This window comes from Excalfactoria chinensis, chromosome 4 (assembly GCF_039878825.1).
Source record: "Excalfactoria chinensis isolate bCotChi1 chromosome 4, bCotChi1.hap2, whole genome shotgun sequence".
NCBI classification, from domain to species: Eukaryota; Metazoa; Chordata; class Aves; order Galliformes; family Phasianidae; genus Excalfactoria; species Excalfactoria chinensis.
Genome location: NC_092828.1, coordinates 1,498,699 through 1,642,877, shown reverse-complemented (window position 1 = coordinate 1,642,877; position 144,179 = coordinate 1,498,699). Strand labels below are relative to the sequence as shown.

At 46.4% G+C, this 144,179-nt stretch overlaps 2 protein-coding genes and 1 long non-coding RNA gene across 3 annotated transcripts in view; all 3 read right to left on the bottom strand.

Annotated features, from left to right (window-relative positions):
* Nucleotides 1-49,707: 49,707 nt before the first annotated feature.
* On the bottom strand, nt 49,708-73,999 carry ADAM33 (ADAM metallopeptidase domain 33). Its single transcript, XM_072334859.1, has 24 exons — nt 73,634-73,999; nt 71,611-71,693; nt 66,239-66,315; nt 63,830-63,905; nt 63,439-63,515; nt 63,031-63,217; nt 62,711-62,776; nt 62,529-62,600; nt 61,937-62,103; nt 61,752-61,836; nt 60,993-61,135; nt 59,648-59,825; nt 59,180-59,269; nt 58,631-58,826; nt 57,772-57,880; nt 57,082-57,286; nt 55,937-56,014; nt 54,925-55,033; nt 54,553-54,703; nt 53,842-53,932; nt 53,220-53,465; nt 52,696-52,859; nt 51,900-51,917; nt 49,708-50,772 (listed from the first exon to the last, which is right to left on the bottom strand). Exons 1-24 carry the CDS (start codon nt 73,764-73,766, stop codon nt 50,721-50,723), a joined length of 2,853 nt encoding a protein of 950 aa, XP_072190960.1. The 5' UTR covers nt 73,767-73,999; the 3' UTR covers nt 49,708-50,720.
* Nucleotides 74,000-79,709: 5,710 nt separating this feature from the next.
* On the bottom strand, nt 79,710-127,127 carry ALMS1 (ALMS1 centrosome and basal body associated protein). Its single transcript, XM_072335712.1, has 19 exons — nt 127,017-127,127; nt 124,354-124,488; nt 123,176-123,371; nt 116,219-116,336; nt 113,549-115,682; nt 110,480-110,639; nt 107,478-109,019; nt 106,440-106,570; nt 99,393-101,130; nt 97,962-98,072; nt 96,499-96,669; nt 92,764-93,941; nt 89,292-89,391; nt 87,865-88,044; nt 86,859-87,097; nt 86,079-86,262; nt 85,833-85,896; nt 83,110-83,209; nt 79,710-80,198 (listed from the first exon to the last, which is right to left on the bottom strand). Exons 1-19 carry the CDS (start codon nt 127,062-127,064, stop codon nt 80,154-80,156), a joined length of 8,574 nt encoding a protein of 2,857 aa, XP_072191813.1. The 5' UTR covers nt 127,065-127,127; the 3' UTR covers nt 79,710-80,153.
* Nucleotides 127,128-137,600: 10,473 nt separating this feature from the next.
* LOC140252173 (uncharacterized) overlaps nt 137,601-144,179 on the bottom strand; it is an 11,206-nt gene continuing 4,627 nt past the window's right edge. The window contains exons 2-5 of the long non-coding RNA XR_011903556.1: nt 139,470-139,599; nt 138,924-139,046; nt 137,890-138,160; nt 137,601-137,720 (exon numbers count right to left, since the gene is read on the bottom strand). This is a non-coding gene — a long non-coding RNA (uncharacterized lncRNA). The remainder of the gene's footprint in view (nt 137,721-137,889; nt 138,161-138,923; nt 139,047-139,469; nt 139,600-144,179) is intronic.

Here is a 144,179-nt window from a genome sequence, read left to right as displayed (position 1 = left end):
CGCTGATCTCCAGGCAAACAAACATTTTCCCCTTACACTGGGCTCTCAGAAAGTACATCACACTCATAGTTACACTCCCCTCCTCCAAATAGAATGTCTTCCCTCGGTCAGGCCCTCCTGCTGTTTCTGCGCTGTTCAGTTTCATTCCAGAGCTCTTACTGTTCTGCTTGTTTGGAGAATTGCTAGATGCTGCCATCAGAGAAAGATGACACCCCAGATATCCCATGAATTCAGTGGAGAAACACTTTGGAAATGCAAGCAGCCAGCACAGCCTGCAAGGGCCTTTTATAACTTTGCAGCCAGATATCTCTGAATATCTCTAAGTTCAGTCCATGACTCAGTTCACAATGTCAGTGTCTATTCCCCACCTTGTTGCTCTCACATTTGGAAGACCCTTAACAGAATGCTTGGGGAGTTGGGCCCTTAGAGCATGGGATGCATAGAGGCAGAGTGACTCCAGGCTTACCCCCAGGATCAGGCTCATACCTGTCCTCATCCCTGCCTCCCTGGGAGCCTGGGTTTGGTGCTGCACAAATGGCTCCATGTGTTGGATTGCATCCTTAGCAGAATGGCCAAATTTCTTGGCCATTGGACGATTCATTGGCCAAATGCTTTGGTGACCTACATACCACTGACAACCGACAGTCCCAGCAGATGCTGGTACTTTGGTACCTACAGCAGGATGCTAAAACCAAGGAGGAGGTCTAAGAGGCACCAACACACCTCAAGAAGAAGCTTTTGGAAGAGCAGCCACTAGTAGCACGGTCAGAGCTGTAGAGGTGCATAGCAGGCACAGGCTGGGAAGGATGGGAGATACAAATGAGGAAAGTACATATGCAATGAACTCCAACTCCCTGCCAGACCTTCATCCAGCTTCCTTTGGCCTTCAGAAGGAGTTTGTGCAAGAACGATACAGCTGGACCAAATCTTTCCCTCTTTCTTCTTTCTTCCAGCCACGTCAGGGCTGGCTTGGAGCTCCAGGCATGATGTGCTGAGCAGCTGAAATCTGGTCCTTTCTTCCTCCTGGAATGGCATTCTCCTGCCTATGTGAAGCTTAGCTTAATGGCTACCAAATGTCCTAAAGGCTCCTCTAAAGACTTTTGGGAGCCTAAATTCCATCAAAACATCAAGGAAATAGGATACTGAACGTCACAAATACGGTTTCCTAATTGCAGAAGTTGTCTGCTGCCACTGTCAACCCTTCTGCTTCCAAACCCATTTTTGAAGCCATCCAACAACACGGGTTTCCTTATTTTGGAGCATGAGAACCAGTGGGATGAAAGTGGGAAAAATATGTGTGAGTTTTTCTTTTTCTCCCTTTCCAAAAGAAAACTCTCTCCTCTTCCAGCAAAAAGAAAGTGGCAGAGGGTTTCTAATTCTGAAGCTGTCAGCTCATTTGTTATTGTAGCAGCTGGAGCAAGCCAAAGCAACGACGATCTGGAAATTGGTGTACCTGTGCCAGCAGTTTTTATCTACTAATAATATTTGTAATTGGGTTTTATTAAGAAGGAGGGGGGGATAAATCTTGCCTGGAGATTTTAACTCGGTCAAGTACCAAGCCATTTCTTTCATGCTTTTTTAATAATCCAGGACCGTCACCACAAATTTTGCTGTGTCTTCCTTGAGTGGAATTGTCTAATGAAATCAGTGTTTGTCTGTCACTTGGACATACAGGCACTGACTTGCTCTTGCAGTGGCTGTTGTTATTCTCGTTGGTGCTCAGGCAGGACAGAGTCATACAATCAAAGGAGAACTGAAGTTGGAAAAGAGATCTCAGATCCCCAAGTCCAACCCCAAACCATCCCACCATACCCACTGACCACATCCTTCATTGCCACATCTCCATAATTCAACACTTCAAGGGATGGTGACCCCACCACTTCCCTGGGCAGCTGTGCCAATGTTTGACCACTCTTCAGGACAATTAATTTTTCCAGATATCCAACCATCCCAAAGGTCACCAAAGGGAAGCCCATCCTCATCCGTTGGCAGCAAAATGATTTTGTGGCCTTCTGTACTAATTCAAGTTTCTGGAGATGCTCAGAGGGAAAAGTTTTCTCTCTCCTTTTGTCAGGCTTGCTTTTTGTGGTCTTCTTACAGCCTTGCAAGTGTGTCCTGTGGCACAGCAAGGTGTGGTGCAGGTGCATGGGATAGAGGAATTCACCCCTCCGTCTTCTAACTCTGCCTTTCAACTGCCTGCACTGGGCAGGTGAGCTCAGCTCAAAGGCCACAGCATCCTCTCTGCACCAAACACCAATGACTGTGGGAGGCCCTGGTTGCCATGCCCCGAGTTGCACTGTGATGGGAACAGGTCCAGCACTGCCCAAGCTGGGTCAGGGAGGAATCAAAGGGAGCTGTGCTGGTGGGGAGGTTGGTAGACACAAAATCCTTTCTTTGAAGAGTATATTTAGGACTCCAAGGATACCTGGTGTGCTGTTTCCTTGGCAACACAGCATCCTCTGCCCCCAAAGCTGAGGACTCACCCCACACACCTTCCTGAGCGCTACACACAAGATGGAAGGGTGACCTTGTCCTTGTCTGACTCATGACAACCAGAGAGGTGCATTCATTGCCCAGACCTCCAAATGCAAATGTTACTGAAAAATGAGAATGGCCACAGTACAACATAGGGGGTGGCTGCAGATTTTATTGAGCCAAACTGGAAGGAGATGTAGAAATCCCACATCCAAAGGGAGTAGATTTTCACCCTTTGTCTCCACAAATGGGGCATTCACCACAACTCTGGGCAACCTGTGCCATTGCTCAGGGCTCACCTCCATCCTGTCTCAGGTCTACTGCAGGCTGGGAGAGCCAAGCCACTTTACTTGGGCAAGCCCAAAGTCTCAGTGACTACACTGTCTTATCAGGCTCAGAGCACAGCAGCTGACTCTTTGCAACATCCTGAATCTCTTTTTATTAAAGCTTTTGGGGCAATGTACTTGTTCTCTTCTCCTTAATGCAATTCTTCTTTTGAAGGAGCTGAATAAGGCAGGCAAACAAAAGGATTTCTTCCCAGCAATGAAATCGAGCTGACAACTGTAGGATGCAGCCTAACCCAGATGATGAAGCATCTAAACAGATAAAGGGTTTTGTTCCCTATACATTCCAGCCTGAAACTCAACCTTGTCTCTATCACAGGCAGATGGATGCTGTCAGGCTGTGTGGGATGCTGCCAGGATAGACAGACCACCAGGACTGGAGGGGACAGTTTATCTGCTGATCCCTAGCACTGTAGTGTGTCAGGCCATTGGCTAGTTACCAGTGTCATAGAACCATAGAGTCATTAAAGTTGGAAAAGACCTCTAAGATCCCCAAGCCCAACAAAGATCTGCATGTGGACATCACATCTGTCCACAGGGGTCAGATTCGCTACAAACCCGAAAGCATTTCCCTCCTGGGACAGGATGCAAATCCAACAAAAAGAGGCAACTCTTCCCTTGTTACCCAGATGAGCTGCACAGCTAGACACGAGAGGCTGTGGGTGAGACTCACACGGGCTAATTAAACACCAGACTTCTTTATCATCACTTGTCGTTGTCAATGACGGCAGCTGCCTACAATGGCATGGACTGGGTCAGTCTTAATTAGGCACAAGTTGAAGAGATAACCTCGAGGGCCTTGGCAGATCCAAACAAGGCAAATCCTCCCCATCAAACCAAAGGCTGTCAGCTGAGATGTGCACAAACTGGGGAAGGCAGAGGTGACATCAGAGGAACAGGGAAGGAAGACGGCAGACAATGCCTGGCTGGGAATGGGAGTGGTGGGGGATCCCACCGCCCAGCAGCAAATGAAGTCTGGTGTCCCAAAGCTTTGTCTTGCCTGCTGTGGGAGGGGGAGATGTGAAGTCACAACAAGGTTAAGCCTCAATGCTCATTTCCAATGGAAAACAGGCTGTGAATTCTTCCTGAGTCAAGCTGACTATGTTTCAATTCCCACTGGCACAGAAGCAGTGACTTACCTGCCTTACCCTCAGCATCCCCAAACCCTGAGCATGGTGACACCTCACGTGCTGTGTTCAGTGTTGAGCCCTCACTACAAGACAGGCCCTGCAGTAGGTCCAGAGACGGGCAAAGAAATAACAAACCAGAATACAGATGAGTCATCTCTTTGTTCACATCTTATTACGTCTCACAAAATCACTCTAAAAATGCAGATCTTGCCTGCGTGAAGCATTGTACATAACTAGAATGTTTTCCACCTGGCAAGAGTATGGTGTACAACCATCACAACTGTTTTGGAACTGAAGTGTACAGCCTCTGTACACACACATGGAGACACACATGGAACTCCTTTCTCTCATACTTTGCTCAACTTTTCCTATCATGCAGCCTCAGCCATGAGAAGCAATGAATGGCCTCACCATCCTGGATGTCGTAGGGCCAAATGGGAGCTCTGGAATGCTACGTGCTGCATGTAGAGAAGGTGACAGGCCAAGTTTCATCCCACAGTGCTAGAAATGGGGCTGGTGCCCACAGCTGATCCATGTCGGCATGCTGGCTAGCTTCTCTGCCTCCCAAACAAGCCTCAAGGACATGAGGAAGAATGGCTCAGCCTGTTCCTTAAGGGTGTTTTGGCAGCTGCTTGGCCTCAGGGCACTAAGGGTCCCTTACTCCTCACTGGATGGCAATGAGCTCTGACTTCTGGACTGACAGGAAAGAATCATCATTTCTCCTTCAGCCAGAACAACCCGAAATATCTGCGATGACTTTGTATAGCCCCAGGCTCCCTCGGGAACAGCAATGAAGTTATTCACCCTGCCATCAGTAAATCTGCTGGCCAGAAGAGATAACACCCTGCAAGCAGTGTCCTCTAGACGCCCAGGGAGGAGAGCAGGAGACAGGATGCTTGTTGTGCTGTTTGATAACCCTGCTGCTGTCCCGACTAGAGCTGCACCAGCCCTCATTCTCCCTGCTGTGTTGCTGATGAGTGAAATACCCCAAATGCCATTTTGCACACTGACCTCAAGGCCCTTAATGAACTTTTAGATGTCAAAACCTATTCCCCAAGCCAAATTCCACCCAGTCTCTTGCAGCTATGCTTATACTGGTTTCTCATCCAAATGAGGCCACGGGAACATCTTTCAGTCTGTTCATCCCTCTGTGTGCCACTGACATGATTTTGGGTTGTTCCAACTGAAAATCTCCCAGTCAAGGCTCTGGTATGACAGAGAAAACATAGAATCATAGAATATCCTGAGCTGGAAGGGATTTGTAAGGATCATTGAGTCCAAACACCACAGACATCCTTAGTGACATCTCTTCTTACATATGGAAGTGATGATTTTGATCTCCTTTCTAAAGCCATTTGAGATCCCCAGAATAAGGGATGCTTACAACCTTACAACACTTCTGTCTGTCACAGTTGCAAAGCAAAAGTACGGAATTAGTAAAGGATTATTCCAAAGCCACAATCTGGGTGGTCTTTGGAGAACTCGTAGGTCAAGGGGGAATGGTTTTAAACTGAGACAGAGGAGGTTTAGGTTGGATCTTAGGAGGAAGTTTTTCACATAGAGGGTTGTTGTGACACACAGAAACAGGTTGCCCAAGGAGGCTGTGGATGCCCCATCCCTGCAGGCATTCAAGGCCAGGCTGGATGTGGCTCTGAGCAGCCTGGGCTGCTGGTTGGTGACCTGCACATAGCAGAGGGTTGGAATGAGATGATCACTGTGGTCATTTTCAACCCAGGCCATTCTCTGAGAACCAGAGATGAGCCCAAAGCACACTAATTACAGCCCATGTAGTATCTAGTCCTGGTCAATTGATGCATTCAATGGGGGAAAAGTATGGTGTGCTTTGAGTCAGATCAGAAACCCATTTGGCTCAGCTTGTTGCCTCCCATGGCTCCAACATGAGATGTTGTTCAGCAAGATACGTGAACCAGACCCTATTAAGTTTTTTTTCCCATACTCCTCCCACACGTCCATTTGTTCTGTTGGGGATGCTGACAGAACACCCCTGATTACTCCCTCTTGTTTCTGTTCATGCTGTCCATGAAATGACCTAATCTCTGGTGGGCTTGGATGTGCCATAGTCTTGGCACATACCTGGGAAGGAATGTAAGGAATGAGATGAGGCTGAGTTTCTAGCCTTCACCCCTTTAAACAAAGCCAGCAGCTCACCAAACACTGTGCTCTCTTCGTTGTCCAACAGGCAAAGCTATTCCCTGCACAAGCATCTGCAGGCTCCTGCTAGCCTGCTGCTTATGTATGATATACACTACTTTCCAATTCAAATCACAGCCTTTTTAAGACCCACGGGAGGAGGAAGATGTGAATGGGAGACAGAAAAGTAGGAAACTCCGTAAGTTATTGGCTTCTAATTAGTCCTTCTCCAACCAGAAGACAAAGAGGGATGGCAATTCCCATGAGCACATCCCCAGCCTCTGACACAAAGCTTGGCTTCACACCAGGCAGCTCTCCCAGCCATCTTAGTATGCCCCACCAACTCTGAGTGCTGTAAAAGCATCAGGAGATGATGGAGAGCTGCTCATAAACCCAGGAACTTCCATCTTTGTCACCATCATGTTCTTGTCATGTTGTCATTATTACCGCTATGAGTGGAAGCAAAACAGTGAAATCCTACTCCAAGTCTTACTACTACCAAGAGGGGAGCAGCAATTTTCTTGCAGAAGCAGTCAGGAGCTGGGAAGGTCAGGTGGGAAGTGCTGTATGTAATCAGACCCAGGATCCTTACAGGTTGTCATCCAGCTCTGAGAACATTCAGTTAGATACAGCTGAGAAAGCTGAAAGAGCATTTTTTCCCTTCATGGACATTGTGTAGGCAGAAAGGACCTTGGGAGCAAAGCCTTCTGGAAACCTTTCTCCATCCCAGCACTCCTGTCTTTCAGCGCAGGCACCCACAGAGCAGTAACAGAGTCTGCATCTCTACTCTCAGCTCCCGGAACCAGGGACCCAAGTCAAAGCAATTGAGGTATTCAAGTATTTAAGAGATTTTCTGCAAAGATTTTCACTTCAATTGACCTTTAAAAGGCAATCCCGTTGCTTTGGTAGTTAAAGCTGACCAGTGGGGGACATTGTTAACATTTATTTTTCTGTTTTTAACTTGTTCCCCATCTTTTTCTTTTTCTTTTTTTTTCCAAAATTGCCAATTTAAATTCAGCTTCGCCTGCATCAACTAGAGAAAAAATGAAGGTGGTAACTTGGGTCTTACTTCCTCCATGCACGTGCTCTTGGTCCAGATTCTCTTCATCCTCTTTGTCTTGTATAACCACGAACACAGACTCCCCAGCCACTGATCCCTTTTCATAGACTAGAATCACAGAATCGTTTGAGTTGGAAATGACCTTTGAAGGCCATCTGGTCCAACTCTCCTGCAATGAACAGGGACACCTAAAGCTCTACCAGATTGCTCAGAGCCTGGTCCAGTCTGAAACCATGGACTCAGCAGATCATGCCACACTTACATCCAGTTCCTTGTGGCTCCCAAACCACCACCCCTGAAGCACAAGCACATGATTCTTTCTCCTCACTAGCCCACAAGTGACTATCTTGCCAGATAGGTTCAGCAGAATGAAAGGAGCTGTGAACTGGTAGTAGTGGAACCACCATGGAAGGGATTGTAGTGTGGAAGCAACTGGTGCCTCTTGGTCGAGCATCTAATGTATTTCTCACTTGAAGCACATTCAAGTGTGATGATACAGTGAATGGAACCTGGAAACTTCACTGCCTCCTGTTCCAGGGGTTGCCCAAATGACCTTACTGGTGCCTCCCAACATTTGTATTACATATATGTATTACAATATGTATTACAAACATATGTATTACAATAGCATTGGCTGTTGTGTTTTGAAGTACAGAGGAAGGAGACACATAGAATCAAGGAATCATTACAGTTGGAAAAGACCTCCAAGATCCCCAAGTCCAAGCCCATCCCATCCCACCATGCCCACGGACCACATCCCTCAGTGTCACACCTCCACATGTCTCGAGCATCACCAGGGACAGTAAATCCACCACTTCCCAAGTCAGACTGTTCCATTTTCAACACCTGCTTTTTTTGCTCTGAAAGCTCCCTCCTGGCCTTGAAATTTCACCTCCACATTTCTTTTAGCCCTTTACTCTTGCCATATTCTGACTTACGGAGCCATTACCCTTGGCTAATGGGGCCCACTCTGTAAAATCCTCCTCATAGAAGCCCACAGCACAGCTTTGTGGGGTTCAAAACAAAACAGGGGAGCCCCTGGCACAAGAGGCAGTGAAGTTTCAAGACTCCAGTGGTGGTTCTATCAAGGACCACTGCCTCCCATTGCTTTGAGTTCTTGTCTACCTGTGACAAGGCCTGCTTTGGTTTGGTGACAGTACCAGATCACGCTCAATGGGTTAAGATGAAGCCTCACTGGGGGCAAGGGAGGATGCACGCCAGCAAAACCAAGGCAAATCATAGGCTTGCCTAGCCTGGTAGCCAACAGCAGTCACCAAAAGAGGAACAGGAAAACCAACCAGCACAAAGTGAAAGTTTCCACATTGCTCTTTCTGCTCTTTCTGCAGAAGTGGTGCTTTCATTGAGACTCCTACATCCGATGGCTTTTTTCATGACCTCCATGGAACACCCTGACATCCGCAACGTCCTACAGAAGCCATTGCTTTAGCTACCTGCTGTACAGGGCCAAATAGGTTGCGTGTTTAGAAGCTGCCACTTGTTACATCCTGCTTTTCAACCTGTAAAAGACACTGCAGTATTATCCATCTCTGAGTGTACCCTGATTTTATAGACCATCCTCAGCACAGTCTATGTATTTGTGTGAATAGTCATGTCTAAAAACGGGAGGAAACCACACCAGTTTTATAGCCCTAAAATGCTCTAAAACAGTTGCTCACATCCCACTGCTTTGTTTGCATCATACCTCTTCTAATGAATTAAGGCTTAAAAAGACTAAAAGGGCAGAAGTATTGCCACCAAGTAAATTACCTTATCTTCCCCAGCTGAGAACAGGGTAAAATGGGCACAGAAAACAGGTGAGCTGTGGAAAATCACACAAAAGGTCCATCGATTTCTCTTCTTTCTTCCCCCTCCTTCTTTCCCACCTCCCAGCTGGTGCCAAAAAGGAGATATGAGCAGCTGGGACTTCTAAGAGGATGAGTCACCTTCTTTCAAGCCCCTTTGACTTGACTTGAAAAAAAAAAAAAGTCAATGAGAGAAAAGCCTCAGCAAAGTGAAAACTAAAGTCAGTGAAAGAAAAGCCAGCAAAAAAGTGAAAGCTGGAAGATCCGTTCGCCCAGTGCAGAGGGGGAATTATTCAAGGAAGATCTGTTAATGGGAGCAGGGAAGGGAGATAGGTTTCTATTTTGTGGAGATGGGGTTTGAAATGCATTTCTGCTCTAACCCTCGGTCAGCCTGGTGTGGTGAGGCATCCCCATGGCACCCTCCGACCCTCTTGCAGCTGAAAGCACAGGGCATGAACCAGGACCATGTACAGCTAGACCATTCCTGACCAGGATGTGGGTGCTTCAAGTGTGAGCAGAGTCAGGGAGAAGGATGGATAACTGGTGTCAGGTATGCAATGGGAAGCAGCCAGCCCAAACAAGGCACTCTTGCAAGTCAGTGAGAGTCCCATAGATGAATGCCATGTGCCTCTGCTGCAAGGGTAAGACAGAGGGAAGGTGACCAACAAACATTTGAGTCCTTCCATGTAAAAAGAGGTATATGCCTTCAATAATTTGGAGGGAGCTTGCAGAAAAGGCTGCCAGCTGAGAGGATGTGGAAAGGACATTTGTTCCCTTTGCCTTTTTCCTCCATCACTTTAAAGCCTCCCAGGGCCCATTTCAGCATCAGCACTCACTCACAGGCAGCTCTGAGGAGGTGTTTTCCCCAAGAGGCCTCTTTTGGGACTCTGGTGACTCATGAGGTCTTTGGGCATGCTGGCTCCCTGCCCTGCTCTGCCCCTCAGGAAGGACAAGGAAATGATGCTGCCTCCAGCCTGTATCCCTCATGCATCCCAGCCCATGGTGACCTCTCTGGTCCTCCCCTTGCTGACCCCCAGCTGCTTCTTAATGTCCTATTACCAGTTCTTCATGACTCTCATCTTTCTTGACAGCTGCCTAAAGGAGAGTGCTAGACGCCACAGGTCCTTGCTAAAAATCACCCACCTTCTGCAGCATCACTGATCTTGGAATCCTACATCCCAAACTGGAAGGGACCCACAAGGACCGTTGGGTCCAAACAACTGATGGTCAGATCATGGCTCCTCATCTGTTACCCTTGGTTTCCTCATTGCCAGGTATTGACCCTACAGGTCTTCCAGGATTTAGTATGACTTTGTTACAGCACTCTTTAAGACTCTCAATGTATACAAATGCTTTTGTCATGACACCAACTTGAAAGAGCTGTAGAGGACCCTGTTCATGACAGGGGATTTGGACTAGATGACCTTTAATGGTCCCTTCCAACTCAAACCATTCTATGATTCCATGAATTTCGGCTATAGGATGCTGTGCCATTTCCACCACCTCCTGAAAGCTGCACCTCATTTGAGTTTGCCAGCTGTTCCACAAGCAAACTTGATGGCTTCCCTCCTTATGCTGAGTGCAGCACCAGGGTTTCTGTCCCACGTCCTGCCTATACTCTGCTGTAGTTATAGAATAGTTTTAGGATATCCACTCTAAATGAGGATAGGCACAGACATGCTAGCATTTTTGGTTGTGGATTTGGGAGAGTCTCTAATCCTTCTCCAAAACAGAGCACTGGATTTCCCCACGTAGGTAAAAGAAGGGGGTGGAATGATCAAATGGCCTCAGGGTCTGATCCCATCTCCTCAGTTAGACATCTAAATAAAATACACTGAATCAGTGCCTTAATCATGGTCTTCCTAGCAGTGCTCATTATCACAGCATCAGAGTATGTCACAATCCATTAATTAACTAATCTTTGCATCCTTTGAGTGCATTATCCCTACTCACAAATGGAGAGTTGAGGTTCAAAATGCTTAAAATCAGAAGTTTCCAGGAATGCTCGGTGCTCTGTTTCATGCCTGACGTAGATCACTTCCCACTGCAGGAAGAGTGCTAAGGGGCTCACAATGGAAGTGATGCTGCCTTCGACTCTTTGTGGCACTAATTGTTATATTCCCCAACTCACAGAATCATTAAGGTAAGAGAAGACCTTGAGGATAAGCCAACCCATCCCCACCATGCCCACTGACCGCATCCCTCAGTGCTATATCTCCATGGTTCTGGAGCAGACCCAGAGATGGTTAACGCACCACCAGGGGAACATAGAATCATTAAGGTTGGAAAAGAACTCTAAGATCCCCAAGTCCAACCCCAGCCCATCCCCACTATGCCCATAGCCACATCTCTCAGTGCCACATCTCAATGGCTATGGAAAACCTCCAGGGATGGTGACTCCACCACTTCCCTGGGCAGCCTGTTCCAAGGCAACACTATTCTTTTGGAGAAGAAATGTTTCCTAATATCCAACTCCAACCTCTCCTGATGCAACTTAAGGCCATTACTTCCTATCCTATTTGTACCCTAATTTGTATGTTTCTTTCTGACCCTTTTTCAATCCACCTCTTTATGCATTAAGGGCCTTAGAAATACAGTGTCAGGTTCCTGGTTGGTCCAGGTCCCTCCATGTGAATGACATGCTTGTTCCTGCTGAGGAATTCCTCTTTGTAGGATGACTTAGCCCGAGTCCCAACACCTCTCCTCATCCTGTTTGTATCTGCCAAACCCACCGGTAAGTCCTACAGAGAATCATTGCTGCTGGCTGGGAAATGAGACCCACAACTTCTGGGTAACAGCAAAGCTGCTCCAAACTACCGCACTCATACTCACTACAGACCTGAGCATCACGTCCTCAGGTGAGTTTACACCCCATGACGGTGGTGTTATCCAACAGCAATCGTCAGCTGTACAGCTTCAACTGACTATGAAATGGAGAAATTCCCAAATGGGAGTGCAATCTGCGAAGCACTTTTTGATGGATGTTTAATGTGAATATTGACTATCTGGGCTTTTCTGCCTAATAGGTGGAGTGGATTTATGTGAAGGCTCATTGTTCAGCTTTCAGTGTCATAAAGCAGCTCTGTTTTGATTACGGTGATTTATTCTGCTCCGCTGCACTGGCTGTAACAGCTTAAAACTGATTCAATTGCCTATTACCTTTCCCCCCCCCTTCCACCTCCCCAAACAATACAACTGCATTGGGGACTTCATAGATTTTTCAGAAAAGCACAAAAAATCCATCACAACCATTTTGCTGGCCCGTGAGCTTTGGGGACTAATTCCCACCTCAGATCCAATACCTGTGATCAGACAAGTATCTCTTCTTTAAGCTGAGCACAGCCCACCTCAGTACAAATGTCACCAGCAATAGAGCCTTTATCTGCTGCACCTACGGTCAATTATCCTCTTCATTAGGAAAGAAGTAACACCTTTTCCTGCTCTGATTTATCTAGCTCAAACTTCCATACACTGACTCTCGTTATACCAAAGATCCTCTGTCACCAATTTCTGCTCTTCTTTCAGGTGTTCATGGTTTGGCATAAAGCCACTCCCTAATCCTGTCTCTTTTGAGCTAAGTACAGCCATATCCAAAGTAGATCCCCAATCCTTTAGGCAAGTCTTGGCTCTTTGGACCCTCTCCTGTTAACTCTCGATCCCAAACTGGACGCACTCTTCCCAAAGCCTTTACAAATGCTACCAAAGCAGAGGTGGTGTAGCCTCCTTTTTATTTTCACTATTCACTTTCCTAAGGGCTCAAGTGCTTTAAATCCTTGAAACATGTATGGTGTCTTCAGTCTTTATAAGTCTATTGGGAGCGTGGGTCAGTGATTCACCACGGAGGGGAGCAGTGCGTTGTTGATGCAAGACCACTACTTGACAAGCCCAACTGCAATGTGGGATATCAGCCTAAGCAGGAAGCAAACTTACATTCAGTCTGCTTTTGCACATCATCGCATACAGATGTGCTTCCCATGTTCCCAGCTGGATTCCCCTCTTTAATTCTCAGTCCAGAAACAAGCAGAAGTAAATAGATATATAGAATCATGAAATGGCTTGAGTTGGAAGGGACCCTTAAAGCCCACCTAATCCTATTCCCTGCAATGAGCAGGGACACCCGCAGCTCCATCTGTGCCCAGAGCCCTGTCCAACCTGACCTTGGGTGTCTCCAGACATGGGGCACCAACCTCCTCTCTGGACAACCTGCGCAATGTCTGTCCTGCATCTTCCATATCCCAAAGCCACACTTGGTCAGGACCCATTACCTCATCTCTACTGTTGCAGATAAAGTAGTTGGGACTTTCAAAAGCAATCTTCCCAAAGAAAGAGCTATATCTCTCCTTAAGTTGCTAGACCTGGGAAAGAGAGTTTCAAAACTTGGCTCTGCCTCAGGCTGCTGATGTGATTTTAAGCAAGTTACATCATGCCAGAGATTTCAAAGAGCTCAGCTCCTGTTAGAAAACTGGAAAAAAAAGGAGCCAGATTTGTTCCTGACCACAAGGCTGTTGGCAACTCCCACTGTGACATGAGGAGCCAGATCTTCAAAAGAGCTGGTTGAAATCCAGCCTGATTCACCCCAGGGCTTCTCTTTCTTCCTCCAAGAGGAGAATGCTGTCTCAGATCATGGAAGTGTTTTGAGGCCAGACTCACTAATATCCATGGGCAGCCTTTCAGCAGAGGAAGAAAGGGCAGATAAGATTATTTGGCTGGACAGATGGAGTGATTTTCCACTTCTCTTTTACAGTCCACATAGAGATGGCTAAAGAATTTTGCTCCGAGCAAGAAACACTCCTCACTGCTGCAGCATTTTCCCTTATGGAATCTGCGGGAACTTGGCAAAACTGTGACAAGAGCTCTCCTGCTTGCAGTCCCAGTGTCCAGCCCATCATGACTTCCCCATCCAGTACATCTGTGCCTTAACAGCCCTCAGTGCATCTCTTCAAGGAACATCTCCAGTCATCTTTTCCTATCAGCCAGGTCTATTATGGTGGGACCTGCCAAATGGAGACCATCTCTTGCTTGTTGCAGACCCGCTGTGGGCTGCCATCTCCATGATAAACCATCGTTTCAGGTTGGGTATTAGGAAAAATAATTAGTCTCATTGGAACAGGCTGCCCAGGGAAGTGGTGGAGTCACCATCCCTGGAGGTTTTCCAGAGCCATTGAGATGTGGCACTGAGAGATGTGGCTATGGGCATAGTGGGGATGGGATGGGGTTGGACTTGGGGATCTTAGAGTTCTTTTCCAACCTTAATGATTCTATGTTCCCCTGGCCATCAGGATGACATCCTGCAGCATGTTGAAGCTGTTCCTATCACAGAACAGGAAGGGAAGAGAACAGGGCCTGTCGCAAGAGACAAAAAATGGTCTTGTAATGTTCCAATTAAACTAAGCTCAGGGTTGATGGAAAACAATCAGAAATCACTCTGTTTCAAGGATATACTTTTGGATTGCGATTTGGCCAGCGAAGAGCTGCTTTAATGAATTCTTAAACAATTTCTGAAGAGCTGAAGAAGTTGATATACGCCTTGTAAACATGGCTTTTCATACACAGAGCAAGTACAGATACTTACAGTTCAGACCGCCTGACAGTTTGCACTGCAAGAGCTTATTTACAGAAACGAACAGCCCTGTAAAGCTGAAACCAGATAGTCTAACATTTTCTAGGCAGGATGCTTTACCTCAGATTGACCTCATCTACAGAAATTGTTTCACTGTTTCCAAGTGCAGGGTTGAGGGGCTATCTACTGGTTTGCCTGTGATAAGGAATTATCTTGGCTGGTCTCTCTGCATTAGGGACTCATTGGAAAAAAGCAGTGTGTGATCAGAAGCCTGAGTTTACAGGTGGTTAGGGTTGATGGTCAGGCCTGATAAGTGGCCTTATCAAACCTTAACAACTCTATGATACTGTAACTCTAGTTATGTATGGTGCTGGGGGGAAATCAGATCACACAGCCCACCTCACAGGTAGCATTTCCCAGCTTCATATTTTACAGCTTTATGTTATTATGGATGTTCCTTTCCTGGAAGCATTCAAGACCAGGCTGGATGGGGCCGTGAACAACCTGGTCTGGTAGGAGATGTCCCTGTCCATGGCAGGGGGTTGGAACTGGATAATCTTAAAGGTTCCTTCCAACCCAAACCATTCTATGATTCACTGGTGGAACAGGCTTTAGTGAGAGGTGGTAGGTGCCCTGTGCCTGCCAGTGCTCAAGAGGCATTTGGATAATGGCCTCAATGATATGCTTTAACTTTGTGTTGGTTCTGAAGTGGTTGAGCAGTTGGACTCAATGATCTTTTTAGGTGCCTTTCAACTGAACAGTTTTAATTTGGGGTGGAGCAGTAGAAAGGGAAAGCAATGGGTATGATATCAGAGAATGATTTGAGATGGAAGAGACCCTTAAAGGCCATCTGGTCCCACTCTCTTGCATTAAATAGGTACACCCACAGCTCCATCAGGTGCTCAGAGCCCCATCATGCTTGACCTTGGGTGTCTGCAGGAACAGGGCAGCCACCCCCTCTCCTGGCAACCTCTACAGCACCCGTAAGCCATGACGCTGATGGCATCATGGCCTACAGACACTGCTCTGCTCCGGACCTCTTAACATTACCTTTTAATTCAAAGCCTGAGAGCTCTGTCTCGACAAGCCTAAAGCACCTCACTCCCCTTGGCTCCCTTGCAGCATGCTGCAGGTCACAATTCAGGATGCCAGGTCCCAGCCACATGCTGGGGCTTTCACAGTGAGCCAACGCATCCATTGGCAACCTGAAACAAGGAGGCTGCAGACGGCCGTGCTGGCACTGCTGCTGATCCCTCTCTGTCGAAGCAGCCTGCCAGCAGCTGATGCCCACGAGGCATTTCTTCTCCCTGCAGTTGGCCGCCTCCATTTGTTGTGTCAAATTGTCATCGTGCTGTTTTGATGGTGTTTTGTTTTCCTCACCTGCCAGGTCCTAAACACCAGCCTAGTTTGGGTTGTTCTGTGCTGCCTGCATTCAAAAGCTTGGATGTGAAAGCCTCTGTTTTGGATGCTTTTGCTGCTTTTCTGTACCCACTCCCTGCTTTTTGACTCATTCTATCTTCCTGCAGTTTTGCCCACCAGCAGAAATACCTATTCTGATGAACAGGGACATAAGATTTCCCCAGGTCTACCAAACATCCCTCCCGAGCACTCGATATCTTTCCACACATAGCATCAATTCCATAAGGTGCAAAGTGGAGAAGCAGGCAAGATTTCTAAAGGAAACAGAATCATTAAGGCTGGAAAAGACCTCCACGATCCCAAAGTCCAACCCCACCATGCCAACTAACCATGACCTCAAGTGCCAAATCTCCACGTTTCTTAAATGCCTTCAGAGAAAACACCCTCTTATCCATCTATGTGAGGGTTTCCAGCTCTGTGTTGTTCAGCAGCCCAACTCTCCCTACCATAGGCATCTCCCATGTGAAGGCTGAGAGCCAGAATAACTCCTCTCAATGGACAAGAGCCATGAAATAGGACATTCATAATGGGAACAGAGAGAAAAACTGCTCCTGTCAGAAACAATCCAATTGCCCCTCCTGTCTTCAGCAGCCAGATGCCAAACTAAAGGTCAGCACCCAGAATGAAGCCGCCAGAGATGCTTCACCACAAGGAATCGCTCAGCAGTGATAAAGCTCTCAGCAAAAGAAAGCAGAAGACAGGATTGTGCAAGTAGATGTGGGTCAAGCAACGGTGGCCCTGGGACAGGCAAGATGAGGCCACAGCTGTGTCTGGCTACTGGGGAAGGGAGATGGCAATAGTAAGGGAGATGCTCTCTATGCAAGTTCCAAATATCCCCATAAGCTATTGAAGCAATATTAAGGAGAATACTGCAGGGCAGTTGGAACTAGTTGACCTTAAAGGTCCCTTTTCTACCCAAGCTACGACTCCAACCCAAACCATTGTATGACATCACGCTGGCCCTATCCTGTAGGCATTTTCTAGGCATCAGTTTCTTGCCATCCAGTGGACAGTGATAGGCAAGCTATTTGGTCCAACCCAGAACACTTGCTCTCATCAGAGCAGCCAACGCTGACCCCCTCTTGTGCCCAAAACCTCCAGCCAAGACACCTACAGAGGACTCATTGTTACAGGGCAGCTTTGTTGGCTTGGAGAGATAGCTGAGGATTTTGGATGCTATTCAGAAGAAATCTCATTCCTGGTAACACACATTACAGCTAATTCAGTGCTGCCTTTTCCCGTGAAGCACTTACAAAAACAGCCGTGACAAAAGATATCCCAACCCAGCCATTTCAAAACCCTGCTCTCTCATTGCTATTAAATGAATGCCTGAGAGGTCTGCCTTGTGTAAAGGAAAGAGAACACGGAGACCAGATCCTCAGGTGGTGTAAGAGGGCATCCCTCCAAGGGAATCAAATGGCTCTCACTGATTTTCAGCCCATCCAAATCTCTTTGAAACTCTGCAGCGAAGATTGCATTGCTATTGATCAGATACCAGCTATCACCAACGCAGGGAGAGATTTGTGCTTCTTGGGATGCAATAGAACAGGCTCCCGGACCCCGCTGAGAGAAACGGCAATTTAATAAGAGTTAAAACACGCCGTCCACCGAAAGGAAATGGAATAATCGTGCCCACCGTCGAGAAGCAGGACATGATTCCTACGAAGGAGATGTTGCTTTGTCAGAAGGGGATTAGCAGAGTCTGAATCCCAGTGCTCAGCTTTGGAGGAAGAGCTCGTACCTGTCACAAATCTCCCTGTACTGGGTACTGAGTCACTTAAAATAACATTCAGGCAGCAGCATCCACACCAATTTGCCTGATAAAGCCTTGATCTGAATCTTAATAGGAGCCGACAATTGTTGTCATCACGAGTTAGCAGCTCTGATTTGCAGCCGAGGACCTGCTGAAAGGACTGAGCTGCACCTCCTGGAGGGCTCCTTAAAGTGCTGGAAATAGGTACGAAAAATCAAGGGTCCCCATTCATCTCCAAGCAGGTAGTGTGTGAAACTTGCCTATGGGGATGTGACTGGGCAAAGTCAGGAGACCTTCCCAACCACTTCTTTCCAGGACTGGTTTGGCACAGAAATAGTATTAGAGAAGGTTGGTGGCTGAGAGAATGTGAAATCTCTGCACTGGGGTGGTGGATGCAGGTGCAGCCTTCCAGCTCCATCACTGCCCACGGAGGTAAAAAGAAAACACAAGGCAATGGGTTCGGCTCCTTGCTCTGTAAATGAGCATCTCTCAGCATAATGAGGTGTAACACTGATCTGTTAGTGTGCTCCTATCACCTCTCTTTCTGTCTCACACCTCTTATAACTCCAGGTATTTACTGCAGACATCCATTTGTCTCAAATCACTCTCCAGGTTGCAGTTCATCTCATTGCAGATAGACATTGGAAAGTAGGTCATATTAACCCGAATGTGGACAAATGGATCCCAACCTAAGTGACAACTTCTGTCATGTGCAATTCGCTCCTTTCTGTCACAAACAGAGTAAGTCTGAGCATTCAGCACAGTGTTATTCTGTAGGATTTGTTTAATTTCTCTTTTTTTTTTTCCTTTGGCTGTCACTTGTTGGGCATTGGCACAGGCTGTACAGGGAGGTGGTGGACTCACCATCCCTGGAGGTGTTCCACATCCATGCAGATGGCACTTAGGGGCATGGTCAGTGGGCATGATAGGATGGGTTGGGCTTAAGCTTGGGGTTCTTAGAGGTCTTTTCCAACCTTAACGATCCTGTGATTCTATAGATGCCATAGGCAAGGGGCCAGCAAAGTGTCTCTTCTTATATCCACAGGTCATAGTATGTAGACCACAAAACTGGGCTACTTCTTGATGACAAAAGGTCATCTCAGGTCTTAAGGACCTTACAGAGTCTTATAAGATCCACAGTTTACCCAGAGACCACTGCTCCATATGGCTGATAAGTGAGGATAATGTTGGTAAAACACTTTGGATAAGATGGGACCCTCTGGAAATCACCATCCTATGGGACTGGCAGTGTCTTATCCAAGACTTGGACCACTTTGGTCTTACCAATCCTTGCCTGGAAGTCCTATATACTGATTTATCCTATACTTACTTATCAAGTAGTGCACCAGGATGTAAGGAAAAAGCTGTTTACAATAAGGGTGGAGAAGCATTGGCATAGATTGCTCTGAGAGGTGGTGGGTTCCCCATCCCTGGAGACACCCAAGGGGCCATGTAACTTCCCCAAGTGACAGGCAACCATATTGTAAAGCAGTCATACTTCTGTGCTCTGTGCAGGACAGGCAAAACGAATGGGAAAGATGCAGCTGTATTCCCTTCACTACCTTTCAAAACATTTGGTGGCAAATATTCCTACCCCATTTGGTCCTCTGTTGGAAGATTAACAGCTTAAGTTTACACGTGTGCCTCCCCTCTGCCTCTCAGCCCTCCTCCTTTTCAGGACAAACACACCAATACATGGTTTTGCTGCTGCATTTCCAAGCATTTTCCTGCCTGTGAACACCAAAAAATGACCAGCACAGATTTAATAGCATTTGTGGGCAGGTCTTACAACAAACACCTAAACTGTCTTCACACTGTGCTTCAAAAGGCTTTCGGGGGTGGCACAGTGGGCTTTGCAAAGGCTACTTAAAAGCTTAGTGCTTATTACAGTATTACTGCAGCGATGGGTAACACCCACCTTTGCATCACAGCCTGGTCAGAAAACTTTCCAGTTTTGTTTTCTTTCTTCTGTGAATTGCACCCTGGAATCACTGATACTGCACAGGACACAGGCAGTATTGATCTTCAGGCTTTCCTTCCCATCACTTCCCCCAGCACTGCTTCAAGTGCTCCTCTAATTACAGAAATAAGCTATTACAGCATGCGACCTCCTCGCGCTGCACAAACGAGATGTAATAATACTTCAAATCCCTTCTTCCTAAACCAATACATATGAAGTATGTGCAAGCAGCTCTTAAATAAGGATGAACCAAGCAGGCTACATCTGACCCTACACCTCTCTTATATTACTATCTTTGGGTATATTCTATTTTAGCAAGATCCAAGCACATGCTACTTATCGGTCTGCTCTTCCTTGAGGTGCTTGAGGTCTAACTTTCCTCCACAATTAGAAGAGTTTTTGCATGTTAGTCTTCAAGCGGGAAGAAAAGAAAGAACATAATCGTGCTGCTCCAGGAACTGGGACTTTCAAAGTGCATCAAGCGCCACAATATTGGTGCTGAACTATTGCCAGCTGAGGGACTGCTACTAAGATAAAGCTGTAATCAACCACTGCCTGCCTGGGTTGGGGTAACACTTCTGATGAACTCCTGTGCCTTGCAGCCTCCATGCTTACCCTTTAGTTCTTGCCTGGCCAAGTTGGATGCTCACACTCAGTGCTTTCTCCCAGTGGCCGTGTTACACTCACTCATTTGTATCTTTCTGTCATTTTTACTTATGCTTCTAAATCAAATTAGGTGTATTGTGTTGGCTTTGATTTAGTTTTCAACCTTTGAGAATTGCTTGGCTGCTCTCTGCCCATGTGTTTCAACCCATTTGGATGGACTAATCTAAATTATTGCACCATGAGGGACTCAGTCTATGGGCAGAAAAGACGTATTTGTCTAAAAAGCACTGAAATTACACCAAAATTGGCACCTGAGAGAGGGCAGTGAAATCAGCTTTGGGGGGTGATCGGTACTTAGAGTAATAAGGAGGTATCAGCCCATGTTTCCATACAAAAGGACATGGACAGGCAGAGCTGCCACATACCAAGTCAAGAGGGGAGAAATGAGTTAGGGGGCAGAGAGACACCAAGAGCTGAAATGCAATGGGGCCTGGGAGGATGAATCTGGGGACAGAGAAGGGCTAGGGAAAGGCAGTCTGTGGGGGCTACTTATATAACATTCTCCTGCAAGGTATCAGATTGTCTACACTGCAAAGTTCTGATGGATGGGCAGGGTGAGCTAAGATGAATATGGTACATGTTAAGGGGATTCAAAGCCCTTGGCTGACGTCAGCTTGTGTCAGGAGGCAGGAAACATTTGCAAGGAAGATATGGTGCCTGAGGGATCATGTCTAACATGACACACGTGGAAACCCCAAACCACACCAAAGAAGTCTTCAGAAGAAACAAGGCCCTTATTTTGCATGCACAGGTCTGCCTAGATGATACGGTGAGAAGAACGAAAGCAGTCAGTAAGCACACTGACACCATCCGAGGTGTAACCAGTACAGAGGCTCATAGGGTGGTGTTGAAAATGGTGTGGGTTTTGGATGCGTAAATTAGGGATTTTGGAGGGAGAGGTCACAGTCCATGTCTGTATATAGCAGTAGGGTCACCATGACTGAGACACTGCATCTTGTTCTGGTATTTACCTTGAAAGCAAGAGAGGAATAATAGGAAAGCCTGAGTTAACCTGAGTGGACCCAGGAGTTCAAGTTGTTTTGTTATGAAAAAGGAAGGCCAAGAGGCGGCTGGAGCGCAGTCTGCCATTCCCCTCATTAAGCACAGAAAACTGGCATCCCTTGTCAGTCTGTCAGACAAAGAGATAACGAGGTCCTGAGGACAGATGTTAAGGAGAGAAAAAATCAAACATGAAATTACGTCCGCTTGTCCTTTTACTTGGAAAGGTAAATAAAAATGGAACCACTTATCAGTGGCTGTGCTGCCAAAAAAGACTTTCCAACTGATCCTAGGTGAGTTCTGTTCTTTTACCAACTTCTACTGTCATTCCAGTAAATAGGAAGTGGGCAGCTGACCTAATGAGACATCTCCAAAGTCTACATTTGAGCTACAGGACACCTTCCACAACCACTGCAGGACCCACGAAAAGAGAGAGCTTCAGAATTACCTCCAAGGCAAGAAGATGCTCCAGCTACCTGGCAGCCCTTCTTTCTTTTGCAAGGTGGAAGATGACAGGGTTGCAAGATGGAAGGCCTTGCAAGACCCTTAAAGCTGCTTGTCCTCAATCCCCTTGTGCTTTCCCAAGAAAGAAGGAGGTCACCAAGATCCACTCTTCCCGACAGCAATGGGGAACAAGCCAGGAGACTTCACAGGGCTCATTATAGCAAAGAAAAGCCCATGTGTGCAGGGAGCAGATGCACAGGAATAACCCAGCCATAGACCTTTGCTCAGATGCTTTCCCATCTGAAAGCATGTCCTCCAGTGTCTGTGCTTAGCTGCAATGGCAGTAATACTGACAAAAAATGTATAGCTGAAAGAGGGAAAGAAAATATAGCACCCCCTAAAATCAACGAGCCCTTAAATAGGTAATGGTAATTTCCAGATTAGTCTTAAATATTTAATTAGAATGAATTGAGGAGGGGAAGATAAAACATTGACCTGGTGTCCAGAGCAGCCACCTCTGCTGTTCCTGCCCAGTGCTGAGGACAAGAACAAGAAACTGGGAATTCCTAGAGTTCCTAGCCAGGATGTTTTTTACTGAGTTGATCTAAGAAGTAGGACAGGATTTATCTAGAGATGGATAAATGATGCACCAGAGGTGCCAGTCACTTATTGCCCATCCCAAGAGTCTAGGGAGCCATGTTGTATGAGTTAGAGTAAGACGAGACAATCTGAAACCCAGGGCCTGGATATGGTCTTTATATCAACCCACCGATGGCGTGAGCCACTGCTCAATTCAAAACTCATCCACAGTCACACGTGGTTCTCACAGCAGCCATCAGTGTTCAGGAAAGGGCCACGATGAAATTTGGCAGCCCTGTGGCCAGCCATGCCTAGCCTACTTGCTATGACCCAAGCAGAGCGGTGTTCCTTCAATACCACTTGCTTTATAATCCAATAAAAAGCAAAGTCCAGTTTCTTCTGGGGGCATTTTTGGAAGACCATCATGAGCTCCCATCAGATCACAGTGGTTTGCCTTCTCATTAACACATCAGGCACCCCCAGAGAGTGTCATAAAAGCAATTTATTTTCTCTTCAAATGAACACGGGTCTGAATACTGGAATGAGATGTGGAGGTTGGGAGGGAGTGAGGGGTGTTGTCTGCAAGCAAATCCCCATTGGCTCTGGCTGTAACGTTGAATTGGGCTGCATCTGTCACATCTGATTAAAGCATGTTGTCCTTTTTTATCTCCCTGATCTAAGCTATGATTCTTCTGTTTTTATGTGACATTTCCTTGGCAATATAACTGCTTGGATTATATATTCTGAATGTTTCCGAAACTATAAAACATCCAGATTGCAAAGAGCACTTATCTGCACAGTTATGTTTTTGTTTGGATTTTCTTTTTTTTATTGTAATTTTTTTTTTCTTGGCCTGTTTGTTATGTTTTGCTTTACGGGTTGTTATTTTTTAAAGTCACTTTTTTATTATTATTATTATTTATGTTCTTTTACAAGTGCTGATGCTATTTGTAAGGAGGGCGCATGAGGCTTTCTGCGTTAATGTTTTTAATTCAGAACAAAGACACCCGTGTCATACTTGAGTGAGAATGGGACTTCTGAGCTTAAAGACCACCGTTTCTCTTCTGTTGACCTGATGTCAAGGCAGGATAAATCCATTAAGCCTTTGGATCAACAAAAGATTAAGAGAAACAAGAATCTCACCCAAAATGGTCATATCTACAATTGAATTTACTGGGAAGTGCCTGGACTGCATCACAAACTTGTGCAATCCATAATTGCTGGCAATGGTGACAATAACAGAAATTGGAAGTTGCTGCTTTTCAAGACATGATGTCTCCAAGACCTGTGAGTTACACAAGAGGTTGAGTGGAGTGCCAGAAGAATGAATATCCCAGATAATTCTCTCTCCAGTCGTGTGTATCTCTGCAAGTCTGAGTGCAAACAGTGACAAACCAGACCCATCCAGAGCTGGAAACAGGCTTACTGAGTCCAGGCACAGTTCATGTTGGGTATTTGTACACTACCTGCAAGAACTCAACCACTGTGCTGATCCATTCAGCCACATCTGGTGCCCTGATCATGACCCAGATGCACTACCTATTGAGAAGGCACAAGGAGGAGGCCAAGGGTGAGACCTTTCTTACCTATCCCTCCAGCACAAAGAACCCATCCCTAGCTACTTCTATCTGAATAGATAGACTCCAGATTGCAACAGGATCTTAAAAACACTCTAGTCCACAACTTAGGAAACTAAACTCCTCCAATGTCATCGTGTTTTCTTACCTGGATGGCTACTTCCAGGCTTCTCTCTTCTTGTAACTTTACACACCCTACCCTATGAGGCCACACTGGGCTCCTTGTTTAACTGACCATCATGGCTGGGATTTGATGACTGAGTCATTGTGAGCCATGATCTGGAAAGCCTTTTGGTCCCATTAAGTGGCTCATCTTTGTGCCCACATAATCTTTCCTCATTTTCACCCGTTATCAGCGGGGTCTGAAAGAATTCTGTTAAAAAACAACCTTGCCTGTGTGTATGTGCTCAGAAGATAAATAGAATCACTGGGACTGATTGACTAATAAATTCCTTTCTAGAGTCTGCTGATTATTCCTATGGAGGCAAAACCATGCTGATGAATTAGCAATGGATTATTAGAGTAGCCTTGTGTCCTGTCTGCAGGGCTAATTTTCCTGCTGAGGTAACGTGTGTTTACTCAGCCCAATATTCTAATGTCTTATCTTTGTCTTCTTGTTTGCAAGAAAATAATTCACGTCTTCCTCACTGAACTCTGGTCGTGGACAGGGGAGTGATTGAAGGGCTCTGCTGTTTTGACAGACTGGAAGAAGAGGTTGTGTAAAGAATTGTTTCCCAGCTCAAACACGAGTCATCTATTAAATAAACTGACAAGATAGACAAACCATTTCACACAGAGCTCGAATTCCAGCTTTGGTTATTCTGTTGACCGAGGAGACCTTGAATGTGTAGGTCAGAATTGTCACCTGGAAACCTGATACACTGGTAAGAAAGCACAGAACCATGAGGGCAGCTAACAGAGGTGCTGAGGTCATTGAGAAACCCATAACAGGGCTGAGGGAACAAGGAACCACAGAGCAGGATTTGTATGTAGGTGAACCCTCAGGGTTAACAGCACTAACATTATCTTCTGAGAACAGCAGGCTCCTACAAACACTTTGCACTTGTTCTTCAAGGACAACGAAGCTGGTGGCCCAATGGTAGGAAGCCATGTGTGGGCAGGATCAGAACAGCCATGGGCACAGGTTTGAGCAGGGAGTGAGCTCTAGAATCATAGAATCATAAAGGCTGGAAAAAAACACTAAGAGCATCAATTCCATCGACCCATCCCCACCGTGCCCATTAACCATGTTACTCGGTGCCACATCTCCATGGTTCTTGGAGACCTCCAGAGACTGTGGCTTGACCACTCTATGGGCAGCCTGTTCCAGTGTCTGACCATCCTGAGTTTTTCCTACTATCCAACCTGAATTATTTGGCAGTCTACGGTCTCCTGGCAGAATCACAGAAAACAACAGTGCAAAACCCACAGCTGTCAAGTTCCTACTCCACACATGGGCTTGAAATAGAGTCTCTGCCCACAGAAAGAGCAGCCCCTGCTCCACTTCTGGGGATGAACAAGCCAGGGGAAATTCAAATAACTTCCACTGGAAAAAACCCTTTTTCTGAGCAATGACTGAGCTCACTGTACTGGAACTGTCTCATGGATATTGTGGGTGAGTTACTGAAGTGAGGATCATTCATACGGGAGATTTTTTCCCATCCAACAAGGTCGTAAATCCTTGCTAAACCCTTTCCATTTCTCCTCTTGCATTTCCAGAGCACACTGAAAGCTTCCAGGCTGCCTCTTAATCTTAATCTTGTCATCAATGTTGCGTTGCTCCAATGCCATGTGGGAGCACCTGGGCCTAGCATCAGCCAAGCATTACATAGGACAGTGATGGGGCCAGATTCAATGGCTCAAATCAACTATGGTCTGACACATACCTGAATGCCAAATTCCTCCTTGGCATTTTCCCTCAGCCTCATCTCTCAGATCTGGAGTTTGGGAACGATCCCCAAAAAGAGCAGAACTAACAAGAAGACAAATGATTAGAAATATTAGGAGCAACACAGCTGTGTAACAGCAGCATGAATGGCCCGTGGGCCACACTCCCATTCTGATTCTGGATCTATATGAACAGCCTGCGTGGTGGGAGCAGGGATTCAAGCTGCTCTAAGCACTGAGCCAGGGGGTGCACCCTGCCCTTGCTAGCCCATGAACGCAACAGCATTTCAGCATTTGCATTTAGATGAGAACAGCTATGAACCAAAATGGCCTTTTGTCACCACACAGCTGCTGCACACAGCTGATGCTTGAAGGAAAAAGGTCCCTTCTGGCAGTTTCACATCAGGACCCTGCACAGACCTTTGGTGTCTTCCTCCATTCATTTATATACAGGGTGGAAATATCAGAGATCAGCAAGACTTCCCTGCAGCATCTTCCCATTGGTCTCATCCCATCGCTTCCATGCTTACTACTAATACACAAAGCACTGGAGTGGGAAATTCTGCTTACACATTAATAAGCCTGAACATGATCTGTGTGCTCGATTCAGCTTCCTAGAAGACACCAGCAAGTAAAGAGTTATCCCTGTTCTCAGGGTACGACTTGAGCTGAACCTCTGCTGGAGTGATGTTACCACCCATGATGAAATCAGATTTATCCTCTGTGATGTCCACAGGTTTCCAACAAGATGTAAGACTGCAGGATTTATTTGTTTGTTTATCTATCCAGCTACCTACACCCCTACCTACACCTATCTGTACTTCTTTATCTATTTTCTGTCAATGTCTACATCTACGTCTACATCTATGCCTATGTCTATGTCTATGTCTATCTATCTGTCTGTCTGTATCTATTTATCTACCGATCTATCTATTGGGGAAATCAGCCCTCACCAAAAAATACTGACTCACTGCAATTAAAGTGTATTTCTTTTGCAGGAATACAGTGTTTTGGGAGATGTCAATAACATTTAGGTAGGTAGGAGCTCACACTGTCCTCTCTTGGAGTGGGAAATGGGGTCAAAGCTGAGCTACTAACATGAGTACTTTATAAGGCCTGTGAATTCTGTGGGTTACAAAACCACAATAAAGATCTCATCTGAAAGTCGATGGCTTCAGATAAGTAAGTTCAGTTGAAATCCTTCTAAATACGAACACCTTCCTATTCTGGAAACTGAAATATTCGTAATGGAAGATTTCCTCTCTCTAAGAAGTGTCTCCCCTTGCAGAGGTACCATCTATTTGTTTACCAACCTTATTTTAGAACTAATATTAAACCAGCATTGCTCTCTTGGCAGGAATGTTTTTCCCCCTCAATGGTGAAATTGCATGTGAATTCTGAATTTTCCAGTTAATTGAGCAAGCAAAGCACTGGCAATGTAACAAGCCCCTGTAATGTACATATGCTCTATTCTACTTTTCCTCAGGGGCTCCATATTGATGTAGTCATAGGGAAAAGAGAGGACAAGAATAGGGAGAAAAGGGGGAAGGGAAGGGAAGGGAAGGGAAGGGAAGGGAAGGGAAGGGAAGGGAAGGGAAGGGAAGGGAAGGGAAGGGAAGGGAAGGGAAGGGAAGGGAAGGGAAGGGAAGGGAAGGGAAGGGAAGGGAAGGGAAGGGAAGGGAAGGGAAGGGAAGGGAAGGGAAGGGAAGGGAAGGGAAGGGAAGGGAAGGGAAGGGAAGGGAAGGGAAGGGAAGGGAAGGGAAGGGAAGGGGTGCCTCTGAAACCTTTTCCAGCTTATTTTTTCTGCATCTTGGGGTTTATCTCAGGATCCCTCAAAAACAGAGATGCTTCTGTCCATGAGAGTTTTGAGGGGAAAGATCTGATCAGTGAGGGAACACTTGCTCAAAGGCAGACAGCAGGAAAATGGCCATTCTGGGATGGAAACTTCATCTTCCCCACGAAGCTGGGTCAGGTTCAAGAGTTCAAGTGCAATCCTGGCATCCCCAGCTATGGAAGGGGTTCATGGCAATCACAGGGCTTGGACTCAAAATGGGATAACCCAGAAACCCCTGCCCAGTGCAAACAATCTTTTTGGCCAACCTATCACAGAGCCAACCCCATTCAAAGCAGGATACAACCCATCAGCTCCAAGGCAAAGCGTAATTGGGGGACAGCTCCTGGTGTAAAGCCCTGTGGCTCCAACAACACCCAGCAGCAGGAAGCCAGCAGGACAGTGCCAACTTCCAGCCAGCAGGAAGCTGGCCTCGTACCAAAACACGCATTAAATCCCCATTTGGGAGACAAGGTTTTACTTAACATGTGCTCCTCATTGGCACGGTTTGTTTTCTGTAGAAACAGGATCGTCACTGAGAGCAGCAGATGTGTGAGGGCAGCACGCTCAGAGATGGGTCTGCCCCCAGGACTGCTTAAGCCCTTGGATTGAATGTAGCTCCATGTCTTACAGTGGGGTTCATGTTCTCTTCCAGGCTTGTATCTGAATTGCCAGTCAAAACATGAGTGAAGTGTGACTGCGCTCCTGGCATTAGTGCAGGAAATTCCTTCCCTTTCACAAAGAAGATAAATATAATATAATAAATAAATAGCATTCATTTCCCTCTGTTTGGAGACAGCGGCTTTGCAGGATTAAAAGTCATCTGCCTTTACCAGGCTTGGGGATGTCCCCACAACAGTGAGGGACTCATTTCCAGCCCCTCCATTTTAATTTAAGTCTTAAGGCCCAAAGAAGAGTTCTTACATAAATGACCATAGGGTTTCCAAAGCATTTCTTTATTTCTTTCCCTATCACCATTAGAAGCCAAAATGTTGGTCATTTCAAGGTCTCCCCAGCTCCTTTCCTGCTTCACACTGGAGACGTGGCAAAGCAGCTCCATTCCATTCCTTCATTACCTTCCTTCATGGCCAGCTCTCCATGGTACATCCTACTGCCTTTCACTCCTAGCTCTGATATTCCCCTTGTTTTCCCCTCTTCCCATGCAAGGGTTAAGAATAAACCGCTTCCAAATCATTCTAGAAACCCTTTCAGGTGGGACCTGCTGCCAATGCCGGAACCTATTTGTATCCCACTGTTCCCAGCCATGTGGCAGGTGATTCTTAGTCACAACGCATTTGCTTTGCTCCTGCAGGACTGTCATCTAGTGTTTACTCCAGGACCACAGGAGAAAAAATTGCTGGTTGAAAACAGGGCTTGTACACAGGAACTACTCATTTACCGTCTTGCACAGGGTGTCATAATTTTATTAAAACTCAGACAGGCCTGACACCTTGGTGACAGAATATAATTTCCCTAACCGAACGCCTCGACACCAAAAATTAGGTTAAATCACATTATTTTAAAGGAGCAGATGGGGAACGCTAAACGTTTAGCCAGGGAAACACTGAGATTGCCATAGTCCATTACTGCCACAGCATGGCAGGGTACCTAATGGCCTCCATTAGCAGAAGCCACAGGTAGAGGTCCATCCCTGAGTGGTCATGTTCCTTTGCAAAAAATAGCTTTCCTCCCCCCCCAACCCCCTCCCATACACAGCAGGCCTGGAGATGCTGGGGGAGGTGGTCAGGTTTATAGTGAGGTTGTAAATATAAGAGAATAGGGGTTAAAGTGTGACTCAGTGAGCATCTCTCCACCCACAGCAACCCTGCAACAGGAGTTGAGGATGACTGCTTGGCTCTCTATACCTTCAGAAAGCTCCCGTTTGCCATCAGTGGAACCCTTCACAAATGAACCCTGCTGGGCAGCCAAGTTAGAGGGGAAGACAGCAGAAATAGGGGCTCTTGACTCACAAAGTCTTCGTGGTTTATGTTCAAGGTAGGTTCACAGAGCATACTGGGGAATGAGCGTTGCTGCCTTTCCTGGTGACGTTTGCATTGTGTGGCCAAGCAACCATGCCTGTGTCCTTATTCCAGATGTCAACAGCCCCATCTCCAAAACATCAGGATCAAGATATGGATTTGAAAGCTTTGTAGGGGCAAGAAAACTTACATAGAATCACTGAATCACATAATTTTTCAATTTGGAAAAGGCTTCTAAGATCATCAAGTCCAACCCCAACCCATCACCACCATGTCCACCATGCCCACTGACCATGTCCCTGTGAAGGAACTGAGTATGGAGTTGTTTACAATGGCAGATGAGAAATCTGGATTCCATCTTCTCTGCCCTGCCAGCTCTAGCTGGTGAAATAAAACATGGGAGGGATACTGAACCCCCTAAGAAAGAAGACAATGACTACAACTACACCTCAATGGAAGGGATACTTGCTGGAGGCTGGCTGAGCATTTGGGATCTTTGGGTGTAGTCATCTTAAACCATGACAGACTTCTGCAGAAGTAATCCTCAGAATTGCCCTTTTCTGAATTAGAGCCCATCAGTAAAGTTATGTCTTTGCAAAGCTAATATTTGTCTCAGGGTGAAGGTTTTATACAGGGAATAGGGAGATGCCAGTCTTGGCTTAGCCGAAGTGTGTGATCATATATCCTGGAGTCCACTGGTAGTGTCATGGACACGTCCCAGCAAAGGTCATACAGCCAGAAAGCAAACCAAGCTTTATCCACACGGGGTTTACATCCTCACACTGTCAAACTCATCTGGTCAACAGCCAAGAAATCAAACCTTCAAGTGTGGGAAGGAGCAATTCCTCATCTCACCCCCTCCAATTATCATGGATGTAGGGGTTGCAGCAGCCCACGCTTGTTGTTCATCTGGTAATGTCAGAGTACCCAAAGCTTCTGTTTCTTGCAGTGTCTCTGGAGAACTGGGCTCTCCTTGTGCCTGGTGACAGATTTGGAGATACATTCATGGAAACACAAAATTCTACCAAGTTAACAACAGGGCCACACTTCTGTTCAGGAAGGTCCTGATTTACAGGTAATGGGGACAAAGAAAGTATGACTGGCTTGCCCTGATTTGAGGACCATGAAACGAGCCTTTAGCTGGCAATGGCAGAGAGGCACGGTCCTTGAGGAAAGCAATGGAGGAAGGCTCTCTGCCACCAGACCTACAGGTTTCTTTCTGAAGGCATAGCTGAGCTCCCCGTGTCTGCCTTCAGCACAGCTGCCCAAGCAAGGTCTGACCCAAATTACAGCTTAGTCTGAGAACCGCTGAGCATTAATAACCCGAGAAAGCTGCTGTGCTTGCCAACTCTACTTCATTTCTGCCTCAGAGCTGTCTTGCCATTGGCTCCAGTGATGGACACAGTGAAATCCATGTTGACATGTAACCCATGTCTCCCTCTGTAGAGCTCCCACAAGAAAAGCAAGATATTGCACAAAGATCTCCCCGGTGCTGCTGGGCCTGAAACACTTCCATGTGCTGGATGGAGGCATCAAAGCAGTCCACAGTTCCCTAAGTACACTGAAAGCCTGTAAAGGAAAGCAAGCCTGCTACAGCTCAGACCTGTCCAATGGCATTTCTATGAATGCTTTCCAATTGGCAGTTGTGCTTCTTGGATCATAGACTCCATATTCACCTAGTCATGGCAACAGATAATGGAAGAAAATGGCATCTTAGCACCTTCCTGGACCCCCTCTCATTTCACATCCATAGTACCTTAGGGCTGCCAGCCCCATCCCTGGCCTGAAACACCATCAGCTAGAAGCCTCTGTAAATATGAAATAATCCAGAACACCGCGGGCAATTACTAGAAATGCAAACCTGAGTCCAAATTGGTGTAGATTGGACCATTTCTGCACACACTGAGAGCAGAAATGCAGGGAGCATTTAAGGAACAGTTGGGGAGAAAGCAATCAAGAAGGCTGCAACAGAAAAAGAAGGGGAAAAAAAGGATAAGTAGTTGTGAAAAACAGTTGGTGTACTGGAAAAAGCAGTGGTTTAACAGGGAAGGGCCCCCCCCCAAGAGAGCAAACAGATGATGTTTTGAGATGGTGGAGGGTGGGAGGAGAGCAACCTCCAAGGAAAAACACAGCAAAAAGGTCGAGATGGAGAAAGAGCCACAAAACAAGCAGAGAGAACACAAAGCAATCCTTAATTAGAGGAGGAAAAAGAAATAATGTGCAACAAATTGCAGAGAGCGCTGGCAATTAGCAGCAAGGAATCCATTCCCTTCTGCACACAATAGGCTCCAGATAAGAACATCCATTTCAGGATGTTTTGCTCAAGTATGGCTCGGAGCAAGAAGTCATACCCATGTGGGCATGTGTGCTGACACCGCCTATGCAAAACGAGAAACGATTTGTCATGAAAGGCTGAGGGGAACCCAGAAAAGACTGGAAAAATGAGGATATAGAAAAGGCAAAGGATATAAGAAAAGCATTCCTGATTGACAGTGCTCTAAGTCAGCTGAAATATTGGGTGTTTCAGACCAAATAACATCAGGCACATCCTTCCTGAATGGAGACCGCACTGGAGCTCATGATAGGTGCCCCTAAGCCTGTTTTGGCATCTACAGCAGTGAGCTTCATTGCATTGAATGATTCAGGACGATGCGGGATTAACTACCCATACTCCCACTGGAATTGATTCTGTAAATAACTTCAGCAAATGCTTTGTGCTGAAAAAAATGTACAGAGAAACTGAAGGGACCAGTTCTTCACCCCAGTGGCTCTTGAACCATCCCAGCATACTTTTCTTGGATGTAGAGCTCTCTCTATGTCTGTGACTCAGCGTGAGCGTGCTACCTCTGCTCCCCAGTACGTCCTAACATTGCCAAGATCAGCTCCTGATGGGTGGTATCTCTCTGAAGCAAAACAGCTCGATTGTTTTTGATTATGTTGCAAGGCATTGTTTTTTGTTCAAGTTTTTTGGAAGACTCCCAGCTCTGTTAGTCATTCTGGCCTGCAATGGAAGGTGGAGATGATGGGATGGGTGTTTCTCCACTTCTTCATTAGGAAAAGGTTCTTCACCAGAGGGTGGTCGGGCATGGAACAGGGCTCCATAGGGAAGCTGTTATGGCACCAAACTTGCCAAAGTTCAAGGAGCAATTTGGGCAACGCTGTCAGAAATATGGATTTAATTTAGCGTGTTCCTGTGTGAAGCCAGAAGTTGGACTCAGTGACCCCTGTGGGTCCCTTCCAACTCCGGATGTTCTACGAGGCCGTGATTCTGTGATCTCCTGCCTAACAAAGGGATTGCCAAGTTATAGCTCTGGATCTAAACATGGACAGGCAAGTACAGTTCACCCACTGCAGGTGGGATTTAACACACTGATTTCACTGCCCACATGTAGATGTCTCCATATAGGTATCCACACATGCACCACATGCAACTGAGTGCCCACAGCAGAATTTGGACAGCCAGTCACCACTGAAGTGCCACACCACTGGTCAGAGAGAGAAGTTTAGGGATTCAGGGAACAAGGGGCTCTGTAGACCTTTGTTGATTTAATAGGTGCTCAAATACTTGTTGAATGTTTATGTACCTACCTATGGTGGGTGAAGGCCCAGCATGACTGGAGATGCCTTTGGATGTCCCACCTACCCTCCATCTTCTACTCCAAAATGAGTCACATCTTATGTCCTATTTGATATCCTGGAGCAGAAGCCTTGGAAATCCTAAAGAGCCTGAATGGTGGGGTGTGCCTCTGACTTGGAGAATGGGGCAGAGAGGAATGGGAAGGTGGGGGGGGATGCAACGATAGAGCAGGTTGGGTTGGTGGTACACAATTTACACCTGAGGAGGGCAAAGGAATCTGGAGGCACTGATGTGCCATGGGTGTAATGGGGCTTTGGGTTTGAGAGGGAGATAAGAGATGGAGGAGTGGGCAGGCAGTCCTATATCCCAGTGCCACCATCTCCAGGGTGGACATCAGTCTGACAATAATTCACCTCCCTCACAACTTTCAGTTGCATTCAGCAAGCTGAACACTGCTGGAAGCCAGATAGACCTGGGAAAGCTCAGTAAAACCCTGAGTAAAGGCAACAGTGTGGGGACAGGGACAAGCAGCCTCATTTAGAAGTCTCATCTTTGAAGACATCACTACGGAGGTACTGGGAGTGAAACGTCTCTTTCAGCCTGGGACTTTTTTTTCCCATAGACAGTCACAGAAAGTTTAATCTATGAGATGAATGGTTTAAAATGAGGGTTGGGGAGTGAGGGGAAGGAAGGAAAAACAGAGTTTGGAACAGGAACTGGTGGTAGAACAGGCAAGAAAGGACGCCAGAGATGATAGAAACCATCCGAGCTCAGAAATGTGCCACAGGACAGGCTGAAACAATGGGGCTGTTGGGGCAGTTGTAGTTTATAAAGGGTAGACAGCAAAAGGCTGTGGGTTTTTAACACAACAGGGCAAGGCACTTCTGAATTCCCAGAACTGACCTAAGGGGTCTGAACCTCTTCTGAAAATAAGCATAGATATACATACTGTTTGGATTTTTTTCCTTCCAGTTTTAAAGACCTTTTTCATTGGCTTCCAGCAGTGCAAACACAAGCCAAGTACAACCTTCACTTCTTGCCATACTGAAGCAAAACAAGCCAAACAAATCAAGAAGTCCCTTTGAAACTCATTGATTTGTGATAAAACTGAGTAAAATATTTACCATAGGATTCCTTTCCAGACAGAGGCAAAGGGAAACATGAGTGGAAAGAAGGGGCGAGGAGATCTGTTTGGTAGAGCTGAACAGGATTTCACATACAGATATATCAGTGGTTGAAAGATAAACATCTCACTGCGATTTTGTACTCGAGGGAAAGTTCTCCTATTCCATCTTTCCTTATTCTTGAGCTGGGAATTAATGAAATATCGAAGAAAACTCCTGCATTTTAAATACGAGTCTTAATGCCTTCCTCTTTCCAAAAGAAAAAACACAAACCAACCAACCCTTCCAACAATTAAAATCAAGACAACTCAAGCCAAATTGAAGAGCACATCTTATTTTGTTCCTAAATTTCTTGGCCAAAAAAAAAAAAAAAAAAAAAAAAAAAAAGAAAATCAACTCCTTGCATTTAAAGCTTAATTCTGCCTTTTTTTATCAGTGTTATTCTGGGAAGACAAAGTGTTTGGGAACCAGAATTCTGTTAAACCAGCCCCGTGTTATAAGGAAATCATTCATTCTGCACAGCTAGAGCTGCACGCTGACACTGAGAACATTTCATATATTAGATATTAGAAAATGAACCTCGCGTGTGTGTCAGATATCTGGTTACCGTGTGCTGTTCTGCCTCTTCTCTTGAATTTTCCAACTCCTCTATCAGAGATGCCATTCACTTCTCAGCTAAATATTTAATTCAGGAGCAAAGGATTCCTTTTTTTTTTGGGGGGGGTGGGAGGGGGAGAGGAGGATAAATGTCTGTCACTACCTCCTATCAGTAGTAATGAAAGTCATATGATGCAGCCTTCAGCATCACGGGTGGTGAGCAGATTGTGGCTGTTGTTGACGGGTAACGAATTCAGGCATCCCCATGATTGGAACATAGAATCATTCAGGTTGGGGAAGACCCAATCCCTACCCCAACCCATCCCCTCCATGCCCAATGACCACAGTCCTCAGTGCCACATCTCCATAAATCTTGAACACCTTCACGGACTGTGAGCCCACCGTTCCCTGGGAAGCTGTACCAATGTCTGACCACTCTTCCAGAGAAAAAACTGTTTCCTATTATCCAAACTGACCCTCCCCTGATACAACTTGAGGCCAACACCACTCATCCTATTGCTGTTACCTGTGAGAAGAGGCTAATAATCACATTCCTCCAACCAGGGAGCTGTAGAGAGTGATGAGGTCTCCCTTGAGCCTCCTCCGATTCAAACACCTCCTCATGACTGTGCTCCTTACCACATCACTCTGGCTCAGTACTGGACAGGGATTTCCTCAAACCTATCCAGCAAAACAGCACCATTTCCTTAGATACCCATGCAGACAAGCTGGTTGTGACACCCAGCCATTTCATCATGGTTCTGTCCACTGTTTTCCACCACATCCCAGTGATGCCCAAGGAAAAATCAAGCCCCCAAACTTGCCTTACTTCCTAATAAAAAGAAACCCTGAATGTGGCTCAAAATCACTACCGAAGCCCCCAGCTCTGCTTCTAGCACCAAAGCACAAGTCAGAGCACCAAGACAGAGCAGCGGACAAGGTGCTTCTCATTTCCATTCCAATTTAGTTCAGCATCCTCAAGAAGCAAAGCCACGTGCAGGCACTGATAGTGGATTTCATACAAAGCAATCAGAACGCAATAATATTCTCCCCAGTAAACGTCCTGGCAAAAGCCTGGGAGACGTTGACATTATTTGCATCTTTATTGTTCCTGAGCAATAGAGCAACGATGTTGCCGTGTTTCGACTAAATAGACGAAGAGAGATGTTGTTTTGTTGCTTCCTTGAGTGTGGTAAGATTAAGCCCAATTACACATTCGCTCCATCTCCTCCCATTCACACATACAGATTCCCCCTTTGCTGAAATTGCAGAACCGCCCTGCGAGTTATTTAAGGCAGGCATTAATGGAGAGTGAATATCACGGGCACGAAATGAAGGGGAATGCCACCCATTGAGCTGGATTATGATGATTTCTTATGGATGGGTCGAGAGTGGAGGTGCTTGGGAAGTACACAGCTTCTCTGGGGAAGGTATGGCAAAAACTGGGGCTGGCACCTGGAGGATAAGCCTCCATCAGCAAACTTGCCATGTTCCATTGCCAAATATGCTGTCTTCCATCCTAGGGGGAACCACAGTGCTCCTGGGAAGACCAACCCCCCCCCCCCTTTGCAACTACAGCAAGCCTTACAACGCAGATCCCATCCTTTCTTCCTCCTTTTTCTGCTGTGAGTGTCCTCAGACAACCCAGACCACTGCCAGGGAGAAAATTACAATGTCATTTTGGCTGTCAGGATGCTGGCTGGGCATCAGCAAATGTCCAGAGGAGGAACAAGGAGGGCAAGAGGGAGAAGAGAAAGGCGAGCAAAGGCTTGTGCAATAAAATGGGCACAGCTGGTGATGCAGAAAAGGAGTGGCAAGGAGCCAGGATGGGTTTTGCTCTCTGGCTTTTCCATCTGGAGAAGAAGGAACCATTTCTTGAAGGTCTGGAGGAGGAAATAAAAGTCCAGGTGAGGAGGCTGACCAAAGGCAGCCCACATCGACCAGAGAAAGGCGGCACCTGGACTTTGAAAGCTTCCTAAGAATATTGTCCATACTTAAATTTAGGCTTGGAAGTTCTGGAAAGTGAAGATGGCAGAGCACTGCCACACTGCGTTCCAGCCCTCCAGGCAATTTCCAGTCTTCCAGCCCACTGGGAAAGAGGCTTGGGGGCTTATTGGGAAGGGTGGTGAAGGGTTGTCAGTTGGACTAGATGACCATAGTTGTCTTTTCATAGTTGTAGGTAGTTCTGTGTGGAGCCAGGAGTTGGATTCGATGATCTTTATGGGTCCCTTCAAACTCAGGTTATTCTATGATGGGCTCACCTGCTCCTTACCCCTCAGGCATTACCTTGGCTTCTCTTCCTCCTTCTGTCATCATGGTACCCGAGGGAGGTAGAAGATAAAAGGAAGTTCAAGAATATTTTGTGCAATACTTCCTCCAGATCTTAGTCCTATTTAATTTGCACCCTACCCCTTTTCAAACACCCTGCAGAACAAGAAGCAACTTCATTTCCTCAGGGTGGAAGCCAGCTTTGTGGGTGACAGCATCCACTCTTGGCCTGGTATGAGAAGCCAAAGACAATTAGTGGCTCTCTGGGCAGTGTGGCCACGCAGTGCAGTGTTACTCCATCTCTCACTCTAAAGTCTGGAGGAACTGAACTGTCACCAGCTAACACGTTCTTTTCTCACACTTCCCATAATTTCACTACAAGCTGGAGCAGATACCATTGGGTTTGTTTTATTCCCAAGGAAAGATAGAGTCTGACAAATCCTCCTGACCACAGTCACATCCAAAGCTTGGTGGGCAATCTGATTTTCTAGCGATGCAGAAGGAAGATGGTTGGAAATGCAGTGAGAAGCAAGGAAGCACAGAAGTTTTAGTTGCTGAGCCTATCGTCCTCTTTGTAATGAAAAATAACAGTTGGGTGGTGTTTATGGGGATGGCCTTGGCCTCGGGTCTTCCAAGAGCCTCCATCCATTGAGCTGGCAAGGAGCCTGGAATAGTGATGGCTGGATACAGCCCAGCTGGGATGAGCAAAATAAATCCTCCCATGGCAGAGGGGCAATTACGGGAGAGAGATATGCTGCCCTGCAATAACTCACCCTGCTGGGAGGGAGAACTTAAAGATGAGTGATGAGAAATCCAAGCGAGGAGTAGATGAGAATGGTAGCTGAAGCAGCCTTGGCGTGGCAGCTTTGGCCCTCTACACCCCTGCTTCACTGGGATGTTTTTGTCAGTCTTTTCAGGTGAAGCTCATGGCCAAGGGAAGAGCCTGCATCAGACCTGTGCACAGTCTCAACCTGGTTTTGAAGACAAGTGCAGCAGCAGGGTCTTCCACCATTGCCTCTATCCAGCAGTGAATTTCTAAGCATCTGTCCCATTTGACCCAGAGCACAGCAACATGCTGCTACACAAGAGGTTTTTTAAGTCCAAGCATAACAGCTCGTCTTCCCTTGAGAGATGTAAACAGTGATGCTGCTAACAGCTCTTCCTGTATCTTAGCATTGTTAAGAACTAAAAGATGGCAGCGTTCTTAGGAAGCAAGAAAAACAACTTTATCCCTATAACCATTTCCCCAGTAGGGAAACTGATTCACTGGCAGGAGTTTAGTGGGCATGGTGGGGATGGGATGATGACCAGCCCTGATGATCTTAGCAGTCTTTTACCACCTTAATGATTCAATGATTCTATGACTTGACTGGAGTTAGAAAGGCCAGGGGCAGTGCTGGCAGATCATTAGTTTATGTACACACACTTGGGACTTGCACAGGTGCAAACTGCATTTGCACATTTCATGTGTTATCCCCAGGGAGCAATCTTAGCGCCATACCCAAGGCTAGAGTTGAGTCAGATGTGCTTACCCACCTATGACATGAAGGCTTGCAATGCTTTTCCAACTCCAGATGCTTGGTTTGACACATGCATTTGGATTTGCACCCCCTGAGTTTGGATACCTTCCTCTTGGAAGCATTTCTTATCCATAACAATGGCAGTGATATCTGTGCTGAGATATCCATGCAATCCAGCATGGTCAGACTTCAGCCATTCCCAAAGCAATAACCTTGGTGTGACAGCTCCCATGGGGAGCAACATATAGACACATGCACACCTGCTGGGGGGCTACAGCCCAGAAATGTTCCATATTTCTGGGTACTTGTTTCACACAGTCACTGCTGCAACTTCCTGACAACTAGGACAAACCCACCTTGCTTCAGGTATCTGGTTATCAGTACTTCCAATGAGAAATGCTTATTTATCCTCATTTAAGAGGAGGTCTCGTAGATCCTTGAGACAATGGAGACAGAAAAGCAACCACAAACCCATGGGTTGGGTGAAGACACTCTAGAAGAAAGCCCACCCCATGCAGGAAAGCTTATTTCCTTCTGGTCCCCAGTGAGACACGGTAATAGGAGAACTCGGAGAAGTTCTTACCCAGAGAAGCTGTGGATGCCCCATCTGTGGCGATGTTCAACGTTGGGTTGGATGCAGTCCTGGGCAGCCTGATCTGGTGCCTGACTTAGTGGTTGGTAACCCTGCTGATGGCAGGAGGTTTGGACTGGATGTTCCTTGAGGTCAGTTCCAACCCGAACCCACTCGAAGATTCTATGACCTCACAACCACATCTGTGACTTCTAGTCACATTTGCATCCCTGCAGGAACCGATAGGATTTATGTGTATCACGGCCTTCCTTTTCTGGCCAAAGCCAGGGCTTTTACAAAAGATTTTCTTCTAATTGGCTTTCAGCACAATGCCAACCAAAGCCCATTGGGAACTCTGGGAAAAGGATCATGAAACTCTGGGCTCTTGCTGGATTTGAGCATCCAAGCTCATTGCCCCAGAGAACTGACTCTGCTCAGGTCTCTAAAAACTGACTTAGTTAACACCAGAAAGATCTTTCCCTGCTGAAACGTGGCTTAAATGGCAACATTTGTGCTATTCTCAATGGCATCAGGGATGGCGATTGTGGGGTAAGGGGGCAGGAAAAACTCTATAATTAAGTGATTGAACTGAAGAAAAGCATTTTTGGACTTATCTGAAAGGTATACTTTTCATTTTTTTTATTTTATTTTATTTTTTCTCTGGAAAATCATTTGAACAAAATAAGCCCATTTTGTTTACTTGGGAACTTATTTCCATTTAAACTTGAAACGTTTGTGTTTTAACTTGAAGCAAAGGAATTGAAATACTCTTTGTAAGGGAGGTATTATACTGTTTGAGGGGGGTGGAAACAAAGTTAAATTGAAGCTTTTCTTATCGAAATCTTCTGGTTTGGTTATTTGGACTCAAAGGATGAACCAAGATGGATATAAAACCCCAGCATGTTGTAGTTGACATGAAAGTATTTCTTCCCAGGTAAAAAAAATCCAGGTGAAAATGTTTCTCTGCATCCAGCAATGATTGTTTCAGGAGAAGAATTAGGATTTAAAGCTTGGGCCACACAGATTAATCCATTCCCCCCAAGCCCAGCCAAATCCGCTTTGAGAATGGCCAGGGTGGAAGAGGAGGGGGAAGAGACGGCTGCCTTTGTAGGCTTTGACATCCACTTAGCTTGAAAATGAGAAAGAAAGCAATGTAAGACCGGGACAATTAGATCCTGGGCAGCACAGACCTTTCCAAAAATGAAAGACAGCAAGGGGAATTAATGGGCATAAATGCAACCCAGTAATTAATTGATAAATGGCATTAGAGAGTTTTCTAAAGAGGAAGAGTCCAACGTGACTTATCTTCCCAAAGGCAGAAGACAATTTCTCCCTCCTTTCACCTTGCAGATAAGGACAGAGAGGAGGGATCTTTCCATTCTGAACCTTAAGAGGAATGTGGAAGTTGAAGACAAAGGAGAAAGGAAAGAGCCCCATGTGATAGAACACAGCGGGCTGTTATTATTGACCGAGCTGTCGAGGCTGGAGGAGAGCAGTGTGCAATTATTCGCCACTGAATAATTCCTCTCTCAAGGCTGGGAGCAAAATGGGAGTGGGGACAAAGCTGCAAAGGCAACAGGGTTATTCCTCGTGGAGTTGCAGGAGGATTGGTTGTGTTATCATAGAACGGCCTGAGTTGAAAAGGACCTCAATGATCATCTGGTTTCAACCCCCTGCTGTGTGCAGGGTCACCAACCACCAGACCAGGCTGCCCAGAGCCACATGCTGGCCTTGAATACCTGCAAGGATGGGGCATCCACAGCCTCCTTTGAGTGTTCCTCCAGTGAAACATCTTTCTATACAAACCCTTCCCTCCTTCTCCTTCAGGCAGTGGGGCAGTGGGGTATTGGGGGCCACTTCTTTTTCCTACAGCTGCAGTTTCCCTGATAGCCCTCATGCACATAAGATCACAGAATCATAGAATGGCTTGAGTTGGAAGGAACCCTTAAAGGTCATCTGGTCTAACTCCCACGCAGTGAACAGGAACACCCACAGCTCTATAAGGTTGCACTGCTCTTTTGGCCAAGCTGAAAGGTCTCATCTGTGCTACAAGATCCTCCACCAGCCCCTTCCCATCTAACCTGAAGCATCCACCTCCTCAAGACATCCTGCAAGCAACCATGTCACCACAGTTCCCAACAGCACAGCGAGGATATTTTCAAGGCTGAATAAGCCTGAAAACTGAGACACTTCCCTCTTCCCCTGCTAGGCACATTATTAACAATATGTTGAATCCCTAGGCGGGATTAGCTGATAGATGGAAACACACCAGTTCCAGTGCCAAAGTGTAGGCGTCTACACTCCTACAGCCACAGTCAAAGGAGACCAAAGACTCCCCTTCAGTTGCCTGAATTTAAACATCTTGTGCCCCAGAGAATGGAAGATGCTCTTTCCTTGGGAGTAGGAAGATGACTGGGGAATAGTGAGGCCAGTCCAGACAGGTCATGAGGAAATAGACCAGAGCCAAATTACCCTGAACTGGAGCTGGCACCAGGGTACAGCTCTTTGATTTGCACAAAAGCCCTTGATTTCAGTATTTAAAGAGAGCTCATAAACAATCATATAATCATAGAACATCCTGAGTTGGAATGGACTCATAAGGATCAAGGAGCCCAACTCCAATAAGATGGAGACTGGCTTTTTAGATCATACTGGTAAGACAAAAGGGGAATGGTTTTAAACTAAAAGGTGGAAAAGATTTAGACTGGCACTGCTGCCCAGAGCTGTGGCTGCCTCATCCCTGGAGGTGCCCAAGGCCATGGATGGGACTCTGGGCAGACAGAGGTGATGGGGGACAGCCAACCCACAGTAGGAGGTGAGGCTGGGTGGGCTTCAAGATCCCTTCCAACCCAAACACTCTGTGATTCTATAATTCTATGATACCTCTACAGCTAGACAGGTTGCCCCTGCCTCAAAGTGGGACTCTTCTCTGCCCTTTCTAAGCTTACACTCATGCACGGTTCCCCTCTGAACGCATGAGTCTTTTCTCTAGATGGGGCCATGAGATAGCGCAGTGCATGCTCTGATCTTACTCCTACATGGACGATAGGATTCAGCTAGGATGTATTTCTTCTCTTGGGATCAGGAAGACCTGTTTCTCCAGCCCACAAACCATCTCTGATCCACTTGGGATAGTGCATTAAAGTCTATAGCTGGAAACCCCTGAAGTATTTATGATACCCTAACTCTTCCCAGAGCAACTCCTCAGTCCCCACACCCACTGGGTGGCAGGCAGACAGAACAGTTCATCAGCTATTCATTCTTGTCATGAAAATAGGTGCAATCTCCAGCCAACATGCCAAGCCAATTCAGCTAAAACCTGCACAATTGCCCTGAGCTGAATCAATAGCCCCCCAGCTTCATTGCTGTAACAGGTCACCAGCTTATCAAAGGAGAGCTGAAATCATTCATAGGATGCTTGTGGTTTCTCTGTCCTTGTGATGGCTTTCCTGAACTCTGTCCAAAGCAGAGACATGTCATTTAGATTCTATTAAAACAAAGCCTTCCATTAAAGGTGCACGTACACACACGCAGGGAGAGAAGGAAGGAAGAGAAACGAAGGAGGGAGCTGGGTGTCCTTGAGGTCATGCAATCTAACAAATCACAGCGAAGCCATTAACACCACGAAATGACAGGAGGCAAAACAAGGCAGAATGTTAAGCGCCCAGTGCTACCAAATCCATCAGCTGCCCCCATTATTCTGATGGTGTGTCGGTGCAGCGTATAATCATCAAAATTGGTATTCTGCTGCAAATCATCCCTCCCTGGCTTTCAGTCCGGGATGAGTTTTGCTGGTCATCAGGGATCAAGGAGAAAGCATGGAGCCCACTCATCAGAGTCATAAGACTTTTAAGTGTGATGTAGTTTTGGAGGCTGGTGGCAGCAAAGCTTGCAGTGTGCTACGTTTCCAAGGCTGCAGGGCAGGGTCAAGGCAGATCTGTGATAGTGAAAAAGTGAATTGCCACTATCAGAGCTGGAACAACCTCACTTTAGTAGCTAGTGTAACCCACATATATTCACTTACAGCTGTCCTCGAGGGACAAGGGCTGAAAGGACCCCCAAGGTGTCCTAGATGAAACCCGAAATGAAACCTGATTTATGGGTCTTCTTCCTCCTGCATTGAGATCATAGAATCATAGAATCATTCAGGTTGGAAAAGACCTCCAAGATCTCCAAACACAACCCCAGCCCATCCCACCATGCCCACTGACCACATCCCTCAGTGCCACATCTCCATGGCTTCCAAACACATCCAAGGATGGTGACTCTCCCATTCCCTGGGCAGCTGTGCCATTGCTTCACCACGCAAAGCATCCTGAGTGTCACGGAGCTCTGCAGCACCAGAGGCACCTTGGGGTGGCTTCCAGTAACCCCGTGGTCATTCTCTGTCTCTCAAGGAGAGACCAACATTGCAATCTCTACTTGTGAAACACCTCCAACTTGCAGGCTGGAAAGACCCAGGTAGCAGAGTCCAAACCAAGTGTGATGCTATCAACATTTCGCAGACAAAAGAGTCAGCAAGAATCAAAGCTTCCATCTAAAAGACGAAGGAGAATGAGCAGATAAGCTGATGGGCACCCAAAAAGACAAGTGTGCCGCTTTCAGTTGTGTTTTCCCCATCTTCAAATCCAGCCACAAGCTATTCCCAGTGCACTGCAGGACATCTGAAAGGGGCAGCATCATCAGCATCATTTGGGCAGCCTGATCCGGTGCCAGATTTGGAGGTTGGCGGCCCTGCTTGTGGTGGGGAAGTGGAACTTGATGATCCTTGGGGTCCCTTCCAACACAACCCATTCTGTGATTCTATGATCAGGATGACTGGGATCACCCAGTGTCAGCTCTGCAAGCTCTGGTGAAGATCCTGACCTCCTGCTGAAAATACAGCAGAGCTCAATTTAGCTGTGCTCAAGGGTCCTTTCCCTAACAAGACAGATCAGAAAAGCTATTTCCCATACCAGAAAATGATGGCTTCTTTTCCTGAAGTTGAGTGGAGGAAATTCTCCAGCCAATTGTTTCGTGGTGGTTTTTCTTTTTAAAGCTGTTGTGCAATTCACTCAGCGCCAAGGATTTCAAAGTGTGTCATCGCTGATTTTCCTTTGTCATTAACTGCCAGGTTTTGGGGGGTGGCTCATAGCTGAGCTGGAGGAAGATGGGAGGCAAAGCCGACTTGATTAAGACCGTGTTTTGAAACCTTTCTGCATCTTGTTTAAATTGATTTTCTCCTGCTTCAATTCTAAAAGTGGAAGGGGAAAAAAATAAAAGGGCTCCATCCCAGGGAACATCAAAAGGTTCGGAGTTATTTTCACTGCTGGTATAAAAACGAAGAACACGCAAAGACCAAACTGCATGAGCGATGCTAATAATGTGCCCAACAACAGGGCCCCACAGAGATGGACGTTAATACCTTGATTCAGACCTGAGATGCTTGCAATACAAAAGACTCACGCCTGCAAAAATCCTCCTAGGAAAGCCTCTGTGAGGAGACGGTGTGGTGGAAAAAGCATGCCAAGAACCATTTGAAACTCAAAGAATGACTGAAGTTGGTCTTGGAGTCAGAGCTTTTCTCTATGGAAAGAGCTGGGGGAGAAAATCCAACAAAATGAAGCAGGAGGGAAAAAAAATAAATAAATAACACTTGAAAAAAGAAGCTGTTATTTTTATGCCCAGGGGAAAATTAAGCTGTTTATCCATTGTGGCTCATTTTGGATTCACTAAGCAAAGCCATCAGAATGGCTCGGCAGGTTGGATTGATGCCCTGGAGCATCTTGAGGACTACCTGGTGTTCAATCATGGTTTTATCCCAATGTCCAGGTGTCTCCTGAATAACACCTCTACTTGCTGTCCTGAATATGTCTGACCTGATGCATGGTCATACCTATGGATGAAGACCTTTGGACAGCAGGAGTGGTCTTGATGGGGAGCTTGAGACTCCCCTATGCCAGCACCTTCATGGCAGATGCTGTTACACATCGCCTACAGCAAGAAAAATTGATGATAGCAGAATTTTGCTATAAAACCAAGGGGGTAAATCCACACCTTTCTAAAAAATGAGTCCAAAAGCTGCACTGAGTTGATTCTTACTGGGTACAGAGATGTGGTTATTCATTTAGTTCATCCTACAGTGCTATGATTTTCTTGTTCCCCCACTGATTGCAGGGATAACTGTCTTCTTGTGGTTAAAGGAGATCATGGCACCAGAGGATTCTGCATCTAGACATTTAGAGGTATTTAGAGACATGTCACACTCTTAGATCAGTCTTTTTGCATCACTGTCATCTAAAATGACCTAAGGACTCCCTTGTCTTCATCCATTCTCTTCTAACCACAGCCAAAAGGTTCAAGAAGGAACCATTCATGGCTGAAGAGATGAAGGTAAGGGTTCAAGAAGGGACCAGCCATGCTTGGAGTGATGAAAGCAAAGGTTCAAGAAGGAACCACCATTGGTTTCAGAGATGAAGGTCAAGGTTCAGGAAGGGACCATTCATGGCTGAAGAGACGAATATGAAGGTTCAAGAAGTGATCATCATGGGTCGAAGGGATGGAGCTAAAGGTTCAAGAAGGGACTATGGAAAGATGGAACAGATTGCTTTCCAGCCCAGTCCCAAAAGGTGTGTCTACGCTGGTGAACTGAATAGTGGGTTGAACTAAAGCTGCTGAACTGTTAGTACCTCCTGGCACACATTTGCCTTTCTCACAGCCCTATATAATCCATGCATGGGTCAGTAACTCACACAGCCCACAAATTGGAGGATGGGCACTTTGTTCCACAGATAGGAGAAATTTAATAACACAGATGAAGACAGCTTTGTGCCATTGGCCTCCGGACCTCCATAACACATTTGTTCCATGAGTACAGACATGACCAAAGCTCCTTGCTCTGCAAAGCTTAAGGATCACGAAGTGCCTTATTCACTGGAGGCAGCTTTGGAGAGAAACAGTAAACCTAATAAAAACCAAAATGATCCCTTTAGGAATACAGGACAGGCTTTCTCTATTGCTCCAAACGTTGCTCAAGCTTGCACTGCTTCTTCATTTATTTCTCTGAGAAATGACTTGAAACAGACAGGGAAGCTGGTGAGAAGGAGCTGCCCCCTGCTCTGACGCTGCTGACACAGAACTGCTCCGTCTCTAAGCTCACTTTGTACTTCATAGTGCTGGGACTTGAAAGACACTTCTTGAAGAAATACTTGGAAATTAGAGAGATAAGGCGTCAGCTTTAGTCAACACTTCAGTGTCAGCACTCAATGGGACCCCAGACTTCAGCATGCGTGTATAATATTATAAATGTATTTATCTCTGTATATATAGAAACGTTGAGGCAGTGAATTAAAATCAAGCTGTGCTCCACACTTTCATTTGTAATGGGGCCATTCTTGGCTCCAAGGAGGGAGCCATCAGCCTCGTGGATGGCAGGAAGGGATAGAGAGCTCAACAGTCTTCTGCCAAAGATAAATAAAGTGAAAGGAAAGGAATGGTTGCATTTCACAAATAAGGGGAAATGAGGCACAGAGAGAGGCAATAACTTGTACAAAGGCAAGGAGATGATCACCACTAGGGTGGTGAGTGGCAGGACTTCTGAGCACCCTGATCAAGTTGTAGATGCTCCTGTTCATTGCAGGGCAGTTGGACTATATGGCCTTTAAAGATCTAATTCAAACCATTCTGTATTTCTACAATCCTCATCTAGTCCCAGTGTCCTGGATAGGTCTACCTGTGACCATCACTGTCGCCATAATGGAAATGAAGCCAGCTGTAGCCTCCTCTCTACCTTTACTGGAGTTTTTTCCCTATGATGTCACTTCTCCTTGGCCACCACCAGGAGCAGAACACCCCTGAATTTGTTGATGATGAATTTAATGATCTAGCTGGTATGTTCTAACCTTAATGATTCTATGATTCCAAATGAGCCCTATCAGCATGACCTTTTCTCTCAGGATCATGCTGTGCCTGTCATATCACCTGGGAGTTTCATTCCAAGGAGGTCATCATGTCAATAGGAACATGTTAAGACACCCATGTGCACATTCCTTTTCAGCCCTGCTTAGAGTGAAAGCATCCAGAAAGCCCATAGGCCCCTATTAATTTCATAGCTGGCTGGATCACAAACTCTCAGTTCTACTGTTTGCAGAGTGCCTGGTGTGTAGGGACCCCAGAAGAATTAACAAGAACGTTAACAAGGATGAGACCCAGCAAGAGAAGAGCAGTTGTGCAGGGGAAGAGGTGGCTCAGCCAAGGTAACCCAGCTGCAGAGTGTAATGCATTGGAACAGCTGCCCAGGGGGGTGGTGGGGTCACCATCCTTAGAGGTATCCAAGAACCATGAAGACGTGGCACTGAGGGATGTGGGCAGTGGGCACGGTGGGATGGGTTGAGGTTGGGCTTGGGGATCTGAGAGGTCTTCTCCATAATTAATGCTTCTATGACTTCTATGATCTCAGTGCAGGAGGAAGAAAGCTCATAAATGAGACCAAAACTGAGGAAAACATTGGTAGGAAGATGCAAAAAGATGTTCCTTGAGTCCTCCATCCCTGGACAGTTGAAGAACATAGTGGCAATTACATGAATCAGAACAAAGAATCTATCAGAAATCAGACTAAAATCTGAAAGCAGATGGGTTTTGCTCCACATGTCCCCTAGCTGCTTGGAAATCAAATACAGGGTAGGTGATGAACCCATGGGGTGGCTCATACTGTCTTCCAATTTGCTACTGGAAAGCAAGGATTGCTCCCTCCAGTAATGTAAAGCTGTTGGATTTGATGTAGACACTTCCTCGTGAGCAAGTCAGGATGTTTTGTGTTTGCCATTTCAATCTTGCAAGCTCTCCCACATGGTAAGAACAACTACTACTATACTACTACTACTACTACTACTACTACTATCAGAAGTGCAGAAGAACTGCTCAAGTCACTACTCAAGCATTAGTCAGAGCCTCTCAGCCTCAGCCCTGGCTCAAGTGCTCTCTGAAAGAGGGGAGATTCAGCACCTTTCCATAACCACAGCCTCAGGTTCTCCCTGGTGGGGAAGCAACCAAGCTTGACCTTCCAAGAGCTGCGGTGTTGGGTGGATACTTGCCCAAGAGACATCCATGCCAACGCTGAATAATGCAGTGTGACATTTGAGTTGGATGATCCAGCAGGAAAGGTGGGACAAGAAGCATCGAGGGGATGAAGGTTAAAAAGAAAAAAAAGGGATTTTTTTTGGTGGTTTTCTTTTGCTTTCTGCTTCCATTTTGCAATGAAAATGATGAACTTCACACTCACCGTGTCAGCAGAGGAAGCTGATGCCCAGCACAGACTTCTAAAGGGGCTGGAGGAGAGAACAAGGGGGAAAAGCTGCTTTTAAGAGCTCTCATCCCTGGAACATCGCAGCTGAAGGCTGAGCACAGGGTTTCCTGGTCATCTGCTGCCACCTAGTGTCATCCCAACACCCCAAAACCCTCCCTGGATGCATTAATTCCTCTCTAAGCAGGACCCAAGTCCCGCCTGTCCCCTGAGCCACGTTATAGCTGCAGGCGCACCAGGGTGAACATCAACCCTTTGCACTCCCTGTGACCATCTCAAGTCAACCAGAGCTATCAAACACATTGTCGCGCACCATCCCCAAGTTAAAATCCCCTCATACGGTTCTGCAGCAGTCTGCCTCGAGGAAAAGCCACTGCTGCCTGCTAAAGCATCTCCCAGGGAGACAAATGGTCTTTGAGAGGAGTAAAAACACCATTTGCTGCTGAGCAGAGCCCTGTGCTATCACAGCCCTGTGGGATTCCTGAGATCAGAAACTGGATGTTCTATCAGTCGCTTTCCAGCCCGAATAACTCAAATTTAGGCCCTTAATGTGCATGTCTTGCCTCTTCAATGCTGGTGTACTTTGGGCAGCTGTGGAGGTTCAGATCCCCATTGCTCCCCACCTGCAACAAGAGGAGATGAAGGGAGTGGGACGGCATTAAAGGCAAGACTCCAATGAGAGAAAGGATGGCTTAGTTTAAGGTGGACTTAACCACAGCCTGATACTGAGGATTATGGAACACCAGAACAGTTTCTTGAGGGCTGTCCCTAAACCATGAGCAAACCTGGTACTGGTTGGACACATCTCAAGAAGTTGAGTCCTAGGCACAGTGGGATCTAAGCCAGGTTAGTCGATGTGCTGGACCCAACAACCCCAGCTTTAAGCCAATGGAGGGGCTGTAGGGATGGCTGTTTGCAGTGGTATGGTGGGAGAACCAGAGTTCTTGATGTCTAGAGGGTTGGGGAACTTCTTAGCAAGAAAACAGCCCGAGGAGCCAGGGGGAAGTACAAAGACATTGCTCTCATTACAGACCCTGACAGAGCCACGCATCAAGTCATAGGAAAGTGACACGGAATAGTACTGTGCAAGTCAAGAGCACCTTTCATTTGAGGATTGTAAAGCCCTTTCAAGACACCAGTTCATTAAACCTCACAACATCCCTGTGAGGTAGGTATTACCCCCCATTTTACAGATGGGGGGAACTGAGGCACAGAGAGACGCAACGGCTTGGCCAAAGCCTTTGGGCAAGCCAACAGCACAGGCAGGAGGTCTTCCTGCTCTTGTTCCTGGCTTGTGGCTCCTTCCCACTTCGGACAGCAGTGATAGCAGCTCACAAACCACTTCTGGGCTTGCCCCACGAGTGGGGAAAATGCAACGTTTTTAAAGGGCTCCTGAGCCCCTTGAAAGCACCCTGGTAACCAGCTGGCACCAGCACTGCAGACATCGAACCATTTCCCAGATGGCTTCTCCTTCCAGGTGCGGCCCCAGGATTGTCACCGTTTGTTCTCGTGCAATCAGGAAGGGGGGGGCCAGGAGGAGCCTGAGAACTTGGATCCTTCAGGATATGTCCCAGCACCAGATGGCACCGTCCAAACTGGCAACCATTTTTGTCTCATGGCAAATGTCTCCCCGGAGACAATGCCCGGCATTGAACTCTGGTGGCATTGGGTGGTGGGGGGATTTCACCATGACTGGAGGAGAAGGAGGAGGTAGCTAGAAGGATATTACACAGCTTTCGCTGTTGTCAGCATCTTCCATCAGCGTTGGATGTTCAGTTGACCCCAGGTCACCCCCAAGCAGCCCATGTGCAATGTCAATAAGAAATCAAAGCTGTGGGGGGGGGGTTTAAACTGGCAAAGAAGTGATGCCAAGAGCTGTGGTGGAGTTTCCACCATGGTAACCCCACAAAGCAACCCTCAGTTATACCGTGGTACCAATTTCCCCTCTCCTCCCCCCCACCACTCCTGTTTTGTGCTGAGCACTCATTCTGTCTTATAAAAATAGTCCTCTGGTATCAAAAAGAAACCAAAAAACACAAAACGAAAAACAAACAAAACAAAACCCCCAACAAATAAAATGAGAGGAATAAAGACCCCTGTCGCCAGCAGCAGTGCAAATCAGGAGAGCCAGCTCAGGAAGGATGGGCTTAAGGTGTCCTTTGGTTTGTCACTTCTTCAAGGGGAAAGAGGTTGATTGGACTTTAATGGCCGGGACTGGCCTAGAGCAAGTAAAAAGAGAAAGAAAACAAGTCAGAGTGCAGAGAGACCAAACATCCACCATCACCATCACAACCATCCTTCCACATGTCAGGAAGGAAAGATCAGCTGCTGTCTGTGAGACCAGAGAGGATCCAAGACTGTCCTGGTCACCGACATCCTCTCTCAAAAATACAATCCCAGGTTGTTTTGCTTTGAGGTGTTGGCCTTAGACATACCCTCAACACATTGACAGGAGACAAAAGCACGTGTTGGCACCAGGCAGTAACCAATGGTAACACCTTGGAGCCCACCTGCTATGGGAGAAATGTTCCCCAAGGGGTGAATAGTGAAAAAGGATCCCATATTAGATGAAAAGGGAACACTTTGCTACAGAAAGAACAACCAAGGCGGTTTGTGCACTACCAGAGATGTCACCAAGCCAGCCATCGTGAGACAGACCCCATAGTCCACCCTGAGAACTCATGACATTTCTCACCTCAGCCAACCAGGAAGGACATTTCCCTATCCCTCTCTTACCACGCTGGTAGTACCTAGTAATGAATCAGGACTGGGACATGGTACATCCTGCTTCCCAGCACATCTGGACCTGCCAGTCTACGCTTCCTGAAGCTGGCATTGCATCAGAATTGTATGGCTGAAAACAGCAAAGGCAAAACTGCTTTATCTTGGAGGGAGCCAGGTCTAGTTGCAGAGATGTGCCAAACCTTTCCCTTTTTGGATCAGAGAACAAGCTTATTTTATCTACTAGAAGAGACAATCTGTAGGGATTGAGTTACACTGAGAATTTTGGGGCATATTCAGCCTCCTTGTGGTGGCAGCCACAAAGGAACGAGAACCTAAAATAGTTTAAGAAGGTCAAAGCAGTAATTAGACCATCTGGGGATGAGGGTCAACTTCAGTTCAGCATGGTGTCTTCCCTCCGTAGCTGGATAAGGCCCTGGCTGGCTACGAGGAGGGGATACAAAAGTACCCACTGACCCATTTTCACTGAATTTAGCAGTATAGCATGAGTTGAAAGGAACTCATCTATAAGCTTCTGGGAAGGGAAACGCTTAAACTCCAGCTTGATGGGTCAAAACCTAGTGCAGTAGGTCCCCCGTACTCCTGCATGGTGTCTGCAACTCACCTTTGAGGTGGCATCGGCCTGTAGGGAGGAAAGATGAAAGACAGCATCATTGTCCATTTCTCGCCTGTCCCCCAGCAGCAAACCAGAAGCCCTCGTGCTCCAGGATGCGAAGCCACATGCCACCCACCAAAATATGGTACTTCCCTTCATCCATCAGGACCCCACAGGATGAAGAACTCAAATCCTGGTCACCATTGGCCAACCTTGGCAAAACCCCTTGACGTCCTGCCAAGTGGAGGCATGGCCACAGGTTCTGAGTTCCTGTGGGTGCGCTGGCTAACACATGGGCAGGCTTTTCTCCTGCACTATGGGCATGGGATTGATGGTAGGGTCAACATTTGGGTAAATTCTTGGGTTGCAGTTGTTCCCCACATGGCAGGATTTGAGGGATCAACTGATTTCCTTCCTATTATTTGCATATTATTATTATAAGCTGGGCACCAAAGCCATTTTCCAGGTCCTCTCAAGCCTGGTGGGCTTCGAGTTGCTCTTCAGCCCCAGCAGTGGGCACAGACCCCAGACACACCAGTCATACTGGGGAGGACTATGAGAATCATTGAATCATGGAATCATAGAACAGCTTGGGTTGGAAGGGCCCTTAAAGATAATCTAGTTCTGACCCCGCCTGCCATGGGCAGAGTTACCACGAAATGCAGGCCATGCTGTAGATGAGGGAACAAAAAAGCAAGCCAGAGCATACCATGCTGACATTTAGGACGACCCACGAGACCCCTGTTCTGTCTGCCTGCATGGCCCCAGTGTGGTGGGAAGTAGCTCAACTCCTCCCTCAACTTACTTGGATGGCCTCGTAGAATGGCTCACGGCACTTGTACCAAAGGCCTTGAAGTTGGTAGGAGGGACCGTGACCAGCAGGGTCTGTCCATGTGCAGGAGGCAGCTCTTTGGCCAGAAAAGGGCATCCAGGCAGTGGCCGACGTGGTGGCTGGTGCTTTGGGCCTACCTGGAATCACAAAATGTGTAAGGAGAGACAACATCCTTAGGGAAGCCTCCTGGGATGTCTTAAAACCCCTTTTCTTCTTTCATAGAGCTGAGATCATAGAACTGTAGAATATCCCAAGTTGGAAGGGACCCACAAGGATCATCATGTCCAAGTCCTTGTTGCATATTTCAAAGCATACAACAGTACCCAAAGTACCCTAAAATATTCACAGCATCTACTGAGCTTCCTTCAGCACCGCAACTGATTCATCTCTTAGGATGTCACAACAGCTCCCTTAATTGTGTCCACCCCGACAGAGCCACAGGTAGCCAAAAATGGGGAATTCTAGCAGGGGAAGAACAGCCAGCCAACACAACTCACCACTGGGGTCCTCACAGGGCTGGAGGGAAGAGGTTTCTTAGGAGGAGGCAGTTTTGCTTGAGAGACAACAGTTTTGGTGGGGACCATGGGAGACTTGCTGGCTGGAGGAGGAGGCCTGGCAGGCTTGGGGTCCCTCGGGCGTGGAGGGATGGAGTGAGGAGGTGGACGAAAGGGATGGACAACATTGACAGGTTGGAAGCCAGGTTGGCGAGTGCAGGCCTTGGGGGGAAACGCAGCCCGTGATGCCTGCAGAGATGAGAAAAGGAAAAACCTAGGTGCATTTTCCTAGGGAGAAAGAATCCGTTCTTGGCTTGGGTGATCCCAAGAAATGCAGCTACCACCAGCAGAAGTGCCTGCCTGTCTGCTTGAAGAACCAGTGTGAAGCCATCACTCTGCCATGGGGATGAGGCCAATTCCCTGCAGAGTATCCTAGGAGTCACTGAGATCTTTTGGGGCACACAGAGCTCAAAAGATCCGTTTTTAGCAGGGATGAATAATGCTGCCTGAGGGCTCACACCATAAAGACAGGGAAAAACATCAGGGAGCTGGCCCCATTGCTAGAGGGAAATACAATATCATGACCAGGAAAGAAAACAAATCTAGATGCTGGGATGTTACTTACTTTGTTATCATGGCTGGAGGTGGAAATGTTCCGTAAGGTGAAAGCAGCTTTGGAATGGCCACTGGTTGCCTTCCGACCGAAGGCTGTGTTCCTGCCCAGGATCACAAACACAAATCACAGGGGGCAGAATAAAGCAACCATCTTTGCAACAACTGCATCCCAAAAGGCTGCACATCAGCAAGGTCCTGTCTTTGGGAACAGACAGGGAAATGCCTGGTGGGGCTTGGTGGGCAGGAACAACAAGTCAATCTTGAGTAATGGCATTTATGAAATCACAAGTCATATAAAAAGGCACATGCCTGGCTCTGGGTTTTTTTCTCAAATGCTTGCAGGGGTTCTGAGGTTTGTACGTGTGCCTGTGCTGGGATTGGAAATAACAAATACCCAAATTCTGCCTTCATTTAGAGCCCTTCCAGCTCTTGCAGCCTGCTAGGAGCAGATGGCAAGAGAGATCCTTGGTACCAGGCTGCCTTCATCATCACTCTCTAGGGTCATCCCGTCCAACAGATCGTTCCTCTCCTCTGCTTAGGAAAGAGTTCAAAGCCTCAGACTGTCCCCACAAAGAGCTCATCTCAAAGCAGTCTCAGATCTCACTGAAGCTGGCGCTGTGTTCCCTCTCCCACCCATCCTACCAGGCTGGCTGCTTTCAATAAAAGGTTTCAGGTCTAACTGGGTCCCCAAGAGAGAAGAAATTTAGGACATATCACCCACCTGTACGTCTCCCGGCTCCTCCTCCTCACCTCCTTGATCCACTTATTCAGAAGCGAGTTCTCTCGTCGGTACCAGAAGTAAATGCTCCCCACCAGAGCAGGGAGGAAGAGCAGGAAGATGAGCAGAATTGTTACCAAGATGGCTTCGTGATCTGTCGGGGAAAGCACAAAGATTAGTTTGGGGTCAGAAAAGTCGTCAGCCTCTGGGTTTGCTTTGGTAGGGGCCAAATCCAGAGAACGGCTCTTCTTGGTCTTAAGGACACAGCATAGTGGGCAGGGTGATGTTGAGCTGATGGTTGGACTGGATGGTCTCAGTGGCCTTTTCCAATCTCAAGGACCCCATCACCACCCCACTGCTCCAGCCTGGACTCACTGTCATGCTGCACGGGGCCACTGTCCACGCTGCCTCCCAAGCCCGGCTTCTCACAGTATGGAGGAGCCCAACCTGCATTGCAGTGGCAGTTCTTGTTGCTGTTGCAAACCTGTGGAGAGAGAAAGAGGGATAGAGACCAACGGGGATGGATGAAAAAGAAGATCCATAGGACAAGGCTGTAATCAGGTGCCAATGGCAGGAATCTGGGCTGAAGGAGCTTAACCCAGCTACCATTCACCCCTTGGATGTCATTTGGATCATGCCAACGTTGCCCTCAAACCTGTGATTGCAACGTACAGACATATTTTCCTGCTGGCAGTACTTTTTCCTGCTCTTTGTTGTATAAACCTTTCAGAGAGGCATCTCCTAACTTCAGTTTTCACGCCGCTTGACTAGTCAAGCACAATGGCCTTAATGCTCTGTGCTGAGCCAGAACTTTGTTAAACATTTTCCCCTTGGGGCATGTCCCCTCAACTCACAGCATTTCTGAAGCAGGGAATCCAAATCAGGAGCCTTAACTACGCTGAGCACTGAGTGTTTTACCTATTACCTCTCTCTACAGAACCCAGCAGCATTTTGTTCGTTGTTTCCTTACCTGACAAAGCCATGGTCTAAGCAGTCCTTGCCTTCAGGTGTCTTTAAGCTTTGGACAATAGCAGCTTTATTCTATTTGCTAAACAATTTCCCTGCATTTCTGCAGTCCCAGTTGAGTTTCTGGTCATTGCTTTGCTCTCAGAGGGAACAGACACCTGCTCTGAGCTCTGCACACTCTCCAGTTCAAAACGTACCCTGATCCAAATTCTGCAGATGGTCATTACATCAAGAATGATTTTCTCCCTCTAACTCGGACACAGATAAGCAAAGACCTCAGCTCGGTCTCACCCATAGCTGACATCCAAGTTAAGAGTTATGAAAAGCAGATGCCCACTGTGTCGCAAGGCTCATCCCAGCGGGAGATGACTTGGTTTTGCGTAAGGATCTGAGCTGCTGTAGGTCTCAGATGGAAACTCACCCCGTGGCCGTTGCACCTGGAAACACATTTCTCCAGCTCAAAAAGGGAGGCATTTTGGCACCGGCGGTCTTTGCAAACCTGAGAGAAAGACAAGAGAAAAGGTTAGGAAAGGCTCAAGAGATGGAACACAGTGATAGTTTGGCTTCACAGGCAGGAGCTTTCTGGGAAGACACTGAACACAGACAATGCAAGCTGGTTGTCTCATTGTCCCAAGTGAATGTATTTCACTCCAGCTTTCAGCACAGCCCAGGAATCTCCAACAATTCCCAATCCCATACGGCTCAGTAGAGCCACATTCCACCACCGCCACCTCCCTCCCTGACAGCCCACCAGATGGAGAAGGCACTTCCCATCCAGCCCTAAAAGGTGGGCACCAGCCAAAAAAGCCAATGCTGGATTTCAAAAGCAGACATCCATTCTCATAAAAATGTCAACATTTTGGCCTTCCATCACAAATTGGGTTGAATATTTCACAAGGAAAATGCCAAACAGTGAAAGCTGTATCTCTCCAGCCAGCTCTGTCTGGCATGCATCCCTGCTATCATGCTGTCTACCAGGCTTCTACCCATTCTAAGCTGCACTGACCCTGTATAAAGTACCTGGAGATGCAGGCACTGCAAAACAGACTTGTGCTCAGATACCAGCACATTTCTTTATCTATCCAAACAGGTATTTTGATTCCTAACAGTTTTTCCATTGGAAACCAGTTAGTCATTAAGCCCTTCATTAAGCCCTAGGGTACGGATCTCTTGCTGGTATTGCTCTACTTTTCATTAAACAGGAAAATTAACACAGAGGCCGAAGAGAAGAGGACTTGATGGCCTACAAATAAACAGCTGGTGATGTGTGGTCAGAGGTCAGGCTGGACAGGGCTCTGAGTACCTGATGGAGCTGTGGGTGTTCCTGTTCATTACAGGGGAGTAGGAACAGATGAACTTTAAAGGTCTTTTCCAACTCAAACTGTTCTATGAGTTGTGATATTGCATTTAAAATATCATCAGGGCAATGCCTGTAAATGTGGTGGAAACCATGGATGGGGGGCTAGTTATCACATAGAGAATTGTCATTGTCCACATTGGAGCCAGGGCAAAAACCAAGGAGTTGACTTCCCCAAGAAGACCCCAACCCTAAGAAGAAGCACTCACCATTCCATCTCCACATTTTGTCCCCGTCATCACCAACCCAGGGTCGGACAGGTCTTCTTCATCATCCTTGGCAGTGTACATGTAGGTGCCCCGGCACTTCACCTCTCGCCCATTGAAGCGGATGGTGGTGTCAATGGAGACAGTGTTGGTCCCCTGGGGCTTCTTGGCTGAGCTCTGGCACTGGATCTTGCCACACATGGCATCTCTAGGAGCAGGGCAAAGCCAAGATGAAGGCAGGTGAAGGCTGACTTATCCTTGCTGCCCCATTGCCCCATCCCACTGCCCACTAGTTCACCTCTCTGAACTTATGGCCATGGGAGGCTATGATAGAAGATGTTCAGAAAGGCTTAGGTCAACCATGGAGAGCACAAAATGATGCTGAAGTGAACAGGCAGAGGGTCCTCTCTAACATCACTACCTAACTCAGAATACTGGAGAGCACACATTCCCTAGATAGCCTCTCCTGTAGATGCTGTCCTTGATTTTTCCTTTGGGCTGGGCTGGGTGGTGACTCATGGTAAGAGACCTCACAGTAATGATGGAACTAAGCCCAGGAAGGACCTGGTGGCTTCCTCTGGTCCAAAACGGTGATGTTGAAGGTGGGACACAGCCCTGCCAGCCCCATTGCAGGGATGGGCAGTGGGACCTACATATGATGGGAGTACCTGCACACGTCAGTGCCTCACCCACCTCTTGTCGCACTTCACGTAGCGCCCTTGGCTGTCTTTGCCACAGTTGCCATAGGTGTTGCCAGCCATGTTCACATCCTGGAAACAGGCAGCTGGGGCTGGCCAGGCTCCTGACAGGGGAAAAAAGGTCCTTCATAATCAGCAGAATGGAAAAAGCAGGGAGAAACACCAACATTGCAACTAATGGATGGATGCTCATGGCAAGAACAGCTTGAAGAAGGCTCCAAGGTGGGTGTTGGGTCAAGGACAAGACAAGAAGGATGGAAGTCCCTTTGCTCTGGGGTCTTGCAGAAGATGTTGGTTGTGGGGGAAGGTTTTCTTCCCTTTGTGCCTCATGCAGCTCTTCTGGCCCTGGGGTTGGCAGTGCACTGTGTGAATGCTGATAGAGAGCTGCACCCTACTAGGATGGATGTTATGGGATAGGAGCAAGGTGTCGAGGATGTTGGAATGGGGAGCAGAGTGTGCAAAGGGGTGAGGTGCAGCCCAATGAAACACGGGGGCCAAACAAGCTGCATGTAATGTATGGGCTATATGCACTATGGGGACCATATTCAGTGGGGTGATGGTTGGACCTGATGATCTTAGAGGTCTTTTCCACCTTAATGATTCTAAGATGGGCTACGCATAGTGCAGGATCAGGCACCTGTGATGTGTAACAGCAGCATGCTCTGCCCTCCACACCAGCCCCATGGGCACTAACCCAACCCTGGGTAGAAACACAAACACCTTCCACTCATTACACCCTACCCCTGTGGGCAGGGGGCTCAAGGACTCCACTGAGACACAACACAGAGAGCCAACAATACTCCTGTTCCAATAAGGGGCCACGAGGATGCCTGTGGGATAGGACTGAGGCTCACCTGGTCCCCAGAGCTGGACACACTGTTGGTGGTGGGTCATGCACATGCCGTTGTTGCAGTATGCCTCACCATAGGCACAGGACGAGCCATCCAGTAGGTACACATTGGCTGGGCAGTAAGGTGAGGCACCTGTGCAGTATTCAGGGAGGTCACAGGATCCTGCTGCTTCCCTGCAGATGGTCCCAGCCACCTTCAGCTGCCACAGAAGGAGGGAGAATCATCAGCACTCAAAAGCAGCAAATGGGATCAGCTCAGATGGATGCTACCTTCTGGCACAGCATGGGGCCACAAAGCAGCTATAACGTCCCCTCTAGGACTGTAAAGTGCTTTGAGTTATAAAGCCAGATTTTGGGGCTAGACTCCAGCCACAAAGCAGAGACTCCCACTAGGACATGGTTTTTATGCATATCTTATGCCTATTTCTGCATAACCCTCATTTGATACCAGGAGGGCTGAACCTGAGGATATGCAGAGTGTGAGTCTTATGGAGACCACGTCTCAATGCTTGTTCCAAGGTGGGCCTCGGGTGGAGGGCAGAGTGGGAATTACCCTGCAGTTCTGGCAGCAGTCACCATGGGCACACTGAGCCCCCATCTTCAGCGTGCAGTTGTGTGCATTGCAGCATGGGTTGGTGCACTCCTGTATGCAGAGAAGATGATGATGTAGAATCATAGACAGAAACAATGCTCAACAAGGCCATCCCTTCCCCCTTCCCATCACTGCTCTCATAGAATCATAGAGTGCCTTGGGTTGGAAGGGACCTTAAAGCCCATCCAGTTCCCATCAGGTTGCCCAAAGCCCCATCCAACTTGGTCTTCAACGCCACTAGGGATGAGCATCCACAACTGCAACGATCACCCAGAACCTCACCACCCCCTCAGTCCCTTCTCCACCCCTCACATCACTGCCTTTGGGACAGCATCCCAAACCCACAACCTTTGCAAAGACTCCTCTCCATGCTGCAACCTCCATCAAAGCTGAGATACAACCCCCCATGCCTCCACCCCAGCACCATACCTCCACCTCCCCACAGTCACAGTCCTCTCCATCTTCCAGAAAGCCATTGCCACATTTCCGTCCCACCACCAGGTCCTTAGTGTCAGGCAGGTTGAAGAGACACATGCCACCTCCTTTCTGGAAGTAGCTCTCCAGCTGCCTCTTGCTGCAGGAGCTGAAGACACGCGGGAAGGGGTGTCTGCATGGGAGACAGATGGGGAAGGGTGGGTATCAGGGTAAGTGGGGCCAGGAGAAGGTGGAAAACCACAGTCAGAACTGGGAAGTAAGGACAAGCAGCAGACACCATCGGCCGGATGTATCCACACCACCATCTCTCCCACCCCAACCTGATAACCCAGACATTAAACCAGGGCACACCATGCTGAACCCAAATATTTTGGGGAATGGGTTGTGTTGGGAGAGCAGAGCAGCTCAGTGCCACCTCCAGAGCACCACATCTCCAGCAGAAAGCCTCCTGGAGGTTGGAGACTCAATGGTCTGGATCTGGTCTCCACGTGGATAGGACCTCTATCTGCTTGTTGTTACTCAATGGAAGATGGAAAATACTTGAGTCTATTTCAGTTCTTTGGAGGCTGATACAGACAAAAACCTTTCAAAAATGTAAAGCAAAAGAAAGAAAAAGGAATGGAGATGAATCATTCACAAGGCCTGAGCAGCAAAAGAGGTGGGAAGTTAGTGCATGTGTGGTCATTTCTTGAGCAGCCCAAGGAGCTTGGCAGAAGGTGGTGATTTCCTACAGCAGCTCTGAGAATCACAGAATGATTTGAGCTGGAAGGAACCTTTAAAGGCCATCTAATCCAATCCCCACGCAATGAAACGGGGACGTCTACAGAACAGTCCTTCTGTAATTTTGCATAAGTTTCTAGTGCTTTGTGGGAGGTGCACAGAGAAGGAGGAAGCAGAGCACAGGATGTAGGCACAGGAGACACGCTCTGCTCATTTCGGGGCTGTTTTCATTTCCTCATATTGCTGACAAACAGTTCTTTGCATATCAGCACATCTCATTTCTGACACGAAGCAAGGATTGTGGGGGAACTTTGGGGTAAATCTCTCAAGCTACAGGAAAAAACCTTGAAGTCCACATAAAGGAAGACAGTAAATACACCCATAAGCTGGTACACGAACACACAAACAGGGACGGGCTGCAGACAATCAAAAAACCTCCTTCCTGCCCATGTGGGGAAAAACATTTTAGCAGAAAACCGCAGGAAGAAATGTGGCAGGAAGGTGCGGTCAGCCCGGAGAGCTCTGCATGTGAGCTGCAGAGGGTAGGAAAACAAATGGCTGACATGTTCCTGCTGTGGGGCACCCTGTCCCCATCCCCATCCCTATCCCTGCCACTTACCCAGTGGCTGCTGCCATGACACAGCCTCCTTGTTCCGGGGTGGCCTCCACGCAACAGCCTTGGCTGTCATGGCTCATGCCGAAGTTGTGGCCAATCTCATGGGCCATGGTGGCTGCTGCTCCAATGGGATGCTCTGAGTGGTCCTGCCAAGGAGAAGGGGCTGCATCAGCTCTGGGGAGCAAAGAGGGGTGGCCCCTAAATTGGTGTGGGGTAGCAGCTGTGTCCCAAGTGAAGAGGGTCTATGGGAGAGGTGGGATTTTGTCTCCTAAAAGCCCACCACGGGACCTCTGGGAAGATCTTTTACTGGAACAAACCACTGCAAACAAGGGACATGGAAGGGCACATGCCAAAAAACAGGAATCTGTGTGCCCACACACCCTGCCCAGGGACCACAGGATGACCAGGGCCACCATCACCCCATCAGGAGAGGAAGAAAGATCACCTATGGTGGAGATGGCCCTGCCAAACCAGAGGGCACAAGCAGATGGTACTTAAGATGAAGGACAGAAGCAATGCAGGATACCCCAATACTTCTGCTGGGACCGTACGCAGGGCACAAAAACTTTAAACCTTCCCTTTTTCAGCTTTCCTAGGGCTTAGCAAACATCTGAGAGGGCACCCAGCATCATTGGTTGATCTCAGGACCAAGCCCAGGTGGCTGGTCTTCCAAGCCCACAAACAACCCCATTAGGATTGGGTGACAGTGGGGTTCTCAGCCCAGGGGAGGGCTGGCAATGGGGACCTTCATGCTTCCCTTACCACGCTGACTCCTCCGGAGTTGTCTGCACTGCACATCCCCTCCAGTGGGGCCATGCCAATGGTCGTCCCCCGGAATGTCTTCCCACTGCTCACCAGAAAGAACAGAAGGGTAATTAGTGAACCCAATCAGATCAATTAACAGCATGGAGACCCGGTGCCCTGCCCCACCATCCCCAGGCGCTCACGTCAGCAGCTGCGCGTTGTCGTGCTTCTTGCGAGCCCTCAGAGCCTTCTTCCACTGCAGGAAGGCCCACAGCGTGGTGTTGGCATCGCTGGTGACAGAGCACTGGTCCCTCTCTGTCCACACTTCCAGGCCAATCAGGGCCACCTTGATGTTCAGCGACCTGTAGAACTGCAGGGAGGGGACAGGGATAAACATCTGCTGCAGATCTACTATCCCCACCATGATGTTCCAGACAGTGGGTCTCCAAGCTTTCCTTCTGGTTGGTTGACTCAGGGATACCCTTATCCTAAATCCACCAGCACCCATGAGCTCTACCACCAACACTGTCAGGGTGGCACAATCCCATCCACCGCGTGACAGCACTGCCTGCACTTCGGCTTGGAGAACCACAACACTACGCTCATATCAATGCCAGCTTTGATCCTGGCCTCTAAGAGTCCACCATCACTGGTGCTTGGGAATGCATTTCCCATCCTGTACTCACGACCACCACCTAAACTCCTAGTTCCAGTGGCATGGGGACAGTCCCCTTGAGCTCAGGCACTCCTGACACACTGGGAGTGACAGAGGTGGTGATAAGGGACCGGCGTTACCTTGTCCACATAGTTGGCTATCTCCACGATTCGCTGCTTGGTGAGGCCCAAGTTGAGGTTCTGGTTCCTGAACTGCAAAGAAATGAGGATGGGGAAAGGTCAGCAAAGCAAAAGCAGAGATGGACACTGAGCAAGATCCTGGCTCTTCTGCCAGAGCAGATTCCTGCCCCTACAACACTCACCAGTGTGTGGTCAGCTACGATGAAGAGCTCCATGTACTTCATGGTCCTCCAGGCATCTCTCTTTACCTGCAAGACAGAGAGCAAGGCTTAGAGGAGTGAAGAAGCCAAAGTGCATCACATGTTCCTATATCAGCCCAGGAAGGATGGTCAAGAGGGGAAACTGAGGCACAAGGAGGCACAGACAATTTGCATGGCCGTATCATGTCCCATTCTGTCAAAGTCCCAGCCCACATGTCCTAGGGCTTCCAGGCAAGGATGCAGACAGCCCCACTCCCAGCTCCCTGCCCCACCATGAGCAAAGGACCCAGAGCTGGTTGTACCCGATGGTCCACTGGCTGGAAGAGCTGTATGATGTCACCAATGGTGTTCCCAAAGTCATTGCCATGGGCACAGGTGCCACCAGGGATGTGCAGGTGCTCTGCTCGGTGGATGAGGTGGTGGTTCATCCCGGGCGTCCCCACGGGGTGCAGGTAGTAAGTATCATTGCTGCTCACCACAATCAAGCCCCTGGTGATGGAGAACAGACCCAAATATCTCCTGTAGCTCCTTCACTGCTCACCCAACCCCTGCCGAGATCCCACAGACTTTCCACACCTCAGCTTAGGTACCCAAGTGGGCAGAGAGATGAATGCAGCCCCATGAGCTCATACATCCCTAGCATTAAAACCTCAGGCAGGTCATGCATCATTTCCTTTCAGAACCCCCAAATTCTCCCCCATGCTCCATACCGCATTCCTGAGCAGGTGCTGAGGACGACCCAGGAGCTCCGATAGCCCCGTACGTGCCCATGGTAATGGCAGTGGTCCTGGGGAGAAAGACAACAGAAACCTTGGTTAGAAGCCATCACACAGAGCCAGCCAGATAGAAATGCCATTTGTTTGTCCCAAAAAAGCCTCCCGCTTCACGTTTCCCAGCAAGCAGCACCCATTCGGACCAGGGAAAAGGAGGGATGGAGCCAGCTCTGGAGGTTCAGCTTGAGTAGGACTCCATGTGTCAACTGGGTGACAAATCAGGACAGGGAATTGGCATGGGGAAGGGACAGAGATACTCAGGGCTCATCCTTGGGGCACCCCAAAACCATTGCCCCCCCACTCCTTCTGAGATGAGTGATGTGCCCACCGTGTGGTTGGGGGTCACCGTCACGGGCTGCCCATCTGTGGTGTAGTGTGTCTCAGTATAGCCTGGTGCCAGCAGCCTGCAGAGAGAGCAGAGCAGTGAGGAACCCAACGGTGTTCCAGGGATGTGTTGACCCTCTGGGGACCCGTGGTCAGTGGGGACACAGTGTCACAGAGGGTCCACAGGGACAGGATGGTTCCTCTGCTGCCTCACCCCAAGAGATGTGAGTGGGGGATCTGAAGTCTCCAGGTCCCCTTCTGTTGCTCACCAGGGTTGGGGTCACCATCAAGGATGGAGTGATGGCTTCCCCACAAGGATCAAGCCCACCTGATAAATATCCCTTTGCTCCCACCGCAGTGAAACAACAACCTCTAAACCCACCATCAAGCCAAAGCCCTAAAGGGGGAGCATCAGCTTGAAGAAGATTGATTGGGTTAAATCCATCCTTGGGATCCAGACTCAGAGCATGGCAGGTTTAGGGTCTCCAGCCCTACTATCTCTATCCATCCACTTCAGCTTACTCATGGCACAATGAGCGTGATGCTCTTGATGCAACACCGTACCAACATCACACCAGCATGTTCCTAAAAAAGCAGAGCTGTTCATAGAATCATAGAAGGTTGGAAAACACCTTTGATATCAAGTCCGACAGCCCATCCCCACCGTGCCCACATCCCTCAGCACCACATCTCCGTGGTTCCTGAACACCTCCAGGGACAGTGACCCCGCCATCTCCCCGGGCATCCTGTTCTGATGCATTACTGCTCCTTCTGAGAATAAGTTTCTATTTCCTAAGAGCTGATGCTGAGAACTCTCAGACTGTTCTTAGCAAAGCCTGTCCCCACAGCTGCCGGCTGTCTCTCACCCAAGCCAGCGGTGACACAGCCTTGTGCTGACAAATTGCTTCCTGCTGCCGGGCAAGAAGAGCCAGAGCTCAGCCCACATCCCATATGACTGTGTACGAGAGGGAAAACAGCAGAGATGTGTCCTGCCCAGACTCTGGGGTGATGGGCACTGAGTACGCCAGGGGCTCAGCCAGCTGCAGGGCTGGGCTCACCCCTACTGACCCTCTGGTTTTGTTCTATAGAGGGAAACGCTGCCAGCAGACAGCCCAGAACAGCACCGGGCCTCCCCGCCTCTTGGTTTCTATTTTGTGACTGGTTTGGTTCCATAAATATTGCTGTGGGCACGTTCCTGGCATCCAAATCCACATCCCTGAGAGCAGACGCCTGGCACCAGTAACTCCAGTACAGCAGAGGGTTGTGATGGAAGCTCAGATTGGGTTCTGGAAGGGGTACAACAGGGATGGGGTCGGGGATGGGCTTGGCTGAGGACCTTCACACAGTGCCTGGGGGCTGAGGGAGATTTGAGCTTATCCCCAGTTTGGGATACAGCAAGTTCTATCATGGCAGCGTCCCACTGGGATGTCCTCTGCAGGGTAGGGCAAGGGAAGAGAGAGCAGGGAGATGGGGCTCTTCCTCCTTCACAAGGGAAGGTCTTGTTGGAAGAGACCATGAGGAATGGTTCAGAGGCCAACCACCACTCCCAGCACCACAGCAGAGAAGATTTGGGGTACGGCACAGCCTGGATAACTGAGGTAGCCCTGTTGGCTGGCACAAGACAACAGCTCGAACAGCCAAGTGGCCCTCCCAGCAGATGCAATGCTAAGCACAGCCATCCTTGGGTGCCACATGAATGGATACTAGATGCTCTTGGATACACTGGATGGTCTTGGGTGCTGTTGATGCTATTGAGTACCTCAAAGTGTCTTGGGCACCACGCATGGTCACCCTCAGAGCAATTCAATATAACCAGTTCAACACTTCCCTGCAAATGCAGCACCATCTCCAGCTGATGAGGTCTTAGCCCTCTCAGTGTCTCCCAGAAGGAGAAGTATGGTCATTAGAAGAAATGAAGACATCTCTGAACCTGATAGGAATCAGGATAGGCTTTGCGTATTAGCTTGCAACCCACACAGCTGGAAGAAAGCAGAAGCAGAACTGGACCTGTAAGGATGGGCTTCCTGCATGACACCATACTCTGCTCGACCACAAGGCCTCCCAGCACCAGCAGAAACCCAAAAACACAACAGAATAAACACCACAAGGTCTCCAAGGCTCATCTTGAAGCTGCCTGATCCACCAAAACCGGATCAACAGGAGAGCAACCCAGGTTTCCAAACGTCCTCCACGCCACCAAGATGCCACCAAAGACCCTGCAGCACCAGCCCTAAAGCAAGGCTGCAGAACCATCCCATTGGATTTCTCCATCCTTCACCCACACTGTCCTGCACCACGGCATTGTCCGGCCCCTTTCTTGTATGATGCAGGCATGAGCCATGGAAAATATTATCCCAGCCCTAACACAGCTTCCTGCAGCAGCACCCCTTCCTCACCCAGTCCCAACACTTACTGGTTCCTCTCCAACACCAGAATGAGCTCTCTGCCCTCAGCCATCACAGCCACCTCTGCCCGCGCCGGCGCTGGCACCTGCAGAGAAAGCAAAGGAGGAATAGGGTTAGGACAGACAGACCCAATATGCCCCCCGTCTTCCTCTGTGTTACTGTAGAACCTACTGAAAAACACAGGGGGAGCAAAAGAGGTGGGCATGAGGAGGTGCCCGGTGCTGGGCCAGGGGTGGCTGGTATCTCTGTGCCACGGCCACAAGAATAAATAGCAACCATCCGGGCAGCTGTAATGGCACCGATAAAAATACCCAGGGACAGCAGGAGGAAATGGTTGACTCAGCTTCCCCAGGATGCTGGTGGCTTTACTCAATCCCTCACTTTGGAGGGAGCCTAATGGGAACTGGTTTCCTCGCCGCGCACACGCATCCACGCCAACACAATTGGTTTGTGCACAACGGGGTGTGACACAGCCCAAGAGTGAGACCTGGTGCTGATGTCCCTTCCCTGGATCCAGTGCTGGGAACATGAAAAGTATCCCTGTTGTCACCTGGCAGTGCTTGGTGTCTCTGCACCCAACCACGGGTTGGGTCTCTTTGAGGTTGGGATGTCAGCATCACGGCACAGAGGTGGCAGGAGGTGACGTGGGTCATGGGGCAGCAGGAGAGCACAAAAAGGCAGGGCTGGGACACAGGTAGGAAGTGGCAGCAAGACACATTTCCCTGTAGGATGGGGACTGCAGATATCCCATAAGACCATCCAAACCAGCCCAAGTAGCCCATGTGGCTCATACTGGGATGCAACCTCACAACCTTGGGCTGCCGCTCCAACCCCAAGATGCACGAGCCCAGCAGAACAGAGGGGCCCCTTCCCACCTCCATCCCCTCCCTCTGGGTCCAATCCCCCACCCAATCCTTCCCCATCCATGATGTGCTGCTGACCCCCCCCCCCTCCTTCCCAACCACGGCTGTGGTGGGATGGGGTCGGTGGCTGCCACACTGCAAAGGTTTTCCCAGCTAGGAAGATAAATGGGAGAGGAAGGATCCATCCCAGCAGCACTCCGGGCTCACTGCTCCAAACATCATGCGTTTTTCACCAGGAATGCAAAGGGGTGGGGGTGATTTTCTCATAAAGGGCTGAACTGCAGCCCAAATCCTCCCTCCTGGCCCTATGGTGGGACGTCGCTCTTCATGCACCCCGGTGGCCCACAGCCCCAGGGATGTTCTTAGGGACAGCATCACTATGAAGCATTTCAGGATGTGGGGCACACAGGGTTTGTGGTGGCAGGGTGTTTTGGGGAGGGCAGGAGCTCCCCAGATTGAGCTGCCCACATTGCCCAGGGCAGTAGAGGGATGGTTTGGGATAGGATGGGATAAGGATGGGGAGATGTTGGCCCCACGGCGCCATGAGGACGCAGTGATGGAGTGCTGATGGCTGACCCCCCCCCCCCGCCCCCAGATGCCATCTCCCCAGCTCCAAAAAAGGAGCCCAGACGCAGCCCTTTAAAAACATAATAAACCAACAGAAGCAGAGAGAAAAGGCAAAGCCGAGGTCCCCTCCAACCCCAGCACGGCCACAACAAGGAGGAGGAGGAGGAGGAAGCCGGGGCTGAAGGCTTCTCTCCTCCACCGATGGTGGGAACGGGCTGTATTTTTAGAACATGATCTTATACAAACATCTCTCTCTGGCCAAACATGGTCTGCGCATTTTTCTTGCTATTTCCCTGCTTTTCCCCCGCCTTCCCGTATTTCCAGGCTGTTTCTCCCACCCCTGAGCCCTCTCCTCCTCCTCCTCCTCCTCCTCCTCCTTCTCTTCCCCAAGCCCTGGTTTTGAATTCCCCAGCAATTACTCCCTGCTTCGACTTTGGGGCCTTCATAGCAAAATGTTTGTCCCCGAGCTGCTGCCTTAAAGGGACACGTGTTTCAGGGTAGCATTCATGCTCGCAGCAGCCCCTGTGCTACCACTGAAGGCAGGAAAATAGCTCACTGCCAATAGGGTCAGCACTCAGACCCTGCAAGGTGCTGTCCCTTCCCGTGCCTCAGTTTCCCCCACAGAGATGGGGAGAAGGGCATGATCCCGGATGGACCCCTGTAGAAGTAAACAGCAGTCCATAAGGAAAAGGTGGGAAAGGAGTGCAACTCTTGTGCTGGGCAGAATTCAAATAACCCAAAGGTGATGATGAGTTTTGTGTTAATTAAGCACCCACCAGTAATTTTGCCCTGAGCCTAAGCAAAGAGGAGGCTGGCTCCCTGCGAGCTGCTGGTTGTGGCTTTGTGCAGCAGGAATAGGAATGGATCAGTATCAATCTGGGCTCCAGCACCATCCCAACCCTCATCAAGCTCCAGCACTAACCCAGACTGTCCCCAGTCTCCAGCATCATCCCAAGCTCCAACTTTATTCCAGTCTCCAGCACCATCCCCAGTTCCAGCACTACCCCAAACTCCAGCACCACCCCCAGTCTCCAACACTGTCCTAAATATCCAGTACCATCCTGCCTGACCCAAACACCACCATCTGCCTCCAGGACTCACAGATCCCCACTGCATGCTGCACGAGCAGCCAGACCGTGTATTAATGGCCCCGCTCCAGCACATCCCACAAATCCAGTCCCAGTATGGGCTGTGCTGGGAGAGCAGCCGGGATGAACCCGCCCTGGCGAGGAGCCCAAGGGGCAGAGCTTGGCTCCAGTTTTCTCTTTCAATCCCCTGATCAGAAAAACCACAGCAATGTGGTGCAGAGAAGCTGAGGCCGAGAGGGTTGTGTTGTTATTTGATCTTTGTCTCTCCATGGCTCCGAGTCCCACAAGCCCTGACGTCCTGGGTAAGCCCATGCAAGTCTGGATGCAGAGAGGAGGAAGGGAAGATGGGTTCTCATCTCACCACAGGGATGTGGATGCTCCGCAGAGAATACAGTGATGGGTTTTGCAGCTGAGCTCCCAGCCGGAGCATTACAGAAGAGCCAGGTCCTCCCCAGGCTCAGGCACAGCTGGAGCTGAGCAACAGAGGTTGGGTTTCAAGAGTTCCCCATCACCCAACGCACACCAGGATGGAAATCCAAGACCTCCAGGGCAATCCTCTGCCTCCAGATGCTTGATGGAAGAGCATCCTGGGGGCAGCCAGCTCTTGGAGAACCAGGAGAACCCAGCCCGTGGATATCAGGGGCAGCATTTGGGTTGTTTCAAAGCAAATCCGGCTCAGAAGCTACGTTCCAGCTTGGTCTGCCCTGCCACATGTTGCAAAGGGAAAAGGGTTTCCCTGCAGGAAACAGATTGCAGGAGTGGGTGACAGCACCTGGGCAGGGATTGGGTGGTCCCACTCCTCCCTTCCTGCTCCTCCCAGCGCTGGTGATGCTTCCCAGGCACATGGGAACAAGTGATTGCAAAGGGAAAAGAAATCAGTAACCCAGGCAGCACAACCATCCTGTTGGCCATTGCATTGGTGAGGACAGGATCCCTCCACCAATTCAGCAACAAGGGAGCTGTTTGCAATCAAGGTCCTCATGACCTCCTTCTGGCCTCTCCCAAATCACTTCCATGTGTGCCAGGAGCCACAGAGCCTGTGGGATTTCGGCCCTAACAACAGGGTCCTGCATGCCCAGCACATTGCAGGGCCATCAAGGCCACCTCATTGAGCCAGGAGGAGCATCACTGGGAAGAGGAGACATTATGGTGTCCCCTGGGTGCTTCCCAGGATGGGAAAGTGGCATGGGTCACCCTGCAGCATCCTGCCTGCTGCTACCACCACGCTTAAACCCACTGCTAAGAGCTCGAACCCCTTGTTTCTCAATGGAAACCCATCATTTTGTGCTTGAACCTATTGCTTCATGCTGGAACCCATTGATTTGCACTTGAGTCCATGGTTTCATGCTGGAACCCATTGATTTGCACTTGAGCCCATCATTTCATGCTGGAACCCAACATTCTGTGCTTGAACCCTATTGCTTCGGGCTTGAACCCATGGTTCCATGCCAGAACCCAACCTTTCGTGCTAGAACCCAATGTTTTGCACCTTCAGGAGGCACACATGGGTCCAACCACATTGGGGTTTATGCTCACAGCCCAGCTGCACTCACAACTCCAGGCTATCCAGCCCACATCTCAACACAATCCATCCCAACTTGTGGCCATGGGTGCCGCAAGAGGAGCCCCAAAGCCTGATGCCTTAAAACCCCTCCTTACTAAGATGCTTCTCCTCCTCCTCCCCCTTCTCCTCCATCCCCCCCAGGGCCTCAGGCCATATAGGAGCACACTGCAGACCCCAAAAGCAGCCGTGTGAGGACAAACAGCTTCTTTGTGCAGCAGGAAGGGCAATAGGGCAGCCACACGTGTCACATCCGCACCAAGCCAACAAGTGACTATTTCCAGCACCTTTGCTGGAAGGGCAGGAGCAGACATGGGTAGAATGGACTTCTCCTAAAAATAAGCACTCAGTGGTGGTTTGAGGACAAAAGGGCCGGGTTGGAGACGAGAGGTTATAGCAACGTCTCGGGTCTTGATGTGCAAGCAGGACCCTCCTCATCCCTGCCCTGTTCTTTGGTTCCTCCAGCAGTTCCCCTACAAACCGCCCCTCTGCTGGCTTGCAGCCCCTCCCCACATCCCCTCCGAACAGCAGCTCCTTGTTTCAGGCCGTCTGGAAGCAGAACACATGCCAGGAAGCACCAGGTCTTTCCCCGCTGCCCCTTCCTCAGCCCCACAGCCACGGGGATGCACTGAACCCCCACATCCCGCAGCAATCTGGGGCAGCAAGAGCATAAATAAACAGGCCGCCTCTCGGATGCCCTCTGGACTAAATATAGCTTCAGTATGGCTTCTGATAGATTGGGACCCGACCATGCTGTCCCCAGCAGGATGAGATGTGTGAGGCCGGGCACACCGCAGCTATTTTGGCTGCAGGAGAAATGTGATTCCCAGCAGCAGCTGCTGTGCGAGCGACGCTACCCAGAAAGTGAAAGGCACCAACCAGGAGATCCCACATGGAAACACCTCAGGTGGTTTCAAAGCTGCATCCTCAGACCCCGCCACCATCATAGATGCCACCAGAGGAGGTCATTTCCCATCACTGTGTCCTCCAACCACAGCAGCTTCCCTCCATCACCTAGTAGGGGTTGGAGGTGTGGTTGGAGGGGACAAGGTGACAGCCAGCAGTGAGCCTTGGGGAGCAATATCCCACCCAGCACACAGCTGGATGCGATGCTTCAGTCTCTGCCAGCCTGGGATCCAGCTGCCCAATATTTAATTAATCCTCTGTTAAAGCCTCCGGTTTCATTGCTGAACTCACGGATGCCATAAATTGGGCTCTCCAACACACGCCCTGCATCCGAACCCTGGCATCACACAACCCAACCCTGCAGTGGGGAGGGCAGGAGCCATCCGTGTCCTTACCTTGTCATCCAGGCTAACGGCTCGCCGGCTGCGACCCCCCAGGAGCCAGTGTGGTGTCACCTCCTCCCCCTGGGACATCGGCCCTGGGGAGAGAAGAGTTGGTGAGCGCCTTGGGGAGCTCCCATGGCCTCGTGTTGAACCAAAGAAGGGTCAGGTTGGATATTAGGGGACATTTCTCTTCCATAAGAGCAGTCGGGCACTGGATGGGCTGCCCAGGTGGAGTCACCATCCCTGGAGGTGTCCCATAATTGTGGGGACGTGGCACTGAGAAACACGGTCAGTGGGCATGGTGGGATGAGGTGGGCTTGGGGATCTCTGAGGTCTTTTCCAACCTTAATGATTCTATGATTCACCCAGCTATGGGGAGCTCAGAGAGCTGGGGAGCTCCCACAGCACGTCCCAGCATCAGGAGCTTCCCCAAAGAAATAGGGCTTGGGGGCTCCTTGGGTTTGCAAGGTTGGCCTCCAATACAAAACCACAACTCCAAGGAGCAGCTCCAATCTCCCCAGCCCCAAAAATCACCATAAAAACCCACCCTATCTTGGGCTGTACCCAACACATCCCAGCAGCTATGATGCCCATAACCCACCCCAATAAAGGGCTAAGGGAGTGGAGCGAAGGGGCTGACGGCGTTGTCACTGCATACGTTTGCAATCCAACATGGGGGAGATTGGGGTTGGGGAAGGACGGTGTTAATGAGACAGAAAAAGAGGACAAGAAAAGGAGCTGTGGGTGGGAGCAGCCCCAGCACGGAGCAGCCTGGCGGTATCACCCGGTGGCATTTAATCAGCTCTCATTACACGCAGCTTTTAATCAGATTCCAGGAATAACTGCAGATAAGGCAGAGGCACATTCCCTTGTCCTCTAAGAAAGGGGAGAACGGGGCCTCCAACCACAGCCATAAATACATGGAAACTGAGGCACGGCGCATTGCACTCCATGGCGATTCAGCACCCACCCAACGCAAAGAAACGAGGAAAGAAAACAGAACAGCTCTTCTACCCCCCCCCAGCAACGGGGCTGAGAGCAGAGAGCTCTGTTTGTCCATAGATTTGTGCTGGGAACGGCAGAGCCCCAAAGAACGAGCAAAGGCCTGAAAATCCAACTCAAACAAACGGGAGCGCAGAGCAAAGCAGAGCAGAGCAAAGCAGAGCAGAGCAAAGCAGAGCAGAGCAAAGCAGAGCAGTGGGGGCATCCCCCACCCCTTTCTCTTGCTATGTGTTTTTTTTTCCTGGAAAACACTGCCTGCCCTTTTTTGGGAGCTCTGCTGGTTGGGATGGATTCATCCCTGCAGCTCTCAGTGTTTCAGATGGGGATTTAAGTTGAGTACGATGTGAATTTCAGGCTCCCATCGCGCACTCGGAGCTGCTGGAAGCGCAAAGTCCAGCAAAGCACAGAGAACAATAATAAGAGAAGTTGCACCTTCAGCTCCTTGGAGGGGCTGCGGACAAAAAAGGAGGGTGCAAAACATCGACCCAAAAGGGGCTAAAAGAAGTTTATGAAAATGCTGGAAAGTTTTGGAGGGGGGAAAAAAAAAACACCCGTATTTCTTCAGTAGTTAAAAAAAAAGGCCAAGTTTTGACCCAAGTTTCGTTTTGGGGAGCTGAGACGGCTGCGGGGCCTGAGGGATCCCTGCTGTGGGGTGAAGAGGGTCCTCATGGGGGTCCCAAAGGGGGGCCTGGAGCCATTCCTCCTCCTCTCGAGGTTGGGCGGCCGCTCGCAGCTCTCTGCTCCCGATCGGACCATATAGAGGCATCGGCAGCACCCAGCGACCTCTGCAAGGCTGGGGACGGAACAGGGGGTCCCATAGAAATAGGGACAGCTTGGGGGACCCCCTCACTGCACAGCTGTGGGGCCAGCAGGAGGAACCGTGCCCCATGCAGCCCCAACAACACCACCAAAGCCCGCACCACCCCAATGCAATCTGCCCCCACCCCCCCCCCCCCCATTTGCACGCCGTTATCCCCAAACCGAGGGGTAACACCCCCTCCCCACCACCCCCATAATCCCATACCCCCCTTACCTCGTGTCCCAGCAGCACCCCCGTGCCCGGGGAGCAGCAGCAGCCCCAGCAGCAAGACTCGATCCCCCAAAACCACAGCGAAGCCCCTTCGTTTAGGGGGCACACGGGGGGCCAACCTCTCCATGCCCGCCATCCCCGGGGCTGTCACAGCCTCTGCTCCCCGCTGTCGGCCCTCCCTTCCCTCTTATGCTCTCGGGTTCCCTCCCCTCCGTCTCGCTTCCCCCCACCAGCCCCATTCACGCTCCCCTCCGTCCCAATAGCCGGAGCCCCCTTTTCCCAGGCACCCGGCTGCGTCCTGGGCTGGGCGGCCGCGGGGAGGGGGCTGGCATTGTTCGCCTTTATTTATGGCTGTGTTTCTTGGCTGAGCGTGTCGGACTAATGGAAACCAGACGGGAGGGAAGGCTGCTCTCAAGCTCTTCCCCCCCCTCCCAACCTCCCCCTCCCGTTCGACCAGGACGTCCCAGCAAAGCCACAGCAGCAGCTGCCCCTCGCCGACCCCATAGAAAAGCAACCAGGAGGAAAGGGGAAAACGCGATAAAATAACCTCTTTTACCACCCCGCTCCCCACCCCATAGGGTGAGATAGCACAGAAAACCCATCTGCAACCCTCAGTGTGCTTACGGTCGTTATTACCGATCATTAACACCATGATATGTCTTTTTTTTTACCCTACGGTTTGCTGGGTTATATTGGGGTGGGGGGACACGTGGGGACGGATGCAGCCCACGCACCCAAACTGAAGCACTTCCGCTGCTCTGCAATCCACTTCCATCCCTCCCCCAAGGGGCTGAGAGCAAGGATTCATTAATAGCAACTATTAACCAGCAACCTAATATTAATATTGATTAAGACTAATAGCCAACGTTTCCCTAACACTCAAAAGTTTCTTCCTATTAATGGGGGCAGCTGCAGGCACACAATAGGTTCCAGGGGTCCCTTCTTGAGGTGGGAGAGGAGGAGACAGGGAAATCTGTTGGGGTTTCCCATCATAAATGGGGAACCCAATAGCCCGGCAGCGCTGTTAGAGCCTCCCGTGCTCAAGGTTCTGCAGTGGGGTGGTCAGATGGGAACATCTGGATGCTGTGAGGCTGCTTCAGCTCAGCAGCACCTTGGGTGCTCCCCCAGATGCTCACACGTGGCATTTCTGGGGGTGAGGAGGTGCCATTTAGCAAAGCCTTGCGCTCATCATAAGCTGCCCCAAGCATCTCTCTGGGCTGAGTCCCATAAAGCGATCCCCAAAGCCTGAAGGTGGTCTCCTACCGAAGGCTTCCCACGGCAGCCCTGAGACATGAAACACATCCAGAGTGATTCACACGTGAAGCATCTGCCCAAAGAGATGCTGTAACGTACAGTCATGGTGAAGTCATATCTGTTCAGTGTTTTACTTCCTCATTCCTCCATTCTCCCAGCAGAAGTCTCAGCCAGCACCAGAGCCCATTTGCCCTACACAAGCCTTAGGATCATAACGGACTGGGGTTATCCAGAGCTGCTCATAAAAAGCCTTTTTGTGCAATGGGACGCAGCCACAATCACTTGATATCTCTGCTGACAAAAGCCTACAGAAGCCAGGGCACCAAGCAGGGCTGCAGCTGGGTCAGGCCAACAAGCAGCTGAGGCTGCATGTGGGGATTTCTGTATCCCAGCCTAAGCCAAGAGCAGCACGTGTGGAAGCTCACTCACAGCCGTGGCATTAAGGCAGAGAACACTCCTTGGTGTTCCTTCCTGCCTGCCTGGCATTCATTCTTCATAGCCAAAGGAGGCAACCAGCATAGTGAGTTGGGCACAGGAGCTGCCCAGACACTCACACTTGGTCTTCTACCACTGCTAGGTCAGTATAAACATCTTTGCTATGAGCCTGCTAGGGATCCTCTTGCAAAAGATAAGGACTGCTGTAATGGAGTAAAGCAGCTCTACATCAATCAGAAAACTCTACACCTCGACAGATCTAATAAAGGTCTCCCTCTATCTGATTCCTTGTGTCCAACTAAAACAATTACACACTATCATCAACCAACCTCTTTGTGCACGAGCATTCAGGAGACCACAGAGCATATATGACACATCATGACTCCTCCAGCAGGTCTCAGAGCCCAACAAACACCCTCCTCTGGAGGAAGGTCAAGGCTGTCAAGCTTAGGAGTTGGTTCAAAGCCGGGCCGAGGCCAGCAACAAGCAGCATGAGGATCCTCCGTTGTAGAGGTGCTCAAGACCAGGTTGGATGGAGCCCTAAGCCGTTCTATGATTGTATGATTCTATGGCACACAACAAACCAAAGACCAAATGCAGAGTTGGAGAAGAAGTTGGAGTCTGCCCATTCTTTTGCATCAAGACGGCGAGTTCAAAGTCGCTTTAAAACAGCGATAACAAGACCAGGGTGCAGCTGATGGGCACAGAAATACCATGGGGCTGTTGAGGAAGAAAACCTCCTTCCCTATCAAGCCCCATTACAACCGTCCTCATCACCACAGAATTTGAGTGCCTTCCAGAGGCTTATTAATCAACGCAGCGTTCATTTGTCATGCGGAGGTCGTTCACCCTCCCACAGGGTCTAATTTGGCCCAGAGAACTCCGTTTATGTGCTGATGTAGGGAGAAAAATATTAAGAAAAGTCTGACTTTCAAGCCATGCTTGCGTGAAAGAGTCCTCCCTGTTTACCACAGCTCAGCCTGAATCTGTTCCTTAAGATCACGATGAGCGTGTCCAATGAGTTCAGGCTATACGCACGTACAGCCATCCAGCTGGCGAGCTAATAGATGCTGCATAAAGGAAGCAATGCATTCAAACCTTCTTCACTGCACTGAAGTTTGGTCCAGACTAACGAACAGGCAGGCAGGAAGCACTATTCCTTTTAATTAAGAATCTCATTTCAAGTGAATTATAAGTCCGGATGCTTTAACGGGTAAATGGAAGCAGCCAGCTCACCCATGTGCACAGGGCAAATCTCTCTCTTCAGTTTCTTCCTCTTCCGTTGCGTTGCCCTACAGGAGATCACACAACCACTATCGAATTGAGCACCAATAGTGTAGACAGGCAGAGAAGGAAACCATCCTCCATGACCCAACTGCATGCACCAGGCCATAAGGATGGCGTTTACAGTACAAAATGTAGAACTCGTGGAAACGAGGACAAGAGGAGAAACTGAAAGTGTTTTGGGAGGGCAAAGAGGCTTCTTGTTTTACAACGGGCACCTTTCAAAGCACAAGGGTGCTTTCTACAGCCTTTCCCCCACTGTTTCCTTGCCTCTGCCACCTGAGCACACATCCAGCCTTTCTCCTCGGGGTCAGTTTGGTGAGGGTACACACACAGCCAGTCCAGTGCCAAACATCAGCCATTATGTTAAATCAGTGATGAACGTGGTAAGTATGAATGATGACAGTATGAGATCAAAGCTGCTTTCGGTTTCTGGAGACAACTCAAAAGACAACCATGCTGCTTTTACCTCCCTTTATGAGATAGCAGTTGTGATAAGAGGACTGTTGGTAAGACTCAAACGCGTACTTGGCACCCACACATTAACTGTTGCATGGGGTGGGTATGGCAAATGCTGATCAAAGACCATTTCCGATTAACTCAAAACCAAAGCCTGCACCTCCGAGGTTCTAAAGAGCACAGTTCTGCCCACTTGAACTTCTACAGCTTGTCAGAATTTACCCTAAATGTCTTTGTGTAGCAGCGGATTAAGAAGAGATGACTCCACTCTGGAAGCAGCACAAGACAAGCATGATACCCTTGAGTTTCTGGAAAGATGTTTTCCCATTTTGGAACCGATGACTCCTAACTGTCAACAGCTTCTTTCCACAGATCTGTAAACACTGAATGCCTCTCATCCAACACGAGCTTTATCTGACCTGATGACAACAAGGAGTTGAAAGTGGAACGGACGTGAGTCATCTTTACTAGAAGCCATCATGAAGAAGCCATGAGAAGGACAGAGGATGGTGCAGCCCGAGGACTGAGCAGACTCAGCTCTTTGAACCTCATTGTAGACTTCATTTTCTGTCTGTAGAAATGGCAGCTTCTCCCAGGTTTCACTGGAATTCCTGGTGCTTTCACTTCTGCAAAGCACAGAGCATTTCCCTTACAGTACTTCAGAAGGAGCATTAACACTGTGCAGCCCAAAACAAGCATAAGAAAATGCAATCTGAAGACTGTGCCTATATACCGAAGCGTGTCTGAGTAGGAGATTTTAACAGAAGGAACCACTTCTCCCCAAGCAAAGGAAAAATGGTACAATGGTGGTTCCTCATTGTTGACAAATGAGGAAACAGCTCTTTCTCACTGCAGCTGCCATGCTGCAAAACTCCCAACACAGTGTACAGCATGAGGGTCACCATTGGGTTACTTTGGCAGTTGTTTTCTTGTTGTTCGTTCCTTTGTTTGAATTTCACAGCAGCTTTTTGTTTTGCAAGGTTTTACAATGCAGAAAACACGAGGAGCGCTACTCCAACCTGTTGGAACGGATCACCCTCCACCCTTCTTTGATTCGTATTTGATGGTTGACCTCCATGCTTTTGTTGAGGGAGCAACACGCAGGCACTCCACAGACGTATAAATAACTACCAGCTGTGTTATCCAAATGCAAGACGACTTACAAGCACATCCTGAGGCAGCAGTAGTGCCCATAGAGTGTTTTCTTTCCCGTCAGCTGAAAGTTTAAAGAGTGTTTAAGAAGCTAAGTGGCTTTAAATGAGCATACAGTGAGGCAGCGTCTCTCCTGACTTATCACAACTGCATTTCTTGTAGCAGGGAAAAAGCCTATTCATATGTAAATCAGGGAATCACAGGACAAGCTTTATACCAGCTATTTTAGCATCTTCTGCTTCAGCAGCTTTCAAAGCTAGCCCTGGAAAGAGAACTCAAAAACAAAGCAGCTTGCATCCAAACTGCATCCAAAGAGAAGGCTGTGGAGGGAGCAAATAGGTTAAAAACCAAAAAGAAGAGTTGGAAAACTGGAAAGGTGTAAGGATACAAGTCATTCTCAGAGCTCATTTATCACAGCTACGCGACACTATTATTTTCTGTACCACATTTTTAACTGCAGGGTTCTAAGACCAGACCAGTCACACCCTTCCAACTGATTTGCTTTTATGGTGGTTGGTTTTTCTCATGTTATTCTACTAAGCACACCCAGACATACTCTCAGACATTTATTTCCTTCTGTTAGAATAAAACAGCTGCTTTAACAGCCTGCGCTACCACCAGCACAGACCACAGCTTGAAAAATAACTATGCCAAATCTCTGACTGCTGTAATTTAGTGGGGTGTACTGACCTTCAAGGGTATCGCATTATTTCCCATCATTTTAAGATTTAATTCATTACATCCCAATGTGAACTGCAGGGGTTACTGGCCAAGGCCACCGCTGGATGGCTCAACCAGGGGTGAAACAAGAAGTTCTGGTGAAACAATTAGTTCTGTGAGATTTGTAGGGGACACGATGGGTCAAAACCATCTCAGTTGTGTCTCGCTCTACGCAGAAATTTACTCTCTTGCAGTTATTCCTCAAACTAAAATCGCTGTGAAGATTTTTAAGTACATAAAACTGCGTGGTACGAAAATAGGAAACCGCTGTTTGCAGGCACAGGTGAGCAGAAGACACCTCAGGTGCCTTTTCCTGTTTATACATCGCATTAACTCTTTTTGTGATGCAAACTGAAGTGAAACTGAGACTTCAGGCCTACCACCAAGAACCACAACCTTCATTTTTCACCTTCTGCCACTGTGATGCTCACAAAGTGCATAACCAAGTATCCCCGTGCATGCATATTCACAGGAGGGTTGGGCGCAATACCCTCCCCCCAGGCAAGCCTTCAAAACACCCAATATGATTAAAACAAAAACCTCAGATTAGATTCTCCTGGTTAACACAGAAAGATAGCAAACCAAGCAACAAGGAAACGGAGTCATGACTCCTTCAGGTACTGAAAACATCCAGCTTAAATAGGTGTCACAGGGATGCACAATAAGTTCTTAAGTTCTTGGCTGGGCAGAGCAGGGGTGGCTGCAGCATGGATTCTGTAGATGTTCTCTGTAAGGACAGCTAAGACACACTTCATGATTGCTACGACAGTTGCTACAAATGGTTTCGTTGTTTATTTATGGTTTGAGGGTTGGGGTTTCTTTTTTCAGTACAAAATGTTACAAATAAGTTGGCTACATCGAGATAGGAAATTAAAAATAAAAATAAATCCCTGTTAAAAAACTATTTAAAATATATATAAAATCGCTATTTCGATTACATAATTATAAATACATTATCAGCCAAGTACTTCCCAAAACTATATTTACTTTGGAAGTTCACAACACCACTACACACAGACATCATGTATTTAAAAACCTGTCATCTGCATCGACCCTTCAGTATCTTATAAATATGGCAAGATTGTATTAGGACAAGAAGACATAACTGAATTCCACAAAGCATATGTTGCACAATATTTGCTGCCTTATCTATTCCACATCAACCTCTCTGCAAGTTCGCTAAGCACGGCAGGCCTTTATTTGAAAGAGGAGATTCTTATCAGTTCCAGGGTACCTTCCTCCCCAAGACACGGTTGGTGATTTTCTGAAAGACAAGAAGTGGCACAGATCTGTATCAGCCCTCTAAAAATCACAAGCACAAACGTAGTGCTGATAAGAGCTCTGAACAGAATGCATCAGCAAGTAATACAGGGCTAAGGAACAACTCTTTGCACGTCTTTGGATAGCTAAAGCAGCCCTGCTGTTTCCCACTCAGCAGTATGGAAAACACAGGGTCATCCTGCTGTGGAAGTGGTCAGAAACAAACCTGGAGTGCTGGGAAGCACCTTGACATTAGCTGGTGGACATAACACCATGGAACAGTGCCCTTTAGTGCTGCAAACACCAGAAGTTTATATCTCCTAGAAGAATTAGATACACACATGAAAGAAAAAACATCATGAAGATGTCTCAGTGCTCCTTGGTCATAATCACACGAGATGTTAGAGCACTTCAGAGAAGCACTAATGCTGATTGTTCACCCCTGGCAGTACACAGCCTACATCTATTAACTAGGATATACAGAGTATACATGCTAATACTGTATATATACATATATATTTAAACATATAGAAAGCAAAGCCACTGATATGGGTCTCAGTGTGGAATCTGTCCCCACAACCACACCACGAAGCCTCTGAGCATCCCTTTCAGCTCTCAGTCCGCTCTGCAATCTGAACAGCAAACCCAGCTAGCAATGAGATGCTACCTACCCTCTTTGCTCCACTGCCAGGAAACAGCAACAAGACAAAGCAGAACCCAAAGGTGGTGCTGACAAGAGGGAAAACGTAGCCAAGGGGATGAAAAACAAACACTCAAAAAATACCACAGTGTAGCAACCAAGTGCAATTCAGTCTTATGGGTCTAGAAACATAACCCTTATCTTTTGAGGCAGTGACACCTTGTGGTTCCTATCTTGCATTGCCTCTAAAGGAAAAGGCCCATTCACACAAAGAGGGGAAAAAAACTACCTACTAAAAGGAAATTCTCAATGGAATTAAGAATGGAAAGAGATATGCTGCCTCCAGGGAGCGGTGTGTCCCACATAACAGCAGTTGTTGCTCACGCTGGAAACCCAAAGCTTTGTTTTCTCCTTGAGAAACTGCTGTGCACATTTCCCTTTCAAAGCACTGACAGGTGGTAACTGTACCTCTAAATATTGATGCAAGGATTTCATTGGCAAGTGATTCTTTAGCAAGTATTTGTCCATATCCAAACAGATGAGTGTGTGAAGATGTTTAATTCACCTCTTCCATTCCCAAGCATTAAACATCCTTGACCTGTGAGCCCTGGATGACCTGCAGAAACAGCATGAACCTGGTACTGCTAGCTAATCCCATCCTCAGAGCCAGCTGGACTGCAATAGATGGTTTCCTTCTTACATGTCTGCTCTTCTATCATCAGTGATGATGCCCCAGAGCCATGTTATATCATGGCCAATATGTGATGAATTTAGGATGTAAGTACACGTCATCATTATAACAAAGTGTTCAGCCACAGCTGCTGGGAGGAGAGAGTAAGCACTCGGTAACTGAGCAAAAACTCGTGCAGCAGTCTAAGTTAGCCCCATGTTCCTAGCTGTTTTGTTCCTGCTCCCTGTATTAACATTTATGGTTAACCTTCTGAGCTGCAGCCAGACCTGGAATGGCTGTGGCATGAGTACACTGTTCCCCAATCAAGATATCCAGTGCTTGTCTATCAAAACCCAAAGAGAGGACAACAGCATCATTAGGGACATGCCACGCCACTGAGCACTGACCTCTTCCAATCAACACCACACCTGTACATAAAACTTGAGATATTTCAGCACTTTCAGCACTGCCTGCATTTCTCATCTTTCAGTTTTTATGGACTTAAAGAGAAAGCAAAGCACGTGAATGCCCAAAACTGCTCAAAATGCAATATTATGTTGGTCAGCCAGAGATGCATTTCACAAAAGGGACTGCTGGGCCTAATCTGTTTTATCAGGATATTTATCACTGTATATATTTGTGCATTTCTGTGCAATAAATCAGATAAGGAAGTGCACAAAAGGGAGGTGACAAGGACAGAAGATTCTTCCTTCTTTCTCACTGTGATTAATCCAGGGCAGTCTTTCTGCCACAAGTAAAACCTGAGCTTAGCAGAGACACAAAGCACTTGTTCAACAACTTGGACAGACAAGGAGGAAGTGTTAACAGCAGCTGTTGGCTGGGACAGAAGCAGCTCCCTGCAGGGAAGTCACCACTATGGCAGAACAAGCCAGGATTCAGCAAAGCCCTACAGCAACCCAGCAAAATCAGCCCCATCGACTCCTTCTCCTGCTCACCAAAATCCTGGAGCCCTCACTTCATCTTTGGGCTGCTGTTGGTGGCATGGTGAGATTCTAGCAGAGGAAATCAACCTGCTGGTTAAGTGTTTGTGGTTCAAAGGCAGTCACACCCACACTGAGATAACAGCTCCTTCTGTGGCTCGCCAACCACAGCTGATCCCAGGCCCATCAGTGCCAGCACAGCAGCACTAAGCTATCAGCCAAACAAATGCTTATGGTGAAATCCACAGCCCCCAGAGCTAACAGATCACTATCAGTTCTGCCAGTTCTTCACTGCAAACAGATTAAGAAAGACAACTCCGGGCTGTATTAAGCACGGCTGCAAAGTTCACTATGAATACAGCAGGCTAAAGCCATCCACAGCAAGAGTGCCCATGAGTTAAACAGCAGCCTTCAACTCAAAGAGCTCTCTGTGGTATTAATACCATTCAACATGCTCCACAGCCTGCCTTGTTCTGCCATCACAACGCTGCACGTGGCCTTTTGTGTGCTTCCCACTTAGTCCCGTGCATCCTTGTTATTTTTCCCTACACACATGTAGGAGTGTGCAAATACTACAATGTTAGGATAACACTGATGGCCTCGAGGCAAAAAATAAACAGTATTCTAACATGTTTGAATGTGAATACCTGACCAGAACACTTACCATTTTGTACAGCTGTGCCTTCAGGCGGTTTGAGTTGTACTCAGCTTTTCTTTTTTCTTCCTCTCGTTTCTTCTGCACCTCTGGCAGCTGCTCATAGATCCTTGGTGTAAAGACAGATAGAAACAGTGACTTGGAGGGAACGAACTTATAGATAGAAAAAAACAACCTTCCTCTTTTTTTTCCCTTCATGTTCTGTTAAAGGCTCCTGGTCAGTCACATCAAAGGAAAACTTATTTGGGGGGGGTTTACCAACATGAGACATATGGAAAATGTGGAATATCCAGCAGTTGGGATACCAGAAATTCCCACATCATCCCTCCCTTTACACGTAGCGCCCTCCCTAAAAGCAGTATTTATAACACTGGACTGACCATACAGCTGATCTGATCACTCAGCTGCAAAAGGTAGTTTTAGTATCAGTGCAGAATAGCCTCATTGCTGTGAGGTTATACAGACTGAGTAGCGCACTTATCCATTAATAGCAACATCTCTGTGATGAGTGTAACTCGAATTCAGTTGTTCAAGCATCTTATCTGCCTTGTCTAAGTCAATGCTTTATCTGTTCCCCTGCTGAACTACTCCCACAGCAGAGACAAACAGCAAGGGATGCTCTGGAATCAAAATGAAGGTAGCTGGTGCTCCTTGCAGAGTCAGAGTGCTACTCTAGGCTGTTTTTACACGCTGTCACCTAAAGAAGGGGCTTAAGAGCTATAATGGAATAGCGGTGCTGACATTGCCTCCCTTAAATCTTCCTTTAAGATCACAGGGCTCAATTCATGACAGTGGTTGCCAAGGACCATAAAGCTTCGAAGAAAAGATTACAGCCTATATTGGAGGTGGATCTGAACCACGTTCAAAAACTCCAGTCTCATTATACTTAAAGATAGATACTATAACACTCCCCTTATGAAACAATGACTTGATAACGAGCAAAATAGGAGAAGGAAAGACCCTGTTACAACACTGCTAAGGTGTCCTCCGAGAGCCTGCTTCCTTCTTACGTCAATATGAAAACAGCTTTCCATAATTACTGCTCACTTGGAATATTTTAAACACATCTGTGCCTTCAACTCTCATTATCTGAAAGCGCCTTCACACATTCCATTTTGAACAGTGCAAATGAAATGAGCCCACCAGCCAGGAGAGAGGAGGGAGGGGTATCTTTGACAGCCGTGTTGGTCCCAGACTGGCATGAACAGTGATGGAGGCAAACGTGTCAGTTGGCACTGAGCTGCTATTTAGGCAGTAAGACCTGAGTGTCACTTCCATGTTTCAAAGGACAGAATAGAAGCTAGCGGGAAAACAAACTAGCAGGAAGGTGTCAGACAACACAATTAAATACGCAGAATCAAGGAAAGCAAAGAATCGAATCCAAATACTGATCAGAAAACATGAAGTAAATCACATTTGGATGCTTATTTTCCCATCTCTGACATCTTTCTGTAGGGCAGCAGAGGCTGACAGGTCTATGGAAGTGCTGCTGGAGGGGGGAAATGGGTATTTGGAGTTTTACTTTACTACTATATCACCCTTCTCTAACAGCTTTCACCATCCCAGGATGCCCCTCAGTGGAAGATCAAGGTTTACCACTCACTGATTCACCCCACCATCGAGATTATTTAAAGCAAGAAGCGGACAAGTCGGCATTATGGGTCAATTCATTGATAATAGTTTTCTTTAGCTGTGGCTAATTTACCATGTGAAATTCCATTTATACCCTTGCGGAGAAAAAGCAGAAGCTTCTGTACTCATTACAGGTAGGGATTTTTCAGAAGAATGGGAAGGAATAAATTACTTCTCAGATCCAACTGAGAGCTGGAGTATGACAGCAGGAAGAACAAAAAAGTGCCACCAAGTGTGACTGCCTGAATCAGTCTCCATAGAAATCCTGCTCATTTGGGTATTATGAAATCAAGTGTTTCTGAAAATAGTCGAGTTCAGACACATCGACCGCAAGGTCCGAGTGACCCGATTCCAAACCCTTCCATTTCAACTCAAACATGGATGTGTGTTCCTCAGGGAGCTGGCATATTTACCACTTCTGCCACCTCTTTATCAGTGCCCTAAAAATACTGTTAAATGTCAAAGGCCATTCAAATAAAACACCTTTTTTTTCCCTCCCAGAATATACAAAACAGGGTTTATTTTATATATTGTGTATTCCAATGGATAGTTTGGAGAATGACTGTGTCATTTAGGTTGGAATGGACCTCTGGAGGTCAATTAGTCCAACCTCCTGCTCAAAACAGGACTAACTCCAAGGCTAGATTGAGTTGCTCAGGCCTCATCCTGTCAACCCCTATTTCCAAGGATTGAGATTTTCCCATTTCTGTGGATCCCTGGTCCAGCATTTCATCACCCTCTTTGAGAGAAACATATTTCCGCATCTCTCTCCTTAATGGAACACGCATCTACTGCTGCTTACCCCATCACCACATTTAAAACCACACACTCCAGGGTCCAGCACCCTACATTTCATCTCCTTTTGGGATCCAGTACTTGGAAAGCTGTAGTGTTTGGACCACAGATACTGCAGCAGGATACATACATTTCTTTCAAAGCAGTTTAACTTCTAGGTTTTTATAAACAGGTGTTTTCTGACACTGATAAAGTGCCTATTTCTTGCACTGGAAAAGCTGATTTACCCCCAAACCGTCCCCCCACCCTCTTTTCTTCCCCAGATGCAATTCATCCTTCTTTCCTACTCATTTACTCAACCTTACCGTTTAGATCTTTGAACCATTTCACTCTTTGGAATTGCTCTTCTCTTTTCTTTCATCAGACAACCTAAATGGATAAGAAAACAATGGGTAGGTCTGCCGACCACAAAGAATCAACCTTATCCCTTCATGGACTTCAGGATTTTTATAGACAACATAAACGTAATTGAACGTTATTAAAAATACACACATAGAATGGGGAAATAAATGTATTTCTATAGAACATCAAGAGAAGAAACACAGAGGTACCTCTGTCGGCCAGCATGTGATTTGCATTCCTGTAACCCTTCCTTGTCTCTGGAGGATTAAAAAGCTCTTCTCGTTCAGACTGTAGTACACTCTGTATTCTCCTCTCCTCCATTACAAGCTTCAGGTGCTTCACACGCTCACCAGAGCGGGAGATGAAATCAGGGCGATGCACTGCAAGAGCCTCCTAAGATGAGATGACAAAACAAAATGTGAAGTGGCCAGACAGACTCCCTGCAATTGGAATAATCAAAACAGGAGAACAGGAATAGACACGATTGAGTTTAAAGGAACCTCCAAAGTGCACCTAAATAGAAACTACCCATTTAATTTCACTTGTTAGGGATAATTGTTACACAAATTATATATATACACTAAATATCTGTGGAAAAATACTGATGTATAGTGGTAACATCTGATTTGATCGGCAGCATACACTATATATGTACATGGATGAATATACATGCATACGCTGCTTGCACTGCATGAGTTAAAGCCCATTTTAACCACGCACTATGTACAACATACTATTATTTCTGCATGGAAGCAAGGATGAGTTGACATTACCTCTCCTATATTCCCTCCACATAGCTCTATTCAAGCAGATTACTATACTGTGCAAAGCCAGATTGCCACAAGCAAACGAGGCTGATGACCTCTCTTTGGTTGGGTTCTAGTAAATACAAAGTAGTGAGGATAAAGAAGAAAGAACGGGAATAAAAAAGTGCTTCCACAAGATTGAGCATCAGTGCTGAAGTCACAGAGATCCCAGCATGCCTTTACCTGCAGCGTAAGCTTCCCAAATGGCCGGGTGGGCCTGGTCTCAGCATCTCTTTCTGCAGGCTGAGTCACTTTGCTGCAATGCTGCTCTTGAAAGTTCTTCTCTCTCAGAGGCTCTCTCCAGGGCTTTGTGGTGGTGAATGGCTCAAACCAAGATGAACCAGGACCAGGGATGGAGTTGGAGCAGTTTTCTTTCCTAGATTCAAACTTCAAATCCTCTGCTTGGACAAACCATGAAATCCCTGTTGAAGAGACCGCAGGAGACAATGAAGATATGTAAACAATACATATGCCCCTCTTCTCACCTATAGCCCTTCACACCCAAGGTCTCGGCCAACACAATCCATACCTAACACTGCAATAAATACTCACTTCAGTTGCTACATTGATTTCAGTGTGACTTGGTGTCAGACACCTTTGGTGGTTTCAAAGAATTCCTTTGCCAGGTGTCAGTAAACCAGCAGGCCTCTATGAAATAACCCTTCAGGTAATGCACAAAATGGCTTCCTACATGCAAGCTCCTCTCTTTTTAGAAGGAATAGTTATCAGCAACAATATTGTGTCCAGTTGAAGCACTGCGTGCAAATTACAGCATCCGGTTACTCAGAACTTAACAGAACCTTTTATACTTTGAAAATCAAAACTAAGCATCTCCATAATTCCTATCTTATTCCTATTTCCTTGCCTTTTCGTCACCTTTGTTGGTAAAGTTACTTCTAGCAGCTTGGTTGAAGACGCCATCATAATAGGCTGTCAGAAAGTTCACTTGGCATGGCAAGCTTCCCTGCTTAAAATCCACTCATTAAAAAACAGAATAAAAACCGACAGAGACTAATTTGTGCTCTAGCTAATCCTCCTCACACATCTTGAGGATTGCTGTTAAGACGTAGAGCTTCTCTACTCTGCCTAAAGTATATTTTGGATTGACCTTGTGGTAAGTGCAGTCCGCTCCATTTTTTTTTGTCCTTTTCTCCATGAAAAAAATTGCCTGGCTGTCCCTTCTGCTTACCCTTGCTTCCTGCTGCCTGGTGATCTGTGACCGTACCATCTGACTCTCCAAAAATACCATGGACACGATGCCAGGGATCCCGCGGCCGTTGATTTGGCTGGATAGGTCTTGGGGTAGGAAAAGTCACACCAACGTCTCGAGTGTTTCTCTTCGTTGCGCCATTCACAATCTCCAAGTCTCCTGTAGTTTAAAACGAAGTAGTAATATCGATGAGCCAAGGTTAACTGTATGAGTTTCGATAGGGCCAAGTATCAGGTTCTGCATTTTGGTCGCAACAACTTAAGGCGACCCTACAATGTTTGTAAGTTTAGGTTGGATGTCAGGAAAAACTTCTTTACAGAAAGGGTTATTAAGCACTGGAATGGGCTGCCCAGGGAGGTGGTTGAGTCACCATACCTGGATGTGTTTAAAAACCATTTGGATGTGGTGCTCAGGGATGTGATTTAGCAGAGGGTTGTTAGTTGGGGTAGCGTGGTTAGGTTGTGGTTGGACTCAACGATGATCTTTGAGGTCTTTTCCAACCTGAGCAGTTCTATGATTCTACTCTAAAGCAGCTACAAGTACTTGAGCAGCAACGCCACAGTGCAGAGGGAGGCCTTCAATTTCCACTTCAAAGCTCAAGGGTCGCCTTCTTTACCTCTTTTCAAAATGCAAAATCTTCTATATTTCCACTTTAAGTTTAGGGGCAAATCTACAGTTACTTAAGATTGTTACTATATGTTAGTCCAAGTAAAATTGAAGAGGTGTAAACTTAGTCCCTCAGGCAAAATGCTGAGTGCATGTGTGTGTGTGTGTGTGTATATATATGTATAGGGGTGTGGGAGCCAAACTAACTATAGTCCCTGCTGGGGACCTCAGCAGAGACCTGAAAATCCAACTTCTACCCTATTGCTGAAAGACACAGTGGCAGGAATAAATACAGCTTTACGTTCAGGCCAAGAGAGATGCAGCTTTTTCTGGACCTGAATGCAAACTGCAGCAGATCAGGATGAGCTTATATTTTAAATAGGATATAACATCCAAAATATTACTAAGAGGAATATGAAACACTGCAGTTGGGAGCCTTCTGAAATAGCATATGCCCACAAAATACATTCTGTGAGCAACAGATGTCTTGCAGAGAAAACAATATACTAAAAAATAATATATATATATATATATATATATATACAGTTATTCCACCTTTATAGTTTAAATGGATAAGTTCAGATTAACAAAGCATAGCAGTGAGAAAGCTGGCTACTAGCAAAGCAGGCCAAGAAAGGGCTCGTTTGAATTAGAACATAACGCCTTTCTCTAATGTATCTGAAGTACTTTGCACGCTCATCCCAACCACAAGAAATCTACACCAGATGTTGGCAAATGGTTTCTAAGGAGACAAGAAGAAGCCAATGCACAAACTATCAGTTTGGAACCCAACAACTCACCTGCTTGGATACCTTTGTTTAACATCCGTGCGCGTCGCTTGTTACTGAGAGCTGAGCTTGGTCCCCAGGAACCGCTGCTTGTCAAAGCTGGATCCAATGCCTTCAAAAGGGGAAGAAAGAACAAACGTGCAAAAGAAAACATTTCAAACATCTGAAAACATAACTGAAATGACCTGAATGTGGATTTAAACAGCGAGAACTGTACCTTCGGACTAGTATTATTTACAAGGTTTAACACAGGCTGATCAGTGTCACTTATTGCTGTACCACATAACAGTCAGCCTTCATTTCATCCTCATGCACCAACATACTCCCAGCACCCTGTTCCAGTAAGAAGAGTACACGGTGCCTGTAGGCAAGAGTTTACTTGTGATCACACTCTGTACACTGCTGGGCATCCTCCAGTTATCTCATCCAAAGCTCAAGGATAAGCGTGGCATATCAAGACAATCCCTTTGCTACAGCAGGATCTGTTGGCTGTACTTTCAGGACAGATCACAAAGTGCAAAGTGGGAAGAAGGAGAGAAAAACCATCTGAATTGAATCCTATATTCCTACCCTCTGAAATCAAAAGCCTTTAAAGGTTGTGGGACTGTTGCGGGGACAAGCTGTCTTGGAAAAGTAACATGCTGCTTTGCAAATTCACCAAGAACTCCAGTTCTGCAACACTGGAGTGAAAGAGCCAAATCCTTTTGAAGCACGACAAGTTCTCTCACCCTTATAATCCTCAGCACACCCTATTCTCCAGGCAGAGAAAACCAAGCCCAAGGAAAACAAGAGGCAAGGGGCTCACAGTAAGAGCACAGCTTAGGCAAGGTGCCAGTTTCACGTCTTCAACATTCATGCAAACACAAGTTTCAGGAGTTTTAAGAGGAAGTTTTTCACCCAGAGGGTGGTGACGCACTGGAACAGGTTGCCCAAGGAGGCTGTGGATGCCCCATCCCTGCAGGCATTCAAGGCCAGGCTGGATGTGGCTCTGGGCAGCGTGGGGTGCTGGTTGGTGACCCTGTACATAGCAGGGGGTTGGAACTGGATGAGTGTTGTGGGCCTTTTCAACCCAGGCCATTGTGTGATTCTATGATTCCAGCCATAAAGACGGTAAGCAACAGGATTTTGATATCATAAATTAACTTCCAGTTGATGGTGTTGTAATTTCACAGACATTTCAAACGGATTGCACGATGTAATGCATCTGGTCTTCGAGCTCCTTCGTTTCTATAAAGCACAGAGAACGTTAATGCTTTATTAACAGCAATTAACCGACAGAGTTTCCCCAGGCTTCGAGCCCAGCGGTGCGGCACAGACCAATCCCTGCAACTCTGCTGAATTTCATTTTTAATTATGAAACAGATTTCCCTTCCTTTCTTTTTTTTTTCCTTGCTCCTAGCAATTAGTATCCTATTAGTAACTCATAGCGCCAGCCACAATGGAAATGAGCAGAGGCTTTTTAATTACCTTTTTATTGATCCTCTGCTATCACCACTTGAACGCAATGCACGGTTTCAACGTTTAAAGGAGGTGATTTTTACTCTCGCGCACGCCGACAAGAGCTGTTTTTTTTTAGCTTCATAAAACTATTACAGCTCTGATAGAGCACACCAGACAGACATAGGAGATATGCATCTCCCTTCAGAGAACAGATCTCAATTAGCACTCAAAAGGGGAAGACGCTATAAAGTTAAGAATGAGATAACCCATTTACATGCACATGCATATCAGCCTGCAGAAATAAATATAAGCAGCAATTTGGTACTGAATACTGACGTGCATGTTGCTATTTGGACTAGAAAACACAGCGCAGTGCTTTCAAAGCCCTTCAGCAGTTATATAGCACAACCTTTAGCTTTGTACCTGCTACCAGATGGCAGCTCGAAGTCTGCTTTAGAAATAAACAGAAACTGGAAGAGAGAAAAACCTTCTGGGATGGGTTCAGCATCTATAAATAAAGAAAGCAAGCTGCAATCGAGTTTGCCAGAAGTAGAGCTGACAACAGGCTCCCCCCCAAAAAACAACTGAGCACTTGTCTGAAAGATCTGTACAGTAGTGTCTCTGGGAATAGGGCTCCTGCTATAAATAAGTTATCTGAACCACGGATACATGAAATCAAACATTATCTGGATTCCTGCAGCGTATCACTGAATCTACCTACGCTTGGATTTTAAAACAAACGTTTGCGTTTTGCCATCGATTTTGTCTCAGCCTTACCTGAGGTGGGTCACATCTCTTTATACACATCAGCAGATCGTGGAATCATAGAATGGCCTGGGTTGAAAAGGATCACAGTGTTCATTTGGTTCCAATCCCCTGCTATTTGCACGGTCACCAACCAGCAGACCAAGCTGCCCAGAGCCACATCCAGCCTGGCCTTGAATGCCTCCAAGCATGATAAAAGATATCACTTTCTAAAAGCCATATGGGCTCAATGCTACCTTCAAGGTCTGGGAACAACGAGCTTTAATTCTCATTTAAGAATGACTGGAACCTGTCATCTCATGGGTGATTTTAGCAGCCAAAGACTAGAGGCTGCTTTTATGGTCCGAACAGACACTGAACAAATAGCTTTAACAGGCATAATGCAATAAAATCATCTCTGAAACAATTCCTAGCCTTGAAAAATTCTGTTTTCCCTCAGACTTGACACAAGAGTTTTAGCTGTTAGTATACGGAAACACCAACTTCTTTCAGTGAAATCCATCACTAACAATGGCACTATTACTTTCTTCTGCCCAAAATGTGAAGAAAGCTATTTCCTACTTTCAGTATTAACATTAATCACTGAACACCAACACATTTCCTTACTACAATCATTAAATCCATACCAAGGAAGCGTGTAAACAGGAGGGGGAACAGCTGTTTACAAGGGTGGATAGCGATAGGACAAGGAGGAATGGTTTTAAACTGAGACATGGAAGGTTTAGGTTGGATCTTAGGAGCTAAGTTTTGCACCCAGATGGTGGTAACACACTGGAACAAGTTGCCCAAGGAGGTTGTGGATGCCCCATCCCTGCAGGCATTCGAGGAACCTCAGATATTCAAGCGACCCCTGCACACAAAAGGAGGGTTGAAACCAGATGATCATCGTGATCCTTTCCAAGCCAGGCCATTCTATGATTCGATGAAGGTCCCCTTTCAGGAAGCTAGCATTCATTTCTTCTAAGGGGCCATGGAAAAACACAACCAAAGTCTTCTTCCATCAGCTCTGAAACAGTTTTACGGCAGAGCTTTTGTCTAGAAGGCTTTAATTTGATATGCTTAAAACTGCCAAATATTTTAGTGGATAATCTTGGTGATAAGTGGACAGTTGGACTGGATGACCTTAGAGGTCTTTTCTAACTTCCTATGGTAGAATCATAGAATCACCAAGCAAGATTTATGGGAAATTTTAAGTGCTTCTCCAAACAACAAACCTTATTACTGTATAGTTTAAGAGCAGTTGTGGAGATGCATCACAATTGCCTTTTAGGATACATACCTGTGTCTCTTTCTGTTTCCTGTGTCTCTCAGAAGTAACCTTTGGATGTTTTACCCCCCTCACTCTGCTGTCTTCCTCGTCCCACTTTTCAGAGCGGCTTTTCTGCTGGTGGATGGTACAATAGAGCTGGGAGAGTCTTGGTGACACCCGCACCCTTCTGTGTCCAAAAGCCCTGACCAGTCTGGCAGTGTCAATGGTGGAAACAGAACTGCTCACCTCAGTCTGAGTTGTAGTATCTATATCTGTTTGTGTTACTGCATCTGATTCTGAGATGGCGGAACTGACAGTGGTGCAGAGATCTTTACTAAGTCTTCTCTCTGAGCAAGTGTCACTAGAAGTGTCCAGATACTGCTGGTGCTCTGAAATTTCATGCGTCTGGATGGTAACTTTCTCTTCTGACCTATTTTTCCTAAGCTCAACAAAGCTTCTTTCATGACAGTTGATACGTGGCCTCTCTTTAACACGTGCAGCATGAGGCTCCAAGGTACTTTCAGCCATGCTCTTCTCTAGCAGTCTTCTTTTCTCCTGTTCTTTCACCTCATTTGTTTCTTCAGAAGCATTCCTTTCTGCTTTTGCTGATATCAGTGTATACCTAACGGGGTTCTGAAGGACCCTGGCCAATCGATCGAGGCGTTCAACAAGGGTCAGCTCACCATTATGCTGGAATTCATGCTGCTGGTACCTCTTCTGGCGCTCCAAAAACTTAACCCAGAGTTCATCTAAGCTACCAGCAGAACGGGTTCTGTGTCTCGGGGGCAGGTCTTTGACCACATTCTCACCAAGGTGACTCGTTTGGCTACAAGCTGCCGTTTGTTCTGCTTCTCTTCCTCCTGGCTGAAGCAATTCCTCTCCTAGTGCTTCATTATGCAAAGATGTATCAACGTTTAGATCCTCATTCTTGCTATAATCTGCTTCTGCAGTGAGCGGGAAGAACTCACGTTTGCCATCTTTCTTATGGTGGGCAGAGAAAACACGTCTATGTCGATGCGCCTTCTTCCAATTCCGAACAAGAGTGCTGGAAGGAATCCCAGCGTGTCCCACACCAGAAGAGTCCTCTGAGAGCTCACTGTGGGACAAGAGGTAGTTCTCGCGCATGGGCACTGGATGATGGAGGTAGAACTGTGCAGACTTGAAGACTGAGCGAGTGGTGTTCACCGACTTTAAATGATGACTGCCTTCTAGAAGAGAAGAAAACCCTTTAGCTTTGGTCCTCTACAGGGAAGCATGAAGCAAACAGCAATTCTTAAACAGGGTCATTTTCACCCTAACGCTCCCATTCTCAAAACATAACTAACTTTTCTATCATTTGCTAGAAGGAATCCAAGAGAATGTCGTATCCAGCTCAGTCTGAGAGGATGCTGAATTTATTTATCCAGATCAAAATTTGGTTAAAGCCATTATTTATATTCATGGAAACTCAAGACAAGCAACCACAGCTCAGCGTGCTTCTCAGATAAATACCCAGGATGTACAAGTGCTGCCAAAGGCTACACCTAAACATTATTTCTTAATTCAGAGAAACACAACATATGAGACAACCAATACCATCTCCTCTACAGCTCTGGAAGCTTCTCTGATAGAATACCAAGACCTATTTCTGCTTTGCTTTCAAGCTCAGTTAACACATTATAGGACCAAGTAGTGGTGAATTCCCTCCCCTGAATATGCTGCTACCTGAAATTAGAGGACGACATGCAGAAACCCAATTATAGACCCATTTTAAAAGATATATATTAAGCATGCATGCGGTACATACTAGCAGAGAAGCACTCCAAGCCAATTTTAAAGCCATTTGCTATAAACTGTAAAAGCCATGATATTTTATTAGAAGACATTTCACGTTATGTCCTTAGTACAATGGGAGTTGTATAATGATCTAAAAAGAAAGTAGGAACAATAGTTGCTAGTGCCAGAATAACTTCTCAAGTTCCTCTGCTTCCAGCAATGTTATTTCATGCCACTTTAGCCATGCACGCAGTTTAAAGCTGCATTATAAAGTACTAACAGCTTTAATTTAAATTGTAAAAGTTAATACAAAATAGAACAGCCCATTTACTAACGGTAACGTCAGTGATTAGGCAATGGTGAGCTGTCAGCAAATGCATGTCAAGCTCCATTACTGGCATAAATCTCACCCAAATTACTTTTCCCTCACTACCATTTCTAAGTTCTTCCCTTCTACCCCCAAACGTTTGGTTGTTGTTTTCAGCAATCTCTTCTTGTTTTACTCCTTCTGCTACTGGAGCAAAAACACCAAACTGGAACCCAAGTCTTCTTCTGTTTCATAGAATCATAGAATGTTTATTTAGCTTTGCCATGGAGTCAGCAAGAATCCCACAGCCAAGCTTCTCCCTGCCCCACTGAGAAACCTGCCTTACATGGGCAATAGCATGCCAGACCCAACCTCATTAACTCTGAAATCAGAGGAGTTTGCCTTTGCATACAAAGTCAGCTTCCATGGGTTTCAAGCCCTGGAACGTGTCCAGAGAAGGGCAACGAATCTTGTGAGGGGTCTGGAGCACAAGTCTTATGAGGAATGGCTCAGGGAGCTGAAATTGTTTAGCTGGGGAGGTGGTGGAGTCGGCATCCCTGGCAGTGCTCAAAAGGCATCTGGATAAGGAGCTAGGAGATATGGTTTAGAGGTTTTCTGTAGGTATGGTAAAGGGAGGACGATTGGACTACATGATCTTGTAGGTCCTTTCCAACCTTGTGATTCGATGACTTTATTCATCTTCTGGTTTTGGGCTCTCCAAAAATACAATGCGGGACTTTGCCCATAAGATTAAGAACTCTGTCATTCAGAATCCATTGCGTCTTTCATACGGTTCTACTCCCATCCATCACTAACAGCCATAATTACACCGCCTTCTAGCAATTTGCTCACTCTGTTTAATTTAGCAAGTAGTGCTGTAAGTGCTGGACTGTGCACAATGAGCACCTTCCCTTATAATTCATAGCTATATCTAGGAGAGATAGCAAAAAATATGCAATTTTCTTTTTACAGCTCCTTCTGTCCAGCAAGGAGACACAATCCACAAACACAACAAAAAGCCCCCAAAAAGACCCATGGCAAAACTCAAAAGCCACTGGATGAGATTGAGTACAAAAGGAGCATTCGTCAGGATTAATTCTAGTTACAATCGTGAGACACCACATTAAATCATCGTTTAGCTCAGTGTAATTTCATCCTGTCAGTGTTCCAACAATGAGAGATTGCCTTCAAGTAGTCTGCTAGAGTATCAACTCTGACCTTCATCCCTCAGGAGCACCATCCAACAAGGTTAATGGAGGAAAGGAAGAATGAGATAGCCAAATCCAATTAAAACTGAGTTAAATACACTTGTTACAGAGATACGCTGCTATCTGGTGATGTCACAGAGCGTCTGTGCGAAGGAACAAAACTGCTATCCAATACACAGATTTACTCCAAGAGCTTTTATTTACCAAGGAATTTCTGTTGTTTGCTGCATGTGCATCTTAGGATCATAGAATCACCAAGGTTGGAAGAGACCTAAAAGATCATCCAGTCCAACCATTCACCTATTACCAATAGCTCCCACTAAACCATGTCCCCCTCGGTGACTCCACCACCTTCCTGGGCAGTCCATTCCAGTGCCTCTCTTCCATATTTAGCACTTCACAGCCAGCAAAAGACCAAAAATCACAGATCCTAAAACGCAGCTTTTTTGCTCTTATTAATTTCACATGTATGAAAAGGCACGTTAGAAAAGCTACCTGGGGCACCTTCCTGTGCTATCGTTTGCTCTTCAGCCCAAGCAAGCTTGGGCTTGGCCCTCTTACAGTAGACTCCTTCCTTATGCTTGATAGCTGTACTGTCTGGAGGCTTATCATCCTGCACGCCAAGCACATGTGCTGGAAGCCCAGAGGGAAGAGCATCATTTGATCCTGCAGAAAAAAAAGAGGGCAATAATTACAAGTAAGAAGAGGAAACATGAAAAATGGAGACAGAAATGATACGGCAAAGTTGTCTGAAAGAAAGCCTGTTACACAAGTATCAGTGCAGCATCTTATCAGCCATGGTGATACCTAGAGAGCAGTTCTAATGACTAATAAAGCAGTGGGTGCTACAATATTGTTTTCCATGAATCCTGGTGACAAGGTTTTACTGTGAGACAAATTTTACCTATCCCATTAATGGGAAGGAAAGAACATGGGAAACTCAGCACCAGACAAGTCGCCAGGAAGCCAGACACAGGACTCGAAACTCCTGCTCAAATTCCAATTCCAGACATTTTCGCTGACTGATGTAAACATGTATTTTCTGAGCCTCGAATAGCAAAGGAGAACAACTACAAGACAAGAGCAGGTCTGCATAACCTCTAAACAAGAACTCAAGACAGCAGCAGAGTTCTCCGAGTACTGCTGTCTCCTAAACGTTAGAAACCTAAAATGGCCCCTGACTGATTTATCATTCTTGTCAACACCACCTGGTTACAAACAGCAGACTTCACTTAATTTCCTTCAGCTGCTACTCAGAGCTGCGAATCCGAGCTGCAGCAGGGAGCTTAAAAACAACTCCATATTTATTTTAATTCCACTGTGCGTTTTCTAGAGCCTTGCACCATCTCATACGCATGTAGGATTTTTATAGCCAGCATCTTACGTTCTACAAAACAACAGACTCGCATCACGTTTCCTTCTCTCCTTTAAACCACGTTACAACAGAATCACTGCAAGGAGGTAATGAGCAGAGGGACTTGATCACAAGCACAACCTCCTGCTACAACAGCTAACCTGTACACCTACCATTGCTGCTGCTGCACCAACCTATTTCCCTGAAGGGTGTCTGACAGGAACTGGACAGCTTTCTATGTCAAAAAGTTCTGCCTGAAAGCAATGCAAGTCCTGTAAGGCTTAAGCAATGTGGTTATTACATATAGAACAGGACTAAGGAACAGGAGGTAAAGCAGAAATTGACTTATCCCAACTGATTCTTTTTGTCATTAACTGAAAAGTGCTTCTTACAGGGAGATCTGTGGATGGGGGAAAGAGGCGAGTTGCATTTTAAACCACAATTACAAATTACATTGCTTATAGAAGCTGTTCCTACAGCAGAATCTCCTAACATGGAGGACAGAAATTCAGTACTGAGGAAGTGATTATTGGAAATAAACCACAGCCGTTGCCTCACATTTAGGAAACTTAAGGTAAGTGAGTGCTTGAGTGAGAGCTCTCACCGCTGTTTCCTGATCCAGGAAGAGAAGTTTTGGCTCCTGCTTTTAGATATGGAACATAATACATCTCAGTACTTCCAGAAGGTTTATATGGCAGCAGTAATGGCTGACCTGCTGGGGTGGAAAGCAAAGCAATTAACAGAAGTCAGGATTCAATCCTTTTAATGCAACTGATGGTAAAAGCAACAAAAAGGAATGGAATCGTTCACAGCAGTAAATCTGGAGAAACAGCATATTCTTCAGGAAAACAAACTGCAACTGATAAAGACTGACTGCCAATTAGATTGGCAAAGTCGCTTACTTGCAACTCAGATGCCCACATAGCCTCCACTGACCCACGCTTAATGCAATCATTTTAAATGAATATGGATATCTGGCTCTCAAGTCAATAAATACAGAGTGTCATGAGAACATCAGCAAATGCTTGGACCATAATATTAGCTGACTTCTGACAGAGAAGAAAATGAGTGATGGAATAGCTGACACATTTGTGTATTCTGATGTAATTAAGTAATTAGTTCTCAACTCATTATCTTAAACACCTTGGGTATAGAGAAAGAAATCCTGGATTACAGAGAAAAATATATCTACGTGCATCAGTACTACACATCAACATGGAAAGAACACTGGAACATCCGTATTCAACTCTTTGAAAGGGTAGATAACAGCAGGACAAGGGGAAATGGTTTCAAGTGGAAGGAGGGAAGATTTAGGTTGGATATGAGGGGCAAGTTCTGTACTGTGAGAGTGGTGAGGTGCTGAACAGCTGCCCAGAGAGACTGTGGATGCCCCATCCATCCCTGGAGGTGTTCAAGGCCAGGTTGGATGGGGCCCTGAGCAGCCTGGTCTGGTATTAAATGTGGAGGTTGGTGGCCCTGCCTGTGGCAGGGGGGCTGCAGCTTGATGATCCTTGAGGTCCCTTCCAACCCCAGTCATTCTGTGACTCTATGATTCCTATTCCTCCAACAACAGACTTTAAAATCCCTGCACATTCTCTTTTGTTCTAGGTATTTTATTCTGAAGTAGCAGGGCTCACCCTTCCCTCTTTGCTTTCATACAACGTTGATTAGAGAGCAGATCAGTAATCAGACGCTTCCCTTATTAAGCTGTAAGCACTGAACCAAATCAGTCATCTAACACTATAAAGCCATATAGCTTTCCTGATCCAGGCCCATCCACAACAGATTCAGTTCCAGATTAAGTTAAAATGAACCACAACCAAACAGATACAGCCTCCCTACAAACAGGAACGCAAACCTCGAGGCTTTGTTTCATAAGAACCTGAAATAGCGATATTAAAACTATCTCAAGAATGTAACTTCCACAAAATGTTTGGGTTTTCTTGTTTGTATGGTTGGTTTTTAGTACCCATCAATACCTCACAGCCGTACAGATGGAAGATGACATAGGAATACATGACACTGATTTGCTCACCACCCTGCCTTGGAAAAGAGGAAATCCTGTTAAGACATGAAGTTGTATTTTGGGGGAATCCTTTTGCTTTCTGGGTCGAAGACTGATGGGCAGAACTTTCGTCATGTGAATTAACATAGATCTCTGCTGAAAAGGTTGTTTTCCCAGGGCTTTCTGTTGTTATCTGAGTGGTAGCATCAGAAGTGCTTTTCCTGCTCTTTGCAGGATCTGTGCAGTTGCAGATATTCTTCAGGCTACGACCCCCTGAACTCACAGCCTGCAGTTTCTCGCTGCCATTCAAAGGCAGCTCTTGCCCTGCTGTGCTTGGAACAGAGGAAAACACAGAGCAGGGTTCTGCTGAAGGCACTGGGAAAGATGAGCAGCTCCAATCTTCTGGGATAAGGTCAGCAGTGGGTAATTTAGGAACGGCTTCTAATAAAGTTTCTGGTGTTTTTAAAGGCACTGGTTGAGAATTAACTTCAAGTTTATCCCCCAAACTCATCTCATTTTCAGTATTCAAGTCCCTGTGCAGCTCTGAGTTATTACATTTTGGGGAAAGAGTTATGTGGACACAAGACAGCACTTTCTTAACGGGTGATGAAGGAGACACAGTGGATAAAATCTCATCTGGAGATGAATGCTGAGATGCACCAATTTGCTCTCCAGAAACTTCTTTTTGAATGGGAGGCACTGCATCAGAAGGACATTTCTCTTCTTCCAGCAGCTTACCATGGTCCTTTGGCAAATCAGTCTGTATAGCTGGATCAGAACCTTCTAAGCTCTCATGCAGTTGGACATGGCTGGTAGGGCTGCTTTTCTCCTTCTGATAAGAGCTTCTAGAATGAGGCTCATGAAGCCCCTTCATACCTTGACTAAATCTTCTCTCGCAGTCAAGCCCCAGGAGTCTGGCGCTATACTTGCCCAATTCAGTCACATCTTGAGATGAGGCATCAAGATGTTTTGCACTAAGGGTCTGTCTCTCATCAGCATAAACGGTTACAGACTCCTGATCTGACAAAAAGTCTGTTTCTTGACCAGCTCCAGCTCTGTTACCGTCAGGAGAGACATCATGAAACCTGTCTTTGTCAGCAGTAAATGCAGTTTCATTAGATCGTGAGCCAGCAAGAGCTGGACTTGAATGAGGACAGGTCTCAGATCTCTCCCAATGCTGTTTGTCACGGCTCTGTTCCTCAGCAGTAGCTGAATCTATCTCCAAAGGCATTATCCCATCAAGATCATCTCCACTAGAAAAGCCATCGAGTACCACGGAAGATAACGGTGATTGAAAACGCTTTCGGGATGAGAAGGTGATAGATGTAATTTGCTTAGACATCTCCTCAGAGCACTTTGGAAAAGATAGCTTCTTCTGTGCTGGTGAAGGGACTTTTCCTGTTAGTGCATCAGAAGCGGCTGCAAAGCTCATCACACGCCTGTCCTGCTGCTTTTGCAATGGCAGCTGAAGGCCAACACAGTCAGAATGGCTACTTGCAACAGCCTGATGTTGGCTGCAGGTAGGAGGTTCAGCAGTACTTAAGGATTTCAGCTGGGTATTCTTCAGTAGACAACTATCTGAAAGTTCAGCTCTATACAATGGCACAACGTGTTGCAAGCTTGGCATTAAAAGCTCCTTAGTCTTGAAGGCCTGTGTTTGGCTGTCAGAATGAAATCTCTTGTCACTTGAAGCTTTGGAATGCTCTTTGTCTGCTTCTTGATTACAGCTATACACAGAAGCAGCCTCTGAACTGTAACTCCGTGTACCCTGAAAAACACAGAAGATCTCATATGGGTTACAAGGATGACTTTCTGTTCTCACCAAAGTCAGAACCTCAGAATTCAAAGAAAGATCAGCGCTATCAGGAATCAAAAGTCTGTATTACAAATGAGCACACGCTTCCTCTTGGATTCATTTCTTAAGGCAACCAATAAATCTCTTTTCTTTTGCTTCTAAGTGCTAGCAAATTAGAAAGCAGTCGTTTTTGTTTACCACTGAGTGATGCTGACAAGTACCTACAAGCCTAATTAGCCTAACAGATACAGAACCTTTTGGTTTTGCAACCTATAAAGCTGAGTTATAGGCGTCACCTCTGTTGTATTTTATTGTGTCAAAGCATTCTACCTATGGACCCGCTTCATATACAGCTGGACGCTTAGAATAAGCCCAGTTCATAAAACACCAGGAATAATGACTGCCTTACGAATGCATATTTGTTCACTGTGTTAAAATGGATTTAGAGACACACACACACATATTTCAATGATCACCTTTTTAATTAAAATAACGTATCAATTAGCTACATGCTCACAGAAACACTTAGGTTAGAAGAGACTGGAAGTCTCCAGGCCAATCTCCTGCTCAAAATAAGGCGACATTCAGCATTGAAACAGGATGCTGAGGGACTTATCATTCGAATTTAATGGAGCTCTAAGGAGAGGGGTTTTATACACAACTTTACCTGCAGCCTTCACATTCCTGATGGAAGGCAACCCTTCATAACTCCATGGAGAAACCTACATAATGCAGAATCCCACATACTTGCTTCCAGTCACAAGGAACCAAACTGTGATGCTAAATGTTGGCAACCTCCAAGAAATCAGTTTGCAGTCACAGGCTAACAAACTCAGGTTTGGAGTAGAGCCCAACTCCATGCAATCAAAGCATTGTGCTGTGACATTTTAAGGTGACAGGAACAGGCCTGGATGTGACATTTTGTTATGCCCTATCACAATACAAAACAGTGCTTTGCGTAAAGGTTTCCTCTCAAATCGTTCCAACTCTAGCATTCATGAACTGGAACTAAAGCGAAAGGAATTCTGTTACATGGGAACAAGAGGGAAGAAAAGAAAGGTGCTCTTTGGAAAGCATGAGAATATCTAATTAGAAAAGCTTCACTTCTCCCTAATTGCTATATTTCTCTTTTCCTGTAAAATAAGCATGCCAATTTCCTTTTCAGACAAGAACTGCAATAGATCTTTCTATTTTTTACCACCACCACTCGCTGCTGACAACTAAGATATGATTTAAAACAATCAGACCCTTTATTTGCCTATATTTATTTGCCTACTAGAAGGCAAGTGATGCCTTGTAAAACCTCACCCACTTTCAAGTGGAAATCGTTTTCATACTCCCATCAGAACAGACACAAACATGCATTACCTGCTCATGGTCACCCAAGAAGCTGAAGCTAATAATTCACTTTTGTTCTAACTTCTTCCCTTGTTTTCTTGCCGACCTTCTTTAACCATCTGCAGCACAATCTCCAGTCATCACTGCTTTATATTCTCCTCTACCTCAAAGCTCACTGCCACCAACATCATCAACAGTGTATTGAATCAAGTAAAACAAACTGAAGGAACGTAGGCTATAGTTTCACAGCAGAATCAGATAAATAAACAGAAACAAAAAACACACCCTACTTCTGGTATACTCCTCGCATGGTATTGTCTCTCAGCTACCTGTTAATGAGGCAGACAATTGTGTTGTATTACTGGCACTGCAGCTAAGGGGAGAATTCCCAGGGTATGCTTCTCAGTTACAGCCTCTGCTCTCAAAGGAACCTGTGCTGCTTTCTGGCATCTCAAAATGAAATATGATTTCTCTACATCTTCTTGAGATAAAGCATTAAATATACCAAACAGAGAGAGAAGGTATGAAGGGCTCAGCAGGTGGCTGCAGGTACTTGAGAAACAAAGAAATGTGTCTAAATCCATTGATGAAATCTGAACATGATTTCAACACACATTACAAAGAGTGGTTACTAACAAAGAACTTCCATCACCTGCAGAGACCAATAAGATGGACAAACAAAACACGACCCTCTCCCTGTGGCTGGCTGACATCTCCCATTGCCTGGCTTCCCGTAGCTCCTTCTCCCCATGGATCAAACAGGACTTAAAGATGGACAGGACAGAAGGAGCTCCAAAATGCTGGAAAAAGCTGAAGTTCACTTCAGCCTATAGTCTAAGGAGAATTTCTTAAGTGTGGGCATCCTTTTATTAACTTATCACTATCTGCACTTCCTTAATTTCACCTGTCATTCAAAATTACAGGATTTCCACTGAGGTGCAGCCAGCCAATCTGAGATAAGCGTACTGACAACAAGATGGTTCTGATGAGCTTATTTTAATTGAATATAGAAGTGTATATATGTATATATATATATATATATATATCCTACTGATGGGAACAACTGCTGAAACTGCAGAGTAGATTTCATTAATGAATTATTGCAACACAGGTCACAGAATCATAGAATGGCTTGGGTTGAAAAGGACCACAATGATCATCTGGTTCCAACCCCCTGCTATGTGCAGAGTTGCCAACCACCAAACCAGGCTGCCCAGAGTCACATCCAGCCTGGCCTTGAATGCCTGCAGGGATGGGGCATCCATTATTCTTGCATGGGCATCCATCATTCTTCCAGAGCAATACATTTCTGTGGCCTTGTCTATACAAAAGAAGTATGTTAGCTTATTTGAGCCCCTGTATTTCTTGTAGCTGACAATGAGCAACCATAGAAGCGCACAAGGACAAAGAGCAGGTCTGTGTCAGGGCAGGAGTTCTCCCTGGACAATCTCTTCCCTAAACCACATAGCAATTCAACTGCCTGAACGCAGCAACTCCTACTACCAAAAGCAACAGAAGTTGTGATAAACTCATCTTCCCAAGCCTTTCACATGTTTTATTGTGCTCCTTATGTGTCATCTTTCCAAAAAAGATCTGTTTGGCATATGATCCATAAGAGAACACGGTGCAAATTTAGAGCTACAACTCAGTGAACTTCCTGAAAAAAAAAATAATATAAAAGTAAGTACAAGGAGTGGAAAAATACAGTATATAGTGGAAGAATACAGTATCCAAAGGGAGAACACAAGGGAGAGCCACTTGACATCCATATCAATACAGGTGGAGTTAAAGGATCCTTAATTTAGAGGGACAAAAAGAACACTGTTAGTGTGTTGAAGGCTCACTCATCCAACAGCATCTCCAAAGCCCTCAGTCCAAACTGAGAACCCCGAACTTACACAAAAAGTGCAGGAAGAGGGTTAGACTGGAAGGACAATACTCCTTCAACAGAATGGAGGTTCCATCTGGCTACAGAAATCCAACAGTAATCTCTCCATAGGCAGCTCTCTGCATCCATCACAGTACTGGAAAGATAAGCTTATAAAGAGACATTAGAATATCCTATGTGCCACATCTCCAGACAGCCCAAAATGTAACACATTTTAGGCCCCTTCATATAACAACTGCAGTGAATGCATCTTCATGCTTTAGCTCCTGTGATACTCTCCCAAAGAAACCCAATGCACTACACTTTCCCTTTCCTTGAGCAGCCAGTTACAAATCAACACAAAATGGAGTCGGTACGAAACATAGGAAAAAGGCCTTATGTCACAAGTTCTATGTTTGCCATCCATCCCTAAGCATCCCTGCCAAGTCTTAGTGGTCAATATACAGGCAGAACAGCATGAGTATTTCTCATCTAGCGTATAATGGGAGAGCTATAAAGTCAATAGTTTTACAGGAGAGAAAGCAAAGCAAGCAATTCAGATTTCGAGTTACAGCCGCGAGCATTGCTTGCTATCCAAAATGCATCCTTCAAAAGCAAATGTTGTTTTTGTGCTCCTGTTCGGGGGCAGTATTCAGTGCATGTTTGGAGCCTGCCTATGTGCATATGTCCCAGTCACCTCTCGGAAACACTCTGCTCAACCAGAACTTGAGAAATCACAGCACTTTCTTTTTAGAGCATCTGTTATTTAACACATCAGAAGTGACAAACAGCTATCGAGAAGACACTCAACTACCCCAAAAGTACAAAGGAACGTTTGAAGAACTCCCCCAAGCTGTCCTGCTCTTTCCTTGCACTTTTTGTAGGCAAGCTTCATGAGTTTCCCGCTAGAAACAATAAAACATCATGGTGGTAGATTACATGAATTGTCACCTATAGAACTGAGAAGCAGAGCCTAAACTTCCTAAAAGGAACACTCATCGTAAGCCTGTATCAGAAGCACTAAAAAAAGACGATGCTCTGACAAAGGAATTGTTCACATGAATGCTGGGAACACTTTGCCTTTCAGAGTCTCTAAAGTTTAGGAGAAGGAAAGCATTCTTTTATACTCCTTGTTTTGTTCGAGTCAACGCATTGTCAGCTCCATTCTAAATTCAGCAGAACAGCTTCCACTCAATTCATAGTAGATTATTTGGTCAGCAATCAAAACCGGCTGCCTTTTTTCCAGCTAAATAGTTTTCTTTTCAACAATCTATTTTTTGCAGTGACACTGTTATGCTTAGAGGGAAAAATACACTCGTATCTAATCTAGCGTAACAAAAAAAGAGCTACCTTCATTCTGCAAATTCAAAACTACTTTGGATTTCAAATTAAAGCCGTTGTAAAAACACTTCCAAGATCGAATCAGAAAGCACTGCAGTCGACCTAAAGTGATTTCTTGGAGGCTTGGTTTGCAAAAAGCAACATTCATTTTGTCTTATTCTGAATTTGGATAAAACAACACACAGCCAACATGGAGTCAGATAGGTAGAATTGCCCCAACCTTCTTTTGAACTATCCATTCTCTCTTCTACTAACTCAGGGTTCTCTATGCTGCATAACATGAATAGATCATCCAACTGCTATTCATTTTATACAAAGTGTTTTACAGTCAGGGTAGCAAAGCACTGGAACAGATTGCTCAGAGAGGTGGTAGGTGCCCCATCCCTGCAGACATTCAAGGTCAGGCTGGATGGGGCTCTGAGCACCTGACGGAGCTGCAGACATCCCTGTTCCATGCAGGGGAGTTGGACTAGTTGGCTTTTAAAGGTCTTATCCAACTCCAACCATTCTACGATTCTACTTCATACAGGATCCTAAAACACAGACAGGAACTCACTGATCCAAGCCCAAAGAAGAAACAAGTTCACCCACTAAATGGTGCTCTCAATAGTTTGCATTTCGCTCCCTACCCGTCCACCTTTAAAAACACTGCAAAAATACAATTCATCACTGTAAGCCGAAAGACTTCACCACTTAAATACTCTTCTCCAGAGCAGATGGTTTGTCTCCCTTTTACCTTGGTTTGTCCAGACTTCTTGGCACTCAGAAGCAGTTCTGCCTTTATTTCCTCTATCCTTTGTCGGTCCTCTTCATTCAAGTCCAACACAGCTTCCTGAGATCGGCTGGCCAGCTTTAGTTTCACCCATGCTACACACAAAAACATCAAAACAGAAAGCAGATTGCTTTTCATTTCATAACTTAAAAATCAAAAGCACGCTATGCGTTTCTAATAGCCATGACAAAGAGCAGTAATCAAAGAGCAGTTTCAATGTACAAAATACATTACTGGGCACACTAACCAAGAACATGATTTGAAAATGGAACTTCTGAGCATTTATTTGTAATGATGGGTCAAGGAACTACTGCCTGGTTCCGACATCTTTACAGTCCTTGACTCAAACCAACACTATCTTACACAATCCCTTCCCAGCCACTTAACCTAGCACATTTCTAAGAGCTATGTGGACAAAACCACAGTATCAACATTGACAAGAGAAGAAGGTATTCAAATTGGTAAAGTCAAATGCTATCCCATTCTATTATCATAGAATCACACAGTGGCCTGGGTTGAAAAGGACCACCACGATCATCTGGTTCCAACCCCCTGCTATGTGCAGGGTTGTCAACCAGCAGACCAGGCTGCCCAGAGCCACATCCAGCCTGGCCTTGAATGCCTGCAGGGATGGGGCATCCACAGCCTCCTTGGGCAACCTGTTTTAGTGTGACACCACCCTCTGGGTGAAAATCTTCCTCCTAATATCCAACCTAAACTGAGACAGGGGAAGTTTAAAACCATTCCCAATTATCCTCCATAGAAAGACTAAGAGACATTGATCATTAAGCCTTGTCCCATTAAAGCTTCTTAACAACATATTGCAATGTAAAGATCTTTCAAGACAGTGGAACAGACTCAGATGACATCAGAGATTCTCTTATGACCACCATATTCCTTCATTTCAAAGGCATTTCAAAGCAATCTCTTAAACATACACCTAAACTGAAGGGTTGCCATTCTGATACAACGTTTGCTAAAACACAGCTGAGCTGTTATTACCTCGTGTTTTCCACTCCTCTTCATCGGCACTCTTCAGAATTGGCGTTGCAGGCATCAGAGGTGATCCATTCCTCAGAAGGCTTTTGACACGGGCAGCCAAAGAGTCTGCACTGCTACTGCCATCACTCTCTTGAAGGCCTCCTGCCTTGCTTCCAGCTGCACTTGGTTTTGACAACACACTCTGGAAGCCTCCTGGGACATCAGTGGTGCTGCCTAAAGTCTCTGAAGGATCCCCTAGAAGGTTTTTGACATGGGCAGTTAGTGAATCCCCACTGCTACCGCCGTCGCCGTCTTGCACGCCTCCTGTTTTGCTTCCAGCTGCACTTGTTTTTGACATCGTGCTCCGGAAGCCTCCTGAGATATCAGCAGTGCTGCCCAGAGATATCAAAGGATTCCCCAGAAGGTTTTTGACATGGGCAGCTAACGAATCTCCACTGCTACTGCCACTGCTTTCTCGTATGTCTCCTGCCGTGCTTACGGCAACATCAGCTTTAGATAACTTGTTCCGGAAGCTTCCTGGGACATCGATGATACTTCCTCGAGGCTCTGATGGAGGAGGTTTCTCTAACTCTGAAGGTCTTTTGGTGCTGAGTTCACTATTTGCATTGCTTTGAGCAACAGCCACAACAGCAGGTAAGTTTCTGTCTGTAGTTATGCTGCTACAGCCTTCTGGCTCAGACCTTCCCACGGATTTTCCTGTCCTAAACTCTCCGGTCATCTCCACCCCTTCACGGCTGCACAAGCCGACATCAAAAGAATGTTCCCATTTTAAATCATCTTTGCAAGAATCCATAGGCTTTGTTATTGATCCCTCTTGGATACTTCTTTGGCTCATACTCTCAGCCCATGACACGGCCTTCTGAAACTGAGGGACGCTTTCTTTCACTAACTTGGAATCCTTGGTGTCATCCTCCTTTTCAGTCTGCACTGGGGAAGATTCAGTTTCTTTAGAAGATGCATTGGAAAAGACAAGGTCACGCCAGCTGCCAGCTATGTTCTCTGCCTCCGCCAGAAGTTTACGGATTTCTTGCAATGTACCAGATCCAAGCAGAGAATCACTTTCTTGACCCTTATTTTTCTCACTCTCTGCACTTGAAGTCAGTGACCCTCTCTCCTTTTCATCTTTAACTCCAGCCAAAGAACTGGCAGTCCATCTCTGTGAGCTGCCACTCACATCCTTTGATTCCTTTTTATCTAGCAGACCCTGAACACTTTTTGCAACAAGCATGGGGCTCTCTCTGTTAGAAAGGCAATCAGGTGGAACAGTCTGCAGGTGCTGGCTTGGCTCAGCCGGTTTGGAGACAGCGGAACATTCTGTCTCTCGTTGTGTGGAAAGAGGAGAAGTTACCTCTACTTTGTGGCACATCATAGTGCACTGACTCACGGGTTTTGCTCCAAAAGGTAGTGAGAAGCGGGGAGAGAGTTCTCTGGGTGAAAAAGTATCAGAATCGGTTCCCGAATTCATTGGAATAGAAATACTGGCAGTGGAAGTGTCAGAGTTGAAACTCGTTTGTACAACGTCAACTGCTGCCAGCAATTCACCTACAAAGAAACAGAAGATGCTTTTAAGTTGGAAGCTCTGGGATATAGCCACATCAGTAAAGACTCCTTTTGCTTGAACCAAAGGGCTTGTGGAGGAAAGGAAGAATTACAAATATTGGGACAACACTTCCATGAGAACAGTCTACTGAAAGAAAGCTGTTGGACCATGATAAATACCAAAGACTACAGAACTGGACTCTAATAACTTGACCACAGATATTAAACATCCTTAGTTAAGTGACATAATGATGTCTTTACATCTAAATGAACACTTGGATTATAAAAGCATCCCTGCAAGATACAGGAGCAATGTGGGATAGCGTTTCCAAAATGCCACGCAGTACAGATAACTTTGTTTATTACAGCTGGTTGAAAAAGGTCCTAAAGCAGCCAGGATGAACATTTAACATTTGGATACGTAATGCCTAATTGCTCTGTAGAAATGAGCTTAAGTGCAAACAGTGTTCTTAAATCCATGCAGGCATGCTCACAACAGAGACCAGCCAGCTCCAAACAGCCGCCTGCTATTTTGCTTGTTTCAAACACTACTTTGTTTCGTGTCCCAGTCACTGACATTTTTAAGTGCATTCAGCAGCCCAGACAACTCTGCCCCTGAACCTATTGTCAGGTTGTTTCAGTTGCCAAATCTCTGCTTAAAGAAGGAAACAATAATAACAGAAAATAAGCAAGCCCAACAACAGGCTTAAGAAAGATGAACTTAATCACTTCTGATCAGAAAGTTGGGTCAACACAGGGTATTTGAAAAGTCACTGCTGTTTAAAGGGCTAGACAGGCATTTGTTGTAAAGAGGCTGCAGGTCTTTTATTCCCCACTGAATACAAGGTGCAAATACCAAACAATACGCCAAGGAATACATACATTTTAAGTACTTGCAATACACATTTTAATGACATAGTACATGGGCATGCTACAGAAGAACATCTTAACCTTAGCTTTTCTTCATACAGAAACAAGTCAACACTTAAGTCGGCATGGCAAGAGGTCCTGTTAAAAAGTGCAACAGTGGAGCATGTCACTGCCATTCATAAATTACCTCCATACCACCTGATGACCCTGGTGTCTTCAACAGGCACAAGGGACAGATTCTTTGCTAACAGGTTATAATATTCATAGAGTCACAGAATCACAGAATGGCATGGGTTGAAAAGGACCACCATGATCATCTGGTTTCAATCCCCTGCTATGTGCAGGGTCTCCAACCAGCAGCCCAGGCTGCCCAGAGCCACATCCAGCCTGGCCTTGAATGCCTGCAGGGATGGGGCATCCACAGCCTCCTTGGGCAACCTGTTCCAGTGTGTCACCACCCTCTGTGTGAAAGGAGAAGGAACGCATATCAAATCATAGGAGAAGAAACAGACTTGACACTGCCAGGCCAAGAACAATCTCAGTGGTATGTGCTCACTAAGATTTGCGCATCACAAGGACTCCCTTCCCCATACCTTGTGGCTGCTGAATGGTCCTTGTCAGCGTGTCAGTGGAGTCCTTCAGTGTTCTGAGGTCTGAAGGGGAAAATTCAACTTCCCTGATTGGTCCTCGGGGCACAAAAGGAGTCAGTATAGTTCCAGGTGACTGGTCGATGCCAAGGTTGCGTAGGTAGATCTGGCAAAACAAAACATTTTGTATTCTTAGAGCATGACAACCAATTCTGAAGTCGTACATGTTTTGCCCGTCAACAGAATAGTTTGGTTGGAAGGGATCTTTGAAGATTGAGTCCAACTGCCTGACCGCTTTGCAGAACAACCAAAATTTAGGGCATATCTCTGAGGCCATTATCCAAATGCCTCTCAAGCACTGAGAGAAATCAGGCACCACCAACCTTTCTAGGAAGCTCGTTCCAGCATCTGACCACCTTCACCTTAAGAAACGCTTCTTAATATCAAGTATGGACCTCCTTAATCTTAGTCCTCAATCTTAGGATCAGCCCTAGAACTTGGGAACACCACATGCCAGATGTAGCCTAATTCCCTGTAACACTTTGACCTCTGCCATTCAGTCAGTTCATCACCCAGTATTGCACGAACCCCTTCATCTCACAGCTGGACAATTTGTCCAGAAGGACGCTGTGAGGGACAGCATCAAAGGCCTTACTTAAATCCAGAAAGATTACACTCTGTATTCTTTCACCCACAAAGCAAGTGACCTTTTCACAGAAGGAGAATAAATCACCAAGGCAAGACTTTCCCTTCGTGAACCCATGCTGACTATGCCTGATAATAGCTTTGTCCTTTAAATGCCATTCAATATCCTCAGGACAATCTTCTCCATAACTTTTCCAGGTAGAGGTTACACAAAGAGGCCTGCAGTTTCCTGGACCTTCTCTCACACCCTTGTTTTAGATGGGTACAACACTGGCCAGACTCCAATCGGTGGGGACCCCACAGACTCTCAAGATCTTTGGTAAATGGTTGAGGGGGGTCTAACATTCCCTAAGACCCTCAGAGCTCTGGGGTGAATCCCATCAGGCCATTGGGACTTAATATCATTCAGCTGATATGGGCATTTTCTTACAGTTTTACTGAAAATCCCTACTGCCCCAGACACAGCCCTTCAACTCAGAAGTCAGGACAGTCCAAAATCTACCTTTACTATTAAAAACTGAGGCCAAGAAGACATTAAATGCCTCCAACTCTTCCTCATTCTCACTCGACAGGAGAGCATCCTCAATCTGATGTTTCTCTTAGAACTTCTCTTGCCATTACATACTTTCAAACACCTTTCATACCGTTGTCTCACACCGCTTTGACCAGTGGGGACTCAATCTGGGCTTTGGCTTTTCGTGTTTCCTCCCTGCAGATGCCGCAGCTCTGTACTCTCCCCATGAAGTCTGACCTTGCCTCGAGTAATTTCTTCTCCCGCTGTAGCTCCAAGAGGAATTCCCTGTTCAGCCAGACCTGTTTTCTGCCCTACTGGCTTGACTTGCAGTGGAGTGGAACTGCAGGCTCCTGAACTTTTCAAAGGTGGCTCTTGAATGGCAACCAGCACTCATGTATCTCTGAACTCCGTACAGCAACATTTATAGATCCTAGCCAACTATTTCCTATGATTTTATTTAACTAAACCCACATATATAAGCTTTCCATATGTGACCTAACCTCTTTTACTTCGTTAGTGGTTTATGAGAACAAAATTCCTCAAAACTAGGGCTGGAGAATACCCCTTCAGTATATTCATTTAAAAAAAGGAGGTAAAAGACAATCATTACATTTCATTCACGCTACTTAAAAATATCCTTATCACAATATTTCCATTTGCTTCGATGCTTATTTTCTGAGACAACTCAGAGAAGAGCGCTTCTAAAACACAGCTCCAAAGATCTAATGATTACAGGAGTCATCTTGTGAGACGAGCAGCCACTTACTCAGAAGATAATTACATGTTTATCATCAATATAAAGCTGCATTTGATTTTCTCCAACACTCAATGGCTATTAGCGCAGTTCACATGGCTGCCACAATCTCCATTCTCACCAAATATCTTGAAATGGGGAAAGGAAAAAGGAAATCTGCACTGGGCACATAAGATAGAAGGGCGAAAGGGCACACACAGAAGCTTTGAATACCCTTCAAGAGCAGCACGAAAGGATCAGGAATTTATGTCTTAGGTACTGGAACAAAGTGAACAAGCAAGAGTATTTATAGGAAAAAGGCAATTTAATTTGTCAACGAGCTCTGTGTTGGTTTTGCTATTATTGCAGATCTGTGGGCGTGTGAAGTTCAGCTCCCTCTTGTGCAGCCTAACATTTCCTTAGTCAGCATTTGAGTCTCAGCTTTGTGTTTGGATAATTATATCCTGATCATATGAAAGAAGCTGGAAGATTAGAAATGGCTTCTCGATGCTCTGCTAAAAGAGCTGTAAGCATCTTACTTACAAGTCCTTGCATCAAATGGATTTCACCCGTCACTAATGCTGTGCCCTGTTCTTTTCTTGGGTCCTTTATTCTCCACCACCATTAGCCACCCATCTATATGTTCCTGCATTCTGTTACTATGACACCATCACTTATAACTTGAGGAAAAAGTATATACATACATATATACACACACATTCTCTTTCTTATGCCTGGCTCTTTCTTTTCCCATATTCAACACTACCTGGAAGTTATTTTGTTCAACTGAACAACAGTCATGGGTGAGGTTCATCAGTAGTGCAAACCAGTATAAAACCCATTTAATTTAGTGATGGGGACCATAAAAGAACAGTGGGGGAAGAAGACTGAGATGACCCAGACATTAAAATATTAGATCTGAAAAAGGATCTTAAGATTTATTAGGCACACATGAAAGATATCAATTAGTATTTCTGAAAGACTGGCCATTGCATTACAGGTTCCCAACATGATTAACCATCAGAAACTAAATATAAGAGTGACAGTCTCAACTCAGACAACCCACCCTGCAGCACCAGGATTACCTACTGCCCTACTTATTCTAGGGTAGCTGAGTGTATTCAGATCTCCTCTTAATCAGAGACAAATAGGACTTAAAGGTTCTTCTCAGAAATTAACTTACCGGGATCCTTTCTTCAATATTAAGCTCTTCTTTCTCTGGAGTCTCCAAAGCTGTGGTTGCTCTAACAGAGATGAAGTTGTCATCTTCTGCACTAGTAAAGAAGTGCCTGGTAACCACTGAAGAACACCCTGGGGAGCCCAAGGCCCCATGGCTGCTTTCCCCAGAACAAGCAGGAAGATTGGGATTATCTGGGGAAATATCAGCAAAATTGTCCTTTCTGACACGACCAACATCTAAGTTATGAGGCAGTCTTTGATTTTCAAGACCATCACATTTTTTCTGGGCATCAGTTGAAGAGCTTCCATCCTCTTTGATGAGGTGAGCAACTCTTTCACTGGAAACGAAAGCATTTGGATATGAGCTTTGCTCCATACTGTTACCTTCAGCACCTTTATCAACAGACCCAGAAGCAACCTCAGTTGTAAGCTTGTGCATCAAGGAGCCTCCTGATCTATATTCAGGCACTCCTGAATCATTACTTTCTAGAGGCTGCATTGCTTCATTAACAGGTTGAACAACATCAGCCTGGGAATTGTCCTTTCTTGCAACATTCACTGAGTTGTCAGACTGGGATCTAGTAAGAGGGTGGAAACGCTCTGAGCTTTTATTATGAAAATGAATATTTTCCAAGGAATGCTTCTCTCCAGAAGGAACAGCAACATAATCTTTAGGGCTTCCACTGCTGTTCTGCATTGAAAAAATATTGTTTGCAGAAACGGCAACTGCACTGTAGGCTTTCTTTCTATGTGAAATTACATTCTGGTTACATGAAGCCAGAGCATCAGTCATATTCTCTGGCTGGCTCATATTCCAAGTGTCCACCTTCTCCATGAAATTAAGTGATGGGAGTGACTGAATTCTTCCAGTGTGAGGATATTTCAGTTTTAAGGAGTCAAAGCGTTTGCTGTTTTCTTTTTGGGCACACTGGAGAGAACGTTGCTTCTCAACAGATGTAGGTGTACTGGTAGATGAGTTCCCACGATTGTCTTCATTTAAGCATAAAGGAGAGGCTTGACCATCTGATTTGAGCATATGAGCACCCAATTCTGCCTTGACATTTTTGTTTAAAAGTACCCCTGGAGTAGACTGATAGCTTGGATGGGAGAAGTGCCTAAAGAACGAGCCATCATCTACAATGAAATTAAGTGAAGGGGAAATGTCTGTAACTTTATGTCCCCTTTCTATGGAAACATCTGAAATAGTTAATTCAGCCTTGCGAACTCCAGGCTCTACTTCCACTCGGGCATTCTCATTGCAAGAAGGAGGAGATTCCACGTCGGTCATGACTTGTTTAGGGGCACTATCACTGGTGCTTGGCACAATTGGGCTCAACTCCTGTTCTCTCAAACCTTGCTTCTCCAGGAAAGCTCCCCGGAGTTCATTAGTAACAGCTACAAACTTCACGCTTCCAAAGCCATTCAAATCAACTCGGCACTCCTTGGACTCTCCAGTTATGTCTGAAGTCTTTGCAGAAAACACGTCCCGTGCACCTGAATTTTTACAACTGCTTTTCTTCAAATCATCAGATAATGTCTTAGAAGAACCAAGCTCAGGAACTTCTTTTTCCAGCCTCTCTGGATGTCTCAGGCACCCTTCTGACTCACTCCCAGCCATTTTTACCCTTTCCATTTGCATTTCTCTTTCACTTTTTCCTGAATTCTTTGTCAGGGCTGTTTTACAAGAGGAGTTTTCAGAGGACGAGAATTCATCACGCCCCAATAACTCTTTTTCTTTCTCTGAAAGCTCAAAAACTGGAGCCAGCACATTGTTGTCACAAGTGAAACGTTCATCTTCTACAGAAGTACCATAGGTCTGCTTTGCAAGTGAAGCTTCCATCTGGTTCGTTGCTTTGTCACCCATCTGGGGGATCAGTACCTTCTCATTAGTACCAGTCTTGCAGTCTTCACTTGCTTCCTTGTTCCTAAGTAGTTGTTCAGAAAAATGAGAGGCTTGCTGAGACAAATAGTTGGCATCACAAGGTTCTGTCTGCCCAAATGAAAGGGGATGCTGGGACAATGAACAGCAGCCACTGGGAGCATCAGAGGGTGTTTCAACATCTGTCAGGCAGGCAGCTCCTGGTATGTGCAAAGGATTTGAATGCTGCTCAGAAGCACCAGAAACATCAGGGACTCCTCTATAAGAAAAGAGAACAGTAAGTACATTTCTGGTGATGTTTTTTTTCCCCATTGCCACATTTGTATTTTCTACTTTAGGGTAAGAGGCTAAAAGAGGACTTAATCCAAACAATTAGGGTTTAGTAACATGCACATAAATGCAACCTCTAAAAAGGGGAAAAAGAATTACTAATTACTATTTAAAATACAAGTTGGATCTGATTTTTGTCCCCAGAATTCAATCAATTTTATTTCACAATCTAAAGAGATGTCTGGAAGGGCAGAGTTCTTCATCTGCTCATTTTTTTCAGCTACATTAGAATGAAGAGTTCACGAGGTCTATTCAGGTGTCCCCTTGTTCAAACTCTTCTGTAGGCAAAGTAAAGCAAAGAATTCTAACAAAGCCTTCCCTCTACCAAAAGGAAAATATAAAAGAAATCACATCTTTGTCCTATTTCCGTGACTGTCAAATGGTAATTACGAAAGGAAGGACAAATTATGGCCAACCAGGAAAAGAAGTTGCATTCTGCCATGACAACAGGTAACTTCATCCTACCTTAAATGAATGAAATCCCTTTCTGATTGCTGGAAAAGCGTCTCATCCAAAATCCTTTGGCCTGGTGTTGAATACATCAGCAAAGGAAGACAGGGAGAGAATTGACTGTCCTGAATATCTGTTACAAATAATAACAGCACAGTAGTAAGTTTGTAAGGCTTAACACTGACATGGCAACTAACACAGCTTTCAAACCCAGATGTATGCCAACTGCACAGTGACAAGACCCCACTATTCACTCTGCAGAAGCTTTATTTCCTTACGTATGAAATTCAGTTTTCTAACCTACCCAACTCATGTTTCTTCTCGCCAATCTGAAAGCACTGCTTGGCGCTGACATCCCAAACTTACCCTCTTATCCTTCAATTAATCTTTGTGCCCAACCTCTGTCCTCTTCCAGTCATCAGTCAGCACCTCCCCTAGTGATTTCCACACTAGGGCTTCCACCCAGATCAACATTCATTCCATCAACAAAGCACTGATGTCTTCTCCACTCACCATAAGTTTTCATTACAGCAAAGGCTTCCCTTAGAGTTTAAAGATGCAAGTAATAGCAAAATTTAGTCATCGCCATGATATCAGTACCAGTGTTTACTATGTAGGAGTAAGTTTGAGTTTCTATTGTGCGTTTCTTTCAGCTACTTGGCACATTTAACCTTTTTAATTCCATACTTTGAAAAACAAAAGGAAATGCTTTATACCACAAAAAGAAAACCAGCTACAAGCTCGTATCTGATAGATGGAAATGACTACACACGTCCTGATAAATGTTACACAGTTACTTACAGTACTGCTGTAAGCAAACACACGTTTTTAAGCTAATGAGCAACCTGTCATCAAGAGTCTGAATTTCAGGATCATAGTTCTCATTGACTTAAATTAGGTTCTTTAGTTTTCAGGCATCACAAACAAACTATACTCCGCATCACTGACCGAAGTGTAATCACATCAGATTAGAGCCATTACACACAAAGAATCAACTTCAACATTACGTCAGCTTTATCCTGAGGCTTTCCACACAGCCTATTACATCACCTGATGAGTGGTATCCAACCACAAGACGACCTTTCTGATTCACTTGTAACTTAATACTCCCAATTAACGTCTTTAATTACTTTAGAATATTACATGGCAGGAGCACAACTATCGGAGTAGGAATCATTCTCCATCATCCAGCAATGCCCTACTTCCCATCCCATCAGCAGATATAATAATAATAATAGATGCTACACAGTTTCAAAGACTCCCTTCTATCCCAGCAGCTGGCTGCACCACATGGCAGGCCTAATGTCTCCTAAAGGAAGCCAAACTTATACCTTAGCATCTATGGTACAGATGGCACAAGCATGCTGCAGCAACTCAAGCAGGGAGTCATGTTTTTCCAGCATTCAGTACCTCTCCAAAGCTCAACTCTCCCCATTGCTCCATTAGGTAAATGCACTGCGTTACTCACCACTCCACTGCACTTTCATCTTAAATATTTGCAATACCAAACAGATAGGAAATGTAAGATAAGCTGTCTGCTTTTTCAGACGTTTCAGGGGACAGAACGATACGCATCTGAATATTAAGAAGTAGTGCTACTTCTGAGCAACCCGACAAAAGGAAGTGTTTAGAACAGGCTCTGATGTAGACTGGTAAGCAGCAGTGCAAAACAGGGTGAAAAACGTGTATGGTAACGTTATCAAAAGTAGTTAAAACAGAAAGGAAGAACAAAAAGAAGAAGAAAACATTGACAGCATCGGTGTGGGAGAAGCAGGATCCAAGGGCAATAGGAGCAAGGTCAGCGATGCCTCATTTATAACAGCGTCAGGGCTGCAATCAGCAGCGTGGCCACATTTCCAACACTGATCTGTATTTGTGATTTCAGTCGCAGTTTGAATCATGGTTTATAAACCAAGGAACTGATTTAATCTACTGTGATTTGTAACATTTATTTCAAGCTTAGAGAAAACAGAGGCTTGCTTTCAATTGCTGCTACAGGCTTAGAATGCAATACATTCTGCACAGTAGATCTCTCATTCCCAAACGCTTATTGGGAATAGACAAAGTTAATGAATGTTTGATTGAATACATTGCAATGTTCACTACATATTTACTCAAGTGATTGTTTTTTGTTTCTATTATACTTGAATATCCTGAAACAAAATATACGCTACGGTTTGTCTGTTAAGCAAGTTGGAAGCCAAACTCCCTTAGCTGTATTAAATGCACTTTTTTCCTCCCGAACCTTGTTTTGCATTTAAAACGATATTACCGAACAATAGTAATTGCAGTTATTGAATTAGACTTGTCATCTCACATCATGATACGCTTCGTGTTCTCAGAACTGGCAACTCACTTTTATTCATACAATGGAAGAAGCTTTCCTCCATTTTCAGCTTCTTCGCTTTGAATGAAAAACTGTTTTCAAGCTCAAGCTGAGAATCAGCAGTGCTTAAAGAGAAAGCCTTCTGCACCATACAGCCTGCGGGTGCTGCCTTTGTAAATGAAGAGACAAAAAAGACGACGAGGGAGGGAACTGAAAAATAACTGGGGGGAAAAAAAGATGTCAACAAAAATAGATCCTGCCAAACAATTTATTAATGCATCTACACGCTCTGATGAAATAGATGCGTGTGTACATAAAGTCACAACACTTGGCTGATAAATCAGTGCTTTGAGGATATACTTGATCCAATTTCAGTATCTCTTAATAGTTGCTCTATGAAATTCAGCTTCAAACTGATGAGAAATAATACAGCATTCCCCTCACAACGACACACAGCAAATCCTCACTACACAAGTGTGCATCTTGTCCCCTCAGCAGCCAATCTTGGCCCTGTCCTGTTTGGAACCACTGGACTGGCCTCCAGAAATCCACGTTCTTTCAAAGCAAGCGGATGAGGCAGATGTTTGCTAAGCAATGAGCAGCTTGTATCACCAGTCCTGAGCACTCTGGGTCACCATGCAGAACAGCATGGCAAATGATAGAAATCTTCCCATAACCGAGGCCCAGTTGTACATCCCTGGGAACAAAGCACAATTGCAAATCTAACAATCAAGGACTATCTTGGGGTTGTGACTAACCAAGCAGAACAGGAGTCCGGTGCATTACCATATCCAAAATGGCAAGCACATTTGTCATCACAGATGCCTGCTAGACCTGTTTAGTGTAGGGCAACCTATTCACATCTTGTATGTAAGTACAGAAGATCAGAACTTCGGTCATTAGGAGCATTTCAGACAATAGATAACAGCAGTCCAACATAAAACCCTGAAGCTATGCAAACTCAGATGACAAATAAGATAGCCCTGAGTGTATCAACATGCTCCTACATTGTTGGCTCTCTATGAGACACACAAGGCAGTTTAGATAGAACACAGAACATTCATAGCTTCAGCATTTATATTCAACAGCACAAGTTTGGATTCAGTTCTCTCTTCCTTCCATCCTCAGCTTCCTTCACAATACCTGAACAGGAGCCCCCAAAGTCCTCCAACGCCACTTAAAGCAGCAGAACTGCACTACAAGAGAAAGCCCCAATCACTAAACATCAGCCTAACGATGTGTTTCCCCACTCTTTTTCCTTCCCCCTCCCTTGAACAGACAGCAGAACTTCAAGCCAAACGAAATGTCACGTTAGAGTTAGAAGTGGAGATGGTAGCATTTCAATCCCAACAGCGAGCTGGTCTGATTGCACTGATTCACGCAGCTACAGGATGAAGCAGAAACGGTACAGCAGGAACAAACGATGCAAACCCAAGCTCTTCCTTTTCAGAAGCAGCCTTCAGCTGACTAAATATAGGCACGACTGCACCCCAGCCTAGAGCCTCCACTTCAGTCTTGCTTCCCTGATTCCAAAGAGGGCTCTGGCTTTGCCCTGTAGCAGAGATGTGCCTTCGGCTGTCAGACCATACCTTCCCCAGAGCTTTCCCATCACGGGAGCAGTGGTGAGCAGTGACTTGAAGCAGCAGCTGACTGACAAGGCCAGGCAAAAAGAGGGAAGAAAAAGGGAACAGAATAAAAGAAATAGGAGGAAAATGAGTAGCTGAGATTCACTACATTCACATCCTTGGTGGAAACCCTCTCCTCCAGCCTGAGCCCTGCACAACCTGTAGAAACACCCTCATCGATTCAATAGCTGACATTAAACAGGGGCTACAAGACAGACATTTAATGCAGCGCAACTCCATCCACGTCAAATGTTTTACCTTCTGCAGTTTTTGTTTTTAACCTTTTCCAGTCTTACAGCACACAAAGTCTAACGCTTTCAGTAACCTTCTTCCTTCTAGAGGGGAAAAAAAGATCACTGCTATCATATTTTGGATGCTTACGATGATCGAGGGGCTCATTACATTCAGCCATAACCCAGGTTTTGCAGGCAGAGAAGCAGGTGCTTGATGCTTAAAGCAGCGAGTGACGTCAGTACAACACTCTTTGAGGATCTTGTGTCAAAACAGTAATTCTTCCTGCTGTCGCTCTGAAGGTCAAAAGCTTCCTCACAGTTGAATTGAGTGAACAAGCAAAGCTGGGCATGCTACTTTATCTTACAGCCTGCTGACAATTCTGAATGCCAGAGTCAAACTGCCATTTGTGGAAGATAGGAAAAAGAAAGGCAAAACAAAAACAAAACCTTCTTGGCTTTGTCAATCTGTTCCACGATGCAGCAGGAGCAATTTCAACACAACCGTCATTCTTATTTTTTCTTCCTACCACCAAAAGGGGATTCAAAACACTTTCCAAACAAAGGAATAGATTAGCATTATAGCATAGCGATATTCAGGCTGAACCCATAAGGCCTGTAAGAGCCACTTAGTAGGTTGTTTCCCCCAAGGCAACTCCAAACCCATCCCCTTAAGCAGCTGTGTAACTTCAGAACAAAGAGCAGCATGAGCACAAGCAGGTAGAGGAACAGTGAACTGCAAGCTGAACTCATCATTAACTGGAAGAAACAGAGGCTTATCTTAAAATATCACAAGCAATCATGCTATTTGCCTATAATTATTTTGTTTGTTCCTGAAAAGAACGGCCCAGTGGTGCAGTGAAACCAGCCTTAGAGACAGCTCTATTCAGCAATTTCAGTTCCATCCTGGAAAAGTGAGTCACAAATATAACATAATGGGTGTGGTAACACTTGGTCTTGCAATGATCCTCTAAGGGAAATCAATACCAAGAGGAACACTTCAGATTTAGTAACAGCGTTGTTCAGAAATGAGTTTTCAGAAATATATGCAAGTATGTGCATTAAAGGAGTCTTGATGGGGTGCCAGGCAAGAAAAGAACTAACACTGAATAGCACAACTTTAGGCCTAAATGCAATAGCTCTGTTGCAACCAATGGACAATAAGGCGGAGGGAGTGGTGGGCAAAGGCTTAATATGGTAACTTGGATGTAAGGAAGCAGAAATGCAATCATAGAATTCATAGAATGGCCTGGGTTGAAAAGGACCACAAGGATCATCTGGTTCCAACCCCCTGCTATGTGCAGGGTTGTCAACCAGCAGACCAGGCTGCCCAGAGCCACATCCAGCCTGGCCTTGAATGCCTGCAGGGATGGGGCATCCACAGCCTCCTTGGGCAACCTGTTCCAGTGCATCACCACCTTCTGGGTGAAAAACTTCCTCCTAATACCCAACCTAAACCTCCTCTGTCTCAGTTTAAAACCATTCCCCCTTGTTCTGTCACTGTCCACCCTCATAAACAGCCGTTAACCCTCCTGTTTATAAGCTCTTTTCAAACACTTGAAGGCCACAATGAGGTCTCCCCAAAGCTTTCTCTTCTCCAAGCAATAAATTATAACAATCCAAACGTAAGCAAAGCAAGCAAGGAAACCAGTTCAGCTTTGGTATCTAACACAAGCATTCATAACAGTCTTCACTAGTTTTGTCTTCCATAGATAGCACAGGAAGAGAAACAAACTACTTAAGCCATCTGGGTATTGAAAACTACACGGGGGGGGAAAAACGATCTCTTTTGCTCAGTCGGCCATGCTGTATTTAAATGCAGTTTGATCCCAAAATATGGTTTGTCTTCTTGGCTGTCAGGAATGCTGCTGTCATCAGCCCTCCAAGGTCCCTTTCTGCTGAGCTGCTCTCCAGTCACTTCTCTCCCAAATACTTAATAAGTCAATTGCCAGAGCTGAAAAAAAGCTAAATACTAATAAATAAAGGCAATGGAGGAAAATAGATCCAATCAAAGTTGGCTCCACTTCCAGGATTAATTGGTTTTTCTTGCTGGGGACAGATGCATTTGCTATGATTAATAGCAATCAATGGGGAAAAAAAATAATCACTCCTTTCTGCCATTTTGAGGATAATTACAAATTACTACAATAAATCAGTAGTGTTGTGGTATTCTTTGTGTCTCAAGATGCAGAGAGTGATGCAGTGATACTAATAGAAGTCTTATAAGATTTGCCAGTAGCAGAGGATTAAGCGTCACAGAAGTAGAATTAAATGGAATATTCTGACTCCACAAGGATGAAAATGAATATAATCCAGAATGGATGAGAGTAAAACCTTAAAACTTTGGAACTCTCTAATCAATCTGTAACTAAATCGCAGTGATTAGATGTGAAGGGAAGCAAAAGAAAGGCTTATCTTTCCCAGTTAGAACTAGAAAGCGTTTCTGACAGCAACAAAAACTGTACCCAAACACAAGTGTTAGTAATTAGGACCACTAATAGAACACTAAGTACTATAGTAGTAGTCTGTGGCCACTAAAATATCATTGATCTGAGCACACCTTGCAGAAAGGAGTGCACAGTGGCTTGAATACATGAGGAAGGGGTACAAGCTATCTCATTCTGAAGATGTGATTTGACAACAACATTATATAGAACACAATTTGTCAACAGCAGTTCTCAAAATAAGAAGATGAATCCAGGCTGGAGACTGCTTATAAAGAAGAGGAAAATCCTAATCATTGAGCAGATTTTAAATCAAAGTAAAAAGGGAAGTGCCACGTTGAACATACCCAGCAGCAAGCCATGCACTGTATCTTCAGGATGCTGCCTTCTCGATGTTTCTGCTGAAGACAACACTCCTTCCTCCAGTGTAGGGAACTCAGACAGGTCATTTCTATCAGAAGCCAGGCCAAGGTTTGTCTCTGAGGCAGCAGTTAAACGGCTGGCATCCACCTCTGCTGGAAGCTGATACCATGAGTCAATTTCCTAAGAATAGGCCGGGAGATAAAACGTGCACTAGCATTAGGAAGAAAGTTTTGTAAGATGCACTTGCAAGGAAATAAAACTTAAGCTGCAAAATAGCAAAACTGTTGCTTCTAAGTGACACTTCCTATGCAAATACTCAGTTCTTAGATGTAAAAGAAGTACAATGCACTCATGAACTGCTCAAGTCTGTTGTCAGTTCTTACCACCTACTGCTCACCAGCCTTCCATCTCCTGTCAGAAACCGAGCTCTCTCTCTCTCACTCTCTCTCTCACCAAATCCTACAAATGCAGAAAATTTTTCCAAACCAAAATCACAGAATGGTTTGGGTTGGAAGGGACCTCAAGGATCATCAAGCTGCAACCTCCCTGCCACAGGCAGGGCCACCAACCTCCACTTCTAATAACAGCCCAGGCTGCCCAGGGCCCCATCCATGTTGAACTCGGCCTTCAGCACCTCCAAGGATGAATAGGGCATCCACAGCCACTCTAGGCAGATGTTCCAGCACCTCACCACTCTCTCTGTAAAGAACTTCCCCCTTATATCCAACCTAAATATTCCCTCTTTCAACTCAAAACCATTTCCCCTCATCCTGCTGCTATCTACCCTTTCAAAGAACTGACTCCCTCCTGTTTATAGGCTCCCTTTATGTATTGGAAAGTTGCAATGAGGTCACCTCACAGATTTCTCCGGGCTGAACAAGCCCAGCTCTCTCAGCCTGTCTTCATAGGGGAGGTGCTGCAGCCCTCTGATCATCTTTGTGATATATCTCACTCCGAAAGAACAACCCTGATGGAGACAAATGCTTCAGGAGGATGCTGGGTGATACAGCACCCAACAGAGCACAGCAGAGACGGCTTGCAGCATGCAGCTTACAATTAACAAGCAAAGCATTTTCCAATTGCACAGAATAAAGCACTCTGTATTATTTTAAACCCCATAAGTAACCTTCAGCCACAACGCATAGAAGCACAACCCAAATACCTGATGAGCAGCTGTTCTCTGACGTATTGCTTCTCCCAGGGAGATCCCGCTGGTAGCTGAGACCTGGGTCTCACTGCTGCTCTGGCTTAAGGATTCCTCCCTCCAGCTGCGGCGTGGCGGAGTTGTTGCAATAGGCTGAAAGAAAAATGCATGTTTTTAATGCAAAACATAATTTCTGGGTACGTATACATATATTTCATAGCCCATTAAATAGAAAATAGACATCTCCAGTACCATAACTTAGGCATCTACCACCAATGTATTTAGCCAATGACTGAAACTCCACAGGGTCGAGACACTCAACTAAGAAAGGCAGCTTCATTTGCTGCTTTAGAACCCCAAAACTGAGCCCATGGGGCTGCTTGTGAATTTAGCCAGCCCAGCACTGCCGACCACAGCCAGAATCCCACATGCTGCCTGTAGACAGCTATGGGTCACCTGGGAGCCCTACAAACCTGAACCTACAGCTTCTGTACTGGGCAGCAAAGCAAAACACTTGGAACAGCAAGAATATTTGTGCTCACATTTCCCTTCCAAGCAAGGTGCTGAAGCATCGAGGAACCCAGAACACAGGGAGCAGCTGTCCAACACTGTCTCAAAGTGTTTCTCTGTACTCATAAAAGTTTGCTCAAAGTGACAAAGCTAAAGGCAATAACTGCAGCCTGTATCCGTACCTTCAGTCACTACAGCACTGCACTCCCCTAGTTTTTTCTTCTTCACACTAATCAAGTCATTAAATGAAGTGGCACTGAAGTGCACACAACAGCAGCTCTGAATTCAAAACATTCCAGCAGCTATTCCATAATTTAATTGAGGTTGAATATTGAAACTTTGATTTCATATGGCAAATTTTATTAATTCAGATGGAAATTGATAGCATCAGGTAGGGGACCCACACTGTGCCAAAAAGAAAGAGGTACTGCTTTTATTTAGCTATGCTGAGCACAACTAATTAACTGAGTGTTTTAGAGGACAGAAGAATGGATGAGCAACGACAGTTAAGATGCATACAATGAACAAAAGACTTCAACAGCAGAACTGTGCGTCTTATTCTTCACTCTCCTCTTTAAAACAGCCTATGGTGAGCAAACCCTGTCCAACTCGATCACTTAGTGGAGCTTCTGAAGCACTTTTGGCTGAACAGCAGGCCTCCAACCAAAGCTGACCCCTAGATGAATCTCACAGTCAAACGTTATATATCATCAGCACCTGAGCATTAGCAATATGTGTATCTTGGACAAAACCATAAACTGGCCCTTCAGTGGGAAGGTAGAGCTTCTGTTCCCCCTTAGCAAGCAAAAATGGGATATCTAAGTCAACTACATGTTTCTTTAGGCAGTTCTGAACACAGTTAACAGCCTACTACTACTACGCTGTATTGCTTTACTGCCTATTAGAATACAGAAAAGAAGCAAGCAGGGCACGGTAGTACACACTGCTTAGTCCTCTCAATAGAAGCTTGCTGATATATGGCACTCATAAAGCTACAGCCCTGAGTGCGACAACTTTAACAAAGGTGGGCTTACAGAGTTAGCCTCTCTCTGCTGATTGAAATGATAGCTAATGTCTCTTGAACACACAGTAAAGGTGTAAGAGCAGCCACAGCAGGACAAGCAGCAGATACAGCTGGCATCTGCACCCCCCATGCCCCAGCACTCACAGCAGGCAGTGTGCTGGCAGCACGCTTGGCTCAGGTCCATCTGGTACTCCCAGCTCCGAGCTCTGGTTGTCAGAGCAGCAACAACACCACAGGGCTAAACAAATGTGGAGAAGGAAGCAATGGCTGCCATGAGACAACCAAACACAGAGCTCCAAATGGGGCAAAAGGATCCGATCTACGATGAATACCAGGAAGATAAAACTATTTGCTCACTGGCCTGTAACTCTGTGATAAGTTATATGTGATGGTAACTCCAAAAGTTATGTCTGTGAATCAGTGTGCAGATAAACTTCATTTCTATTTAAGCATACATAAGTCATATACATATACACACAGTCACACAAGAGCTTCTGCTTCCTAATAACACACTGTGAACAGTTTTTCACCACAGAGCTTCCAAACTGCCCCACTTGAACCCCTCTGCTTCCATCAGCTGAAGCTGGACTTGCCTTTAACCGTGTCACACTTCAATAGTTGACTGCATCCATTCATTTAATTCCTATTCATTGCCCAGGTAAAACTGAATCCTGTAGCAACCCATGATTCTTCCATGGAGGGGGCTCAAAGCCAGGCTGGATGTGGCTCTGGGCAGCCTGGGCTGCTGGTTGGTGACCATATAGCAGGGGGTTGGAACCAGATGATCACTGTGGTACTTTATAACCCAGGCCATTCTATGATCCACAATCTCTTCATCTCCAATGCTGCACAGCACACAGAGCCCTTATGGGTCACAGGGGGCTCCGAGGGGGCCCCTCTATCCCCCTGTGGAGCTGATACAAAGCTAAGCAGGCACAAAGCAAAAGCAGGCCGATGTCTCACACAAACACACACTGAAAGGACGGAGGGGGGGAAGGACCAGACCAGGCCCATCTGCAGCCCCTCTTTGCCCAGGGAAGGAGGAAAGCGGCCTGTTGGAGCTCAACGCTCCCACCTACACCTTCCCTGTCAGATAACCTCCCCCAAAACCCTCCTAACCGAGCCGTTCAGCGCTGCCCAAACTCACAGGAACTCGCTGCTCCTCCTCATCCTCCACCTCCTCTCCCGGCTCCATGGCCGCCGCCACCGCCGAGCTGCCCCGCCGCCACAGCGCCCGCTCCGCGCATGCGCCGCCGCCCCGTCGCTAAGGACTCGCTGCGGCACCGCGCATGCGTCAACGGTAAAGAGAGAGCGCGGGAAAGTGGGCGGGCGGAGCGGTACCCGGATGTGGGCGGGCCGCTGCGGTCATGTAGTCCAACCCCAACCCACCACAGTGAGCGTGTTAATATGGGGGGTGTTCAGTTCAATGGGTTCAGAGACTCATGGAGTGGTTTGAGTTGGGAGAGATCCTTCAAGGCCAGCTGAGCCCATTCCCTGCAGTGAACAGGAGCACCCACAGCTCCGTCAGTGCTCACAGCCCCATCCAGCCTGACCTGAATGGCTCTAGGGATGGGGCAGCCATCACCTCATTGCCCTTCATGTCAAAACCTCCTTTAATCCGGTCTACATGTCTCCTCTTAAACATGGAACCTCCTTTCCCTCGTCTTACCACAACACACCCTGCTCAAGAGCTTGTTCCCTTCACGTTCCTGCAAAGCCCTCAAGTCAAGATGAGTTCCTACGAGCATCAATGGAGGCACAGTTGGACTAGATGATCTTAGTGGTCTTTTCCGATCTTAATGGTTCTATCATTCCATGAGAAGGCCCCCAAGTCAAGATGGGGTCCTTACCATGCTTCCAAGTCAAGATGGGGTCCTTACCATGCTTCCAAGTCAAGATGGGTCCTTACCATGCTTCCAAGTCAAGATGGGGTCCTTACCATGCTTCCAGGTCAAGATGGGGTCCTTACCATGCTTCCAGGTCAAGATGGGGTCCTTACCATGCTTCCAGGTCAAGATGGGGTCCTTACTATGCTTCCACGTCAAGATGGGGTCCTTACCATGCTTCCAGGTCAAGATGGGGTCCTTACTATGCTTCCAGGTCAAGATGGGGTCCTTACCATGCTTCCAAGTCAAGATGGGTCCCTTCAAGTCCCCCATTAGGTCTGGATGCCATTGAGCTCTCCTCATGGCTCTCATTTTAAGGTGCCATGAAGGAACCTGAGCCCCACATTTCACACCGATGCTCCCACCGAGGCATTCAGTACAACTGCTCCCATCTGTAATGATGCTCTGTGTTTTGGCTGCTTATCAGCAAGGATGAGGGAGGAATTTCCCCTTCATTCCTATTCATCCAGCTGCGTTTTCCTTGCTTATCTTATCCTCTAAAGGATGAGGAGCAGGTGAAGCCAGAGCAGCAGATGCAGATCATTGATCTGACGTAGCACAGTCCTTCCCCTGTAGCTTGAAAGCTATGGAGGAGTGAGTAGTCTCAAGGGTCATTGACTGAAGCTTTGCGATCCGTGCTGTGCAGTCAGAGCATGATTTTAATCATCCACAAACTTATTGAGCTCCCTCTCAAAAGCAATTACGCTTTTCTGGTGTTGGTATAAGCAATATATCTCCAGCTGTCCATATGCATACAGATCTCAACCGTCCACCTCTCTGCGTATTGGACAATAAATAACTGCACCAATCTTCATTCTCTGCTAAGCAGAGGGAAGCTGAAACAGGCTGCAAAAATAAAGGAGCTTCCACAACATTCTGCCTCCCGAGTTATTTATTCTCCTCACAGCAGTTATCTGCCACGTATCCAACGTAACATCTCCCAAAGGGCAGCGTGTGTTCATTTCTGTGTCTCTGTTGATGCTGCAGTGAGTTGGGTGTTATTTTTCAGCGCCAGATCGATCCGAAGAGTAAATATACATCAATATTCCTTAAAAGAATTAAAACAAGAGAACGCGGCTTTAAATCCAAACCCATCTGCTGTCAACTAATGCAATTCATTTGGCTGGTTCCGAGGCCAGCCTTGCTTACACATATCCCCAGAAGACATCACCTAACAGCATACAGGTGAGACTTAAAGTGCTTTATATGAGCGTGCCTGGAGTGAGGAAGAGGCAGCAATAAGTGGATTTTGCCTCTGCAAAAATCAGCCTCCATCCTTGCTTTGGCTGGAAAGCACAAGGAATAGCCTGTTTGATTTCAGTGCCATCTCTCCTTAATTACAGCAGTACGAGGGAGAACAGCATTCAGCCCATACGCTGTAGTGCTAATAACAGTTCCAAATGCCATCGGTGAGGAAGCTTGCCATTTGCTTCCCTCAGCTGCGAATGACTGAAGGGCTCCTCTTGTCACACAATACAGAAATACTGTCATACCCTTTATTTTTAGCAGAGCAATTCAGAGAGGGGTGGAGGGAGGGTTCTCTGAGTGTTTATCGCCTGCACATCATACAGGAAGCTGTTCACATTCTTTCTTAATTTTCTAACAATATCCAGAGCCTTACTCAGCCTGAGATGTAATATGCTAAAATCCTTCCCAATGAAATGTCAATTGAAATGAAGATCGGGGAGGAATTAAAAACAGCCCATTGCTGTAGAAGATTATCCGAGAGAAACAGGCCCAACTGGCACGGCCTGCTTTGGCTTTCCCCAAAACTCCATTGAATTCCAAGGGCTTTTAAAGGTGAAGTATCGTGTATTAAAATATAACTCTTGAATAATGCACTCGTTGCAAAGCTGAATATAAAACAGAGGTGTCCCTCGTGACTGCAAGTATCTGGCAAAAAGAAATAATGAGGAATGAGGTCCTGACTCGTGCTGGTGGCGTTAATGGTAAAGCTTTTGGCACTGGATTCTGTCTCATGCAGAAGCACCTAAACAGTGGAGGGCTCTAGATGAGACCTCAGTGGAAGTGCTTAATAAAAACAGATAGAGAGGCTTCAGGGAGACATCACTGTGGCCTTCCAGTACTTGAAGGGAGTCTATCAACAGGAGGGAGAATGGCTGTTTACAAGGGTGGACAGTGATAGGACAAAGGGGAATGGCCTTAAACTGAGACAGGGGAGGTTCAGGTTGGGTATTAGGAGGAAGTTTTACACCCAGAGGGTGGTGATGCACTGGAACAGGTTGCCCAAGGAGGCTGTGGATGCCCCATCCCTGCAGGCATTCAAGGCCAGGCTGGATGTGGCTCTGGGCAGCCTGGGCTGCTGGTTGGTGACGCTGCACATAGCAGGGGGTTGGAACCAGATGATCACTGTGGTCCTTTTCAACCCAGGCCATTCTGTGATTCCATGACTCTATGAATATTATAACCTGTTAACAAAGAGTCCGTCCCTTGCGCCTATTGAAGACACCAGGGTCATCAGCTGGTATGGAGGTAATGTATGAATGGCTGTGACATGCTCCACTGTCGCACTTTTTAACTGGGCCTCTTGCCACACCGACAAAATAGGAACCTTTTTGCTGAAGACTGAATTGAGTTTTCTGGCTGTAGAATTTGGGTGCATTGAAGTCCTTGGAAACTCAACGTCAATGGGAGCCACCCAGCAGGGTGGAAAGTCTCAGCCATGTCAGTGTTTGTGAGTACTTAACAGAGCATGCCCTGCTCTATCTTTTCCTGGCTTTTTGATTTTAAATGTGTATTTGGTTAATAAAAAACATCGAGGGTAAAGCAGGATGGCAATAAATAAAGCCTGCCAGTGGGCAGAGGGGCGGGCAGCAAGGAGGAGAAATGTTCTTGTGCTCAGGAAGGCTGATTAAATAGGTGACACAATTAGTGAAAGGGCAATGGGAGTGCTTCATTACAAGCAAAGCTGAAATGTGTGCATATTAGTGCAAGCTAGGGAGTTCAAACTCTGGATGCAAGACATGAAACTGGGTATTAGAATAACAATAACAGTGAGTTTGAACTCACGACTGCAGCAAGGCACCAAAGAATAAGTGCTGTTCAAGGAAGATGGAGATAAATGTCTGAATGGGGAGGCTGTGTTACGTGCCAGGGTTTACTGCACTGAACACATAGGAGCTGAAACACATAGAATAGAACTGGAGTAGGTCAAAGAGATCCTGAGGAAAGCTGGGATAAGGTTTTTCTCTTTGCTGCCTGCAGTAGTGGTAACTCTCTGCCATAATTACTGCAGCATTGTTGGAGAAAGCAGAAGGGTTCATTAACTGATTCCGTCTAAATTAGATGGAGGAGTAAACTGAATTTGGGCTTAACTGACACTTTCCATATCAAAGAAAGCAAACCAGGATTAAACCAAGAGAGTTGATTAAGGAGATAAATATGAACCAAAGAACTCAGGTGCGTGAGCTGGGACAACAGCTGGTCTGTAGCTCCTAGCAAGGTGTCATTCAGGGTACATGGTTCCCAGGGTAGCTGACCATCCAAGGTGGGATGCCCAGAACTGGGTTAAACTGGGTTAAACTGGAAACAGGTTGCCCATGGAGGCTGTGGATGCCCCATCCCTGCAGGCATTCAAGGCCAGGCTGGATGTGACTCTGGGCAGCCTGGGCTGCTGGTTGGCAACCCTGCACATAGCAGGGGGTTGAAACCAGATGAACATTGTGGTTCTTTTCAACCCAGGCCATTCTGTGATTCTATGATTCTATGAAATAGACTCCAGTTTGAGGGACTTGAACATGTAGAAAGCTTGAAATCTCTATCAGTGTTGCATAATATGTTCAATTTATATCGCATGTTAGAGGGAAAAACTGCATTGGAAGGCTCTGAACCAGGGTAAAAACCAACCCCAAAGAGGATACTGGGAGTAAATAAGGACTCTGAAACGTTGAGCCAGAGGACTTATCACCAAGAAAGCTTTATCCTCTGAATGAGGAAGCTTAGTATCCAATAACAGGCATGAAAGGATAAGCTGGGATAAGAAAAGGAGCTCCAGCACCTTCCTCCCAAAGAGTGGGTGATGTTAAGCCCTGATTTTAAGCAAAAGGAGAATAGTTTTATCAGCCTTTTTCCAGTGACCCCAAGCAGGACGGTGTGTTGCTGGTTGTAATCCCAGCTGACAACAGACCGTGCCACTCCTGCAAGTGTCACAGTCACAGTGCGAGGACTTGTGCCTTGACTCACATGTTATGCAATCCTCCTCACCAGGAAGCTAGAAAGAACCTATTAAATCTGCCCACACAGCGTCTCTAATGCCTGAGCTGAAAGCGTTGGGAAATTATGATAGATGCATGGAGCCCTTCTCCTGGTTTCAGACAAATAAGGGGGGGGGGGAAGGGGGAAGGTTCCTTCAGAAAAGTGTACAACTAATTATGGATTTTCCAGCTGAGATCGTGTTTGGAGGTCTGACTTTTTCTTTAATTAAATCAGAGGTTTACACCGGAACGCTTCCATTGCTGGTAGGAGTCTGTAGGGAGTAGCCTTGGATTTGGTAAATCAGCTGCCTTGAATAAACCACTTGTCAAACTAAAATGTTACGTTCCTTGAATGATGTGCTAAGTTTAAACAAAAAAAATAAGGTAGAAAAATAAAAAATAAGTGAATTTAGTGGGAACAAAGACGGAAAAAATGACAGTGCTGGAACCTGGAATCTTTCTTTTATGCACAGGATTAGGATAGGACCTGCCTGTGCCACCCATCAGTGCTTCAGCTGTGGTAGCAGAGGTCTCTAGAATCCTTTGTACCCCATCACTCATTCACAGCTTTCAGTGATTCTGGAGGAGCATTCAACTATTCATAGAATCATAGAATTACCCAAGTTGGAAAAGACCTCGAAAGATCATCAAGTCAAGTATTGAAATGGGGTATCTCCTATAGGGTCGTTTGAATCATTGCTGCGCTCCTCAAGGCTCACCTCTTGCTACTTACCCACATCTACTGCCACCTGAGATGGGGCAGACGACCTGGGATGTCTATCCAGAGGTGGTAAATCTGACACCAGACCTATGGGAGACCTGTGCCCTTATGGAAATGGACACGTGATACCACTGGGCATCTCAAGTAGCACTCGATGCCTATGTCTGGACAACAGAACTGATCCTCAGATTTTAATTGACCGTAAGGGGAGCTTAAAAACCTAATTCAGTTGCAGATGTTCACGTGTTGACACGCTCCTGTTTCAGGAGCCCCAGCCTTGTACCTGCAGCACTTAGTCAGCTTGCACACTCTCAAGGGGAGCCATTCACTCAGTGCTCTCCAGACACTTTATCTCTGATGGCTTTCTGAAGCAGCCTGCTCTCTTTCAGCATTGGCTGTAAACCTGCAGACAGGTTTTCCACCACACTCAGATGAGCAGCATTGATGAATTCTTTTCTATGCTCAGCCTTCTCGTCTCCATTTCTCCTCCACTCTTCCCTCTCTTCTATTTATGCCTCTTCTGCCCTTCCTTCCCACTGCAAGGATGTTCATTCAACCCTGAGACCGGGATGCAGGCTGGTTGGGATGGATAGGGAGCATGGCAGTCACCTCAAGTGATGTTCCTGCAGTACACACTTCTAATCTGAACTCAGGAATGTCAGCTCCCTTTATAATCTGTGGGGAAAATTCATGCTCTTTTAGGGCATGAGTCAGCTGATCTGTTTTAAACATCTATTTTGGGATGAGATGAAGCATGCCCTCAAAGTTTCTGTTCTCTATTGACTTTAAAGGGAACCAGGGGTGATTTGCTCGAATAGAAGTACCTGTACTATAAAAGTCTATCTTTGGTCTGATGAATCCTGACATTAAAGAGCAAGGGTGACTTCATCCATTAGATACTCATCCTTTTGAATTAATTCACTCAATCTTGAGTTCTGCTACCTGGCTAATACACCATTAGACTCTTGCACTGCTAGCTCCTTGAGGTTCCCTTTCATCTTTGGTCTGTTTCTCCCTCAGAAAAGGATCTTGCCTAATGCTTCCAAGAGTTTATGGACTCTTGTAATGCTTCCAAGAGTTTATGTAGTACGACCACATCCAGCCTGGCCTTGAATGCCTCCAGGGATGGAGCATCCACAGCCTCCTTGGGCACCCTGTTCCATGTTCTATCATCTTTAAAAACCCCTGTTCTGAAACCCATTTGCCACCCCCATTCCTGCCCCACCTTCCTTTCTCGTTCCACTTCTAAGCTCAATGAATGCACAGTTGCTGCCACAGCATCGTAGTAGTGCCTAGGGTTGGAAGGGTCTTTTTGGAATTCATTTAGCAGACCCAATTAGATCAGATTGCTCAGGGCTTTGTCCAATAAAATTCTGAATGAGACACCAAATCTGTTTTGGATTCTCCCAGCACAAATCCTTTTCAATGTCTGGATGCTCACACTGAGGAGCCCCGGCTCCCCCCATACAGAAGGTTCTTCAGCCCTCTGATCATCTTCGTGGCCCTCATCTGGACCATCTCCAACCCCTGTGCTTGTTCAAAGGCAGCTGCAAAACCCAGCATTTTGCTCCTGTTGCCCTATTTGCTGCCTCCTCTGCTTCTCCCTCCTCTCCATTGCCTCCACCTCAAGAGCTTGCTCTTCATTTTCAAGGCCCTTTTTACTTACTGCCATGCATCCCTCACCTTTCATCAGCATCAGTGCTTTCTGCCAGTGGTGCCAGCTTCTGTTTCATCTGTGCTGCTGCCCAACCTCCATGCTGGCGTGCAGGTAAGCACCTTCAAGCCCTTTCCCGTGCCACTGCCCGCATTTTGCTGCTATTGCTGCAGAAAGCTGCCCAACAGCCTCCTGGGGTGCTGAGCTGACTTCCCGTCATGCTGGCTGACATTGTATCATTGTTTTCTTGCTTTCCTCCATCTGTCCGTTTCCATCTGTTATCTCTTGCCTTACCCTTAGTCCGTAGCCTCTGAGAGGCAGGCTGCCTTTTTTATCGCTGTGTTAGTGCAGCCCATGGTACAGCACTTCTCTGCGCGCAGGGATGAAAGGCATTTTAATGATAAACGTTCAATAAAATAAGAGCAGCCTGCTCCCAGCTATGGCCACTCAGCCTTCAGATCTCAAAAGCAGGAAAAAGGGCCTTAACTTTGTATAAGACTTTACCTCTATTCCCCAAATCCTCTTCTGGGGTGATGGGAAAACCTCCATTTTAACTTTCTGATCGTCCTCAAATTACCTGCAGTTATCAAACTCTGAAGTAATAACACAGAGCTCTGGTTCAGATTCAGCCTTGGCTAAGAAAAGGCTGTAAGCAGACTGAGCAATTTCAATTTAAGCAAATTAACGATTTAAATTTAGCCTGGCAACGAAAGTCCCACGAATCATAAACCGTCACCCCGTGTTAAATGCACAATCATCTTCTTCTCATAGTCAGGTATTATACAAAATCCTTCTCACTTGGTTTCTGACCGCTCTAAAATCATCGTTTCAGCATTAGTCATGGCCATGAAATGTCTGGAAACTTACCGTGCTTAACATTCTGTTTCTTACTTCATGGAAGGGAATTGGGGTTTTTTAATTGTTATTTTACCATTAAATACAGTACAGTACTATTCTTAGATAGGAACCTTTAACATTAACTAAGTTTTTATACTTAGTAAAAATAAGGGACCTACTTGAGAAACTGTCTTATTTAAATACTCAATTTAATGTTGAGTAGCAGAAGCAGGAGATGATTTGGATCTTAATGACATTAATGAAGTTGATTATTTTAGGAATGCACGCTGCCGCACAGGTTATCTATTTTAGAATGTAACAGCATCATAAATTAGACGTAGCAATTAAAGGAAAATGTAGCAAATAAATAGGAGATAATGAACATTTTGGACAGATGGGTTGGTTGGGCAGGGGAGGTGGTAGGAAAGCAACAGTCACAGGTTTGCGTTCTAGAGGGTCCTTTTGTTCCAGTTGTTCTTTCCCAGCACAACCAAGAAGGAAGCAGGATTTCCTTGATTGGGAATGAGGATTTCATTATCCTTTCCATAGTCATTTCCCATGTATTTTAAGCCAGGTAGGTACACCTGAACCATTGACGGTTTTAGATACCAAATCATTCCAAGGAAATCTGGTATTCAAAAACAGCTAGTTCTATCTGATCGTTTCAAAAGCCCAGGCAGGAACAGAAACTGGTTGCATTAAGCACTATCCAAGTGCAGATGAAAGACTCAAGAACTAATTACTCAAACTCAACTGTGATGGGAACAGACAGCTTGCTGGGGGCTTGGCTCTTAAAAGAATCCCTGACCTCAGGAAGGAGCTTCCTCTGCATTTCCCATCATGAGAGCAGCCATGAGCTTTCCTTGGTCATCCTTCCAACTTCTTCTTCTGTCATGAGTTGGGTCACCCGTTCAATGCAGGACACAGACACTGAGCTCCCCATTGTGCAAAAGCTTTCCTTGAAGACGTGCACTTGGCTTTGACACCCTAGTGGCTGGCGACCCTGGCCACTCTGTCATTCTACGACATGTAGAGTTCATGTGATGGTGCCATTTACTTGGCACCAGAGCCAACCTTGGTGCAAAGATGTCCACCAAGTCTCAGCCATCATCGGTTCTGAGTCACCTGCACCCGCTGCATGTCACTGATGCATCTCATTTGGGTTCTGGTTGGGTTACAACATGCTCTCATCAGCTGGTGCTGACAGCTTGCTGCACCATTGGGACTGCAGGCCTGGGGCTAAGGGCAATAAAAGAAATAGGAGATGAATCAAAATGAAAGGTGATCGATAAAAAGTGTAATTGCACTGATAGTCCCATCTGTCAGACTAACAGCTCACCCTTAATGTTTTTTTTTAACAATAATAATTGCTTGTGCTTACATAACATCTCCTAAATGTGGTTTTCTAAGGTTTCAAAGCCCAGTACAGCCATGTGAGGCAGGTGAGAATTCGTGTTGAATATTGCTATCGTCGCTTCTTCATTCTGCAAGCAGAGGAGCTGACAGAGCTGGCTACATGCTCTCAGCCCCGCAGGCAAAATGATATCTGCTCTGCACAAGCTGACTTCCTTGCACAGCTTCTCCGTCTGCAGCACGGCAGGCATGGAGCACAGCCAGGAGGGCTTGGGCCACTTCTTGCCAGGATCCTGACCTGCTTGTCCCCTCCCTGTGAGCACTGTCCACTCTGCTTCTAAGCCAATCTCATCTGCACGGTGCTGTGTCTGCAGGTGGGATGTTCACAGTTGGCTTTGCCCTGCTCAAAGCTGTTCCAGATGACCACCTACTTTGTCAGTGTTTAAAGGCGGTGGTGGAGATTGGGAAGAAATGTTAGTAATGTGTTTGTACCTATCCCAGTGCTATAGATAACTATAGAACAGGTTACCCAGAGAGGTGATATATACCTGGTCCCTAGAGACATCCAGGGTCAAGCAAGACAGGGCTCTGAGCACCTGATGGGGCTGTGGGTGCCCCTGTTCATTGCAGGGAGTGGGACCAGATGGCCTTTAAAAGGTCCCTTCCAACTCAAATGACTCTATGATTCGATGGACTCCTAGTAGTGCTGCTTCAGTATCTTAATCATCCTGGTTGGCCCTATGTTGGATTCTTTTTAATGGAAACAAAGCCATGTTCAAAGCCAAGTCCTTCAAATTCTCACTTTCAGACCCTGGCCTTCCTATGATGTCATAGAAATCATAATAAGTAGAATAAAAGAATCATAGAATATCCCAAGTTGGAAAAGAACCATAAGAATCATCGGGTCCAACTCCTGGCTTCACTCAGGACAATTCAAAGTGGTGTTATCTGAGTCAGTCTTTTATTTATTCATTTATTCATTCATAGTTATGATGTTATGTGCGTTATCCCAGACATGGTCCAACAAATAAATTGCTCTCCTTGGACTACAAGCATGAGAAACACCTCTTTATCTATACTGGTAGTAAACAAGCAGATCAGCTGGACCTTGTTCCACACATCTACACGGGGGTGCTCTCTTGTACAGCAGGTATCCAAGCTCCAGTGAAGAGAATGGAGATCAGACCTATGGATGGATTCACAACGGATTCTCAGTGGAGCTTTTGGACTGATTCACATCCCCTAGAATGCTTATATTTGCTCTGCTGTGCACCATCTGAGCACACTAAGGTGTCTGAGTGTGAACCCAGACAAGAAGGCAGCAAGGTAGTCCACATCAACACATGATGGCTTACCTCAGCCCCAGCAGACCCAGCTGTCCCCTGAAGGACAGGTCCTTGGTCTTGAGGATTATCCTTATGCCAAGCTGGACTCCAACAGGCACCAAGTCCATTGGTGGAATCACCATCATGGAGGGGATCCAGAACCATGGAGATGTGGCACTGAGGAGCATGGTCATTGGGCATGGTAAGGGTGGGTTGGGGTTGGGCTTGGGGATCTTAGGAGGTCTTTTCCAACCTTAATGGTTCTGTGTTGCAGAGAGTCGTCAGCACCTCATTTATAACCCTGAAATCCCAACACAGAAGATTAAATTTATAGCCCATCCCCACCTATTGACCCGTATGTTCAATGTGAGTCACTTCTGCTATGCTCCTTCAATCTTCTCCTATCCTCCCCTGCTCCTTTCAATACAGAAACAAATCTAAAACTGTGATTGACTAAAAACGCACTTTACTCCCTCTCTTGCCTCTTCAGATGTTGCCAGGCTGGCTTTTCACACGCTTGCATTGTCAGAGCCTGTTATAGAGAAGCATGATGCTGACTTCTGTCTGGCAGGTCACTCTCAGTGTGGGAGTTTGTGAATCCACACTTGAGAAGTGTAAGATGTCCGTCCTAATTCCTTGAGACATCTGTGAGCCCGGCTTCCTTGGAAACAAGGCTTAGGTGACTGCATCCTGCCTATGCGTGCATTTCTCTTTCTGTTTATCTTCCTGATTTAAGAGGGATAAAGTAATAACTGGCTAATAGCCATTGGGAAGCTGCTACCAAATGTTGTGAATTGCCCAGCCACAGGAGGTTTTTTATAGTCTGTTAATTAGAGCCTCCTGAAACACCGGGGGATCCAATTATGAGCTACAGCTCCGTAGGACATCAGGCTTCACTGGTTCTGCTGATTACTGCCCACCTCGTTCACTTACATGGCTCATCGCTCTTTGTGGGCAAAGCTCACTTTGCACGGAGGCCTCATATTCCCAGTGTTACACTCAAAATAAACCTGAGTTAACCTGAGTTACCTGCCAGGCAAGCTTAAACAATGGTTTGTGCCCACCGTAGTGCTCTTTCTTTGCAGCCACCATGCAGGTGTCCATGCTGAGTGGAAGACATTAGTCCAACCTCTCTCATTCAGAGGAGCCTCTGCACTTCTGGGAAAGACTTGGATCCAGTTCATGATCTACAAGTAGAATATGAAGTCAAATAGGCAGCCACCCAGCTCCTCATATAGCCCAAAAGGATCCCATACCAAGCCAGAGCAGAAATTCAGCCCAAGCAACAGCCTGCAGTGGGAAATAAGAAGTTAGAGATTTGGGCTGAAACTAGATGGTCTTTAAGATCCCTTTCAACCCAAGATCTCCGATTCTATGATTCTACCACCATCCTTCCACCACCTGCCTGTAATGCAACCGTCCTCATCTTCCAGAGCCTTCTTTATTTGTGACGTTACCTTCCCACTTCCATCCCCTTTCTCGGTTTCTCTCCCCCCTGCACTGCCCTTTTTTTATTATTACTTGGTTTTCGATTCCCCTCTCCGTGCCCGTGATATCCCAACGCTAACTCCTTGATCTCTCACAGTGATGAACGCTCCCATTTTGCCAACCTGTGAATCATCCTGGCTGGTTCAGCAACACACAAAGCACACGCCGTTATTCTTGGACACCACGTTGTACGAAGGAAACGCGTCCCCTCAGATTGCTTTCCCGGTTGCCGTTTTTGGCTACAGGATCAACCTGAATTTGCATGCAAAGAAAAAAAAAAATTGGGTAGCCAATGTGCTGTGGGTGTGTTGCAGTTTGCGGTAATTTTATCAGCACGATTGCTGTATCTTTCCATCTGTGAAGCAGATGGAAATCCACTATACTAAGATTTTAGAAGCTCGGAATTGGTCTCCTTCGGAAATCCATACAATCCAAGTTCAGAGTCTGCTGTTGTTGAGACAAAGACTGCCTCACCTGAACCAGAAGACCCAGGAAACCCACCTCCTCCAAAGCAGAAGGCAGCTGTTTGGGGCTGTTGGGGGACAGCTGAAGCACAGTTGGATAGTGAAGGTTGGAATATATCCATGTTTTTGGCCTTTAGGCAAGGCAACGGCCAGGAGAAAACAGTGCAGACAAGTAGGAGGGGTGCTCGCGTTTCAGCATTTTGCCTATTAGAGCTTTGCAGACATCACTGATGCTGAATGTTTAACTAAAATGAAGTTTGCTTTGAGGAACAAAGCTAAGGAACCCCTTGCTGTAGATAACATATATGGTCCGTTGCCGGTTCCTTTGGCCCCTGCTCTGTTCACTGAGGCTTTTCCCATTTCCAAAGCCCAATTTCAGGTGCTCAGAACTTCTGCCAAAGTGTAATCGTTTGGGCAAGAAATATCTGGGACAAATGTTTCTCTCCAGCTGTAAAGTTTCAGATGAAACAGTTCTGTGGTTTTCAGGAACGAAGGGAAGAAAAGAACATGTTGTTTAGTTGGATTAAAAAGCATTTTGGAATCTTCTAAGACGTGGGATGATCCGGGAGATCCCTATCCTGCAAAAATCCACCGGAACGTGCTCAGGGAGGTGGATGCCTTTAACAAACCAGTTTGTTTTTTCCTTTGCGTTCAGTCAGGTTTATGGCAGCTTTGCAGACAGGATCTGTGACTGTTTTGCCCTGCTTTAGTCTATCTATCTCAGCCCTCCATGGCTCGTGAGTGTGAATAACGAGCGCTCTGCTGCCTGCTCCAACTCCTGTGTTAGGAGTACAGCAGCTCAGGAGAACTTTCTTGGCCGGTGCCAAGAATGATATGGGCAAGAGCTGACACGAAAGCAGGATTCTACCCACCTCTTCCCACGGCATCACGGTGGGGTGAGGTCTGTGTCTCTCATGTAGGAGGAACAAAGAGGTAGGGAGAGATTGATGAGGCAGAAAGGAGGCAGGGCTTGATATAGAACAATAGAATGAAAGAATGGCCTGTGTTGAAAAGGACCACAATCCAGTTTCAACCCCCCTGCTATGTGCAGGGTCACCAGCCACCAGACCAGGCTGCCTAGAGCCACATCCAGCCTGGCCTCGAATGCCTGCAGGCACTCTCTATAACTATCCTCTGGCATAGATCATTCTGGAAGCAGGACCTCACAGCATGTAACATGCTCCTGTAGCTTTGACATCAGCTGGTGTCATCCTGATGATTTCTGGCATTTCCTACCCGGGGCAAACTATCCTGCAACACTGTGTGCTGTGCAAGCTGGAGGCAGATGCTGTTTGTGTTGCTGTGGGAAAGCTCCCTGTGAATGGCAGAAAAATTGGAAGCGTTGATTAGAAGCATTTAGCATACGCACTACATAGCTTTCGTTCCAAATTATCCTGATCTAACAAGTGCTGGGGGTGATAATGAAGAGCTATATAGACATTCTGGCAAAGAGCTCCATCGGGTTTTGACCAGGTCTCAGGGCTGAGAGCCTCAGCTTTCGGTCTTCTCTGGGAGAGTAATTCAACCCCAGCCAAGTGTTATGAGTCAGATCTTCTGTCGGTGTCAACCTCTTGGCTCCAGCGCCGGGCTTGGCTCTGCAATGGGGATCAAAATGCAATGCCTGTTTTTCATGAAGCTAAACATGACAAAGGGGAAACGAAACCTTGCGGTTGGAAACAAAACATTCCATGCGCTGTTCAGGCAGGAGCAGGATGGGAGCAGCGTACAGAGAGGGGTTGTGTCACCACTGGGAGCAAGGAGGGACCTATAAGGGTCACTGAGTCCAACTCATGGCTCCAGACAGGGCAGTCCAAAAATCAGACCATATGGTTGAGAGCATCATCCGGACACTTCTTCTGCTTAGGACAAACTGGAAAGTGAGTGTTTTCTGTGGCTGCATCCTCATCCTTGAGGTTCTCATCAGGGACAGCCTTTCCATGCTGGAAAGGAGTGTTTGCTTTTTGCAGGGATGCATTGATTTGGGATGTTTCCTAAGCAGAGATTTAATAGAAATGTCTCTGCTCAGGGACATGGCTTTTTATTTCTATTTGTTTACTGCCCCACAGTTCCTTACAGCAGACTCAGCTCCTTCTTCTGCTTATTTTTAGTCATGAACTGGAGCAGCAAAGGAGAAGCCAGCAAGAGCTGAGCATGCATCTGTCACCACCTGCTGTCACAGCACCCAGACCTGGCTTTGTCCCCTGCCACACTCACTGTGTTGTCTCCAGCAGTAACATCCCACTTTCCTAAAAACACCAAAGCAGGAAGTCCACACCACCAGCATGCTGCAGTCTTATCCCTGCCATCACTGCATCAGCACCAGGTTCTCTTGTCAGGGTTTCTATGGAGATTTGCAGTGTCCTAGAAGGTGGCTGCTCCACATCCATTAATTGTCCACTCTTGTTAGTGGTCATCAATGAGCCATAGCAAGATGAATCCTGCCCTGTCACACTGCAGTAAGGCAGGATTCTTACTGTTCCATCCATAGCTGTGGGCACCAAGGAATGAAATTCTCTACCACTGCCCTGGTAGGGTTGGTTTAATTCTTCCCTACTGGAGGCAAAGAGAGTTGGGTCCCTTCACCTGGAAGCAGTCAGCTTTGCTCATGCATGGAACACATGGAAGAGGAGACAAAATCAAAGCACAGACCCCCTCAGAGGGCCCCTTGAGATACTTCATCCTCACTACTCTTTCAGTCTACACAAGTCTATATTGCTTGCATCATGGTAATTCATTTATATGTAGGAAAGTTTTGACCCCTGACCCTCATTTTCCAGTTAAGGTGAACACTTGATTCCAGAATCATAGGATCGTAGTATCATTAAGATTGGGAAAGACTTCCAAGAGCATCTCATCCAACCATCCAGCTGTGCTGACCTTCCCACTCCAAGCTCATGCATTGACCCAGCTGGGTGTGTGAGTGCAAATCCACACACCATGCAGCCAGGTAAGCCACATCAACACATGCTGGCTCACCTCAGCCCCAGCAGTGCCAGCTGTCCCCTGAAGGACTGTCCTTGGACTGGAGTACTGTCCTCTTGCATGGCCAGGATGGACTCCAACAGGGACCAAGTCCATTGGTGGAATCACCATCATGGAGATGTCCCAGAACCATGGAGATGTGGTACCTGGGGACACGGTGAGTGGGCATGGTGGGGTTGGGTTGGGTTTGGGGATCCTAGGGGTCTTTTCCAATAACTTAATGACTCTATGATTCTAAGTCCAAGGCAGGGGATGCTGGGTGGTCACAAGGTGCCCAAGAGGATGTCCTTCCTCCTGCACCTCAGCAATGAAATACTTTCCTGCAGCAGCAGCACAGGCTCTGTCACTTCAATTGAAGCTAAAGGGCCACGGAGTCCCTTTGGCAGTGGCTGCTGATGAATGCCTGGAGGAGAGTACGTTCATCTGCACTTGTGTTCCCCTGCCGTCTCCTTCCAGGTGCTGGCAATCTGTAGCAATTGGCTTCAAAATGCAGCTTCAGACATATTGAGGAGTAGGCAAAACCAGCTTTCTCCCATGGCATTTTTCCAATGAGGGTTTTGGGGTAAAAAAAATGCTTTCTAACCTATATATCTTAGAGTGACACTTGTGACGATTGTCTTTGGGGTATGCGCTGAGATCACGATGCTGTAACCACAAGCAACGCGTCAGAACCTGATAGATGGATTTGCCTTCTCCAGCCGCTGATGGTGACGGCACTAAAATTTAGTTGGAAGGAAGGATTGATGGCGCAGAAAGGCAGCTTTTGGGGGATGATGGTTTTATTTTGCAGAGAGGAGAGTTAATATATCCTTGTGCTGCTCTGATTAATGATTCTGGAGAGCGTCCTGGAAGCATCGCTGAAGAAGAGCAGTGAGCTGGTCAAGGGAGCCAATAACCCTCACTAATGAGAGCACTGGAGTAAATTCAGGTACCTCCTGCAATCAGAGGGCATGGTTAGAAAAGCAGAACAGTCTGCACGAAGCATGGCTTTGGACACTGTTTGTGCACCAGGCTCTCTGCACATCCTTGGCCGTGCCACTTTGTTTGCGCCAGTGGTTGCAGAAATAGTGCTGCTGGCATGGAGTCTATCAAGGGTGCCCTCTCACCATTCCCAGCTCCTATGGGCACTGGGAGATCATGGAATCATAGAGTCATTAAGGTTGGAAAAGACCTCAAAGGTCTCCAAGCCCAACCCCAATCCATCCCACCATGTCCATTGACCACATCCCTCAGTGCCACATCTCCATTGTTTTTGGACATCCAGGGATGCTGACTCTCCCACCTCCCTGAGCAGCCAGGGGAGAAGAACCTTTTTCTAATATCCAATTTGAAATGAAATGATGGCGGCTGGATCTCAGAGGGTGACAGTTGCAGTGGCTGGATCTC

Coding starts and splice junctions, on each gene's coding strand:
- ALMS1 (XM_072335712.1), bottom strand. CDS start 127,064: ATGGAGCCGGGAGAGGAGGTGGAGGATGAGGAGGAGCAGCGAGTTCCT. Junction 124,489..127,016: donor AGGAGGAGCAGCGAGTTCCT/GTGAGTTTGGGC, acceptor TTTTTCTTTCAG/CCTATTGCAACAACTCCGCC. Junction 109,020..110,479: donor GACCATTCAGCAGCCACAAG/GTATGGGGAAGG, acceptor GTTTCTTTGTAG/GTGAATTGCTGGCAGCAGTT.
- ADAM33 (XM_072334859.1), bottom strand. CDS start 73,766: ATGGCGGGCATGGAGAGGTTGGCCCCCCGTGTGCCCCCTAAACGAAGG. Junction 63,516..63,829: donor CGGTGACCCCCAACCACACG/GTGGGCACATCA, acceptor CTTTCTCCCCAG/GACCACTGCCATTACCATGG. Junction 57,881..58,630: donor TGTCCAGCTCTGGGGACCAG/GTGAGCCTCAGT, acceptor TTCCCCTGTCAG/GAGCCTGGCCAGCCCCAGCT.